General features: G+C 36.2%; 7 protein-coding genes across 17 annotated transcripts; 4 read left to right on the top strand and 3 right to left on the bottom strand.

Moving 5' to 3' along the window:
- The first annotated feature begins 35,232 nt into the window (after positions 1-35,232).
- Positions 35,233-50,456, top strand: LOC108992291. Of its 2 annotated transcripts, XM_018966811.2 has the most exons (15): positions 35,233-35,296; positions 35,431-35,593; positions 37,629-38,174; positions 38,835-40,034; positions 40,166-40,493; positions 41,114-41,369; positions 41,462-41,678; positions 41,829-42,202; positions 42,322-42,867; positions 43,320-44,517; positions 45,741-46,082; positions 46,374-46,611; positions 46,847-49,521; positions 49,618-49,766; positions 49,929-50,456. In XM_018966811.2, the coding sequence occupies exons 2-15, from the start codon at positions 35,474-35,476 to the stop codon at positions 50,281-50,283; spliced, it is 8,544 nt and encodes a 2,847-aa protein (XP_018822356.1). In that variant the 5' UTR covers positions 35,233-35,296; positions 35,431-35,473; the 3' UTR covers positions 50,284-50,456. The 2 variants fall into 2 exon arrangements, with proteins under 2 accessions (XP_018822356.1, XP_018822360.1); XM_018966815.2 differs by lacking the exon at positions 42,322-42,867 and having other exon boundaries at positions 35,276-35,593.
- Positions 50,457-75,473: 25,017 nt separating this feature from the next.
- On the top strand, positions 75,474-86,220 carry LOC108992294. Of its 3 annotated transcripts, none has more exons than XM_018966820.2 (16): positions 75,474-75,964; positions 76,502-76,586; positions 78,364-78,466; positions 78,595-78,679; positions 78,984-79,070; positions 79,225-79,295; positions 79,536-79,629; positions 79,813-80,270; positions 81,801-81,882; positions 81,967-82,143; positions 82,215-82,268; positions 83,023-83,115; positions 83,195-83,260; positions 84,253-84,299; positions 84,616-85,332; positions 85,519-86,220. In XM_018966820.2, the coding sequence occupies exons 1-16, from the start codon at positions 75,848-75,850 to the stop codon at positions 85,883-85,885; spliced, it is 2,703 nt and encodes a 900-aa protein (XP_018822365.1). In that variant the 5' UTR covers positions 75,474-75,847; the 3' UTR covers positions 85,886-86,220. The 3 variants fall into 3 exon arrangements, with proteins under 3 accessions (XP_018822365.1, XP_018822366.1, XP_018822368.1); XM_018966821.2 differs by having other exon boundaries at positions 75,488-75,964; positions 81,967-82,147; positions 82,222-82,268; XM_018966823.2 differs by lacking the exons at positions 75,474-75,964; positions 76,502-76,586 and having other exon boundaries at positions 78,362-78,466; positions 78,581-78,679.
- A 3,499-nt stretch (positions 86,221-89,719) lies between these two features.
- Positions 89,720-92,208, bottom strand: LOC108992267 (RNA-binding protein 38-like). 4 transcript variants are annotated; one of them, XM_018966773.2, is made up of 6 exons: positions 91,482-92,208; positions 91,220-91,352; positions 90,879-90,999; positions 90,734-90,767; positions 90,307-90,481; positions 89,720-90,187 (listed from the first exon to the last, which is right to left on the bottom strand). In XM_018966773.2, the coding sequence occupies exons 1-6, from the start codon at positions 91,674-91,676 to the stop codon at positions 90,108-90,110; spliced, it is 738 nt and encodes a 245-aa protein (XP_018822318.1). In that variant the 5' UTR covers positions 91,677-92,208; the 3' UTR covers positions 89,720-90,107. The 4 variants fall into 4 exon arrangements, with proteins under 4 accessions (XP_018822318.1, XP_018822319.1, XP_018822314.1 ...); XM_018966774.2 differs by having other exon boundaries at positions 90,295-90,481; positions 90,906-90,999; positions 91,482-92,207; XM_018966769.2 differs by having other exon boundaries at positions 90,295-90,481; positions 91,482-92,206.
- An 11,144-nt stretch (positions 92,209-103,352) lies between these two features.
- Positions 103,353-105,246, bottom strand: LOC108992297 (small heat shock protein, chloroplastic). The gene is made up of 2 exons (XM_018966827.2): positions 104,779-105,246; positions 103,353-104,004 (listed from the first exon to the last, which is right to left on the bottom strand). Exons 1-2 carry the CDS (start codon positions 105,083-105,085, stop codon positions 103,562-103,564), a joined length of 750 nt encoding a protein of 249 aa, XP_018822372.1. The 5' UTR covers positions 105,086-105,246; the 3' UTR covers positions 103,353-103,561.
- Positions 105,247-111,420: 6,174 nt separating this feature from the next.
- On the top strand, positions 111,421-113,997 carry LOC108992274 (protein IQ-DOMAIN 14-like). Of its 4 annotated transcripts, none has more exons than XM_018966783.2 (5): positions 111,421-111,920; positions 112,035-112,370; positions 112,467-112,595; positions 112,785-112,940; positions 113,048-113,997. In XM_018966783.2, exons 1-5 carry the CDS (start codon positions 111,792-111,794, stop codon positions 113,798-113,800), a joined length of 1,503 nt encoding a protein of 500 aa, XP_018822328.1. In that variant the 5' UTR covers positions 111,421-111,791; the 3' UTR covers positions 113,801-113,997. The 4 variants fall into 4 exon arrangements, with proteins under 4 accessions (XP_018822328.1, XP_035540045.1, XP_018822327.1 ...); XM_035684152.1 differs by having other exon boundaries at positions 112,773-112,940; XM_018966782.2 differs by having other exon boundaries at positions 112,467-112,706.
- Positions 113,998-116,210: 2,213 nt separating this feature from the next.
- LOC108992272 (probable leucine-rich repeat receptor-like protein kinase At5g63930) lies at positions 116,211-120,133 on the top strand. Of its 2 annotated transcripts, none has more exons than XM_018966779.2 (3): positions 116,211-119,412; positions 119,669-120,026; positions 120,084-120,133. In XM_018966779.2, the coding sequence occupies exons 1-3, from the start codon at positions 116,367-116,369 to the stop codon at positions 120,088-120,090; spliced, it is 3,411 nt and encodes a 1,136-aa protein (XP_018822324.1). In that variant the 5' UTR covers positions 116,211-116,366; the 3' UTR covers positions 120,091-120,133. The 2 variants fall into 2 exon arrangements, with proteins under 2 accessions (XP_018822324.1, XP_018822325.1); XM_018966780.2 differs by having other exon boundaries at positions 116,211-116,585; positions 116,681-119,412; positions 119,669-120,126.
- Positions 120,134-121,762: 1,629 nt separating this feature from the next.
- Positions 121,763-124,677, bottom strand: LOC108992271. The gene is made up of 2 exons (XM_018966778.2): positions 124,480-124,677; positions 121,763-122,130 (listed from the first exon to the last, which is right to left on the bottom strand). Exons 1-2 carry the CDS (start codon positions 124,600-124,602, stop codon positions 122,035-122,037), a joined length of 219 nt encoding a protein of 72 aa, XP_018822323.1. The 5' UTR covers positions 124,603-124,677; the 3' UTR covers positions 121,763-122,034.
- Positions 124,678-138,305: the final 13,628 nt, after the last annotated feature.

Raw genomic sequence — 138,305 nt, 5'->3', positions numbered from 1 at the left:
TTAGACAAACACGCATCAAATGTTTTCCCAAAAACTGAAAAATCATCTATGAAAACCTCAACAATGTCCTCAATCAAGTTGCTGAAAATGCTTAACATGCATCTTTGAAAAGTGGCCAGGGCATTACATAGCCCTAATGGCGTTCTCTTGAAGGAAAAAGTCCAAAAAGGACAAGTGAAGGTGGTTTTCTCTTGATCCTCAGCGGCTATTTCTATTTGATAATAACCAGAGAAGCCATCTAAGAAATAATAATATTCATGCCCCGCCACTTTTTCTAAAATCTGGTCAAGGAAAGGCAAGGGAAAATGGTCCTTTCTAGAGGCGGTATTTAATTTTCTATAGTCTACACACATTCTCCAACCTGTGGTCTCTCTAGTAGGCACCAATTCTCCCTTGTTATTTTCCCTCACAGTTACACCAGATTTTTTTTTTTGGAACAACTTGGATTGGGCTAACCCATTTGCTATCAGCAATGGGATAGATGATGCCTATGTCCAACAACTTCAAGACTTCATTTTTTACCACTTCTTTCATTGTGGGGTTTAGTTTCCTTTGCATCTCTCTAGAGGGTTTTGAATCCTCTTCCAAATATATCCTATGTGTGCAAATAAAAAGACTTATACCTTTGATGTCAGCAATGGACCAGCCAATGGCAGATTTGTATTGTGCCAAAATTTCCATCAACTTACTCTCTTTGTCAGGGGTTAAGAGTGCAGAAATCACCACTGGGAATGAAATTTCTGGTCCAAGGTAGGCGTATTTCAGCTTCGAAGGCAGTGGCTTTAATTCCAGCACTGGGGTCTTTTCATTGGAGGGCTGTGTCGAGGTTTGTAATGCTGGTAGTGGCTCAAATTTGAGCTTCCATTGCATCTTATTTGAATTTCCTGCAGCACAAAGAGAAGAAAATTGATTAGTGGATTCCATTAAATCAAGAGAGTCTTCTAAATCCTCCCAATATTCATCACAATTGTAATTAAATAAATAATTTTCATAAAGTAAGGATTTCAATGCATTGACTTATTCAACGTCTTCAAGTTCTTGAGGTTGCCTGCACAAGTTAAAAATATTCAGTTCTAAAGTCATATTCCCAAAACTCAACTTTAAAACATCACTCCTACAATTAATTATTGCATTAGAAGTTGCTAAGAATGATCTTCCTAAAATCACAGGTGGTGAAGAGTTTGAGTGGGCTGACAACTTCATATCCAATACCACAAAATCCACAGGGTAATAGAATTTATCTACTAGGACCAAGACGTCCTCAACAATACCCTTAGGAATTTTTATGGATCTATTGCAAGCTGCAAAATGATGGAAGTGGCTTTTAATTCCCCTAGCCCTAATTGTTCATACACACTATAAGGTAGCAAATTAAGCCCCGCACCTAAGTCTAGCAAGGCTTGACCAATCTTGGAATTTCTAATGACACATGAAATAGTAGGTTATCCAGGGTCCTCGTACTTAGGTGGTTGTGATTTTGAATAATGACACTAACTTGCTCAGTGAGAAAAGCCTTTTGCTGCACATTTAGTTTGCGTTTCACAGTGCATAAATCCTTTAGAAACTTGGCATCAGTAGGAATTTGTTTAATAACATCAAGAAGTGGAATGTTAATCTTAACTTGCTTAAAAATTTCTAGGATTTCAGCATACTGTTTTTCTTTATGCAAAGAAAGCAAATGATGTAGAAAAGGTGCAGGTATGAGACATGCATCATTATTTGGATCTAAAATGCTTGACTCACAACTAACTAAGGGAGGGTTAGCTTTTTTACCTGAATTTCCTGCATTATAGGCAGGGATATCCACAACCTTACCATTCCTCAAAGTTGTAATGGCTTTCATTGATCTCACATTGGCCTCTTCACCATAATTCTAAGATGGTTGACCTTGCCCTTGTGGATTGGGTTGAGGTTGAGCTAGGAATTTGCCATTCTCTTGGTTACTTAGAGTAGTGGTTACTCTAGTGAGGGTCCCTCTAATCTCGTTGATGGCCTGGGCATTCTGGTTGTTGATCATAGTCTGACTTTGCATAAACTGTTGTAGGCTAATAGTTAGTTGCTGAATGGAGTCTTCCACTCCCTTTTTCTACATTGGAGGGGGCTGATTTGCAAAATAAGAGGGTCCTGAGCCTTGGCTAGTTGCGGCATAAGGGGTGTACTGACTTTTTCCTTGGGTAGATGGCCCAGGTTGTTCATTTTTTCCAATTGAAATTTGGATGATTTCTCCAATCTGCATTGTAATTATTAGAATAAGGTCTAGAAAAATTCTTAGAAATCATATGCACAGGGTTGGATTGATCAAGTAAAACTTCCTTAAAAACAGGAATTTTTGGGCATGCATTAGTCACATGTCATGGATCCTCACATATATTGCATCTTTCAAAAATTGATGGTAAAACATGCATTTCATTGACTTTCTTAAGCTCTAAAGACTCTAACTTTTTAGACATTATGGCAAGCTTAGCATGTAAATCATCAAATTCTTTCAAGTGGTATTTACCACCCCCACTATCACATTTTTTATTTTCAGATTTATCATACAAGTCAGAAATATCTCAAGATTGGGCATTTTCAGCCAAATAGTCAAAATATTCAAAGGTTTCTTCGGGCCCTTTGTTGAATAATTCACCATTGCACATGGTTTCTATAAATTGCCTCATTTTTTGTTGTAAACCCTCATAGAAAAGGCTTATGATCCTTCAATTCTCATATCCATGATGAGGGCATGCATTTAAAAGGTCTTTGAATTGTTCCCAACAACGATAAAATGTTTCCACATCCTTTTGGCAAAAATTCATGATTTGTCTTTTCAAGGCATTGCTTCTATGCATGGGAAAAATTTTCTTTAAAAATTCAGTTTGCATTTCTTGCCAAGTTCCAATGGATCTTAGTCTTAAGGAATTCAACCATGTCTTAGCCTTGTCTTTTAAGGAAAATGGAAACAATTTTAATCTTATGACCTCTTCAGTGCACGTTTTATCCATAAATGTGGAACAAACTTCTTCAAACTCTTTGATATGCAAGTAGGGATTTTCAGATTTCATGCCATGAAAATGTGGTAGTAATGAAATCATCCTGGGTTTAAAATTAAAAGCATTTGCATTAATAGGCAAAATGATGCAAGAAGGGGTGCTAGTTCTAACAGGCTGTAGATACTCTCTAAGTGTCTTGTTTTGATTTACCATTTCCCTATCATGATGTTCATATTCAGCCATGATGCTATCAGTGTCAGATGATGTTTCAAGAGATAGTGATGCGGAGTTAAAAGATGCCAATGAATCTATCCTAATCAGTCGAGATGTTTAGTCTCTAGTCCAATCAGTCATACACACAAGTGCAGAAAATCAAAGACAATGAAAAATAAACAGAGAAAAGGGCAAAAAAAAAAAAAAGATCAGATATCACCCAGGCTGTGAAGAGGTTCACAGCTCTACAAACACCATTTCAGTAGTAGAGGAATGCTCTGATAAGTACTAGTTGTCCTCGACAACGATGCCAAAAACTTGACTCGGTCTAAATTGTGCTTCCAAGTATAGAAGTGTCAAGTTGTATCAAGGATAAGTCCAGGATCGTATTCTACAGGGACAAAGGACTATCAAAGCATTTGTGAAATTTAATTAGAAAGTATGATGATGTATGAGAAGTGTGAAAAAGTAAAATGAAATATAAAATTCTTTCTTTTTTGTATTTTTCTTTATGTATGTATAAACAATGAGCAAAATGGAAACTAATATATTCACAAAGAAAGATTTAATGAAAATGGAATATAAGGTTGTGCTTTGAGGATCTCAGTTTTGTAAATTTTAGAAAGATGGATTAAACCATTCAAGAAAAAGTTACTGAAAATTTTGGTATTCTAAATGATGAAAACTGTAATTTTAATTCCTACAAGAAACAAACAGAAATTTTAATTTAAAGCTGAAAATAACAATTCCAAAGAAATGATTTAACAAACACTTGAGTTAGGTATGAAAAGTCTCCTTGTTTTAGTTTCTAGAATATTTTCTCGATTAACAATCTGGTCAAGGCATTGATAAAAGAAAGATAAAAAATTATGCTCAAGTTTTGTAATATTTCCCTAAGGGATTCACAATTTTACTAACCAAACACACTTTAACAATCAACTAAGAGGAGCCTTGATAATTTTTAAGCATTTGTTGTGCCTTAGTCAACAACAAATCATGAGCAAGAGCCGCACTCTATTTTCAATTCAAATCTGAGTAACAACAAGTGAAATCAATATTCATCAACAAAATATTGCATTAAATTAGAACCCAAAACAAATGGTCTCTAAAAATACCCAGCAGTTCAAACGGCGCCAATCCAAGAAATAATAAACCTCCATCCAAGCAAAAAGCAAGAGAAATAAAATCGAAGGAAATCCATCGAAAGGAAATGAAAATACACTATTCCGAAAGTCGGAAAAATAAAAAACAAAGAGAAAATAACCTCGTTGAAACTACAGCTCCAGGAACAAGTAAAACCAAAAAAATGATGAGGAGAGCTCCTTCAAGATTTTTCCTTTCCCTTTTATATCTCTCTCTCCAAAAAATTCCTCCAGTCCGTTTCAGCCTGCTGCACGTCCAGCCAATAGCTCCTTCGAGTCCATCGGCGTGTTTTATGCTTTGTCCATAACTTGCATTTCGTACTAGCAGCCCATCAACTCAAATGTTCATGCTGTAGCCTTCCAACCTATCCCCTTTTCAGCACGCAATAGTTAGTCCCCCATAGGTTGTGAAATCAGTGAAGACTTTGCAAAAATGCCCCTATGTTGCAAGGGTCGTTCTATATACAGTCTTCTTAAGAGGACTGTATTGCAGTCCTAGTAAGGAAATCACCATTTTATCCTCATTTTAAAGTATGAATTGACAAAAATACCCTTCTTCCCCTACAACCTAAATCTGAAACAAATTTTCTCCAAATTCAAACCAGCCACTGCGCCGTGCTACCCCCCGTGCGTGCCCCTCGACCACCCTCAACCCACCATCGACGGAACGGCCTTCACCATCGACTGCCGACGATTTGCTTGGAAGAGAAAACTGATCTGCACTTGTTTATTTACACACACTGTTTTTGTGTTTTTACTGCATATAGCAGGAAACAATGAAATCATATTGTGTTTATGAGTGGTACTCACCCTGCTTGTTGGATAAATGCTATTGTTTTCATGCAAAAATGACTTTATTAATGTGCTTATCAGTCCCAACATATCTGTATCCAGCATTTATTTTCATATTCTTTTTATTTCAATAGTTGCAGTTAGGGTGAGGACAGAACGAAACCTATGTCCCTTGTCTCCTGCATCTCATTTGTGACATCACGTTATTCCAACAAATAGGCACAGCATTTTAGAATAATTTTGATATGCATCCTTTCCTTGAAATAATTTTGGTATGAATAATTTTAGGCACAGCATTGATCTTTACAATGATTTACCAATCTGTTCTTAGGAACCATATGATGTTGCAAATCCTGTCATTGCTAACTTGAAATAAAATAATAGGCAAAAACTGCATATAAACAAGAATCAATCAAAGATTTAACTAGATTATTTCTATAAATAGTATACATGTTTTTTTTTTTTACTTTCATGTTGTGTTTTAAAGATATGAAGGTTGTTCTTGATGGAGAAAGGGGAAGAATACACATCTACTAGGTGACCATTGTTTTTTTCAGAAAACAGTAATTATATAGATACCCCAAATGTGAGAGATGATGAGGTAGTGATTGATAATCATGTTGTATTGCTGGGGAATGATGGTGATGATGTGATTTTAGAGCCAACGCCGGGAAATGATGATGATGGGATGCCGGGAAATGATGATGATGGGGTTTCAGATCCAACATCGGGAAATGATGATGATGGGGTTTCAGAACCAACACCAGGAAATGATAATGATGGGATTTCAGAGCCAACGCCGGGGATGTTTTTTAAAACTGAGAAATAACTCATTTACTACTACAAACAATATGGGAGACAGGCTGGATTCGATATAATGATCCAAAGAAGTAAGAGGTTGGTGGTTTTGAGAAACTTTCATTTATTGAAAAAGATGCAAGGAATTATATAGACAAGGCTCGACACCTTAGACTTGGCAAAGGAGGTGCTGATGCACTTCGTGGTTATTTTGAAAGAATGCAGTATAAGAATGATGGGTTTTACTCATCGATGGATTTGGATGATGAGGGTCGATTGAAAAATGTCTTTTGGGCCGATGCACGCAGCAGAGCAGCATATGAATATTTTGGGGATGTTGTGACATTTGATACAACATACCTAACAAATAGATACGGCATGCCATTTGCTCCATTTGTTGGTGTTAATCACCATGGGCAGTCAATACTTTTGGGAGCAGGTTTGATATCAAGTGAAAATACTAAAACATTTGTTTGGTTATTTGACACTTGGTTGAAATGTATGGATGAGAGGGCACCAAAAGCTATCATCACTGATCAAGACAGGGCCATGAAAAATGCTATCGTAATAGTCTTTCCAAATACCCGACATAGATATTGTTTGTGGCACATAATGAGAAAACTACCAGAGAAGTTGGGCTCACATGCTGAATTTAAGTGTGGGTTGAAAAGTGCATTGCAGATATGTGTTTGAGAAGTCTTGGGAGGTGTTTATTGACACTTACAATTTGAAGGAAAATGAATGGCTTCAAAGTCTCTATCGTGAGCGAATGTACTGGGTTCCCGTATACTTGAAAAATATATTTTGGGCTGGGATGAGCACAACTCAGAGGAGTGAGAGCATGAATGCCTTTTTTGATGGATATGTACATTCAGGGACTACGTTGAAAGAATTTGTTGATCAATTCGACAATGCACTGAGGAAGAAAGTAGAGAATGAGATGGCAGCGGATTTCCACTCATTCAATTGCACAATCCCTTGTATATCTCATTTACCCGTGGAGAAAAAGTTTCAAACTGTGTACACGAATTCTAAATTTAAGGAAGTGCAGTCAGAAGTAATGGAGATTATCTAGTCTCATTGTGTTGTCATAAAAACAGAAGGGGCAATTACCACGTATCAAGTTAATGACCAAAAGGTAGTTGAAGACGGCATCAAGAAGTCAACTTTGCAGGCGTACTTCAATGAAGATGAGTGTGAGGCCAAGTGCATGTGTGAAGTATTTGAGATGAGAGGGATTATATGTAGGCACATTCTTTCAATTTTTGCTGCATGGGATGTCCAAGTGTTGCTGGAGAAGTACATTATGAAGAGGTGGAGGAAGGATATTAAACGTATATATGATCTCTTTCGAAGTAGTTACGATGACTTGAGTGGTAAACCAGCTGCTAGTCGGTACACTGGTTTGATAAAATTATGTTATCAAGTAGCTACAAATGCATGTGAAAACGAAGATAATTCTCTGGACATGGCACAGAAGCTGAAGGCAATGAATGAAATTTACACCAAATCGAAGCCCCAGGCCACAGTTGCAAGCACTCATGCTTCCATGATGCCGAAACTGGAAGTTCGAAGAAAGTGTTGAGCCCTCATGTTGTCAGAGGCAAAGGCAGGCCCCATCAAAGAGAAGACAACCTACAATAGAGAAGTTACAAACCAAAAATAAAAAGGCTGGTGGCAAGCGACAAAGAAAGAATGTATGGAAAATTTAAATAATGTGATTTTGATATAGTTTTAACAAATAATTTATACATAAGTTATGTCATTTGTTTATGTATTCAAATGTAGCCTCCATCACGGATAGAAGACGTATTAAACCCCATAGAATCGGTAATACTACACGACACACTAGAAGTTGTTGTTTCACAGTTTCCTGGTACACAACAAAGCGTTATTTCTTAGGTAAATGTTAAATAATATTCCTTTTTGTCTATATTTTCAACAAATAATGTTGAGTTTTGCATGATATTTTACAAAATATTTCAAACTACTTGCAGGTGAACTTCACATGTCTTGGCCCTCTCGATGATTGATGAAAGACATGGTAGACACTGTAGACTGTTATGTTGAGAAAAGTTCATAACTGTAGCTGTATAACTCTACTTTGTATTCTTGAAAACTTAGTGTATTATTGTAACATTGGATATTTATACTATTTCACTTGGTTGAAATGTTATGGTTATGAGATATGTTATTATTAAAGTGTTAGTTCAAAGTTATAATCTCATGGTTTTATTCAATGTAGAACAAAATACATGAAATATAGTGTAAGGAAAGTACTTCTCATAATCATTCATAATGTTCACAAGTATGATGGGTTTGAATATTACAATATTGATAAAGGTTGTAAACCTATCTATTACAACCTACTTAACAACATTACACAGTTTGATATACACTGCTACTAATTTGCAACTGTTCTTAATCCTATCCAACAACAAAATATTAGAATTGCAAGTCCCCAATACAAGCAGGGTTGCATTCCTGTATGGTTAATATCTTTCATTACACCCTGAAGCTCATCTTCATCATTTTGGATGTCATCTTCCGATTTTTGCATCTGTACCCTTGCACATTCAAGCTCTTTCTCCCTCGGTTGGAGTTCTTCCTCCCATTTTTGGAGTTCTACCTCTTTTTTTTGGAGGCGACGTTCTCTTTCGCACACAACTTTTCCTTCATTTTCTACTTGAATATCCGCCCATAAAAAGTACTCGCAGTATGGCCTTCCCTGCAACAAACATCTAATTAGTGTGAGAAATTACAATTAATACAACAATATTTGAAATCACAAATTTTTTTAGTGTTACCTCTCTATTGTAATTTGGACAAGAATAAAAAGGTCGGCTTGGATTTTTTGTTGTTCTCGATAATTTTAAACATTCCATCTCTCCGCATAGACATTTTGGAGTATGATTCGAAGAAGATGAAGAATGCAATGAAGACATTGCGTATCAAAAATAGAAATAGTTTTTGAAATTGTGTTACGCTGGAAATGTGCTGTACCTACATCAGATAATGATCTCTTAGTAATTACTGGTCCAACAAAAGCAAGAAAGTAGATATCATGCATGCAGGTTAATGGTTCACTATCTTGTTTTGGTGAGCTTAACTATCTTTCATGGGGGTGATGTTCCATGGATGAGAAAACTAGCCAAAAGTCTAGACTTTAAACATCAGATAAAAACTTAGATATATTAAACCCATGATGTTCCAATGGATTGCTATATAGTATTTGATTCAGATATTCCCATCATGTTATAAATTGGCATGACATTTTATGACATTTTAATTTGATGGAAGTCTCTCTGTCCCTCCCTGTTGGCTGCTGTGATGCACTTCCTCTTCCCCCTAAAAAACCCCGAATCACATCATATTTTTAAGACTTCTCAATTATCTATTTCTTTCTTTTATTCACACTCTTTTCACACGGTCTGCCTCCCTCCCTCCCCCTCTGTCCTTGTGATGTGCTTCCTCTTCTCCTTGATGGAAGTTTGCATCATACACTTGGTAATATACAAAGTTTGTTTTCACATGGTGTTGGTTTTCACATGGATGTGCATGTGTATGTTCATAATGCGTGCAATAGTTCTACATACAAATGTAAGTTTTATATACACTTACATTTCAACAAGTCTGCAAGTAAAAAACACATACAGTTCAAGCATAAATTATCATATGGAACCCATTCAGAAATTTGAACAAACACGTAGAGTGCATTTGTAGAACTAGAAATATTTTATACAAACAAATAAATATCTTAACACAAATTTACAAACAACCAAAACCAATTCAAGATTCACGAATCACAGAGAAGGAAATATTGAATTTCACTGAGAAAATCTTCACCAACTACCGCTCAAATTGCAGAGAAAATCCCTCACCAAGATGGAGATGGCCACGGCGACGGCGCTGCGCAATGTAGACGGAGATGGCGACGGCGTCGCGATGGGCTTGGGCACGGCGACGACGCTCGCGATGGGCTTGTTGTGCTCGATGGGTCTGGGGCGATGAAGGGACGAGTGCTTGCAGGTCTGGGCAATGGGTTTCTTACATGACGCCTGGTCTGGGTTTCTTACTTGCGGTTTGGGCAATGGGTTTCGTTTGTGAAACGCAGTGTTTCATTTCCTTTAATGAGACGTTGCATTTCATTAAAGGACTGTATTGCAATCCCCCATTCGGAGACTGCAATAAGAATTTTCCATATTGCAATGTCTCTCTATGCTCAAAAAAGATGTGAGCAACAATGTATTTCTTTCTAAAAACATAAATGCTTGCAATATATAGTCATGATATGAGAGGAGTAAAATTGGGATATTTATTCTGATGTGAAACAATTACAATATAAATCTTTCTTAAGTGTAAAAATATCAAAATTTATGAATTGATTCAAGTATTAAAATCTATTATATAATTATAATTAAGTGTTTAAATTATTTTTGGTTAAATAATTTGAGAAATGATACTTACAGTCGTGAGTGTGTAAGCGTCGTATAGTCATTTTGAAATAAATAAATAAATATAGAACTCACATGAAAAAAATTAATTTTTTAACAATAGACTCCACTCTTTTTCGAAACGACTACACGACGTTTGCGCATTCCGAACATTGCTCAAACAATTTATTCAGCAACTTAATGACGTAGTTTTCACTCTTCATCGTCCACCACACTCCAGTCCAGCACAACACACCACCGTAGACCGTCCCCCTCCAACTCCCTCTCCGATCATCACACACTCTCTTTTCCTATCTCAGAATGCCCGGCCTTTTGTGTGTTCGGAAACCCTAACCCCAGCTGCCACCTCACCGTACTACGCTATCCACAGCGAGCTTCCCTCCCTCCTCATCTCACTGTCTTCCTCAGATTTTCCTGCTCTCTCTCTCACACACTCTTCTTCTCTCATTTTCTACCTCTCTGTTTCGTCGCTGTCGCTGTCCTCCAGGCCCCTGCACCGTACATCGCCGGTAGCTCCTCTGCCTCCCTCTCTTATTTTTCCCCCGCACCGAACACCCCTCCCCATCTGTAAAATCTGTAACTTCAAGATTGAGAAGAACAGAGAACTTGAAATGTAAACTAAAGATTGAGAACAAAAATTCAATGTGTATTTATTATTCTGCAGAAATTGCATGCATAATACTTTTACAACCTTTCTATTTATAGACACGTATACTAACTAACTTCACTTTACAGAAACAGAAGATATTCACTTAACATTCTAACTAATTATCACATTTGCATTTGGATTTAATTTCACTATTATTTGGAATTATCTCATTTTGCAATCTGACTTCACTTTTCTGTTTAGCTTCTTTTGACTTCAACTCCAAAGCTTCAATATGAGTTTGTATATTCCAACACCCCCCCTCAAGATGAGAATGTATATTGATCATTCCCATCTTGCGGATCAGATGATGGAAATTGAGGGAACCAAGTGGTTTAGTTAGAATATCTGCCAGCTGATGTTTGGATGGGATGTGAATGATCTTGATCAAACCTTCTTGCAATTTTTCTCGGACCAAATGGCAGTCGAGTTGGATGTGCTTTGTTCTTTCATGTTGGACAGGGTTTGATGCAATGTCAGAAGCTGGTTTGCTGTCTGTATAAAGCAGAATAGCTTGTGGATGAGGGACCTTTAAGTCAGCTAGCAAGTAGATCAACCATTGTAGTTCACATGTGGTAGAGGCTAGAGCTCTGTATTCAGACTCAGCTGAGGATCGACTAACTGTTGGCTGTTTCTTTGATTTCCATGATATAAGAGAGTCACCAAGAAACACTGTGAATCCAGTGATACTCTTTCTAGTGTCAATACAACCACCCCAATCACTATCTGAGTAGGCTTTTAGATGAAGAGGGGAATGTGCAGACAGAAATATACCTTGGCCTGGTGTTGCTTTGATATACCTGAGGACTCTTTCAGCAGCGTGAAGATGATTACTACTAGGATTAGCCATGAACTGGCTTAGTGCTTGGACTGAGTAGGATAAGTCAAGTCTAGTTATAGTGAGGTACAATAGCCTGCCCACTAATCTTCTGTATTGTGCAGGATCTGTCAAAGGTGGAGATGAGTCATTTGCACTCAGTTTTAATGTAGACTCCATAGGAAATGCCACAGGTTTACAACCTGAAAAACCACTATCTTGCAAGATATCTAAGGCATATTTTCGTTGGCATAAAGTTATGCCTTTGGTTGATCGAGCCACTTCTATCCCCAAGAAGTACTTTAGTTCTCCCAAGTCTTTTATAGTGAAAGAGTCGTGTAAGAACCTTTTGACATTGACTATATCAGCAAGATTATTAGAAGCAAGAATCACATCATCAACATAAATCAAGAGTGCTATAAAACTGTTTGAATTATGCTTGATGAATAGAGAGGAGTCAGACTTCCCTTGAATAAAACCAAATTGAAGTAGAGAAGATGACAATTTGGAAAACCATTGTCTTGAGGCCTGCTTTAGACCATATAGGCTCTTTTTGAGTTTGCAAACTCTTGGATCAGTTGGTGAAGAATACCCTGGTGGTAGTTGCATATACACCTCTTCATTTAAATCTCCATGAAGAAAAGCATTGTTTACATCAAGTTGGTGTAAATGCCAATTCTTAATGGCAGCAATGGATAACAATGTTCTCACTGTTGTCATCTTAGCTACAGGTGAGAATGTGTCAAAATAATCAAGGCCTTCTTGTTGGGTGTAGCCTTTTGCTACTAATCTAGCCTTGTATCGATCAATTGTGCCATCAACTTTGAACTTAACACGATATACCCATTTACATCCAATGGCAACCTTATTTGGAGGTAATATTGCAAGTTCCCATGTTTTATTTAATTCAAGAGCTTTGATCTCATTTAACATGGCTGCTTGCCAATGTGGAGAAGAATTGGCTTGTTTGAATGTCTTAGGCTCAAAAATAGATGATACAGCAGAAGTGAATGCTGCATGTCTAGGTGACAATTTATGTGTTGAAAGAAAATGAGCAAGAGGGTATGGCTTACCAGAAGAAGGAATGCAGCAGCTAGGAGATTTTTGAGATGTTGAAGTAGAGTGAGCCATATTACCACAATGAAAATGCTGCAAATATGAAGGAGGATTCCTTATTCTTTCAGATCTTCGAAGGTTTACATTTTCAAGATTAATCTGTGAAGTAATAGGTTCTGATGTTGGAATAGCAGAAGATAAATTTTGTGAAGTTATAGATTCTGGTACTTCAGAAAGCAATTGATTCTGTGAAGGAGGAGGTTCTGGAATTGCAGAATATGGATTTGGTGGATTAATGGGTACTGTGAAGTCATGTATTGGGGGAAAATCAGGAAAAACAAAAGGTGTGTGAGTAGAGTTTGGAAGAGAAGGAAAAATGTTCTCATGAAAAATGACATTTCTGGAAACAAAGATTTTAAGGGTAAGGAGATCAAGCACTTTGTATCCCTTGATATTTGGTGGATATCCAAGAAATAAGCATTTTGAGGCTCTTGGATGAAACTTACTTCGACTGGTATGGATTGTGCTGGCAAAACACAAACAGCCAAAGGCTTTAAGATAGTTATAGGCTGGAGATTTGTGAAAAAGGAGAGCATATGGTGTGTTATTATCTAGCACAGATGAGGGGGTTCGATTTATGAGATGTGTTGCTGTCAATACACACTCAGTCCAGTATGTTAAAGGCAGTTTAGATTGAAAAAGAAGGGCTCTAGCAACATTTAGCAAATGCTGATGTTTTCTCTCAACTCTACCATTTTGCTCAGGAGTTTCTACACATGATAGCTGATGTATTATACCATTTTCTTGATAAAAGGAAGGCATATTGAATTCTTGGCCATTGTCTGTTCTAAAAGTTTGTATTTGAGAATCAAACTGAGTTTGAACATATGTAATGAAGTTGGCTAGTAAAACTCGAGTTTCTGATTTTGCTTTCATAAGAAAAAGCCAAGTAAAACGTGTATGATCATCCACAATAGTAAGAAAGAATTTATGGCCAGAATGTGAGATAGTGGAAAAAGGACCCCAAATATCACAATGTACTAACTGAAAAGCTTTATTTGAATTGCTTTGTGATACAGGAAAAGACAGCTTCTTTTGTTTTGCTAGAGGGCAGATCTCACAAACATGTTTGTGAGATGTTTTTACAGAAGGATCAATAGAACTAATGAGTTTAAGTTTGGCAGAAGATAAATGTCCCAACCGAAAATGCCATATGTTAGGACTAATAGTAGATGTGTTAGCCAAGAAAGAGCTGTTTGAACCAGGAATTTCCTTTTGTGTAGCAGCAGAAAGATTGATGAGGTGATACAGGCCATTTCTGACTTCAGCAAGCCCAATCATCCTCCATTTGCTGAGGTCCTGCAATACACATTTAGATTGAGAACAAAAATTCAATGTGTATTTATTATTCTGCAGAAATTGCATGCATAATACTTTTACAACCTTTCTATTTATAGACACGTATACTAACTAACTTCACTTTACAGAAACAGAAGATATTCACTTAACATTCTAACTAATTATCACATTTGCATTTGGATTTAATTTCACTATTATTTGGAATTATCTCATTTTGCAATCTGACTTCACTTTTCTGTTTAGCTTCTTTTGACTTCAACTCCAAAGCTTCAATATGAGTTTGTATATTCCAACACCTCTGATACCATGTAAAATCTGTAACTTCAAGATTGAGAAGAACAGAGAACTTGAAATGTAAACTAAAGATTGAGAACAAAAATTCAATGTGTATTTATTATTCTGCAGAAATTGCATGCATAATACTTTTACAACCTTTCTATTTATAGACACGTATACTAACTAACTTCACTTTACAGAAACAGAAGATATTCACTTAACATTCTAACTAATTATCACATTTGCATTTGGATTTAATTTCACTATTATTTGGAATTATCTCATTTTGCAATCTGACTTCACTTTTCTGTTCAGTTTCTTTTGACTTCAACTCCAAAGCTTCAATATGAGTTTGTATATTCCAACACCATCTCTCTCTCTTTCTCTGTGAGTCACTGTCGTAACCCTAGCCTCGCCGGCCACCACCACCTCTGGCCGATTAGACTCCCATCACGTATGACACCTCCTTCTTTCCCTCCTTATCTCTCTGTCCCCGTTACTCTCCGCTTCTCCCGTTTTCTCTCTGACCCGTAGCACTCTCTAGCCGAAATTTTAGGTCGCCAGCCACCCAACCTATGTCATCCTTCCCTTTCGGCTTTTGTCTCGACCGCACGACCGCACGATCGTAGCATAGGCTCAGAATCATAATTGTTGCTTTTCAAAGCATCAGACAAAGCCTTCATCCTCTCTGTTTCTCTCATGCTCTTTGTCCCTCTCGTGTTGACTGTCTCTCTATCCCAGTAATGCGCGCACACACACATGCACGCATTGTCCCTCTCTGTCCGAGACTCCCACGACCACTTGGAGGACCATCGCCTCACCCGCTAACTGTTAGCTTCTTCCTAGAGTGCTCAGGGACTAACGAAGGTAACGTGGGTAATATGGATATAAAGTAATGTGATGATTGTGATAAGAACAGATGCAGGTTTGTATTGTGGATGGATGTAGGAACGGGCTGTCAAGAACACGATGAAAGAAAGGAACGCATGCAAGGTGTAGGATGAAATTCCTCTAAGGGACGTACTGTATTGCCACACTGGAGCATTCGAGGTCTCCCTTCTTCCAAGATTTCCATTACAAAAGATTCTAGACCCCCACCACTACCCTCACTGCTTGACTATATTCCACTCTAACAAACTCTTCCTTTGATAAACTTACATCCCACAACAAAAATGTAAACGATAGTAATAAAATGCGGCGTTTAGGACACTCCCCAAACGATGCGTTACACATTCAAACTAAAAACGACACTGCTAAATATAACAATGAAAATGATATTAAATTCCTTCCCCATGAAACAGTGAGCTTTGGGACTTCATTTATCCATTGCTTCACTCCAACGACGCCGTCCAGAGTAGACTCCATCTCAAACACTTCAACTCAACACTTACCACTTCCGAATCCATATCTTCGACTTCATCTCATCAATTCTCTAGGGTTCTTGACACTAACGGGAACGCCCACGACCCGCAGCAGAACTCAAGACGTCTCGATCATCCAGAAATTTCCACTCTATACTGTAAGTGGTTCTATGGACTGACCTTGCAAATGATTGTTGATGAAATTATGAAATGAAATTATGTTCTATGTGGCCGTGTGTGTGAAGTGATAAAATTATTATGCAGTTGTGATGTACATATTTTTGCAATGTCATGTACGTGTGTGTACACACCAATAATATCGTCTGAAGAGAAAGGTCAAATTATAAAAAATGTCTTTTTAATTGGAATGTACGGCTCCTATTCTAGCTTTCGTGAGCTGATTTTTTCACCATCTAATGTGAGGCTGCTGCTACCTAACCTTTAAAAATATAAGCACCCTTTCCAAGTCAAGCCATGCAATGCAGAATCGTTCAATTAGGTGATCAGCTATGCTGCTCCACCATATATGATTTTATCACTAAAGAGAGGGGACCGCGAAATAGAGTCGACACTTAGGCCTAGTTTTCAGGAGTGCAGATCTTATCCCACTTAAGAAAATGGAATTTCTTCTTATTCTCCTTACTGCCCCACACGAAAGGACAAAATATCCTTTCCATTCTATTGGCCACGCCTGTAGGCAAAGGAAAAAGAGTTTAAAAAAAAATAGGTTGGGATATTAGGTAAGGTGCTCTTGATTAATGTGATTCTACCACCTTTGGACAAATAAATCATTTTCAAACCAGGCAATCGATACTTAATCTTCTCTATAATCCCGTCCCAAATAACCTTGGATTTGTGAGGTGCCCCCAAAGGGAGGCCAAGATACTTCAAAGGCAAGCTAGAGACTTTGCAGCCCAAAATATTAGCTAATTCCCCTAACTTATTAACCAAACTAACAAGGATCATTTCAGACTTTGATAAATTTACCTTTAAACCAGATATCGCTTCAAAACATAATAGGAGAGCCCGTAAAGAACGGATTTGGTAAAAATTTGGCACAGAAAGTATCAAAGTGTCATCTGTAAAGAGTAGATGAGAAACATTAACACAACCATACAAAGGGTTGCCCACTGAGAAACCCAATATGAATCCCCTATCTACCACAACCTTTAGCATTTTGCTCACCACATCCATAACTAAAACAAAAAGAAAGGGAGAAGCGGATCCCCTTGTCTCAATCCCAAGGAGTTAAAAAAACCAGCTGGTGTACCATTGACCAAAACTGAAAATCTAACTTTGGATATGCATTATTTAATCCAATTACACCACCTTTCCTCAAAACCATACCTACCAAGGGTATAAACCAAGAAATCCCAGTTGACATTGTCAAAAGTGTTCTCCATATTCAATTTACAAAAGATGCCGAGAATGCCACCTATGATTCTACTCTCCAAGCACTCATTAGCAATAAGAACAGAGTCAAGAATTTGTCTTCCCTTGAAAAAATCATTTTGAAATCTTGTGATGATCTTCCCCATAACCACACTCAAACAGTTAGCAAGCACCTTCGAGATGATTTTATAAACACTACTAATAAGGTTGATGAGACAAAAATACTTCAACTCCATGGACCCAAATTTTTTTGGAATAAGTGCAATGAATGTAGCGTTAAGACTTTTATCAAATTTTATAAATGAGTGAAATTAAGAAAAACCTTCATGATGTCATCCTTAACAATGTCCCAACATACTTGAAAGAATGCCATGGAGAAACCATTTGGTTCCGAGGCTTTATCTTTGTCCATTCCTCTTATCACATTAAGCATCGCCTCCTCTTCAAACATTCTCTCAAACCAAAGTGCATTATGTTGGTCAATCGAATCAAACTCCAACCCATCAACCTTAGGACGCTAGGGATAAGGCTCTGTTAGGAACTTTTCATAAAAATAAACATTATGGTCCTGAATGTCATATTGTTTCGTAATGACATTACCTTTCGAGTGGAGCACCTTTATGGCATTATACCTTCGATGAAAGTTGGCGACTTTATGAAAAAATCTGTGCACTTGTCCCCTTCCTTCAACCCAAGGGCCCGAGACTTTTGTCGTCAAGAAATCTCTTCCACGAGAGTAATTTTTTCCAGATTTTTAGCAATGCCAAGTTTCATTTTCTTCTCATCAACCAATAAAACCCCGACAACTACTTTTTCATCAAAGCAAGTTAGCTCCTCTAAAAGAGACTTTTTTTTATTCCCTAAATTCCCAAATACTTCCTCATTCCATTTCCTCAAATATTTTTTCAAAGCTTTGAGTTTACCTACTAATACAAAATTGGGTGTACCCGATAACTAATAAGAGGGCCATCACTCTCTTACTTTTTCTAAATCCATCAGCTTTTAACCACAGTTCTCGAACTTAAAATATTTTCGCCCCTCATGAATACCCCCACAACCCAAGAGGATGGAGAAATGATCGAAACTTAATCTAGGGAGATGTTTTTTTTACATAAAACAGTGAAATGCGCCTCCCAATATGGGGAAACAAGAAATCTTTTCAACCTGGACCACGCCCTCCTATTCGGCCAAGTGAAATCACCCCTGCCAAAGGTAAATCAACCAAATCCAGTTCAAAGATTAAATCATAAAAATCAACCATGGCCAGACCAATACAAGAATCCCCTGACCTTTCAATTGGATACCGGGTGATGTTAAAATCATCACCAATACACCACGCACCCTCTCACCAATTGCACAAGCCAACAATCTCTTCCCAAAGAAATCTTTTTTCACTGTGAACGTTAGAACCATATACACCAGCAAAGTTCCACCCAAAGCCATCATTAACATTAAAAGAAGAACAAGCCCTCGGATATTCCCCAACAAATTCATCCACCAGATTTACATCTATGTTATCCCACATCAAAATAATGCCTCCCAAAGCCGCCTGAGAAGCAAAAGAAGCCCATCCCACATAAGAACAACCTCACAAATTTCATATAATATTTTTGTCAACGGATTTCAGTTTAGTTTCTTGTAAACAATTGACATCTACTTTCCATTCCTGAATTAGTTTTCTTACTCTAAGGCATTTACACGGGTCATTCAATCCCCGTACATTCCAAGAGAGAATCTTTGGCTTCAGAAGGCACTGTTGTTCACCCTCTCTTTGTGCCTACTTCTACTAGCACTACCTTTCCTTGCATCATAATTGATAGAACAAACCAATCTCATAAGTTTTTTTTTTTTTTTTTGGGCAGGATCTAGCCAAGAAAGGCCAACCCGCTTTAATGGCATTAAGAAGAGTTTTAAATTGCTCTTCGAAGCTCTTGCATGAAATCCCTATGCAATCATGGATTTCATCCAACTTCTGTAATGCCTAATCAAAATGAGCTCCTTCCTAAGAACACGTTGGAGGCATATAGCAAATGGGACTAGGCTCATCCCCCACATCTTCCCGTCCATTATGCGAGTCCTCTACCCTAGAGCCCCTACATACCAGCTGTAAATCACGTTCTTCAACAGACCTCTCATCCGAAATGCCCAATACCTCATCCTCAATGGTGCACAAAACCCTATATAATTCCTCCTTCACATTCAATGTAACACCCGGACCCAAAATTGGTATAGTTGGACTATAGTTTTTATTTATTTATTTATTTGAGCTTGATATTTTAAGTATTTATATTACGGACTTGAGTAGTGATTTTTTATTTTATTTTCTGCAAACATTTATTTATTTATTTTTTCCCGCATGTATCATTTTTTTGTTTTTTTTTTCTCTTTCGGTCTTTATCTCTTATTTCCCGTAAGTATTTTTTTTTTTTTTTGTTCACGTCGTGCATGCTCACACACAACTCATCTTCATCCACTCACACGTCTCCTCCTCTAGGGTTTTCTCATCACATAGTTATACACACGTCTCCTCCTCTAGGGTTTTCTCATCACATAGTTATACACACGTCTCTCATCCCTCGTGCATGTTGAAGCCAAGCTGCTGCTGCCCTCCTTTGATGACCTCGGCCAGCCAGTTTTCCTTGAGCTTCTGCCCTCCTTGGTGAATCACTGCCATCTCCCAAACTCCTCCTTGGAACCTTTTCCAACCACTAGGCGTCGCAGTCGAGCTAGCCCGAGAAACATTCGGTAGTTGTTCCGTGAATTGTTTCCTTAAAAACCAATTCCCGTGCGACTTCACCATCAGCGGACGCAACCTGGGTTGTCCACCGCGCGTAACCAACTATCCAGACCTCACCACCGTGCCCACTGCCCAGTCACACGAAGCTGTCGCCTAGCATCCCATATCCTCTATAGCAAGCACCGGACTGCTCTATTTTGGTATCCAAAAACAGAGCATTTTTTAGCCACCTTGAGCCGCGGAAAACACCCTCCACCAAAAGCTCCTCCGCGCTGTGCCCCCACAGAAACTGCCAAGGAGGACGTCTCATCATGCCTGTCCGCCGCACACTGCCTCTATTTCCCCGGTACGCTCACGCCATTTCTTGTTGGTGTCTCAGTTCTCTCGGTCTCTCCCTCTTTCTCTCTTCCTCTCTCAGCCAGTGACCAGTTACCACCCCACATCTTCCGTAGTCTACCACTAGCTCCACGCCGTCGTGCCGCCATCTCTCCGTAAGTGCTGCCGCAGCACTGTTGTTGAGTTTTCTTATTTCCACTCTCTAGTAGTTCATTGCAAGTGGTGCGTATATATATATATATATATATATATATATATATATATATATATATGTATTTGTATTTTACGTGAACTATAGTAGGATGTATTATTACATTTTTCCCCTTAAAGCATACCTCTAGATTTATTGTTTCGGGTGTTTAATTTTGTGAGTTTATATTATATACTTTGGATTTTGGAATCATGGGTTTATAATGTGGACTGCATGTGATTTTTATTTTTAGACTTAGGCACATGTGAGTTTTATTTTGTTAGGTTGTTTTTGTAAAAGACTGATTTTTTTTTAACAAAATATTTTTATGAAAATACTGATGAATTCTTGAAGTGATTGGTAAATGAAATATCTTTTTTTAAATCCTTTTAAAAGAATTTTTTTTTTATTTAAACAAAAATATGATCATCTACTTATAATGATTTCGATATAGTTACGCTATTTTAGTTTTATAGATTATAGTAAGATCTCAATTGTAAATAAATTGGAATTTAATGTTTTAGTCGGAGTTATTATGTTGGATATTGATGAGTTAGAAAGTGATGTTGGTATATTAGGAATAATGAGAACTTTAGGTTTTGAGGAGTTAAATAGGTTATTTTATAAGCTTAGGATTAAATATCGAAATACGTGATTAATTGGAAATTTATGAGAATTACGTGATTATTTTTATAGGTGACGATTAATTATTGTCCGAAGTTTTTGAGGAATTTCGAAAAAGCTAAGAAGTTCAGTTAAGCGGGGTTCCTATCCTAGACTTTGCATTAAAATAAAATGTGCTGAGGTTATTTTTTTGAAAATATACATATTTGATTTTGAAAAGAAATTTGAACTACCTCGATTATTTGTTCTGCATTACTCATAAGATTCTGTTTAAGAATAAATTAGTTTCTGTCATGACTGGTGTAGACATGAGCTTATTTTTGATATTCTGTTTCTGAACTTTGAAAAAGAGAGCGAATATGAAATTTTGTGTATAAATTATGTTGTATAATGATTTTGTTCTATTCTGAAGATTTTATGTACTCTGATATGATCTGATGTAATTTCTGAAAACCTCTGGCATAACATTCTGTTTCTGTTTCTGTTCCGTTCTGACCTCACCACGGGTGTAAAACTATGGCCTCTATTCGGGTTGGTACCAACTTTTCTGTTTCAGGTGCACCCACTTTGGAAACAAAGTGGTTTTCTGCGTGGTCTTTCCTATGTGCACACTCGGGGCTCCGAGAATGAATAAGGGGAAGATTCACATTCTGTTTCTGCTCGGTTAGCTACCGGGGTTTGCACAACCCTACCACGGGGGTTAAATATGGTATTTGTTCTGATATGATAAGATAAGATGTGATGTTTCAGTTAATGCTATGCCAAAGGGTTTTTGATTATGAATATTTTCGAACTTCCGCTCTGATATTTTTGATAACATGTTATGACGCTGCATTTTGAAAACATTATTCTGATTCTGCATTCTGAAAGAAAATATTTTGTTTTGCATTCTGATTTCTGTAAATGCTCATGTTTACACACTAGTATATGTCCTCTGCTTACTGAGTTATTGATAACTCACCCCTTATCTCCATATATTTTTTAGATAATTTTGATGGTTCAGCTGGAGAACAAGAGTAGAAAGTTTTAGCAGGTGTGATGATCAGAGTGCAATAAGTGCCCGAGGGTACAAGTGCTTATTTGAGAGTCGTAGTTAGTAAACTGAATTTATGTTTCGGATATTTTGATTTGATGAGTTAAGGATAATTTCGAGTTTTAGAGAGTTTTTAATGTATGCTATCGAGATTTTCTTTATTGTCCCCATGGAGGAACTTAGATATTTAGATTGATTAAATTGATTAATATTTTATTGGATTTTTCGGATTTTATAGTTGTACTATTTAAGTTGATTTGAGGTATTAAGAGTTAACTCTCCGGACCTTCGGGAATGGGGCGTTACATTCAACTAAGGAGACACCCTCACAAAATCATCAGATACGACTTCACCATTAACTAAAATGGCAGCTAGGAAGCAACAATCTGGTTGGAGACACTAGAAACAACATGAGGATCGAGTAAAACCTCATTTTGCATGGCCACAAAGGTATGCACGGCCCCTCCACTACATATTTTCATGTTTGAGATGGAGATCGGCACTAACTTAGGAACATGATGGTCGCTGATAGGGCTGAGAAAATCTGAAAATCCGACTCCCAATTCAACCTTTCTCTGGCTTCGCTCTGCTCCACTCCGGGTCGGAGTCAGAGTTTTTTTCTCCTAGGAAGTTGGAGTCGGAGTAGGAGTTAGAGGTGTTGGTGGACCGACTCCGACTTTGCTCCGATCCGACTCCGGCTTTAGCTCCGAATCTGACTCCGATTCCAACTCCGCCTCCGCCTCCGATGATTTACATAGTTTATAAAAATATGTGTTTTTCTATATATTAATCATATAAATTTTATATAGTTAGTTAAACTTAATAATATACTAGCATGAGCTAATTAAATATATAGTTAGTCTATAATATATATAAACTAAATTGACTAATAATAGTTTAGTATATATAAATATCATACTATTACAATATTATTACCATGTAACACTAAATTACTAACGTATAAATAAAATAACATGTAATACTAATGTATAAACACTAAAATGCATAATAACATGTAATACTAATGGATAAACACTAATCTATAAATTTATAATAATATATAATACTAATGTATAATAACTAAAGTATTAATCATATAAATTTTAAATAACAATATCTTATATTAATAGCAAATACTAATATATAGTTATGCTAATCACTATAACTAATACTAATATATAGCTGTATTAATACTAATACTAGTATATAATTATACTAATCACTATAACTATATATAGTATTAATATCACTATCCGTATTGTGTGGCGGATTTTCCCCCCTACCCGAGGCCCATTCAAGCCCGACCCAGGACGAAAGGACACAAATCCGACCCACTAAGAGAATCCCTTGTACACGACCTGTGGGAGGGATGGTGCAGTAGAAGAAGAGACTCGTTGGTCTAAGGTTCCTCGGATAATGTCCAGTCATCGAGTGCCCACCTGCATAGCAGGCGCAATGTGCGGAGGATCGTCGATCTCCTGACAGGGAAAGCATGAACAAACTAGGGGAAAAACAGACCAAGGGGAGAAGGCTAGAGAACCACGCCGCATTTAATGGCTTTGCCGTTCTGATGGCATGCCACATTAATAAAACCGTTGCAGGATTACGTCGCATTTAAAGATTCTGACAAAATGAACAGAACGAGGACTCTAGATCTCATAGCGATAGGCATGGTTAGCTCACCAAACTTTTAGTATAAGTTGATCTCAGGTACGATGATACTCTCTCTAGCTTTTAAGCTTTCTTACTTATTTACTACACGACAAGAACATTTATTGACTTTGGCATTGGAGGCTCCCTCAGCTCCTAGGCCACCCTCTCAAAGCTGCATACATTCCTCTCTTTGCATGGCTCATTGTGAATACCTGAGTTGTTGCATTCTAGTCCAAGGGTGTGCGAAACATAACATCAATAGTGGCGCCAGTTGTGTGATCATAATGGATCTTGCGTGTCCTTCTCATGCTTGTGACAACCCTCTCTGAACAACTCAGAAAAAACGTGGGGGATGCCATGGAAGCAAGGCTAAAAGTCATGGAAGAGTGAGTGACAAAACTGACTGGTGAGGTGGAAACACTTCGGAAGGAGAATGTGGAACTCAAGAATCCCCAAAAAGACCAAGAAGGCGGGGAGAACAGTGACACTGAGCAAGTGGGGCCCAAGAAAGAAGAGGAGCAAAAACACATGTAGGACGAGCTTCGCAACCTTAAGGGGAAGTATAAGGGGATAGCATAGAAGGTGGGTACGTTGTCAACGGTGGACCAACTGCTCACAAGTACAAGTCTACCCTATACTGAAGAGGTAATGGCATTCCCTTTATTGCCAAAGTTTAGAATTCCCGTCATGGAGATGTATGATGGGAACAGGGACCCTCTCGAGCACCTGGAAACCTTCAGGGCTGATATGATGCTGCTTGCCTTTCTTGGGAAAATCGCTTATAGGGCGTTCCCATTGACCCTAAAGGGGCCCGCGCGTGCATGGTTTGGATCACTAGCACCCAAGTCGGTGGACAGCTTCGGTGAGCTAGCCAGGCTGTTCCTAACCCAATTCATGCAAGTTAGAGGAGGCGGCGCCCTGCCGCATACCTCTTCATTATCAAACAAATGGAGGACGAGAACCTAAAATCCTACCTGTCCCGATTCAATAAGGAGCGCATGACCGCTGATGACCAAGATGAGGTGTCTAGCCATGCTCCCAATTTATGGCAAAACTGGCCAGACATTGCGGTAATTCATGGACCAGGCCGATAGCTTCATTTACGCAGAAGATACTCTCTAAGTATTAACCGAACCACGAAGGAAGGAAATAGAGTGCACAGAAAGAAATGGGAAAGCGCCAGCCCAGACCAAGCCCCTTGATAAAGGGGAAAGGGACTCTTAGGAGAAGCAACGAGAGGAAGTTCTGACGAAAGGACCCGGGCCGTGATTCTACTGGCCCACATTCATCATTCATGGGGAGGATGACTGGGGAGCAATGTGTCGATACTGCACATACCATTGGTCCACCACACACAACACCAAGGACTGCTGCTCCCTAGGAGGAAGGAAAGAATATTTGGAGCAACAAAGGCGCCACCGCTCCCCGGACAAGAGACGAAGATCGAGGGAAAGAAGCCAGGATCTAGATGACTGGGGGAGCACCACTAGATCCCCCTCAATCGCCACCAAGGCAGCAACCCCCTGTTAGGGATATTCGAATCATAATAGGAGGGTTCACTGGTGGGGGTGTCACCTTTGCAGGATAAAAGGCTCATGTCAGGTGGGCCCGATACCATGAAGTGTAGTCAATCGAGTATCACCCCGCAAAGCAACAAAGGGGTAACCCCACTCCTGTGATCTCCTTCACGGAGGCTGATGAAGAAGGGGTCCTGTACCCCCATGATGATGCCCTGGTGGTCACCATGCTTATTGCCAACTTCACCACCTACAGAATCCTCATCAACAATGGAAGCTCTGTGGACATACTGTTCTAGGAAGCTTTCTTCAAAATGGGTATCGAAACCTCCCGGCTGCTAGCCGTCCCATACCCTTAAAAGGCTTCTCCGGGGGCATTGTCCGGCCGGTGGGGACCATCACCTTGTTCGTCCTAGTAGGAAGTAGCCCGTGCAACACTATCCTGTCATGGTCAACTTCCTAGTGGTAAAAACTCCATCGGCCTACAACGCCATGATAGGAAGACCCAGCCTCAACTGATTAAGGGCCATCACATCGACTTACCACCTTAAAATGAAATTCCCAACTCCCTAAGGGGTCGGAGAAATCCGGGAAGAGTAAGTGTCGGCAAGGGAGTGCTACGTTCAGGAGCTGAAACAAAAAGATGAAGAGCTTGCCTTGGACTACTCCAAGGGGAAAAAGTAGGCCAGGCATTGTTGGCAATGACAGGCTCCTATATGCGATCCGCCTTGCCTAGTTTCTAGGGGGGAAGGGGTGGCACGAGGCTGTGAAGAAAAAGGTGGACAATTACTTACCCAGAGCGAGAACACGAGCCCTTTAAATTTTGTAATGACTTTGCACTGAACTTGTATATTTCTTTTTACTTAACAATACAACTTTTTAGGGCAATTCGGAACATCGGCTCTATGCTCTTTTCTTACAAGTACAACACCAACAAATAAAAACAAAAAGGGCTAACAAGACACACGACGACAAGGTCATCAATAGTTTACCACCCCCAGGGTCACCATAGGGAAAGGTAGGCCCTAGTGTTGGCTTATCCGTCTCGTGAGGGAGAGTGGGTCAGCCAATGGTGGCCCGAAAATAAAACTTACCTTCTTTGCAGACGTCAACTGGCGAGTGCGGGTTTAGTAACAAACTGCTCGAAAACTTACGTCCATGCTGGATACTATAGGGAAAGATCGGCCAAAGGGTGGCCTTATCCCTCCCAAAGAGGAGAGTGGGATCAGCTCACGACCCTTCTGGATACATTACCCTGATCTTCGTCGCAAAGGAGAGTGGGATCACCACCAGCCTGACCCAAAACCTACATTTCCTGTGATATCAATGAGCGGGAGCGGGTTCAGTAATAGACTGTCCAAAAACTTACCTCCTCTCGGGACACTATAGGGAAAGGTCAGCCCAAGGGTGGCCTTATCCCTCCGTAAAGGAGAGCGGGACCGGCACATAGCCCTCCTAAATAAATTAACCCGACTCCTATCACGGCGAAGAGTGGTCGGCCAACTGCCGCCAGAACTTACCTCCCCGCGAGGGCGTATAAGGAAATGTAGGCCTTAAGGTTGCCTTATCCCTCCCATGATGGAGTGCGGGTTAGTCCTTAGCTACCCGACATAAGAAATTTTACCTTCCTCATAAGTGTCAACAGGCGGGAATGGGTACAGTAACAAACTACCCACGATGGCGTATAAAGAAAGGTGGGCCTTAAGGTTGCCTTATAGGGAAAGGTTGGCCCAAGGGTGGCCTTATCCCTCCCTGGAGGAGAGGAGGACAGGCACACAGCCCTCCCAAATACTTACTCCGACCTCCACTATGAGTGAAGAGTGAGTCTAGCACCAGCCTAGCTCAAAGTATTACCCTTCCTTGTGATGTCAACGAGCAGGAGTGGGTTCTGTAACAAACTGCCTAAACAACCTATCTCCCTGCAGGACCAAGAAGGGAAGGTCGACCTAAGGGTGACCTTAATACCTTATCCCTCCCTCAGAAGAGAGCAGGCTCCATCGAAGAGGCGACCCAAAAAACTTACCACTACACCTATCACAGCGAAGGAGTGGATGCTTCAATGTCAGCCCGAATAAGTTACCTCATTGGAGAACCAAAAAGGGGAAGGCTAGCTTGAGGTAGCACAACCCCTCCCAATGGAGTGCGGGTTTGAGTCTTACAACTACCAGAAAAAAGAAAGCTCTACGTAAAAGAAGTAAAGTGTCAAGAAAAGAAGTCGCGCAAAGCATCAGCAAGCAATGGAAAATACGAAGAAGGTACAACCGGATACACCTTAAGCAACCCCTCTTAGGGTTGCAAAAAGGGAGTGGCGGGAAATGCGAGAAGAAATACAACAAGGAAAACGTGGAAACAACGTAAAAAGGAAAATACATAAATGGTACAGTAAGCAAGACGCAAGAGCAACACTGTTGGGAAAGCTGGACACAATATATGAGAACTACACAGTTGGGTACACAAAATCACTTTATTAACTTTACCACAATACAAAAGGAAAATTACATCATGAAGTCAAATTACAAAGGAAAAGTGACATCATAAGGCCGCACGAAACCACTGAACTACAAAGAATAGTTCACACCAGGAAGTTCGTACATTCCAATGAACCGCCTGCAGTGCCATCTACCCCACGTAAACAAGTATAAGAGAAAAGTCCTTGGGGGGATTCGAGACCACAAACCTTACCGAGATCGACTCAGCGGCCATGAGCGACTACTACATAACTGTAGAACCGATGGAGTCAACTTTACGTGTGCAACATAGATCGAGGACTGCCACCAGTACGACGTTTCAACCAGGACCTCCAGGTTGGCACCCTGGAGGGTCATGCGCAGCTACTACTTTTTTTCTCCACCTGTTCTCTGGAGAGGTTGGCCTGGAGACTTTGATTGAGCTACTCCTTTCAGGTCTTTTTCTCCTCCCACTTTTGGTTGTGCTTTCGAAGACGACGCTCCGACTGTTTCCGCCTCTTGTGCTCGCTCGACAAGTCCTGCCTTATCTCCTTAAGCTCAGATTTCAGCCTTTTTTTCTCTTGCTTGTCACTACGAGCACGGTCTAAGCTCTCCAAAGCGTCCGCCTCCTGATCGTCCACAATAAAGTTCGCAAGCTGAGAAATGCCCTGATGATGCAAAAGCAATACTAAGAAAGGAGGAAGAATGGAGACAAAAGAAAGGTGGGAAACGAGGGAAATGAGCAATCAAACCTTGTGGAAGAAAGATGATAGACACTCAACAACCCACCCCACAACATCATCTCAGCTCCCTTCCATGGCCAGTTGAGACAAGGAAGGAAGGGCCTCCACAAGATTGGCAAATTCAGGGAGCTCTTCGAGAACCTCAGAAGGAGCGATCGGGTCCCCACTTAGGTGCCCTGTGAAGGGGCTGATAGTAGCATCCAAAAGGGAGTCGTCGCCTGCAAGAGGTGCCACATGAGTAAGTGGGTCGACAACCGGGATCCTCGGACCGCCATCAGCTTGGACCAAAGAATCTGCAATGGAACACATCAGACTCTCGAGAATCTCAACAATGGGAGAGGACTAACCTCCTAGGCAACCTTCTACATCCGCATGATGGTAGGAGGAAGCTCTCCCTCCCTCACTGGCCTCCTTACGCGAGTGATTCCCGGGGGCCAAACGAGATGTGGAAGGGGGAGAGATCCAATCAAAGAAGAAGAACGTTGCCCTCCCCCCCCACCCGAAGGGAGGGAAAGACATAAAAATGCTCTCGAGGAGATTGCCCATGTCAACCTCAACCCCAGGCGCCTCGCCAATCATTGCGGGAGGGGGCACTGCAGGGAAACTACCAGCCTGTCCGCCAGTTGTGACCAGTGTAGGGGCCACCTCGGTAATCAGATGACAAGCTTTGAAAGCAGCCACTTCCTACTCCAAGGGGTCCTAAACCTCAAGAAGTGGTCTGTCCTCGGCATGGACTTTTTCCCTACGAGATTTCTTCCCTTTATCTGGAATAGGAAGGCCCGAGGAACCCTTTCGAAGCAAAGCGACCTGTGGCCGCATAACCAGTGACTTGTCACCAGAAGAAAGGTGCCCCAAGGGAGGTAGGGAATTTTCCAGACTTTCTTCAGAAATGAAAACCTCGGAACGAACGTTGTCAAGGTGTTTCTGCACCCATTCCTGCACCATCACAAGGCGCGTTAAGTCATAAGGGGTGGCTATCGGATGCACGACCTTATCCTCTAGAACCATTCCCCAATCTGTCTGTATGGAAAACTCTCGGCAGCCCACTTGGCCCACTAGAAACTCCCAACCAGGGCCCTAGACAAAGAAGAATTTAGGGGACCAATCTTTTACCTTGTGATACCTCTGCTCTAAGGTAACTACATCAAAATAATACCTCATGAAGCTAAAGAAGCCCATCCCACATAAGAACAACCCCACAAACTTCTTATAATATTTCTGATAACGGATTTCACTGCCTACTTCTACTAGCACTACCTTCCCTTGCATCATAATTGATAGAACTAACCAATCTCTTAAGCTCACTTTTTTTTTTTAGTAGGATCTAGCCAAGAAAGGTCAACCCACTTCAATGGCATTAAGAAGAGCTTTAAATTGCTCTTCGAAGCTCTCGCATGAAATCCCTATGTAATCGTGGATTTCGTCCATCTTCTGTAACACCCAATCAAAATGAGCTCTTGCCCAAGAACACACTGGAGGCATAGAGCAAATCGGATGAGAAACATCCCTCATATATTATAGTCCATTATGTGAGGCCTCCACTTTAAACCCCCTACATACTAGCTATAAATCAAGTTCTTTAACAGACCCCTCATCCGAAATGCCCAAAACCTCATCCTCAGTGGTGCACAAAACCTTAGATAATTTCTCCTTGACATTCAACTAAGGAGACACCCTCACAAAATCGTTAGATACGGCTTCACCAAATACTAAAATGGTTGCTTGAAAGCATTGGTTTGGTTGGGGACGCTAGAAACACCTTGAGGATCGAGAAAAACTTCATTTTGCATGGCTACAGAGGTATCCACGACCCCTCCCCCACATATTTCCATGTTCGAGATGGAGATTGGAGCTAACTCAGGAACAAGATGGTTGCCGGTGGCCTGTTCTATGACAGCAGAGAAATGCTCTGAATGACCACAGGATCTGAGAGGTATTTGCACTTGGGCTCGAGGAAGAGGACCCGATAGCATGTTTGACCAGCCATGTTTTGGAAACGGGCCTTGAAATCTAGCCTCCAGCCTTTTTGGTTGAGCCTAGCCCATTACCACATCCATTTGTCAACTTAAGACCATTATCAAAAGATGAGGGTGGGTTTAAAACAAATGGACTATTCTTCCCCCCGCTCAAGCCCATGATCAAATTCAAGCCCGTGTTTATTTTCATCATTAAACATGTAATCTTCTCCACAAATCCTTATAACTCTGATCTAGCAACCCACAACACCCCTTCAACTTCTCCCACCATCGGAATAACCGTAGAATGTGAACTGCCCACCCCACATTCCTCCTTATGATGCCACTTGTCAACATACGATGAAGATTGCTAACCATTTTGAACATCATTGCCAATAACCTTCCATTTCCTCTCATTAACATCCTTCTCACTATGGGATCTATTTTCTGCTAGAATACTTGCCAATTTCTTCAAGACCGAAACATATGAAGCACTCTTTGACAAGGGAACCTTCCCTGAAGGCAATGAACCATCAACCGAAACTGATTATCAATAACAACAATGTATTGTTCATTTCCTAATGCAGTTCAAAGGCCTATTTTGTCATGAAAGGGATCAAATCTTACTCCTATGGTACCTATTAACGATGTATTTACTTGGGTCTTCAAGAGGAGAGACAAAAGAAAATCACTTTAGCCTTCCTGACATCAAGTAAGGTAGAAAGGAAACACAATATATTAATATCTGATGAGGAACCCATAGAAAATGGATAACCAAAAAGCCTTGCGAGCCCTCCTCAAAACAATGAGTTGTTTTGAGTATTGTGGTTTCTCCCCTTAAGATTGGATACATTTGGATCCAAATCTTTTGTTTTATAATTGATAGAACATTTTCTGTTTAGTGTAAGACTAATGCTAGCTATATTATGCTTGCACATCATCTTGTATAAGCCTTTATTACTATAACACTCTAATGGAATGTCCAAACTGCATTACCTATACTCTAAAAGGATTAGTCAATGATACAATTGGAGTTTCATTGAAACTTTATAAAGAGCAAAAACTTCTCCTTTCCAAGTAGTGTGAGATTTTATACACCAACTACTTTAGTCTTATCAAAAGGGGTATCACAACTACTATCTATTTTCAAGTGAAATGGAGAGGAATCTATTTAAATGTCTAAATTAAAAAATTATCATGTTTGTCTCTATAAAAAGCATGCGCTTCTTATATTGATATTTAAATGGATTAGAAGAAGTTAAAACTAATCATATCCAATCTTTGCTACTTGTTCATTGATGATTATATAAATATATCTCCTTATTCTTAAAAGAGGCCATCCGTTGATGAACAGGAATGAACAATGTCAATGTTTGACACTTCATCCCTTTGTAGAACCTCACAACAATCACAGACCAACCTCATTGTAAATAATCTCAAAATCATTGTAGGATGATCACAAAGTCACCTTAAATCATCCTAATTGTACAAATTCACAAAATCACAAAATCAGAGCAAGGGAAAAGTAGAGGCTAGATTGGGCATGGAGGAGCAGGGGAGGTTCCGTGGAGGGCTGGTGGTGGCGTCGTGGACTGTAGGCGGCGAATTGAGGCCTTGCGATGGCAAGAACCCGTGAGATAGAGAAACACTTCGTGAGAGAGGGTGGCAAATCAGGGAGTTTTGTCGTGGGTGGCCTTGTGGTGGCTGTTAGAGGGGACATACGGCAGCGTCGTGGTAGTCCTACGGTAGTGGATCTGAGATCCTGTGAAGAGAGAGGGCATGAGAGGAGCTGAGGCTTTGGCTGAAGGAAAGGAGGAAGGGGAGGGGTCGTCGGCGAGGGAGGAGGCTACTGGTGGTGGTGCAGTGGTGTGGGGTTTGCTAACGGCTGTGCTAGGTGGAGAAACCCGTGCGTGTAGAGGGGTTGTGTGCGTGGGGCTAGGGAGGAGCTACGGGTGGTGGGTTCCATGGAAGTAGTCCACAAGGTGAGGGGAACTCAGTGGTGGTGCTTGGGGGAGCTGGGGCTGAGCCATGGTGGTGCAAGGGTGGAGAACCCATGCATCGAGACCCATTTTGGGTTACTCGCGTGTGGCTGAGGGAGGAGCTGCTAAGGGGCTTCGATGGTGGGGTTTGGTCGCTGGCATGAGGGGAAGCCGATGAGGTGGTCGGTGACGCCATAGTTGCTTGAGGGAGGAGATTGGGTGAGAGAGAGGGAAGACGTGGCAGCTGAAGGGGAAGGAGAGAGAGGGAGAAAGGGAAAGTAGGGAAAAGACTAGGTTTTGGAGATTTAAATCTCAACCCTTCATCTTAAGTCTCTATATTTGATCCAACAATGGAGGTTTAAATACTGATTTAAATTAACTTAAAATAGATAATTAAAATATAAATACCATATCATACATAAATTATCAAATTTAATTTATAAAATACTAATATTTCATCATTAAAGAAATGATGAAGTTTTGCTAAATATTTTTAAGAATGTAAAACCATATAAATAATTAGTTTTTAACATAATTTAAATCTCATAATATTCTTAATTAATTAAAATCATTTAGATAAAATGATTTTCCACAATTATAATATTTTTGAGGCTTCTAAAATATAAGAGGCATACATTAATGATGAAAGAATGTGAGATCAGGAACAGGGAGGATGGGTTTGCTTTATACAAGCTCACTACATCTTCTGCATGGTTGGAGGTAACATGACATGTATGCATTAATCTCTACCGCCAAATATAGTTAATTTGTAGAGCTGAAACCTCCATGCAGAGCTTTAACACGTGATCGCGATTGATCTTTCACATACAGATGATCAACCCAAGGGAAATGTTTGGAGATACTGCGATTGGAACAAACTTTTATTATTAAAGTAGAGAAAGATGAAAATTCATAGATGCTTGCTAATATTAGGTTTTATGCTCCTATGCATGAGACTATTTACAAATGAATCTTATGTACTCTTTCAATCTTGATAATTGTGAACTAACAACTAATTCAATTATTCAAGATTTTGTGTTGTATGTAAGGAGTCACACTTTATTTGTTGTTTGAAAACATTATTTTCAACAATTTTTTTTTTCAATTAGACAAATGTGACAAACGTGCTTTGCACGTTAAACCACTGCTAAAATTTATTAGATAATTTATTAATAATTTTTCTTTTGTAAAAGATCATATAATTTTTGTAAAAAATCTAAACTAGGCAAACGTCCCTGACGTTGCTATATTACTAGTGTGTATATATCATAAGTTTGTTGGTTAGGTGTGTATCGAAATACCACCCCAAAACTTTTGATTCATCAATAAATATTTCAAATTTTCTTCCACATTATTACTATTGGCTTGGATATCCCATCCCTAGTGTCCGTATATGACATGTTATTAATAAATAATCTTAGATGATTTTGAAACTTGTAAAGGCGAAAAAAATGACCACCTTTATAATATTTGGACTTAATAGACACAAACTGTTGCCACATTTTGTTTGTTACCATTTAATTTAGGCAAATGTGTTAGTTTAATTTATTTGAACTTATGTAGTTTTGCAACTAAATAGTATAAAATAATGATACAAGGTTAAGCATATTTTGCTATCTATTTGTTTCCAGCTTTCTAAAATTTTGTATTTTTTAAATAATAAAATATAAAATAATTTTCTCCAAAAAACCAATTTCATACTCTTAATTAAGGGTGTACAAAATTCAGTCTGGATTGGAAAAATCGACTAGACCTAAAATTTCGGACCTAACCAAATCCTCCCTGGTCAGTCTCGGTCCCATATATTATGGACCAAATAAATTCGGTCCAATCTCGGGTCTATAAATTTTGGACTGGATCAGATTAGACCGAACCAAACTATATATATATTTTATAAAAATATTTTTAATAATTTAATATATTATTTTTATTTAGTAATTATATAATTTAATATAATTTTCATCTAATTTATTATCATTGACCATATAAAATATTAAATAATATATGTTGTTAATTAATAATATATCATAAATAATGTGATAAAGTTTAATGACAAATTGACAATTATTTAATAATAATATACAAAATGTAAAAATTTTAATATAGCCCATTATGCATTAACTATCATAATACATTTACATACTATATGTTAGTAACAAATTAGCAATTAGCATCATAAATATAATTAATTATTTTTTAATGAGTGAAATAGTTAATTACATAATCCACAATAAATAGTTTACTTCATTTTAATTTTACTAATTTAAGAGCAATGCTACGTATAGTTCCCATTTGAGAATTGCAATGCGAGCCTACTTAATTTTATCTTTAAATTTTTTAAAATTATAAAAATATCCCTCCTAAAATGATGTTTTTTCTCATTTAATAAATGACTTGCACATACAATTCTCAAGTGAGGACTACAAATAGAATTTCTCTTAATTTAAATAGTTTTTTATTAATTTTTGTGCAAAATAAAAAAAATGAATAGACCAGACCTGATCAATAGGGACCGGTCCGGTCTAGTTCCTTTAGGGGTTTGGTCTAATCCAAGGTGAAAAAACCTTAAACTGAAGGGATTTGGTCCGATCCAAAAAACACCATTTGGACCAATCGGACCAGACCAAATTGACCTCTACTCTTAACTTATTGAAAAAGAATGAAGACATTTTTGGAATAAAAGAATATTAGATGTGAAATTCTTAATCCCAAATATATTTTGTTCTCCATACGTTTGATGATTGATCTCTTGCTTTGTAAAGGCCAGATAACCACTAGTACTGTGCTTGTACTCGCATTCCCAAGTTGCTTCTCGTTTCATGTTTCTTTCCTTCCTGCCCAAGAAATCCCTTACTTTCTCTCCAACATCTTGCTTTTGTGAATTTTAAAGTTGTCTGTGGAACGGGTTTTTTGATATCATCATTGATATTGCATGCAGATGAGAAGAAAATGTGTGTGAAAAAGGAATAGGAATAGTGAAAATGACGAAGGGCGACGGTTCAGAGAAGAGGAGAGGAGTTCCTACCGACCATGGCTTCACCGATATTGTGCTTTCTTGGTCCCTTGAAGATATTGAAAACGAAAACCTTTACAAGTACCAGGTTGGCTTTAATCCATACATTTCTGTTTTATTATTATAATCTCAGGGCAGCTTTGGAATGATTTATAGCATTTAACACTCAGTGAAGTATGGATGAAGAATCTGATGCTTTCGAAAAGTTAAAAAGTAGAAAATAAAAATAAAATTTATTACAATCTGTTTACTTGTAGATCATGATCTAGTCGTGAAATGTATGTATATATACATGTGTGTTACTGCATATACCCACATATATAGGATATATAAAGGCAATCTGTCTTAAAAGAAAAAAAAATAAAAGAACCCTTTCAAAACAGCTGCAGGGAATATATGAATCTTTTCTCCCATGCGAAGAAAAAGGAAAGAAAAACTAAAGAAAATCCTTGCTAGCTTCATCCTTGATTATATTTCATCCTCATTACGTTGGAATTACAAGTAGCTGGTTTAAGCTGTGTAAAATGGGATTACCATCTTTTAATAATCCTCATTTGAGAACACTCCAAACTGAAGCCCCAGGAAACCAAAAATATTATTATCACACACTAGGGAATATTTCATAAAAGAGAAAAATTATACAGTCTTCTCAATAAACTTTATCCACAGGATACATAAGAGAGCAAATAAATGGTAAAAATGATGCTAGCTCTAAACCTTGTGCAACTTTCTCTCTTGAAATGTAATGATATAAATCAACTCGAAGGATTTATTAGCTTTCTCCCGCTTGGAGAATGAAAATCCAATTTGTGTTGTATAAGAGCAGAAATCCAACCAAATACATATGAAGAAATTTGATTAATAGATGGAAAACAACAGCAAGTCCATTTAATTGGATTGGCATTGAAACCTACATCCAATTTCTGATGGGAGAAGTCAAGCCATATGTCAACAAATTGCAACCTTGCAGTTGCTACAATGAAGCTTTGATGCTGGTTTGTTGCGACCAACAGAGATTTTAGGATTAATAGAAAAAGAACCAATCACAATCATAAAACTACCCAAATTAGATTGTCTTTGAAGCCTACATCTACTGTTGGAGAACGATATTAAAGAAATTCAATGTTGCAGGATGGAGTAGAAATGAGATCAAGCAACATCCAAACCCAGAATCTCAATACTCCTAAATCCACGCCCTCTCATAACAGATAATCTTTCTCAAAGAGAAACTTATTTATATGCTGTAAATTCCTATTCCTTGTTGGATAAGCTACACCAAATTAGTTAATTCTCTTACTCTAGTTCTCATATACAAGGAAAGTCAATTTAGAGATGAATTTAAATAGGAATTTGAGTCAAGCTTCAACAACTTGGATTCCGTCAAGCGTCACACCATAGAATCTCCAAGGGCATCTCCTCCATAGTTGAATCTGAGCAGAGGAATTGATTTAGTCGACATATCTGCCGAATACCCTATGTTAGCAAAGTAGTTGATCGATATTGATAATCAATCAGAATTTTCTTGGAAAATATAGTTGAATTGGATATTATTATTATTATTATTTTAGTTATGGGATGTAGCTAACCCGTGGACGATTTCAACTTATTTTTTTGAATGAAAAAACAATTATCCTTATACAAGTGATTGGAAGTAACATATGTTGGAATTCAAATGAGCATCCTAAATACAAAGCTGTTAGTCATTTCGTCTTGTCTAATAGACTGATCAATAGATACATTTGATATGAGGCTTCTTTTACAATCGCTGTGTTGGGGTAGAAGGAATTTTTTTCTCATCAAATCTTTCCATTTTGATAATTTTTTCTCTCAAACCTTAGCTTCAGCTTGTACAAACGATTCCGTTAAATGAGTGTAGTTATGTCTTCCAAACAAGGTGAAAGTTGCATATAAATATGTGGGCCTCGTTTGTTCAAGCTTTCAGGCATTCTATCATATAATGGCTTAATCAATCTTGATGAATCTGATACAAATACAGGCTGTTTCACTTTATCTTCTCCTATTTGCATTTTCCCAGCGGATTAATTTATTGGGATGAGCTTTTTGATCTCCAAGAAGTTTGTTTGGCACTCTATTTTGATTGAATTCTTGTTTCATAATTACAGGTGGAAAAGATTCCACAATCCTTTGAATCAATTGACCAGTATTTTGGGTCATATGTTTACCCCTTACTGGAAGAAACTCGTGCACAACTGCATTCGAGTATGGAGATTATTTCAAGAGCCCCTTTTGCTGAAGTAATTGCATTTCATGAATCTATGGCATATGGAACAAAATTGTATGATGTTGAGGTTGATCAGTGGAGAAACAGATTCACTGTTCGTGGTGACGAGCCTTACAAGACATTGCCAGGAGATGTATTTGTTTTAGCAGATGCAATACCCGAGGATGTTTCTGATTTACAAAGAATAGGAAGGCAATGGGCTTTTGTAACTGTCACCAAAATTCCAGAGGATGCGAATGAGGATGACAGCACATCAACCATATTCAAAGTCAAAGCATTGAAAGACATTGAAGTTGACACTGGAAACCATAAGTCTTTGTTTGTGATTTTCTTGATAAATACAATCCCTAACAAGAGAATATGGAACGCATTGCACATGCAGGGAAATCTACAGATTATCAAGAAAGTTTTGTGCACTAATTCTTTGGTAAGTAATTTTGGGATGAATTTTGTAGTTATAATAATTCTGAGTTAGGCATACATCCTGACATAACATGGAAATCTCTAATTATCATGAAGTGGACATTCAGTGAAAGTGGACGTAATAAATGTACAGCATGGATCAGCACTGTTTTTATAATCTGAGACAAAATGTTTTACTTTTGAAGTATTATAAAGAAGAAAAACTTGAGGTTGAGTCAACTTTCCAAAAGTTTTAAGTTGATCACAAAGCTATGGGATTCTGTATTGATAAAGCGGATGAGAGTTCCCACTTTTTTGTCTTTCGGAACCTGTATACATGCCACAACTTTTTACAATTGCTGTCCCCTAAAGCTGTTGGGAAAGTATGGTTTGAGTTTTTAAGTGGAAGGTAGAGGGGAGTTGGAATTTGAACTTAGTATCACCAGGTTTGATACAATATTAATGTGGAGTTTTCCTGAAAGTTAAACTGAAATAAAATGCCGAGTTTAATATGTTTATCATTATTTATAATGCCTCACTTACTGAATTCTAGTATTTCCTTGTTTTTCCTATTCATCAGCCATTGTAAAAAGTATTCTTTTGGTTTTCTGAATTTATTTGTCTTACTGAGAATTGCTGTTGATTCTTGGTTTGATCATTTTCCGTCTCTGATGTTGCAAAACAGATTGAGGAAGATTGTGATCTCTGCTCTGCAGAGAGTGATGGCAGCTGGCATGAGAAATTTGGGACTGGTATAAATTTTAAACTGAATGAACCCCAAACCCAGACATTTTTGGCATGTCTTCGTAAGATGCATTGCAGCCACAAGACGGAAGTGGAACTTATATGGGGCCCGCCCGGTACAGGGAAAACAAAAATCATTAGTACTCTGCTCTTATCCTTTTTTAGAATGAGATATAGAACTCTTACCTGTGCCCCAACAAATGTTGCAATTAGAGGAGTGGCCTCCTGCATAACAGAGTTGGTGAAAGAATCGCTTGAAACTGATGGTTCGTTCTGCTCATTGGGAGATATTCTTTTGTTTGGGAATAAGAAGCGACTCAAACTTGGTTCAGACATTGAAGAGATATATTTAGATTATCGGGTCCAAAGGCTTACAGAGTGCTTGGGACATCAGACTGGTTGGAGGCATTGTTTTGAGTCAATGATTGATCTTCTTGAGAATTGTGTTTCTAAGTATCACGTGCTCTTGGAAAATGAAACGATAATAGAGAGTGAAAAGAGCAAAGAAAAAGAAATCAAAGAGGAAAGCAGGGAGGAAACTGATGCTAGCAACAAAACGTACAAGTCATTTCTTGATTTTGTGAGAAAAAGATTTGTTTCTATTTCATCACCACTCAAAAATTGTTTTCGAGTCTTCTGTACACATTTACCCAAAAGTTACACTCAAAGCAATTTCCAAAACATGATTTCTCTAATTGACCTACTTGAGTCTTTTGAAACCTTATTGTATCAAGATAGCATGGAGTCTGAAGTACTGGAGGAGCTTTTTTCTCGTTTAGAAGTAGTTGGAGATGCTGTGCAGCCACATATGGATATACCCCAGTTGCAAGCAAGTAGAAGAGAATGCCTTTCTGTTCTAAAATCTCTTCAGAGTTCATTTAACAAACTTGAGCTTCCAATGGGTATGAACAAAGAATCAATAATGGATTTTTGTCTTCAAGCGGCTTCCTTACTTTTATGCACTGCTTCAAGTTCTTACAAACTGCATTCGGTGGCAATGAAACCACTGAGCATTCTGGTTATTGATGAAGCTGCACATTTAAAGGAGTGTGAGTCAGCCATACCCCTTCAACTTCCAGGTTTAAGGCATGCCATTCTGGTTGGGGATGAGTGCCAATTACCAGCAATGGTTGAAAGCAATGTGTGTAAATCCTATTTGCTTGTCTTACTGCTCCCTTTGTTGGGATTTGACTTTCCTTTTTTTTTTCTTTGTTCTTTTTTCTCTTTTTTCTTTTTTCTCTTGCTTAATATCATTTTAAAATCTACTTATAGATTTCTAGCGAAGCTGGTTTTGGGAGGAGTCTATTTGAGAGAATGAGTTCACTGGGTCACTCGAAGCATCTTCTTAATATACAGTATCGAATGCATCCGTCTATAAGTTCTTTCCCAAATTTGAATTTTTATTGCAACCGGATCTTAGATGCTCCGAATGTTAAAAGAAAAGGCTATGAAAAGCACTACCTTCCAGGGCCAATGTTTGGTACATATTCTTTTATAAATATAGTAGATGGAAGAGAAGAACAAGGTGACGTTGGTTATGGTTGGAGAAACCTGATTGAAGTTGCTGTTGTCATGAAAATATTGCTCAATTTATACAAAGGTAACTACATTTGAAGTCTAGTGTTCTTTTGACCAAATCAAGATATTCTTTGATTCTGACATCTAGTCTAATCAGTTTCTATTCAGCTTCTGGGGTTATTTCACATTTGGCTTTAGCTTTAATAGAGAAAGATGTCTTATCCTATAGCAAGGTTATATTTGTGTTGCATCATTTAATTCATCAATTTGATTTCAGTATAAGTTGATTTGTTTGATCTCTAATTCCTTAGATAAAATAAAAAGGTGGATGTTGATGAGGTTTGTCAATGTGACTGAATGATTTAGCCTTTATTGTACTGTAATGAAATGGGAAACTTCTACATGCTGAAGTTGGAAATTTTTTAGAGATTATCTTATGAGTCCTGGAAAATTTAATTAGTCCAAAAGAAGAAAACATAAATTTGATAAATTATTAAAAATACTGTAAAATGCATGTTTCTGTAATTAAGAATTGTCACATTGTATCTTTATCCTTCCATGTGGTCTTACTTTCTAGAACTCTTGATAATGGAACTTCTTCCCTAAGATAACCGGTAGTTAAATGTCCTGGTTTCAACCTATAATTAACTTCTGTTTTTGATATATTTTTTTCTTTGTTTTTGGATTTTGCTTCGAGAAAAGCTTGGGTTGGTTCAAGACAGAAGCTCAGTATTGGTGTAATATCTCCTTATGCTGCTCAAGTAGTTGCAATTCAGGACAAACTTGGAAGGAAGTATGCTAATATTGATGGGTTCACAGTGAAGGTGAAGTCAGTTGATGGGTTCCAGGGTGGGGAGGAGGACATAATAATAATATCAACTGTGAGATCTAATAGCTATGCATCAATTGGGTTCTTATCGAAGCCTCAGAGAACGAATGTTGCTCTTACCAGGGCAAGGTAAGATATTGTAAACTCTTTTGGACAGTTTACTTTTGTTTCCATATTGACAAGCATGGTGAAAATATCAGTTTCCCCGTAATGCCTTTCAGGCACTGTCTATGGATCTTGGGAAATGAAGGTACACTTGGTAATAGTGACTCGATCTGGGAAGCCTTAGTACTTGATGCTAAGAAACGTCAGTGTTTCTTTAATGCTGATGAGGACAAGGATTTACACAAAGCACTTTTAGATGTGAAGAGAGAATTTGAACAATTTGATGATTTGCTGAATGGAGATAGCTTACTTTTCAGAAGTGCTAGGTGGAAGGTATTTGACATTCAATAGTTATGCTTTCATTACAAACTATACTCCTTTTTTCAATTCTCACTAGTGGCAGTGTTAATACTCTTTCTTGATTGGGTTATGTAGCTTTTCTTATTAAATTTTATGTATTCTTTCTTTTCCCGTTTCCAACAGGTTCTTTTCAGTGATAATTTTCTGAGATCGTTTAAAAAATTGAAGTCTGTAATGAGAAAAAACTCGGTTATAGAACATCTACTTAAACTTGCCCAGGGCTGGAGACCCAAGAAGAGAAGTTCAGATCCAGTTTGTGGAAGTTCTTCACAGATCATAAAGCAATTTAAGGTTGAAGATCTTTATATTGTTTGTGCAAATGACATCAGAAAGGAATGGAGTGACGAACTAAAGGAACTGATGTACTATCAAGTTTTGAAGGTCTGGGATATATTACCTGCAGAGGAAATTCCAAAATTAATCAAACGGCTTGATAGCATGTTTGGGAAATATACAGATGACTTTCTTAATCGCTGCAAAGAGAAATGTCTTGAGAGGTATGTATGCTCTTTTGCATTTTAGAAAACCTTTAAAGATATTGCTAGCTTTGCAAGAATAACATTGTTATATATTGACTTTTGAAGCGGTTTGACTGTTTTTGGTTATTTTTGCTTAGGGATTTGGAAGTTCCGAAGAGTTGGTCAAGCACTTTTGATATTGTACGGATTAGGAATGTTGCTAATAGTGAAAATGAGAGTGATTTAGTTGGTTGCGCTTCTGATGGTAGAAGTTATGTTGAGAATGCAAAGGTTAGTGAGAGTCTGATGCTGATGAAATTCTACTCTTTCTCATCTGGTGTAGTGGGTCAGTTGCTTTCAAATAAGGATAGTGGTGAACTGGATCTTCCATTTGAAGTAACTGACCAAGAGCAGGAGATAATTGTTTTTCCTAGAAGTGCTTTTATACTTGGACGGTCAGGTACTGGGAAAACCACTGTTTTGACTAGGAAGTTGTTAGAGAAAGAGAAGGTGTTCCAGATGGCAACAGAATTATTTTATGGTGTGAAGAGTGATAACCTTGTGCATAGCCCAGAGAATGAGGTTGAGGAGACCTTTGCGGAAACAAAGAGAACTATATTGCACCAGCTTTTTGTGACAGTTAGCCATAAACTGTGTTATGCTGTCAAACTGCAGGTCACACAACATGTTTCTCAGTTGAAAAGGTGCATAGTTTATTTGATAGTACTCTCACGCGAATTCATGAGCCAATAGTTCCATTGAGTTTGGGGAAGTTTTGTTTTTTTGAATCTCGTAGCTTGATTTTTATTAGCAACTATGAAACTCAGTTTTCACTGTATTTGATGGGGTTTCACGAAATTTCAAAAGTAACTTGTGTTTGGATGCATATAAATCTCAATAAACCATGGACCCCTTCCAGTTTGTTTTTTGGCAGGCCGATTTATGTTAAAATAAGTTAAATTCAAGCTAAACTTTCGTTCCAAATTTCCTGTACTTCTTAAGTTGTTTACTCCTTGACTTTATACAAGTTTATATGCTGGATTTATTCTTTGATTTAGTACAACTTTGTATACTGGATGTAATTTACTGATAAAAAAATATTATATATATTGGATGTAACTATACATCTTATTATTCTTTTTTTTTTTTTTTGTAGCTCTGTCTGTGATGGTGATTGCTCTAAAGGTACCGGTTCAAATGATATTGATGATTTTGATGATGCAGTTCAATTCAAGGACATCCCAGATTCTTTTGTTGGTGTTGCTACCATGTCCTATCCTCTTGTGATAACATTTCATAAATTTCTGATGATGCTTGATGGAACTGTGGGCAATTCCTACTTTGAAAGATTCCATGAAGTGAGAAAACTTGATCCTGGTCGAGTTGGTGGTAGATCAGTTGCCTTAGAGACCATTATAAAGTTGAAGGAAGTTAATTATGAGAGGTTTAGTTTATCATACTGGCCCCATTTCAATGCCAAGCTAATTACAAAGCTTGACTCTTCCAGAGTTTTCACAGAGATTATTTCTCATATAAAAGGTGGCCCACAAGCTGTAGAGGAAGGTGATGGTAAGCTCAGTCGTGACGACTATCTTTTACTATCAAATAGCCGTGTTTCCAGTTTAATTAGACAGGAGAGAGAAATAATATATGAGCTCTTTCAAAATTATGAAAAGATGAAGATGGAAAATGGTGAGTTTGATCTGGCTGATCTTGTGATAGATCTACATCGTCGTTTGAGAATTGGAAGCTACAATGGTGATAAAATTGATTTTGTATACATAGATGAGGTTCAGGATCTTACATTGAGCCAAATTGCGTTATTCAAATATATCTGCAAAAATGTTGAAGAAGGTTTTGTTTTCTCCGGTGATACAGCACAAACTATTGCAAGGGGAATTGATTTTAGGTTCCAGGATATACGATCTCTATTCTACAAGAAGTTTCTACTGGAATCAAAAAGCAGTGGACATAATAAAAGAGAAGAAAAAGGAATAATGTCAAATATTTTCCATCTGAGCCAGAACTTCCGTACTCATGATGGGGTTCTCAAACTAGCACACAGTGTTATTGAACTTCTATATCATTTCTTTCCTCAATCGATTGATGTTTTGGAGCCTGAGAATAGTCTTGTGTATGGAGAAGCTCCGATTTTGCTTGAATCAGGGAGCAATGAAAATGCAATCATCACTATTTTTGGAAATAATGGAAATAGTGGAGCAAGTATTGTTGGCTTTGGTGCGGAGCAGGTAATATTGGTACGGGATGATTCTGCTCGGAAGGAAGTTGCCAAATATGTTGGGAAGCAAGCTCTTGTTCTAACTATTGTGGAGTGTAAGGGCCTTGAGTTTCAGGTGGTTATTGTGCATGTTTATTTATTTGATTTATTGGTTTACATTGAGTTGATTAGCATTGGGAGTTTCATTAGCCTAGTTTATTGTTGAATTCTCAATGAATAAAGCTATTGCTTTGAAATAACCTTTTTAATATGTTCAAGTTCATCATCATGCCATGTCGATAGGATTGTTCCTAGATCGCATCTTCGGTTAGGATGTGGTGTAAAAATGACTGTTACACCCTCCAATTATAAGATGCCTCAATGGAGAAAGCACAAGTTTTTAAAAAAGATGCATCACACATGATTATAAAGTAAAACACTAAAATATAAAGCATAAGCCCTAAAATCTCTAACCCTAATTAATTTTATGACCAGCCCCTGTAATACTCGGGGTAGCAGCTGCCACCCCAAGAGACAGCCAGAGTAATCACCATAATCTGACTGTTGCTCAAGTGTGGCGGCCAAGACTGGCCACTGGCTGGTGGCAGAGGTCACCGGATGTGTGTGTTTTTTTTTTCTTTTCAATATTTCTTAAATGTTTTAATTTTTAATATGTGCAATCTAGTGTGAATGTTTGTTTTTATCATTTAATAGAAAGTTGACATGTTGGTTTTTCATTTGAGGCTGTAAAATAGAGATTTACGCCGCATCCTAATTGAAGTTAAATTGTTGTACCCACGATGCTGTTGTCATATTGCCTGATATTAGTACCAAACTGCCAAGTACACATACATCATTTTTCTTGCAAATCTCATTTGAATGTTAAGATGAGATGAGATGATAAATCTGTGAATAGTAGTGAAATAGTTTGAGTTAAAATGTTTTATAGGATTTTGGGAAAGGAGAGAGAAAAACTTGAATACAAATATTTTGAAGTTAAATTATTGTTAGAATGTAACTTTTTAATATTATTTTTGTTTTGAGATTTGAAAAAGTTGAATTTGTTTTTTGGAAGTTTAGAGAAGTTGTAATAATTAGGTAATGATTAGATGAAAAAGTTGAAAATTTGAAATTGAAAAGTATTTGTATTTGAGTGATGTTTGGATGAGATGGGATGAGATTAGTCCATCTCAACATCCAAGCAGGGCCAAAATCTTAAAATGCATATTTTTGTGCATTATGTCTACATATTAAAAATTGTTGCATCATATGTTTAAGCTACGGTCCATTTTCTTAAACAGTAATTTATTGAGCCATATTTTCCTGGTTTTTGGTGATTCTTATGTTGTCCTTGTGCAGGATGTATTGTTGTACAACTTTTTTGGCTCATCACCTTTGAAAAATAAATGGAGGGTAATGCATGAGTATATGAAGGAATACGATTTGCTCGACTCAACTTCATCTAGCACCTTTTCCACCAAACACAATGTCTTGTGCTCAGAACTAAAGCAACTTTATGTAGCTGTCACACGAACAAGACAGAGATTGTGGATTTGTGAGAATACAGAGGAGTTCTGCAAACCTATGTTTGAATATTGGAGGAAAAAGTGTCTTGTCCAAGTCAGACAACTGGACGACTCACTTGCTCAGGCAATGCAAGTTGCTAGCAGTTCAGAGGAGTGGAGGTCAAGGGGCATGAAGGTTATCACTCCATTGTTTATGAATATATTTTGCTCCTATTGTGACTCAAAAACCTTAGGTTATTTCATAGGAAAAATCATGGTGAAGGAACTATCAGACTGTTTATTTTTATAGTTTCATAGACATAATTTTTTCCCAAGCTAACTTTACTGCTACGGAAATTATTACTTTTATCTTGCAATTGTAATACTTGTGAATGAGGGCATGGAGGATCTATTGACACCTTATTTTTTTTCTTTTCTGCAAACACAATTACCTCTCTATGAATGTCTAATTCTTTTATCTGTACAGCTATATCAAGATTGTAACTATGAAATAGCAACAATGTGCTTTGAAAGAGCCGGAGATACTTATTGGGAAAGAAGATCTAAGGCTGCTGGCCTTAGAGCCACGGCTGACCGAATGCGGCATTTGAATCCTGAAGCAGCAAATGTTATACTTAGGGAAGCTGCTGATATATTTGAAGCAATAGGCAAGGGTGATTCTGCTGCTCGTTGTTTTTGTGAGTTGGGGGAGTATGAAAGAGCAGGTATACATTGGATTCTATGAAAGTCATCAAACATAACCTACCATGTGCTTGTGGTGTTTGGGTTCTAGTTTTGCTGTTAATTTTTTTTGCAATGTATAATGCATCTTAAAATCTCAATCTGTCTTACATGAAGAAAGCTGAAACATTAACTTGAGCACAAAAAAAAAAACTTGAGAGTGGTTTTGTTTTAATGAGATTTTTTGTTTTTGACTTGGCAAACATCCAACTGTTGCAGGCAGGCTTTATTTAGAAAAATGTGGGCAGTCAGAGCTGGAAAAGGCTGGGGAATGCTTTTCTCTTGCGGGATGTTATGAACTTGCAGCTGATGTTTATGCTAGGGGCTATTTTTTCCCAGAATGTTTAAAAGTTTGCTCCAAGGGAAAATTATTTGACAAGGGTTTCGAGTACATTTGGTATTGGAAACAAGATGCAGCTATAGATGTTGGCGTGGTTAGAAGAGGAAAAGTAATAGAAAAAATTGAACAAGAGTTTCTAGAGGGTTGTGCTCTTCATTATTATGAGCTTAAAGATCACAGATCCATGATGAGGTTTGTTAAAGGTTTTCAGTCCATAGAATTGATGCGCAATTTTTTGAAGCCTCTGGATTGCTTTGATGAGCTTTTGTTGTTGGAAGAAGAATCGGGCAACTTCTTAGAGGCTGCAAACATTGCGAAGCTAAGAGGGGAGATCCTAAAGGCTTCTGATCTCCTTGGGAAGGCCGAGAATTTCAAAGAAGCATCCATGCTAATTCTCCTCTTTGTGTTGTCCAGCTCATTATGGACAGCTGGAAATAAAGGCTGGCCTTTAAAGCAGTTTACAGAGAAGCAAGAGCTTTTGGCAAAAGCAAAGTCATTTGCTAAGAATGAGTCCAACAACTTTTATGCTTGTGTTTGTACAGAGGCTGATGTTTTATCAGATGAGAAGACTAGTGTGTCCGTCATGAAAAATTCTTTGAATTCTTCTCAGAGACATAAGAGTGCTTGTGGTGAAATAATATCTGCTCGAAAAATTATAGATGCTCATCTTCGTACAAACTTGGCAGAGTATATGTGGGAAGATTATTTTGTTTTTGATCGAATAAAGCATTCGGAGCAGATGATCTCCAGAAATCAGATTTCTGTAGAAACACTCGTTCACTTTTGGAATTTTTGGAAAGATCATGTTGTGAACATTTTCAAGTATATAGGAAGTCTTGAAACCCAAGATTTTAATGAATATAAACAATATGGAGATTTCTGTTTGAATTACATGGGAGTGTGGAGACAGTTCCGTGAACTTAACGCAATCTATCTTTTGCTCAACCCTGGTGCTGATTGGGTGAGAGATAGGGATAATCGATTCCTTCATCGGAATGGAAAGTTGGTTTCTATTGATGTTCGCCATTTAGCTTCGACTGCTCGAAGTTACTGGTCTTCAGAAATACTTTCTGTTGGCCTGCAGGTTTTGAAGAATCTTGAAGCTCTTTATAATCTCTCATCAAAGAATAACCGCTCCATGTTCTGCCAAAGTAGATCACTTACTCATATATTTGAGGTTGCAAAGTCTCTTTTGGAATCCAAATATCTGGACCGCGGGTCCCAAGATGACAAGGCATTACAGAGATTTGTCAAATTTTCTGCTGAATCTTTCTTTGGCTATGTATTTCATCTAGATTGGCAAAAATCATTGGCAGAGAACATGTTTTCTCTGAGAGGGAGTGAAGTTTCTAAGAATTTACTACAGCAAGTGATATTGGAAAACATCAGCTCGAGGGGTAAGCTAACTTATGGGAAAATTGGAAGAGTTGTGATGGTAATTCTTGGATTGGGTAAGCTAAACAATGATTTGTATGAGAAGATTTTAAAATTGTTTGATGGTATAGATGTGAACCCACCCTGGAAAACATTCATTCAGAATCTTTGTGGGAATGTTGATATTTCATTTCCACACGCTACTGTGCCTGACAATATCAGTAAATCTCCAAGAGAGTGGTCCCTTCTATTGAGGCTTCATGAAGCTTTGGAGGATACCTATAACGCCAACTGGATGAAAGAAAATGACTACATATCTCCCGGTTGTTTCTTGTATCTTGTTGAGCGCCTATTGATCTTGGCATCCTCCTTCCATGGTTACTTCATCACTTCGAAGTCTTCTTTTGTTGAATGGTTTATCCACGAAGAGGTAGGTAACAACCCAAATTCCACTTTTGTTTCTGAAGTGCAACCTTTCATAAGAAGAATCTACGAGTCAATTATCAATTTTGTTGGGCAGCTTCTTTGTAATAAGAATGAGACACTTGAATGGATTAGAAGGTCTAATGTAATTGCAAAGGATTACTATCCGCTGCTGGTGTTGAGATTGGTTGCTATAATATGTTTGGTTAATCTGAACTCTGGGAGTTTTTTGGATTCACTTTCTAAATTGCTTGGTAGGAGCCATATCACTGAGCAACTTCCATCTGAATTTTATGATGTTCTTAGGAGAAGAGGGAAACATATACATAAGGTAAATGTGCTTGCTGAAGCATTTAAGAAGGTCCACAATCCTCTTGTAATTGTGAGTTTGGGAAAGAATTGTTCGCAATTTTTATGTCCAGATGCGATTTTTGTTGATATGACGGCAAAGCAGTCCTGGGAGGACATATCGAGAGTCTTGCATCTTCAGACAGTCGAAGCCTCTCAAGGTCAAATTGGAGCTATTGAAGTGGGTGCAACTAATGCTTGTGGTGAAGTTCTTTCATCAGACAGTTATGACCACGGGGGTTATAAGCTCGCGCCTTCAAACTTGGCAGGTCAGGGTGATTTGAACAACATAATTGGAATCAAGCTACCAATTAGTTATAGTTACTTTTGGGATAGATTCGAAGCTTTGAAGCCATTGGAGATTGGTGGAGATCCAAGGTGCATGTTGGAAAATGTCCAAGCAATGAAGGTAACACACTTATTTTACATTGTATTTAACCTTTGGCAGAAAGCATATGCTGATAAGCACCATACTGAATTTTCTTTTTTTGTGTGAAAAATCTAGGTAAACCTGGGGTATTGTATTCACGTTTTAAGTACTATTATGAGTGAATGCCGTCAGATGAATATTTACCACGAACATGAAAGCTTATTGAAGGAAGTAGCTGGCATGCTCGAGGAACTGAATCTACTTTCTGTTGCATTGGATGCGAGGTAAACATATATTGAATTAGACATGCCCTGCCTTCTTATGCTTTGTTCAAAGGGGTCATTTTCTTTGATCTTATGGCAAAATCTTCAAATGGCTTTATTGAGTTAGACATGCCATGCCTTGCTGACTTGCTTTTCCCCCTTTCCTTTACATTACCTTATCAGGGAACCGCAACCTGGGAACATTATTTCAACGATTGACGAACTTTCCAAGAGATTACAGTCAAGAAGACAACGTGTCGAACCTTCCCTGAATCAGCTTTTCTTGGAACTCAGCACAATACATCCGGTAGAGACATCAGAAACCGAGAATACATCAGTGGACTGGTACAATGAGATGGACAGTGATGGTGAGGCTAAGGAAGGCAGTAGTGTTGATAAGGGTAAGTCAAATGCTTCAGAAGTTGCTGCGGTGTCTGGAGCCTACAGCCAAAGCAACAAGGAAACACAAAACAAGGGAAAGGGCAACAACAAGTCTAAGAAGAAGAATAGGAGTAGAGGAAGCCGGAAGAATAAATAGCTGTATATGAGTTGGAAGGTTTGATGACATTATGCTTTCAGAAATGTTATTCTAATGTGCTATAATACATCATTGAAAGAGCTACTTAATACATATCTCAATGTAAAGTAGGACTCAGGGCTGGAATTTACTGCTTATTAGTTTTGGTGTTCAAGTAGATATAAATCATTCTACCCAAATGTCCTTCACCTTCTAAGAGATGATCTGTGATGTTGTAGGTCAGATCACTAACAAGTAACATTTTCTCCTCTCAAGATATAAATAAAAGATAGTCCAGCCACTCTCAGTTTACAGTCCTGCTTTTTGGAAGGGCCGACCACCATTTTATGGCAAGAACACTACATCTGTCATTCGGGATATCGTGTATTTTTTTTATTCTTCCAAAAAAAGAAAAAAAAACATTTTTTAATAATGATTTTTTCAGGAATTGTGGATTATTGAATTTTTATTTTTGCCAAGTAAGAATTGTGGTTTGACATGTGAGAAGAAGAGGTAGTTAAAATTAATCAATAATATAAAGAAGACCCAAATAAATACGAGAATGGAACTTTGAACATCTATAATATCACGTCAATGCTACTATAAAAACAATCACAAAATAAGTTTAAAATTACATATTTTCAATTCTTTTTCTTTAAAAATGAAAAAAATAAAAATAAAGGCGGAGGATCCAACATGTATTCTACTCCAAGTCTTTTTCTCTTCTCTATTCAACAAAATGATTAGAAATTATATTTTCAAGGTTCAAAGTCAGGACATCTGCTATGATATCATATGAAATCACCAATTGTTCTAGAAGATTAGAAAAGTTAGATTTCATTATTTGTATTATGCTTTTAAAATACTAAAACACTTCTCATAAAATAATATTGGCTACATCCACCATATACAACATAAAGCAAAGAAATAACCACTAACTCATCCATAGAGAAGAGTACACCATAATTTCGGGGGACTTCTTTTGCCATATTAGTTTAGTAGGTGAATCTTGGGGCTTGGGCTGCATCACATTCACCCCAATGAACAAACAGGCGAGCAGATCAAGCATTTTGTCCAACCTTACACAAATCCCAAAATTCAGCAAAACTAAACACAAACTAATATAAAAACTGAGCCGCCTGTTTTTCATTGACTAGGATTGATGAAAATATTAATGGAGAACTACACAAGAGGTGTGTAAAAAACCTATAGAAGAGGAAATTATATATATTTAACGTAATTAGCAATTATGCTTCAGTAAGAGTGGACAAATTCCCCTAGTTAGAGTGTTGATTGGAAGTAGTGAATGATGGAGGATTTAACTAAAGTGTGGGATCAATTACGGTTAACTGATGAGGAGACTTCATTGATTGACCTTGATTCGGGAAACTTCGAAGAGGCGACAAGAAAGGGAGATTGATATTTGGTGGGTAAGCTCTGCTCAAAACGTCTCATTGGAAAGGAGATCATCCACTCAACAATGGCGAAAATTTGAAAATTTGGGAAGTCTTTCTCATTCTAGAAAATATGCCCAAACATGTTTGCCATTATCTTTTAAAGTAAAGTCGATAAGCATAGACTACTGGGAGGGAAGCCGTGGTTGTTCAATAATTATTTGTTCATCCAACAACCGTTTGATGAGTTTACTCAACCACATTTGATAAATTTCGATTTTGAAACATTTTGGATTGAAATGCACAATCTCCCGTTGGCTTGCATGAATCCAGAAACTAGTAAATAAATTGGGGAGACAATTGGATCGGTACAAGAAGTGGATGTCAAGGAGGATGGGGTAATCATTTACGTGTTAAGATTGAAATTGACTTGAGGAAATCCATAACACGAGGTAGAACTGTTAACTTGTAGGGACAGAGGATTTGGGTACCTTTAAAATATGAGAAACTTCTCTGAATATGTTTCAAGTGTGGTTGGATAATCCATGGAAGGCAGGGGTGTAGCAGTATTAGAAATCAAAGGAAGTAGAACAATGCTTCTAAAAACCAATTCGGATCATGGCTTCGAGTATATTTCAGTTCAAGCAGGAGGAGCTTGGATCGAAAAAGGGACTTGGAGCAAGAGTCTTCAAGGGGGAAACGAGTAGAATTCTCAGTCAGAGAGGCTAGATAAGATGTCTTCCTCACAAGATAGAGCGGATGAGCAAAATGAATTTAGGAAAGAGCGTAAGAGGGGCAAGAATCAGGGGGATGTGGAGGTTGAGAAGGAAGAAATGATTGCTGAGGTGCAATTTGGGGTGATGGGTGATTTCAAAAGTGCATATTTTTCTCTCACTAGAATCATGAAGAAGATATTGGTGGAGGAGCTAAGAATAGAATCTCAATTAAGTGAAATAGGGGATATAATGGTATCAAGTGGAGAGGGGCATCCCACAAGTTTGAAAGTTTAAGAAATAGGTTAGGTTTTGTATGCTGTTTTGTGGTAGAACTGAGGTATAGAAGAGGGGGATTGGCAATGTTAGGGAAGTTGGAAATTGAGATTGATATTGATATTTTGATTTTTTCTCTCAGAGACACATCAATGCTTTGATCACGGAGGATTACAATAACATTAAGTGGACTCTTAAGGGTTTTTATGGACATCTTGATGCCAACAAGAGAAAAGAGACGTGGGCACTGATGTCCTTTCTAAAACCATCTGACAATTAACCTTGGTGTGTGGTAGGAGGTTTCAATGAGATTCTTTCACAAGATGAGAAGAGTGGGGGTAGACACAGGGCAGAGATCTAGATGAACGATTTCAAGAAGGCTTTGGAGGAAGATAATCGGGTGGAGGGGTGACAAGTTTACGTAGAGCAATAAGCATGAAGATATGTTTATGAATTGTAGACAAGAACAAGAACAAAAGTATCACAAAAATTAAGGGAGATATACAAATTAGACAAGGCTATATATATACATATACTTACTTTTAGGTCAAAGCCTTAGGTGGCCAAGGCCCCCGTGCCCCCCCTTTGGCCTCATCCCTATCAACACATAAATACAAACTACTTTGACCTATAATATTTACAGAATATTATCATAATTTTCATAGAATAATAGGTGAATATGCACTAACATCCTCACTCAAGTTCAAAATGCTGAAGCCAATTGGAATTTGGAAACAATAATACCAAACCAACCATGTGGATGAGGTTTAGTAACAATGTCTACAATTAGTGCTTATTTCATCTTGCTTCAATCGAAAATAATACAATCGTGATGTTTTGATCTTGATGAATATATCAACTACAAGTTGCTAAAGGAGCCGTTTGGAGTGTAATCAAATCAATTAAGTAGATAACCTTATTTACAATTTGTAGCAATAATATTTCACATCAATAAATGAACACCTCTTTTTTATTTGACCTACAAAATTGGGAGATATAAAAAAATAAACTTGGATCATGATGCTGGATCCAATGAAGTAATTTTTTTAGCTCACTTTGAGGGTGAGTAACCTCCAAAAGAATGTAGAGAGAAATTAAGAGAATTGTATTATATTCTACATAAAGAGGAGATCCTCTTACACGTGAAGTTTATATTTTCTTCCCTTATAATAAACTCTGGTGAGAGCATAGAGAGAGCTACCAGTCTATGTATCTAATGGAAATAACAAACATACTTCTAATAGGCTTTACAAACCACTTCTAACTGTGGGCTGAAACCCATACACTGGACTAAAGTACCAGAAACTGGACACTGGCTTTAAGTAATAAACTTTGGACTTAAACAAAAGACATCCAAACATGTGATAGCCTTTAGAAGCCTAAGCAAAACTCAAAATCCCCTTTAGCTAACCCACGATCAACCATTCGCTTCTTTTTGTTAGACCCCTTAGACTCCTCTTTGTTGTCGGTACCTCGGTTGCCTCCACCAACAAGTGGCTTCGGTGTATAACAATGCCCTCTTTTAAAACACTTTGCCCACAAGGTGTGGAAAGGAAGCGTTCAGCCTGTAATAGTTGTCCCAAGTGGCATCCTCTCTGTCTTGTTCCTAGCAACTAACCAACAGCTTGACAACTAGGTGATTATGGAGGGGATAGACTCACCAGTCTAGAATCTCCTTTGGTTATGGCTGTAGAACTCCTTGGGGCTTAACCAGGGCCAGCACCATTGCCGCCATGATGTGTTCTCCTAAATGTTTCTTAAGTTGGGAGATGTGGAAGACAGGATGGATCTGAGCTTTGGTTGGTAGGGCCACGCCTTCCCCTTCCCCGCCCCCGCATATGTGGGGGTGGGAAATTTTTCCCCGTACCCCGCCCCCGTCCATGCGGGGAGGGGTATCCCGTCCACTGGCCTGGGTGCGGGGGTGGACCTCCATCCGTCCGCACCCCCGCACACCCCAGTATAGTTTCATTGGCCCAGAATCAGTTTTTTTACCACTTCAGACCCAGAATCCGTTTTTTGGGCCACTTTGAGCCCATAATTTAACTTAAAAAATATATAGATTTAAAAACTGAAAAAATAATATATATATATATATATATATATATATATAGATTGAACTATTAAGTAAATATTAAGTTTCAAATATTAACTAATTAAGTAATAATCATCACTAAGGCACTAAGATAAAATAAGTAGTTTACAATTATACAAATTAAGAGAACTAATAAACTATTACACTATTACAAACTTCTTTAAAAAAAATAAATATTACAAATTGTACAATTAACTATTATAGCAACATTACAATTAATTGTAAATTAACAAAATCATAATTTTTCAATTTGATCAATTTGATTTTGGAGTGGAGCCGTGGCGGTGAGTTCACTGTGTGGTGAGTTGTGTCGACTGCTGTGAGACTGAAAATCAAGATCATAAAAGTTAATAAGTTATAAAACTTAAAATATTAATAAGTTAAAAATAAAACAAATTAGAATTAAAAATGTATAAAGATGAAACAAAATTTTAAATGCAAAAAATAATTAAGGGAGAAATTGTGCAAACCATGGCAATGGTGGGTCCAATACAAAGTCATACTGCATCAAAGGTAGCCGTAGACGCCGTCTCATGTATTACTATAAGTATTAAATTTGAAATCAAATTAATGAATATCAATTAAATGAAAATAAATAAATAAAAATTAGAAATTAGAAAATAAAATTAAAATAAATACCAGATCCAGGCTCATCATCACCCTCCTCCTCGACGTCGGCCTCCTTATACTCAAGAACATTCGGAATATAAATTGGAGTTCTGTTGATCCAATTTTGCGTGCAAATCAAAGCCTCCACAGTGGCAGGAGCTAATGAACTCCGAAATGAATCTAATACACATCCTACAGTGCTAAAGGCTAACTCTGAGGCTACGGTGCTAACAGGGATGGCCAAAAGTGTGCGGGCTAGCTCTCCAAGGATGGGATACTTCATGGCATTCACCTTCCACCAACTTAATATATTGAAATATCGTGATTTTGGTAGAATCTCTGTAGATAAGTATCTGTCTATCTCTGACTGAGCCTCTACAGAATCCCGGAGGAATGAGATCTGCTCATACCTCTCACCCCACTCCAATCTACGTCTTTTCCCAACCTCGACTTCAGGAAACTGTGAGCCTGAGGCTTAGGGGTAGGTGTAGGTGCCACAATATAACCATCCCGCAAGGTGGAAAACTCATCAAATAATCTACCAAGGGTTTCCCGAACCCTTACTGCATTAAGCTCCGCTCAAACTTGCTCGTACGCAAGGCCCAATCCAAATATCATGTCATCCAACTTATACCTTGGGTCAAAGACGACAGCTACATATAACAAAATATTAGCCCTAGTTAAATCTCTCCAATACTTGTTGTACTTTGTCCTCATAATCAATGCCATCTCCTGCAGCCTAATGTGACCACCTGCGACCATGTCATCTAATTCTTTTTTTACCCTACATATTTGCTAACATACAACATTGGATGTAGGGTACAAAGTTCCAGATAGCCTCGTAGTGACATCGTAAAAAAGCCTCAAAAACTCTACAAAAATAGCTACAATTTCTCATTCATCATCTATGGGTTTCCTCAATCCCCCGTGATCATCAAAATCTTTAACATATTGGATGTCTTCGTCACCCAATAATGTAAATGCCAACTTATATTCTTGAGCTGCCTCTAACATAAAAAATGTTGAGTTCCATCATATAGGCATATCAGTACAAAGGCCATTCTTAGATGTTAGGCCTGCAAATCTCGTAGCAACCTTGAATTTCTCCAACCTCGAAGGAGAAGATCTCACCCATCTCAACGCAGTCCCAACCCAAGCAATCGTGTCATGAAGATCCTTCAAACCATCAGTAACAATCAGATTCAGAATATGTGCCGCACATCTCACATGCAAACACTCACCACCCATAAGTGTCTTATTTGCCTCTCTAAGATAGGTCTTTAGATGTCCCAATGCGACATCGTTAGACGAAGTATTATCGACTGTGATTGTAACAATTCGGGTCAACCCCCACTTCTTTATTGCGGCCTCCAAGGCCTTCCCAATTGTCTCACCCTTATGATAGGTGATTTTGTAAAATTTTATAATTTGCTTTTGCAATGTCCAATGAAAATCAATAAAATGCACAGTCAAATATATATAATTAAAATTTTGGACCGATGTCCAAGTGTCAGTGGTGAGACAAACAAATTGATCCACCAATTGACCGCTCAACTTCTCATTTTCAATGTAAAAATGTAATTTTACATCATTTGCCACCGTGTGGCGAGAATGAATATTAAACCTTGGTTCCAAGTAGCGAGAATACGCTTGGAATCATTTCCCATCAACAAGTTGAAAAGGTATCTCGTCCATGATGACTATACGAGTTAGGTGTCTTCTACACTCATCGGGATCATACTTAGTATAGCCCCTCAAATTTGCACCCCCACTAATCCCATCCGCCATTTTTTGAAGTCCAATTTCTAGCCTAAATTGGCTTTTCTCTTGTAATGATCTTAATATTGGACTTTTTTTGCATTGCTCTTCTAAGTGCACGTTTAATTGTGAAGTGCCATGTTTCCTATAGTAACATCCATAAATTTTTCCACAATGGTTATACTTGGCTTGGGGATTACTTGGGTCACCACCCTCTAGTTTGGTGAAATGACTCCAAACTATAGAAGCAGATTTCTTGCTGGGCTTGGGGGCGGGGCAAGGTGCCGTAGGGGTAGGGGTAGGGGTAGGGGTAGGGGTATGAGTAGGAGGGGTGTAAGTGTAGGGGTAGGGATGCCCTCGGCCTGAAAAAGAGAGCTCGCACTAGAATCTGCTGGTATATCCATGAATTCAAACAAACAAGAAATATGAAATTATAGAAAACATAGCAACATGCCAAACAATTAACATCCTGATGATCTTTAATTTCGGACACGATAAAAAAATAAAAAAATATCATGATTGAATGGATCAGAACTACTACGAAAACACGATAAAAAAATAAAAAATATTGAGTACTTTGGTTATTTTTATTTTTCCTTCATAGATATATTATATACATTTTTTAATTTTTTAAAAAAAAAAGGGATTTTATGCATGATTTCTAGGTTTCTAGCTACTCATCGATTACAATACTTCAACCTTCAGGTGTGTATATATATATATATATATATATACACATATACATACATGTATATATGTTGGCGGCAGTGTCTGAATATTTGTTATATATGTAGTAAAGTATATTAACAATATAGTTTCTTAGACTTGAAAGAATATAAGCATAGCAACTATATAATGAACATAAAAAAAAAAGTAGAATAAAAAAAAGTATCACTTGACATTCATGTATATATATATATAAATTTCATCTTAATTAATTATATTATATTTCGAAATACCCTAGTTTGAGATCACTGTTGCCTCGATAACATGGATATTATATTGCTTTTATGCTCATAGATTGTCTTGTATCTGTCGTTCATCTCTACTCCATTTCACCAGGTTGATTAATGTATACATGTCTCATATATAGGGTTTTTTACAGGGGTGTTTATGAATTAATTTACGCAACACTTTATTACAAGTACAGATAGAGCATCTTAATTAAATAGTAGTGATGAATCTCATGAGTTTTCTTGTGGGGTATTGGCAGGTACAAGAAAAAATAAAGTGATATGGAAGTAGAATATGGAATCATCTTAGGAATCTTGAAATGTTGTACCCTGTGGTGCCTGCAAAATGCTAAAAGAGAACGGTTCTCTATTTGATGTTGGAAATAGTATCATTCTTAATGGATTTAAAATCATCTTCAATAAAACTCTGAACTTTGTTCTACAAATTAAATTACAAAAATGCCGTTTCCAGGTGTGGATGATGAATTCATCATGGCCACCAGCACATTCTATTTTTTTTTTGTTTTTAAAAAAAAAAGCAATACAAAATTCAATCCCTATGGAATGTAGCACTTTGTACAGAAAAATAATTACTCGGATAAGGATCAAATTAATAAGAGAGAATGGTAAACAAAGTCTGTTTAAAGGTGAAAATAAGTATGAAAATTGCAACTATGAATGAAGAAATCGACCATGGATTCCTAAAATAATCACGCATCAAGGTTATTAATCTAAAGGCTAAAGTATTGTAAATTTAGGGTATTTCGAAACTCTAAATTAATTTAGGGTTCCAATCCGAATTAATTAGACACAAATAATATCATGATTTAGTGATTCAAACACATTACATAATGCAAAAAAAAAACACGGACGGGAGTCATTCAAAGTTCAAACCACATGCACAATCTAAGCTCCACAGTTCACAAAATCCCATCTTCCATCTCCGATAAACCTCTTCCTTCCTCCAATCTCCATTAAATATATAAATCACAAAAAAAATTAAATTTTGAATTTAGGGTTTCTTACCTTCAGTGACGGAGATGAAGAGAAAGGGACCGGGTGCGAGTCGTGCGACGATGACGATGACGGGGACGGCGATGTAGAGAGAGGGACTGGGTGCGAGAACTAAGAAAAAGGGAGAGACTAAGAGTGAGGGATAAGTGAGAACGAAGAAGGTTCGGGAATCGGGAGGGGGAGTTGGGGGTGGGTTTTGATATAAACCCAGGCATGAAACGACGTCATTTCATGCCTGGATTCTTTTTTTTTTTTTAAAGGGACAGGGCGAAGGTCACCCCCATCCTGCCCCTGCCCCCGGAGGTTGGCCCAGATGCGGGCGGGTGGCCCCACCCCCCGCATCTGCCGGACGGGGTGATCCTCCCCGCCGCACTGGGGCGGGGCTAAAGAGGGCGGGGCAGTGGGTTCATGATTTACCCTTGGTTGCTCGCAATATCGAAGTTGGAGAGCTGATTGGGAAATCACTAGGTCATATGAAGGATATAGACTTGCTAGATGGAGAAATTGCTTGGGGTGAATTTATGCGGATCTGTGTATGCCTCGATATCACGAAACCCTTATTACGAGGGAAGAAACTCTGTAGTGGTTCTCGAGTTCCCTACTGGGCGCGTTTCTTTTACGAAGGGTTGCCTGACTTTTGCTTTCACTGTGGACAGTTAGGTCATGTACATCATGACTGTGAACAGGTGCGAGATTTTGATGAAAAGATAACCATTTTTCCATATGGATAGTGGCTGAGGGGAATGGGGCGTGGAAGTAAACCGCTGGGGACCAATGGCCGCCGACTGTCGTCAATAGAGGAGAATCCCGAGTTTGTGGTTCACCTCAATGCTGGGGTCATGTTGGAGGAAGATGCGGCGAAAAATACTCCACTAGATGTAATGTTAATCCATAATTGTTACGTGTTGATTTAACGGAAGAGGCTGAGCAAATGGTGGAGTCATTTGAGGGAAGATCTCATACTGATATTTCGGAAGGGTAGTTGAAGGAGATGGAGCGCGAATCACGGATTTGACTAAAAGTAGTGAATCCTTCTCTAACTGAGCCATCCTTGTTGAAAGTGGGCTTACTAGATATTGGCTTAAAGAATCCAATTACTGATGGGGCAATGTTTAATGCGGCCTAGGTGGATATAGGGTCGACAAGTAAGGAGGGCCTTCGTTGGAAAAGGAAAGCCTTTGTGGGGAGAATTCAGTCGTCTCCTATGAGCAAACTTTGTGCAAAACATAAAGCTGCAACACTCGAGGTTGGGGCTATTCCAATAGGGGGAAAACGACAGAAGTTGAGGGTTTTTATGGAGACGGAGGATGAGCACCTTCATGAGGTCCGAATTGATCTATCGGCAGAGGTGGGGGTCCAGCCCTACCGTCAGCCATCAAAACATTATGTTGGAATTCCCATGGGCTTGGGAACCCACAGGGAATTCGTGCTTTGCGTGATCTGATCACGTGAGAAGATCCCATGATGGTGTTTCTTCAAGAGACTAAGCCAACGACACAGAAGATGGAGGTATGTAAGTCTAAGTTGGGTTTTAATCCTTGCTTTACTATGGATTGTGTAAGGAAGAGTGTGTGTGTGTGTGTGTAAGGGGGAGCGTTGTTATGGAAGGGGGATATTTTGGTTCGGTTAAAATCCTTTTCTATAAATCACATTGATGTTCTTGTTAGAGAATAGGGTACTTGTGAATGGAGGTTTACAGGTATCTATGGAAGTCCGCATACTAAAAGCAGATTTATCACATGGGATTTGATACGTCATTTACATGCTGATGATGATGTATCATGGATTTTAGGAGGTGATTTTAATGAAGTACTGCAAATGAGTGAAAAAAGAGGAGGTAGAATAAGACCTGAGAATCAAATGGAGGCATTTAAGGAAGTATTGATGGATTGTTCTTTGCGGGATGTGGGGTTTCATGGACCCAAGTACACTTGGTCGAATGGAAGGGATGGTGATGAAGCCATTAGTGAGGGGCTCGATCGTTTCTTAGGTAACAACAGTTTCTTTGGTTTGTTTCCCCAAATGGTGGTGAAGCATGGGGTGGCTGCACATTCCGACCATTTATCTATCTGGTTTGAGTCTGAGGACTCTTTTGTTGAAGGAAGAAAGAAGAAACAGTTCAGATTTGAAGTAATGTGGGTAGGGGAGAAAAAATGTGCTGACATTATTGAGAATGTTTTGGTTGCTAGGAACGGAAATGGAAGTAATAATATGGAAGGGGTGATAAAACGTATTAAAGCTTGTGGTAATCAATTGGCTTTATGGAATAAGAGGTCTTTTGGTCCTGTAAAGAAAAAGAAAAATGAGGCGAGGCAAAATCTGGAGGATATGCAAGCTATAAATGTTGAGCAACCTAATCCAGTGGACTTGTCAAAAGCTAGAGAGAATTTGCAATTATGGCTTGAATGGGAGGAAGTGATGTGGAGACAGCGATCTAGAGTGCGGTGGCTACATGAAGGGGATCAAAATACCCGTTTTTTTCACTCCCAAGCTAATACTCGAAAGAGGAGGAATTGGATTAAGGGCCTACAAAATGAGCAAGGTGTGTGGTTAGAAGGAACTTCGAAGCAAAATCTGATTGTTGAATTTTTCCATAAACTTTTTTCTACATCTGGGCAGAGCGGACATCAAGGAGTTCTAGATTGTGTGGAGAGGAAAGTCACACCAGATATGAACCAACAGCTCACTAGACCAAATGAAGCAGAGGAGGTGAATGTGGCTCTCCAACAAAAACTCCAAGACCTGACGGTATGTCTCCACTCTTTTTCCAGAAATATTGGACTAATGTTGGAACCTCAATGACTCAAGCTGTATTGCACATTTTGAATGCAGGAAGGATCCCTAAAGAGCTTAATCATACTTTAATTAGCTTAATTCCAAAGAAGAAGACTTGTGAGTTGGTTTTTGATTTCCGACCTATAAGTCTTTGTAACGTTGTGTATAAGCTAGTTTCAAAAGTGATGGTTAATAGGTTGAAAAATCTGCTGCCTGATGTTATATCTGAATCACAATCTACTTTTGTTGGGGGTCAACTAATGACTGATAATGTGTTGATTGCATATGAGCTTGTGAATTTTCTGAGGCACAAACGAAAGGGTCAGGCATGTTATATGTCCTTTAAGTTGGATAGGAGTAAAACATATGATAGGGTGGAATGACTATTTTTAGAAAACATTATGTTGAAGTTGGGGTTTGCAAAGTCTTTGGTAAAGCTGGTCATGGAATGTGTAAAAACAGTCTCTTTTTCCATCTTGGTGAATGGTGAATCCCTAGGACATATTATTCCTACCAGAGGTATTAGGCAAGGGGATCCATTATCGCCTTACCTATTTCTCTTTTGTACGGAGGGGATAATTGCTTTACTAAAAGATGCTTAGAGGAGAAGTATGGTGAAAGACATAAAAGTATGTAGAAGGGCTCCGAGTGTAAATCACCTTCTCTTCGCGGATGATAGTCTAATTTTCTGCAAAGCTGATTCTCAAACATCTCATATTCAGAATATGTTACAACAATATGAGTTAGTCTCAGGTCAGATGGTGAATAAAGCAAAGACTGCTATGGTTTTTTCTAAACATGTTCCAGAGTTGAGACAGAGAGATTCTTGCATTATGGGGTGTGAGAACTTTTCAGCAATATGATAAGTATCTAGGTTTGCCTAACCTATTTATGCCATGAGTTGTAAAAGCAGTTGCATTATCCATCCCTATTTATGCCATGAGTTGTTTCAAATTACCATTGGGTTTGTGTAGAGAGATGGAGAGGTTGATGGCTAGGTCTTGGTGAGGGCAAAAAGAGGATGAGAGGAAAGTGCATTGGATGAATTGGCAAAGGCTTTGTATGTCAAAATTTAGAGGTGGTATGGGTTTCAAGAACTTACATTTCTTTAACATTGCCTTGCTAGCAAAACAAGGGTGGCGGATTTTACAAAATAATGACTCTTTGCTCCAAAGAATTTACAAAGCTAAATACTTTCCAAATGTTTCTTTCTTTCAAGCAAAGTTGGGTCCAAACCCTTCTTATGCTTGGAGAGGAATAATTGAAGCTAAAGAGTTGTTAAGGGCAGGCTGTCGGTGGAGAGTTGGTACGGGGGATAATATTAAAATTTGGAAAGAGTTTTGGGTGCCAAGTCATAGTTGTTTACAGCAAGTTCTAGATAGAATTTCTGTTAATGAGGCACATAAGGAAGAAACAGTAGATTCACTAATTGACTGGGATACTAGATTGTGGAATATCAGTCGAGTTAGATCTCTCTTCAATCCAAATGTGGTTGATAAGATTCTTCAGATCAGGTTGTCAAGTACTGAGTATATAGACAAGTGGATTTGGAATGAAGAATCAAATGGGAACTTTACTGTGAAGAGTGCCTATCGGTTGATACATAATTTGAATTTGGAAGGTAATGGAGATAGCTCTTCTCTTATGGCTGATAAGAAAATGTGGAAAGGTATATGGCACATGAAAGTTCCTAGTAAAATCAAGATTTTTGCATGGCGAGCTTGTAAAAATATTCTACCAATGCTGACTAACTTGAGACATAAAAGAAAAGATGTGACTAATGTTTTTTGTTTTTGTCAGACAAGGGGGATGTGTAACATGCTATTCTTCTTTGCTCTCATGTTAGACTGGTATGGTTGCAGTGTCTCCCTTTATTGCAGCAAGTTCAGCAGCGGGCGACTTTCTTGGACCAAGTTAGGTTTGTTTTGGAAAGAGGAACTGAGGCAGATTTTACTTTGTTCTTCCTGATTGGTTGGAGTTTATGGTTCAGACGTAATAAAATGATGATCGAGAAAACTGTGATTGAAACTATGGCAGCAGTTAATCATGCTCTTTCTCTGCATAAAACCTTTACACAGCTGAGAACCTTTAGTGCTATGGAGAGAGACAAAATCTGTAAATGGAAATCACCTCCACCTGGTTTCTTACAACTAAATGTTGATGGTGCAGTGTTTGCCGATGTGGGGAAAGCTGGAATAGGTGTGGTCTTACAAAATGAAGATGGGCAAGTAGTGATGGCAGTAACCAAAAAGGAAGATATTGTGGACGAGCCTGCTACAATCGAGTTGATAGCTGTACTGAGAGGCTTACAACTCTGTCTTCCACTTGGGATCACTAAATTGGTAGTAGAATCTGACTGTTTAGTATTGGTGCAGGAATTACAAGATATCCACGAGTCATCCTCATCGAATGGTAATCTATTAAAGGATGTTAGAGATCTAATGAAGCATTTTACATATTTGCATATTAAACATGTTTATAGGGAAGGAAATGGGGTAGCTCATAGCTTAGCTCGGTTTGCATGGAATGTAGTTGATATCCACATGTGGTGAAAACATGTCCCACCTTTTGTAAATCATGCACTTTGGTTTGATCAGTTTGATTTGTAACGTTTTCTTATGAATGAAAGTTTGTTGATTATTTAAAAACAAATAGTTGATTTTATTTATTTAGGCCTTATGGATGATCCTTTTGTAATTTATGTTTTTATATAATATCTTAGGTTTTTGTGAAAAAGTGAGTACTAACCATTAGATATGATTCTTAAAATAAGGAGAAAATAAAATAATATTGCCATACAGAATGTTAATGTCATGTAAATAAATATAGTTTATTAATTATTTTGAATAAATTAGAGACATAGGAATGTATTGGCACTACAACAAATCTCTTTTTTTTTTTTTTTTTTTCCAGGAGGGACTGTGGTCAGAGAAAGTGTAGACTTCGTGGGAAACGATCTGTTTCCCACCAATTTGTGTCGTGGGAGACCCGTGGCATAAAACTAGTGGGGAAAAATTCTTTTTCCACCAAACCACAAGTTCATGGGAAAAGTTTTCTTTTTCCCATGAACTACCCTGGTGGTTAAAACCTTTTTTCTTCGTGGCAAATAAAGTTTCATTTGGTATATTGTGGTGGGAAATAACACCATTCTCCATGGAAAGAAGTTGTGGCAAAAAGTGTTTACCCATGACATGTCTTCATGAGAAAAAATTATTTCCAATAAAATATTTTTTTGGGAAATATATATTTTCCACACAATATTTCATCAGAAATACTTATTTACAAAGAGTTCTTATCGCGGGAAATAATCACTTCCAGCCAAAAAAAAAAAACATTTGCCACGAGTTGCATTCACGGCAAATGCTAAGAGAGTTTAGAAAAAAAAATTTAAAATAAAAAAAATGAGACTAAGCCAAGAATATTCAAAACAAATAATCTAATATAGGTTAAAATAAATATATCCAAACCTTAGAGATCCAAATTCACGCTTATAATAATTAAAAAAAAACATGTAAAATTGTGCTAACATAGAAACTTCTAATTAGAACCCAAGAGAGGAAACTGTCCATACAATTTATACACATACACCACAAAACCACAAAACTTTATAAGTTACAATTCACGACTCCACAAAACCAAAACCATCCATTCAAGATTTATAAGATCAACATACAATCCATTCAAAGCACTCATTTGTTTTTACAAGTTTCATCCATATCATATACATTTAATATATACAAATTTGTCTATTAAACCAACATCATCATCATACTTTACAAACTCACTACAACTCCAAAACACTTTAAAACAATTTATTACTATCAGTCTCAAAGAGATGGGAAGTGTTAAGAGAAGAATTGGTAAAATGTTTCTTGTCTTTCTCATTGATCTTTGTAAGAATATATAGACATCCGTATATGACTTTACATGGAAAGAAAATAAAATCAGCTTTGCAAATCAGTTATACAAGTAAACATATATTCTGTAATGGCGGGGACGGGAAGGTGGGATAGATACAGGGGTAGGATCAAGGTTTATGGCCGGTGATGAGGGAGGTGAGATAGGTTCCGGAATGGGTAAGGGAAGAATGATGGAGTTGGGGGAGGTGAAGTGGCAATATGTTGGAAAGGAAATTGGTCTCCATGAAAGGTGACATCTCTCGAATAGAAAATGGTGTCGATGTCGAGGTTATATAATTTGTAAGCTTTGTGGTTGCTAGGATAACTGATGAAGACATAACGGAATGCTCCGGGTGAGAATTTATCTCGATTGGCTGTGAGAGTCTGGGCATAGCATAGACAACCAAAAACACGTAGGTGGGTGTAAGTAGGTTGTGTGTTGAGAAGAAGTTGAAAAGAAGTTTTATTTTGGAGAGACTGGCTAGGGGTCCGATTGATGAGGTAGGCAGCGGTGAGGATGCATTCGCCCCAAAATTTAAGAAGTAAATGTGCCTAAAAGCAAAGACTTCGTGCCACATTTAGAAGGTGCATGTGTTTATGCTCGGCAACACCATTGAGTTTCAACACAGGTACATTCATGAATGATGCCGTGGTTTTGAAAATAATTTTGGAGATTATGAGAGAGAAATTATTGGCCATTGTCCTTGCGATAAATTTGACCGTTGAATTGAATTGAGTTTTAACGAGAGCAAAGAAGTGCATTAAATGACTAAAGGTTTCTGATTTAAAACACATTAAATAAATCCATGTTGTGCGTGAAAAATCATCAACGATAGTAAAAAAATAATGAGTGCCAGAAATAGAAGTAGTGGAATATCCACCCCAAATATCACAATAAAGTCGATTAAAAGGAATCCTACTTTTATTAGCATTAATTTGAAATGGTAAGCAAGTGTGCTTAGAACGAGTACAAATGTCACTATAAGAAATAGTATAAGGACTATCAAAAATAAAGGGAAGAAGAAAGCTAGAAGGATGACCTAGACGTTGATGCCATAAGATCTTATTATCAGGTTTGTGAGCGGAGAAGGTAGCGGATTGTTGGAGACGAAAGATGTAGACTCCATTGCAAGCTTCACCTACTCCAATTAGCCTCGTCAATTGATGGTCTAGGAAAAAAATATTAGAGGATGAGAAAGTGACAATACAAGATAAATGGCTAGTTATTTGAGGGATAGAGAGTAGATTATAATGAAATGAAGGGACAAATAAGACATTTGACAAAGTTAGGGTTTCAGATATAGGGATGGAGTCGACTCCTTCAACTAGGATGGTCTCTCCTGTGGGAAATCTGATATATTGAGCCATGGGTGGCTCTCAGAGGTCCAAGAAAATGGATCGGCAGTGGCTCATGTGATCACTAGTGCCACTGTCGATGATCCAATCCTTCTGAGGGTCGAAAATGGGAGGGATTGTGGAGGAGTTACCCACGAAGTTGGGTGACGAAGGAGAAGGGTGAAGCAAACTCATCAGTTGTTGGTAGCTTTCCGAAGAGAGACCTGGTACCGGGCTCGAAGGGGAGGTGTCAGCGAGAAGGAATGGGGAAGAAGGGTTGGGAGAATCTGTGGAGGATGCCATCGACAAGAAAATAGAGGTATGTTTTAGGATCTTATGTAGGCTGATACCATGTTAAGAGAAGAATTGGTAAAATGTTTCTTGTCTTTCTCATTGATCTTTGTAAGAATATATAGACATCCATATATGACTTTACATGGAAAGAAAATAAAATTAGCTTTATAAATCAGTTATACAAGTAAACATATATTCTATAATGATGAGATTGCTAGAATCATGGAGTTGCTAGTCTGTAATAGGAAGTTCAACCTTTACCAGATTTGAAGCATATTTCAAAATATCCTCGCTTGAGCAAATACACTATTGTAAAGTCATAGCTCTGGTTCTAACCTGTCAAGGGCATAATAACCTCTAATTAGAGACCGCACACTAGTGATAAGTAAATGACAAAGCATGAAAGAATTAGAAAAAATCAACAATGGCAGAGAAGTAATAAATTGTGAGAAAGAAAATTCACAAATCAAGCATAAGTTACGAATCCCTCCTTCTCAAAGTAACTAGATGACTAAATAGAATTTTAATAAGTAAATTCATATTTCATTGATTAATCTATAATTGAATATATAAATAATAAAAGGTAGCAAAGGAGCAGAGAAATTAGTCAGAATATCTAAAAGAACTATGCCAGAAAATGTATTGACTATAATTATAGAGAGAGTAGTAAGGGAGAATCAGAAAGCATCTCAAATAATGATGTTTTCAGTTTTAGAGTCAACGTTCACCTTGAAAGACCTTCTTTTTGCATGTCAGCAGGTAACATATCTGCAAGATCACCTGAAACATGACCTTCACAAGGCTTACTTTTCAAAGAAAAATCCAATCAATTTTCTACATTGGTTTTTTTTACCCCATTTGCCATATAGGGTAGCTGTACATTCTGTAGAACTTGTATTGACACATAAAATTGTAATAATTTTAGCTTTGAACACAACTAGATGCCAGTCAACATTATTTTTAAGAGAAACACGAGTATTTGCTATTTTACATAACAATAGTCAATAGACCCTTTTTTTTACAAACAAACAAACAAAAAAATGATTAAACTGGTCCTAGTAGTTACTCTCCACAACAAAATCGAAGAAATCAGTCTCAAATGATAAAAATGATGAAAGGAATTGGAAATAATTCATCGATGAGTTGTATTTCATGTATTGGCTTGAAATCTCTTGTATGGGTTGGTGGTAACCGGCAAAAGTTTTAAATTTATTTTTCCTTAATAATAACTATTTAAAAGAACCATTTAATGATCCTAATTTTCTTAAAAAAAAAAAGAAAATTGAACATATATTAAGGTCTCGTTTGTTTTCACAATACATATCATCTAATTATACAATTTTCACAAATTTTATGTAAAATAAAATAAATAATTTAATTTTTTTAAATTTTTAAATAATAATAATATTAAAAATATATATAAATAAAGGGATGGGGGATCGGATACCCGATACTCGATTTTGCTGGTGCTGTGTGGGTAATTATCGGATTCATCGCTATCCACGTCTGATCTTTTCATCTGCCATTCTTTTTTCTTTCTTTCTATTTATTGTCTATATAATTTCTAAAGCATTTCCTTTGACTCGTATTAAATCACGTCAAGAATCTTCTCAATTAATTTTATTATAGTTGTTCAAACTTTGGATCAAATTAACGGCTTATAATTTAATTTTGAAATAAAGTCAAAAATCAAACCAAGAGATATAACTAAAAAGAGACTCAGGTGTCTAAAATAAAATGAATTCACAAGATAAGTGAGACTCAATCATTCTAAAGAAATAAACATTTATATAAATAGGAGATCCCTACAAATCTGACAGGCTCTCTACGACTTTTTTATGCCTAGACTCCAAGCACAATGACTCCGAAGGATCTTCCTCAAGGGAGGCACCATCTATAATCTCTCAAAACTCTGAATTCCTTTATTATATTGTGAGATATGTGAGATTATGAGAGATCGTAAAACCACCCATTATAGTAGATTTTGCCCCCAAACAAACAGTAGACGTAAGCATTATGCTGAATCACGTAAATCCATGTATCTCTCTTTATTTATGCTTATTTTCTTATTAATTATTTATTTTTTGGATGAACACGAAAAGTACCGTATCGATGCCCAAATAATCATTTTAGGCCGGGGATAATTCTTTCCTCTATCCTGATCTGTTGTGTGAATTTAGGCATTAACAGTGACGTCGTTTGTGGGATCTGACTTTTGATTATTTCCCGTAATGGTAGGAGGATGATTCTCTGGCTTACTAGATATGCTCCAGAAAATATCAGAGATTAGATTCCTCTCACTTTTCATCTATCATCATTCTTTATTACTATTTTAGAAAATACTATCACATAAAAAAATATTTCTTTTGGAATACATGGCGAACTCAATGCACGTGAAATGAACCATGTTCAATTCATAAAACATGAGCGTGCACCCAATGTGCATGCATGTAAGACTTGCATCCACTATGCATGCCAGGCACAGTGGCGTGATGGGTGCACCCAAGAGCCTTTTCGTGGCGGGTTGTTGTTTGCCGCCCATCTTAAGCAATAAAGCCTCACGCTTGGCAACCCCACCAAATGGCTGGGCAAAGCAGCGGGAGCACTCCCGCCTAGCCCTCATTGTATAACGGCCTAGAGGCCAGCCGAGCCCCCTCGCCAGCCAATTGCAAGTCGATGAGGTAACTAATAGCAACCATTTGAGCTTTCAAAGGTTTCTATTGCCGAAGTAGTTCCTCCATCCCCCAGAAAAATTCGAGAACATCTGCTTATCGAACTAGGCAGCGTATGCCGCACACAACACACGGTGGTGGGCATGCTGCCTGCCACTTCCCTGTCTCACACGAGCCAAGTCTAGCTACCACGGCAAGGCATCCAAATAGAGCAAGCGGGAATTTTTCCCACCAGCTCCTCCCTTGCCCTCTCCCCGGAAGCTTGTTAGCTCCCATCCACGCACACAAGCACACAGTTCATCTGTGTTCAACCCATGTCAACTATTGCGATGAATTGAACCGTCAGACCGAGAATTACCCATGGGCTCAATCTCATCTTGTGCAACACATGTAAAGGCCCAAGGGTGCATGTCGTCATGCACCCAATAGCCATGCATGGTGGCATAGTGCCTGCCATTCCCACGAGCGTGACCACCTTGATGGTCACCTCCACGCCAGACCCTCCAGTATTTTCTGTCACCAGTAAGGTGGCTCTCGACCACTAAAACTTTGTTCGCCCAACACGCCACAATACTCCCTTCTGGGCACTGCCCGTGGTGGGCAGTGACTACTAGTCATAGTGGACTTGTGTTGGTGAGCAACAAACTCGCCAACTTAGCAGGAAAGCTCCCTGGCCCACTCGTGATTAATCATAGGGCGGACAAGCTCCTTTGCCCATCCACTATGACTCCCTTTTCTCGTGACAAGTTATTACTCCGCTATGTACGCATCCACAATTACTCGCCCCTAGAGACAGGAAGCAAGCCCTCGAAGCCTGAGTGGCTCAACAACACAGTAGCATCTCGCCACCCTCATGGCTGGCAACAACTCACCTTTGCTTGACCAACGAGCAGCCCACACAACGGGCGATAATTGTCTGCTAAAAAAAACTTTGCCTGCCACAAAGGAGGTCGTCGCCCCCATGTGCTCACCTACTGTAAGTTCCTTGCCCAAAGTATTTTTCACGCCCACAATAAGTCACTTTCACAAAAAAAAAAAAGTCATTCGGAAACGGATAATCTCCATTGCTATGAAAATACTCAAGGACAGACAACTTCCCTAGGCAAAAATAATTCATCAGTGAACAATTTCAGTTGGGAAAAATGGAAAGCAGAGACAAAATTGCTCTGGTTTGTCTCTCTCAAACATACTATTTGAATTTCATTTTAAATAACAAATTTGGCTTTTGGAGATTTTTCCCACCAAACCTCCTCGAGGTTCCACAAGGATTCGAGTGGCTACACGCTCCAGGATTATACTTCGCGAAAATCGCCTGCATGGCACGAAACACCGACTATAAAGCCTCTCCTAGGCGAAGCGTCGGCTTTTTAATCTGTTTGCATTAGAATAGATCGCTCGGTATCACAGGCACCCCATACCTTCATTATTGAAGCATGACTGTCTACGAGCCTCACCGACGCACCACAAACCTTCACCACAGTCAAACAAAGTGATTCAGGTTTGTCAATCTCACATTTGTGATTTGGATTATCTACAATAACCATATTTGTATTTTTAGCTTGGTCAAGCATCGCTTTCAAACAAAAGCCAAGAGGTGTGAAAGGTCAAGGATCGCCCGACTTTACTTATCTCTCGACGAGGATCAAGAGGCAAGACAAGTCAACAAACTGCCCGACCTCCCTGGTGACGAGCCAACTGCCGGGAAAGGTCAAGGATAGCCTGACTTTACTCATACCTCACCGAGGATCAAGAGGCGAGACAAGTCATCAGACTACCCGACCCCCCTCGTGGCAAGTCAACAAACAGAAACGTCAAGGACCGCCTGACCTAACTTATCTCACACTAAGGATCAAGAGAGGGGACAAGTCATCAAATTGCCCGACCTCCCTCGTGAGTCGTGACAAATCGACATACGGGAAAAGTCAAGGATCAACTGACCTTACTCATACCTAGCCGAGAATCAAAATGCGGGACAAGTTATAAAACTACCCAACCTCCCTCGTAACGAGTCAACAGGCGGAAAAGGTCAATGTCCGCCCAACCTTACTTATTTCTAGCTGAGGATCAAGAGGCGGGATAAGTCATCAAACTGCCCGACCTCCCTCATGATGAGCCAACGGGCAAGGAATGTCAAGGACCACCAGACCTTACTCATACCTCGTCGATAGTCAAAAGGCTGGACAAGTTACTCAACGGCCCACCCTCCCTCGTGATGAGTTAATAGGCAGGAAAGGTTAAGAACCACCAGACCTTCCGGGCGCCCAACAAGCTGGCAAGTCTCTAGACTACCAGACCTCTCTCACATGGACAACAATACAAGCATATCATCTTCTCCAATAAACGTTGAGTGTTTACACTCGAGCCACAACCACCGCAAATGGGTTACCTCCGGGAACAAGCCTTCAAACTTCACAACTGCCTCGCACGGGTTACCTTCTAAACGAGTTGACGGGCTTGGAAACTGCTTAAGATGGACCCAGGGGGTCATGGGCTCTCTAACCACTTAGTGCGGGTTATTACCAACAAACACCAACAGCAAAACGGGAACACCAGTAACAGTTTACACCAAGGGGCAATAAATTGTAACGTGCAACCAATCATGCAAAAGAAATAGCAAAAATAAATTATGGAAGTATGCACTTTTTCCCAACAATAAATAATCTCTCAAGCAAACATTCACACAAACAAACAAACTCAAAGCCGATGCCTAGCACGGTCGAGTACATCTCCCACCTAGCTCTCAAAGTCGAGTGCCTTTACTAGCATCACAAAAGCGGTCAAGGCATCCTCCCAATTGAACATAAGCTGAGTGTCCCCTTTAGCATGATTGAGGCATCTTCCCGCCAAACATAAGTCGAGTGCCTCCACTCACACCCTTAGCACAATTGTACTCAACTCTAACCTCGTGCTCCGTCTCTCGCCACAACAAAGCGGTTGAACTTAACTCTTACCTCAATGTGATCGAGTCTATCTCCCGCCAAAGTCAATGCTCTGCGCTTGCACCCATAATTTGATGTTCTGCGCTCACACTAATAAGTCGAGCTCCATGCTCACCACTAACGCAGTCGAGTACTTCTCCCGCCCAAGCCGAGTTTCGCACTCGCATCTAACGCGGTCGAGCACATCTCCTGCTTATCTCTCCAAACTTAGCTCTTCACTACTTGGCACGAGACAAACAGAAAGCCAGAGACCCATTTTCAAAATTTATTTTTTCTACAGATTATTGACTTGAAGATTCTCAAGACCTTTTTGTTGTAAGAAAATCGACTTTAAGAATCACGTGCATCTGTTGGAGGTCAAATCAATAGCCAACAACCTATAATTTAGCCACGAGATAAAGCCGAAAATCAAGCCAAGAGATAAAGCTAAGAAGAGACTTATACTTCTAAAAGGAAAGAGACTCAGACTTCTAAAAGAAAACGGGTTCACAAGGCAAGTGACTCCAAGAAAATAGACCTCCATATAAAGAAGAAATCTCCACAAATCTAACAGCCTGTCTATGACTTTTCTACTTTTGGATTCCACGCACAATGGCTCTAAAGGATCTTCCTCAAAGGAGGTATCATCTACAACCTCTCAAAATTTTAAAGTCCTCTATTATATTATGAGATATGTGAGGTTATGAGAGATTATAAAATTATCCATTATAGTAGATTTCGCCCCCAAACAACCCGTGGATGTAGGCATTATGCCAAACCACGTAAATCTCAGTGTCTCTATTTATTTATTTATTATTTATTTTTGGATGAAAACGAAGAGCACTGTATTAATGCCCGAATCATCATCGTGGACTTGGGATAATTCTTTCCTCCATCTTGGTGTGCAAATTTAGGCATTAACACAAACAATTATTATTCCTTACATTTTTTTCTCATTTAATTTTTATTTATATGATCCTTTAATACACTAAAAATCATTTGGTTTCTATTCCGAAAAGATTTTTCAATTTCTATTTGTCATTACAATTAACCATAACATTTAAATAATAAAGGTTATTGGATTTTAAAATTGAAAAACAATACCCATTTTCCTTATTCATAACATTGTTTTTATTTCGGTTGAATAACACAATCCATTTACATATTAATTGATTATATATGTACTAACTTTGAAAGAACATAAAATCTTAAAGGTAAAAAATACTTCTTTTATCTGTTAAAAACTTTTTTATCCTCATCCATTGATTTTTACTTCATTAAAATAATTAATCGAAGAAGATCATGTTAAAATAACTTCGTAAAATTAAGTTCTAAATAAATTAAAAATATAATAAAATTAAAAGTTTAAACAATTTTTTAGGCGTTGCACACGTAAGCGAGTAATATATATATATATATGTAGGATAATATTAGTTATAGTCATGAAGTGCGCAATCGTTACGTACTTCTTTTAAAAAAAGTGAATCCATTATTAACAAAATAATTTTTTCATACGAGTTATTATATTTAATTACTTTTTTTTAAAAAAATATACGATATTTATGTATTTTATGACTACGCTTCCTACTGTGAATATGTATTTAAGGGGTTTTTGTCGTGAGGTGTGCTCTAAAATATAATTGTTATGAATTAATAAATAGGTAGTTGGTGGGTAAATAGACGAATATACAATAGACTAAAAAGAAATAATTAGTGTAATGAAAGTAATCTAGTGCAACAAAACATTTTATGTGAGTTGTCGTTAGAGATGTAAAAAAAGTTGAAAAATCGGTTAAAACGGACCGATCCAATTTATAAGAGGTGCGGTGTGGTATCGGTTATCAAAGAACTAAAATCAATCCTAAACCAATACAGTATCTGTTTTTATATTTTAAAAATCAGTTTAAATCAAATCGAACTAATATATATATTTATAATTTTTAATAGTATATTATATGTATTATATGTTAAATTACTAATTAATATAACATGTGATATAATATAAAATTAATCTTTTTTTTTTTCTATAACATATAAATTTTAATCTTAAACATAAATATTAATATTAAGTTCTTAATATAAACTTACTTTGATATATATCAATGATAAATATATTTTTACATATTTGATCATGAATATTTATATAAAAAGTTTAGAACTTATATAGATTTTAATTTAATTTAATATTAGATTAATATGTATTAATTATTTTAAAATAATATACTTATACTAGAATATAAATAGATTAATAATTATATATATATAAATATAATATTATTAGTAATATAGATAATTCATAAAATTGAAAAAATTGGACTAAATCGGATTGAAACCAGAGGAATTGAAAGTTTCAATTTTAATAAAGAATTAATCAGATATCGATTTTTAAATTTTTAAAACCGGCTTCGATTCTTAAAAAAAAAAAAAAAAAAATACAAAACCGGTCGACCGGTTAACCCCAGTTGTCGTCGCCATAAAACTCCCATGACCCCCACCGCTTGAGAATTGTATGATAGCAAAACATTGAATTCCTGTTTGGAGACGGACACATCGTGTGTGCGTTTAGCCTTTTTGGAGCTTTGAGCCTGTTGTTCTCCGAGTGGTCCTTGAAGTTGAGAGGTGATCCGAGTCAGTGGCTCTCGTCGGCGGCCAAGTTTTCATTTAGAGGAGACTCTCCGAATTATAAAAGGCATTAACTTTTTCTCAGTCAGATTTGACTGAAGGCTGACGCCAGGAAAAATCGCGTTGAAGATACTCTCTTCGGAGCTCTGTCCGCCGGTAACCCGTTCACATACAGAAATAGTTTCTGTGACAGAGAGAGAGGGAGGGAGTTGGTGATTGTATTTACATCCTCTCTGGTGTAAGGTGGGCTTGGGCTTTGCAATGGCGTTGTGCTTCCAGGCCGTGCCGCTGGTGGCCCCGCCTTCATACCCGAATGCCATTGCCTGGTCCGACGAGAATTTAATCGCCGTCGCTTCAGGGCACCTCGTCACTATACTGGTAATTCAACCAACCGCATTCATAAGTTGGTTCTCGTTGTGTCCAGAAGGTTCCAAAAGTTTTCGAGACTAAATTTAATTTATCTCTATCGTTATGTTGGATTGTTTGTGGTAAGTTTTTACACAAACAGTTGCAAAATCTTTTTCTTCAAGGCAAAGAATTACTTCCACAAGTAAGAAAGTGTTGCCTACATCTTCTGCTGTTTTTGCTTCATAAATTTGAAAAGTGACGTTTTTTTTTTTCACTTGTTATTTATTGTTGATAAGAAAGAGCAAGTCTTACTCGTAAAATCATAGAATTTACAGTGATGTGCTTTCTGAAAAATGTCTCCTTCTTGGAGATATATATAATCACATTGGGCATAAATTCCAGATAGAAGGGTGAATTTTCCTCAAAACTCACAGCAGTATAGGTTTGATGTCGAGGGGTCTGTCAAAAAACCAAAATATCCCTGGAGACTTGTTTGAGGAACTACTTTGATTTGAAAGTAAACACAGTCTTCACGCTATTTGATGAGCAATGTTTGTTCATTCTCAGAATCCGGCATTGCCTTTTGGACCTCGTGGCCTTATCACAGTCCCCGTTGGCGAACCTTTTCCATTTGGTGTCGTGGATAGGAAAGGTATGTATTTGTTGCTCAAGTCTAAATAGCAAAACTTCTTTTTGAGAAGTAAAATAACTTTTTATTAAAACAAGTAATAAGTCATAGCCCTAGTACACAAGGAGTATAGAAGAGGGAGCACCTAATGACAAGTTAGGAACTAGAAAAGGAAACAAGAAAATCATGAAAACTAGCCCAATTAAGAACATTTATGCTCTTCCAATGAGCGTTACTATCTTCAAAACTTCAGCCCTTCCTTTCAAACCAAATTCACCATATGAGACATAGAAGAATCATTTTCCATATGGTCACAATCTGGGGGTACCCTGGAAACCTCTTCAACAAGCCAAAAGATTTTCTACTTTCGGTTGTAAACCCTTGTTAGGTACTTCTCATGTATCCTCCCTATGTACTTGGGCTCTCCCTACTTTTATGAGTAAAACATCTTGATTACCTAGAAGAAAAATACAAGCCAAAAGATCCGCCACCCTCCAAGGCCTCACCAATGCAATACCAATCCTATTAAAAATCTATCTCATAAAACCCTTGCCACCTAATAGTGAAGTAATAAATGTTTCATGGATTCACCATACTTTTTATACATAGAGCGCCGGTTCAAAATGACGAGTCTATACTTTGATTGTCCATAGTAAGAATTTTAGCATGGGAAGCCATCCAACCAAAGAATGCAACCTTGAGAGGCACCTTACTCCTCCAAATGCACTTCCAAGGAAAAGAGTTATGGGATTGACTTGGCATGACCATGTACAAGGATTGGACCTTGAATTTCTTGTTCCCAGGGTTAATCCAAAGCAACCTATCCATCTCACCACTACCAATGTTTGAAGCATACAACAAACTGAAAACGCACATTCCACTTTAAAGATCCACTAGAGCTGTCTAAATAATCTGCCACAGAAGCATCCTGATCATAAGCAATCCTGAAGAGGGTAGGAAATGCTATCTTGAGGGCCGTATCACCTCACCAAATGCCATGCCAAAATCTGATCCGAAATCCCTCGCCAACCACAAATCCATTTTGAATATATTTCCACAACCCCACACCATGCATAGCTCTCGATAAATTTGAGCGCCACCGGGCCCCCCCCCCCCCCCAAATCACTTTATTTGGCATTGATGATGATCCTCCATAATGATTCCCCTTCCTGATGATACCGCCATGACCATTTCCCAACAAGGGTCTTATTTTTCTATTGGCACCGGATGTTCGGAGCAAAGTCCTGACTAACCCCTGGGGTGTACAAGTCCTCAGCAAGGAGTTTCCTGCAAGTGCACCTCGGGTAATTCTAGGAAAAATTGCCCCAATCCGATGGCTCTTAGAAATTGTTTGCACCCAACATACCATCAACATCAAGGCTCTTACCACTTGAGCCTAACCCGAGGGGTTCACCACCAACCATCTGCATGAAATTCGGGGTGCAAACCTTTTCTCAATTATCCTGGTGAAACTTGTTCCCCCACCCAAAAAAAGAAAAAAAAAAGATCCCTAAAAAATGCACGAAAGATCTTTTCAATTTGATTAGCCACACCTGCTGGCAAGGGAAATAATGATAGAAAATACATAGGATGGTTGGAAAGAGCGCTCTTGATTTAGGTGATTCTTCCCCCAAATCCGGTTTCAGCCTGCCAACTTCCTTTCTATCTTTTCTATGATACCATCCCAAATCACCTTCGACTTATAAGTGGCCCCCAAAGGGAGATCGGGGTATTTCCCAATGTGCACAGTTTCATTGCATCCTTCACCAATTTCATTGTAAGATTTCATTTATATATGCAGAATTACTCTCTGGCTGCTTGTTACCCACCTGTTTATCCCGGGATCGTCGACCTTGTGTTCGATCAATAGCATGGTCCCCACTTGGAATGGCTCCTAACTCAGGGTATGGAATGTCAGTTTCTACTAAATGTATGATGACATTACCGTTGCGTTCGCTCGTCTTGTATGCTGCTAACTCATTATTCAACATCTTATGAAACTTAATTGCATTTGCTAGTTAACTTGGTACAGATGCTTGCTGGCTGTTTGCACCACAGAAGGATGTGTGAAACTTTATCGTCCACCTTTTTGCGATTTTGGTGCTGAATGGATAGAGGTGTGCTTTACTCTCCTTGATCATATTGAAAGATAAATGTTGTTATTACCTGGGTCTAAAAAATATTTGTCTCTGGAGCTGTAGTGAATCAAAATAATTCGTTTTCAGATATAAAAATTATTCTCTACGAAATATACACGGTGCATTGGCCTAAACCCCCTGAATACAATCAATTTATACTTTTAAAAAGATTCTAGGTAAATTCTCCCTATTTACATGATGCATTGAGGAAACAAAATCATAAAACTTAGAGAGAAACAATTTGGTTTCACAATGTTTTGGTTTGGTCTCTCCTAACCTTCAGGTGATGGATATATCAGAGAGGCTTTACGATTATCTTGCAAGGATCAACTTTGGGAAGTTCGATGTTTCTTGTACAGAAAATTCTGATGTAAGCACACTTTTGTCTCTTGATTTATGTGGATGGCATTTTCTTGCTAACTCATGCAGCATGATGTTAGCTGTTGTGTTTTCCTAGGGATGATTATAGCTCAATCTGCCTTAACTTCTGATTGATTATTTGTGTTATCTTTGACTAAAAGCAGGCAACAGGACATAGATGTGCAGAAGATTCATCAAACTTTATTTCCAAAAAAGTGTATAAGAGAAGAAAAACGTATGTATTCAGTACGATATAAGTAGGCCATTCTCATTATTTTTATGTATTACTTTTACTTAAATAGTCAATTTGGTATTATAGGCAGAACTTTTGTTTTCCTTGCATGGTCTCTTCAGGTAGGTAGCATAACCACATTTATGTGTTCCATAATAGTCAAAGCCTACATTTTTGTGTTTGTTCTTCATGTCCTTGTAATCCTTTTTAAGTAAATTTATCTTTATTGTGGTGAACATGCAGCACCAATAAGGGCTCTGGAACTATTTCGGAACCATGTCGTAGGAAAAATAAGGATTCCAATGTCAGCTCTGACCCTCATACTGAGATGGAAACAGTAAGGCTTTTCTTATACCTCCCGAACCCCCCCCCCCCAAAAAAAAAAAACCAAAAATGAAAATCCTCGCTTGAACTTTTCAATTTAGCAATTTGCGTGCTTGGAACACTGATGTCTCCTAATTTTCACAAGTATTGAGTTATATTGAAGCAATATCTTTTTTTACTAACACTTGATATCTAGGTGCCTGAGATAAGTTGTGGCCAACTGGGAGATGAAAATTCACTTCAAATTGTTCCCATGTCTAATTCTAAAGCAAAATCACTCGAGCAGATACCAGAAAAGTGCATGCTCCCACAGATTACTGCAAGTCAATATGCTTCTCGCAGTGCAATGCTGTCATCACTCGCTGTTGCCTGGTCTCCATTGCTGCCGTTATCATGTGAACTTTGTCCAGTTCCTCAGACTGGTTCATCTGTTTCTCTACTTGCAGTTGGTTGCAAGTCTGGTAACATTTCCATATGGAGAGTTTACATACCAGAATGCTACTCTGTTGAGTGCAGTAGGGGACCAACTACCGTAACCCTTGTTGGGCTCCTTCAGGCACACCTTTCGTGGATAACATCAATCAGTTGGGCGCTACTTGCTTCTGATTCTTCAAATCCTCAGATTTTATTGGCTACTGGGAGTTCTGATGGGAGGTGAGTTAGGTATAAGAGTATATTGTTATTTGTATCGGTAGTTCCCTTGTGATATGGATGTCTTCACTTGTTAGCAATTAATTTTTTGTCAATGATAGACAAGGATGCTTCTTACCCACCCCTAACAATGACTTCAATCTGCTTGATATAAATTCCACAGACTTGTGAGACAAAAGTTCTCTCCAATTGTCTGGTTACTTTAAATGATTATCTAAAATTTTGTCTTGGTGCAATTAGTGTTGTATGTGTAACAGTTGTGGCGAATCTGTGGATTACTTGTTGCTTCATTGCTCATGAGAAAGATACTTATGTTATTTTGTTTTTATTGCTTTTGGAGTTCAATGGGTAACAAAGAAGGTGATAGATGTGAGCTTTTGCTGGCAATGGCTTTTTAATTATCATAAGGCTGCTTTCCCCTCTTCGGACAATTGGAAGAGAAAATAGAAGTCGTTCTTTTGAGGGCATTGAAAATTTTCATTGAACTTAAATATGCTTTCTTTGCTTGAATTATCTGTCAGCATTGGAGGGGTTTTTGTTCCATATGTTAGTTTTTTTCACAACTTGAGTCTCATACTGGAGTTTTTGAGGATTCTCTTGTATACACCTTGTGTACTTGAATTTATTGTGTACTTGAACATCTTCTCATGTCAATCAATTTTTTTTTTTTTGTTGATCATAAAATAAATATTAGTTATAGCTGCTCACTTCTCTTATGTATACACCTTGTCTTCCACATATCTCCTTCATAAGAATTATCATTTTCTGGATACTGATGAGCATTGTCTTCCTCAAACCTTTTTCCTCCTGCAATTGTCTATCTTCCTCCATCACTCAAGGCCTTGTAACTCTTCAGAAACAAGTTTCTTCTTTTTGCTCAACATCCCCAAACACCTCTTCATTCCACACTTGTAAATCACCTTCTATACTGTAAATTTTTTTGCCAAAAAAAATACTTGAAGATCCTTGAAACTGGTTAGATTCCCACCAAAGCTTGACTTTTTCCACAAAGCCCGATTATTTCAGCTATATATTTCAAACCTGGATTGTCTTGTACCCCCTTATATTCCCACAATCCAGAAGAATAGGAATATGATAGGAGCAAAATCTAACTGGCCTCTTCTGAGATGTGCTAGGAAAGTATACTTCCCACTTAGAGGAGATTAGAAAGCAATCCAATCCAGACCAAGCCGGAATGTCATAATTATTTACCACGTGAAAGCTTCCCCCCGCTGATGACATACAAAAAAGGTTCTGTTCAAATTATAATTTGAAAACTCAAGTCATCAATGTTCAGCTGTGACCTGATCCCTGGATATTGAAAGATGCATTGTTATTTTCAATTTCAATAGTTTGTATTAGTTTGTGCCTGTCTAGGCAGTATTTCAGCTTTTTAAATATGCAACTACTTTAAACTTTTCCTAGAGATTAAATAAATGGAAATGGGCTATAATTTTTCTGTTCCTTTAAACTTTGAAAAAAAAAACTCAAAAAAAATCTATGTTGCTCCTTTCTCCTTCTCTGCACTTTCAGTGTGAGGATCTGGCTAGGGAATGATAAAGAATTGCTGAACTCATCAGAAGTCAATTCCACTCCCCTTTTCCTATTGAAGAAGGTAGCTCTTACTTTTAGATACGCTTTCTGCATATTTTTTATAACTAGTGTATTAAATCTATCCTGATTTTGAACTTCTATATAGGTTATAATTGCTGATGCTGCCCCAGTTTCGGTGCTTTCACTTAGTATGCCTGCTAAGTCCATGCATAAAATGCTCTTAGCATTTGGCAAAGGATCTGGATCTTTTGAAGTTTGGAATTGTGATATATATAGCAACAATTTTGAGAAATTTGGCTCATATGATGCTCATGACAATGTTGTAGGTATCTTCTTCCTGTTTAAACTTGATGTACCTTCCATTGTTAATTTATTGATAATGAAATCCCTCAGGTTACAGGCTTAGCTTGGGCATTTGATGGATCTTGCTTGTACAGCTGCAGCCAGGTATTTCAATACATAAAGCACAGTTGTGTATTATAGTATTATAATTAGTGAACTAACGATTTTATTTGATATTCCATTTGTGTGAAATTTCTCTAATTTTGTAGCACTAAATCAGTTTTTAATGGAAGTTATTATCACATTCTGCTTGTAATTTTTATCTGTAAGCGTCTGCCTAATGTGATTACTTCTTATGTTATACCCTATCTATGTAGATTGGTAACGTAATTAATATATCTGTAGCGGATTGTTATGTTATGCAACAAGTGTATGGAAAATCAGATTAAGTACCAGTAATTTGATACTGGCACCCTGCAGAACTGAAAAGTTGTTTACTCGATTGTCTTCTAATTTTACCACAGGGTATAATCAATTAAATCCTATTAAAATGCCAAATATATAGTTCTCATTAGAAGAAATATTTTCTAATAAGCTTAAAAGAAAGAGTTCTTGTAAACTGGTGAATGAGGAGGATTTCTTGCTCTTTGCTACTTGAGCTGATTCAAAATACCTCATATCATCCTCTGGATGTTCAGGCAGTGATCTTTAGCATTGGAAAAAATAAAAAATAAATAAATAAATATGAAAGTACCTTTATTGATATGTAAGCTTGATATAATTTCGAAGTATGTATGGACCATGAGTGTAACAGTGTGTTGCTATTATTTCTTTCCTTTTTCATTTAAATGCACTTTTTACTGCCGCAGATGGTTCATAGTCTCAATAATATGATGACGATTTTCTTGAATAATGGCAGGATAATTTTGTGCGCAGCTGGATCGTACGTGGGAGTTCTCTCTGTGAAGTACCCATTCCTTCGAATACACCCCATCTTAGGAGCTCAGCTGATGTATGTTATGTTTTTTGGACACAAACTCTCTCTCTCTAATTTTTTATTCAGTTCTTACAAAATGTGGAACTCTTTACAGCATCCAGATGTATTTATATCATGCATTGGTGTGGCGATGTCCCCTGGAAATCTTGTGGTTGCAATGGTATGATGTCCCCCCACCCCCATACTGTCTCTCATTATTTGCTTTTTATGTGACTAGTTTCCAAGCTCTGTATATCCTCTGTCGCCTTATTGTTCATTTTTGCCTCTTTTCTTCCCTTTCTTTTATTTTAATCTTTAAAGTTTCAATGGCATACTTATAGGAAAAAAGGTTCAACCACCATGTTTTTCCTGACAAGTTCCAACAGCCAATTAGAGGCTGAACCTAGTTGTTGTCTTCAATTTTAATTATTCTATAATTTTTAAATTGATGACAACATGTTGTCTTTGGCATGCGGTTAGCATTTGAACCAGTAAGTTTGTGGGTTAATTTCAAAACTACACCATTACAAGTTTTAACCTTGATTTAGATCAACTATGAATCTTACAGGCCATAATATTTCCTTATCATGAAGAGAGACAACAAACTTCTGAATTACCATTAAGAAAGGAATCTTGATAAAAGTTGGTGGTGATCTTGTTTGTCAAAATTTGTCCATCTCTTCTTACCTATTAAAAAAATATCCTTCTCTTGTTTATGGGTATCTCCTCAGACTATTATAATCATGACAAGTTGAAAGGAAAAATGGTTTAAGTTATGCCAGAGCAGTTGGATTGTTATGGTATAAACTGCAGCCTGTCAGGTTTCCTAGCCATTGTATTCTTGAATGCAAATTCTCAATGCCCCTTTTTCTCATAATCGTTATGTTGCATTGACATTCTATTGACCTATCCAAGCTTATGTGAAGGCATAAAGGTCCTACTATTACAAGAACATATTGGTGTGGCTCCTTACTTGTAATTTACTCTTCTAGGAGGGATCTATTTATTAACTGAATCAGTTGCATGGGTTTAGAGAGCTGACATTAACTATCTTTATTATACCATTGTGTGCATGGGAGGATGAGGGAAGGCAGGGTGAAGATATTATGATACAAACTTATATTTCTGTATACTACATCTGAAAGAGCAATGATTTGTGATTAATGTTTTCAGGCACGCAATTTGGATCTTGAACTGTTGGATCCAATGTACCAAGCAAGGTAATACTTCTCAAGTTAAATGCTGTGTCTCTGCTACAACTTTTTTTTTAGTGTTTGTGGATGCGTTCATATGAATGCATGTCTGTATTTAGATGTGGGATTGGTTAAATTTTCAAAATACGGTTTTGGAAGATTTAGAAATGAGAACAAAACATAAAGGAAAAGCAGCATAGAATGGAGCTCAACTCAACATAATTAAGCCTTATTCTCAATTTGAAGAAGTGATAGTGACAAGAATGAAGTCACTGAAGTTTCTTCAGACAATGAAAAGCGAAATTTATGCTGGAGGAAATTGACGTGCTTCAAACACTTTCAGGGCTCAAAAGGCAGTGGTTGAGTTTTACTGGATTGGAGGGCAACAACTGGATCGTTTGTCAAACACAGCTCCACTTGATGTGAAGGCACTGAAGGGATTCCCTGGTTTTCCAGAGAAGGAATTGGCATGTTGGGAGTCCAATATTCTTTGGTCATTGAAAAAATATGAACATTTGGATGAGCCTCTGGTTGTTTGGGATATCATAGCATCATTATTGGCTTTCAAGCAGACAGCTTCGAAGTTTGTAGAACATATACTGCTTAAATGGCTCTCATTTTCATCTACTGGGTCTGAGGTTGGCCTTCCAGCTAAAAAGCTTTTGCCATGCATCTCTGCAAGTTTGTCAAAGATTAATTCTCGTCAGCTGCACCTTCTAAATATAATCTGTAGACGTGTCATGCTATCGGAGCTGAAGGCCAATCAAATAAACAGAAAATTGGAGAACTTGAGAGGATTAAGTAGTGCTGAAGGGAGGCAACTGACCATGTGGATGGAGTTACTTTTCAGCAGTGAAAGAGAACTCCGCGAGAGGCTTTTGGGTTTTAGCTTTTCTGCTTCTATAAGCCGTATGTCCCATAGAGCCACCACTGCTTCTCGACCTGGGTATTGGTATCCTATTGGATTAGCACAAATGGAGCAGTGGGTTGCACTTAATCATGAACATGCAAGGGATCAACTGAAAGCCCTTGCATCAGAAGTTGGAAGGCATGAGAGGAGGTACACCTTTCTTCTGTTCTATACAGTGTGCGAACTTCTTCTTGTAATTTTAATATATTCGATTATTTTTGCTAGTTCAGTTTATCTGATGTACGAAAGACATTTAAATGCTGTGTGAGTCATACTAATGAATTATGTTGGTCATCTTATCGCTTGCCTTTCCTCTAAAAATGGACTTCAATGCAGTGAATGTGCAGCAGTGGAGCAATGTAGCTATTGTTCAGCGCTAGTTCCATTTGATTCACCAGAAGTTGGCTTTTGCCGAGGTCTAGAGGGTGAAAGTGGTATTGGTCAGAGCCACACACTACCAAGGTGTGCAGTTTCTATGCAGATTTGTCCTACTACTCCCTTATGGTTTTGCATATGTTGTAGTAGACGGGCTTTCAGACTGGCGCCTGAGACTCTTTTTTCGATGCCAAGAAACCGTGTTGATTTTAAATCTTCTACCAAGTCATCTGTTGTAGAAGTACCCTCAAAACCTTTGTGTCCCTTTTGTGGGATTCTGCTACAGAGACTACAGCCAGACTTTCTACTTTCTGCATCACCTGTGTAGAAAGGAATGTTTTTCTGTATTTTATTTTGTTTTATTTTATATGGGCAAATGTTTCCTGTAATTATAGTGTTGTATTAGTAATTATAGAGACTGTTAGATTCGGTCTTTCTTTCCAAAGGAATGACCTCAACCGCAGCTGTGGAGAGGTGGTGGTTGAGTGAGCGGCACCAATGATGGATGCTTATAAGCACCATAATTTTAGATGAATAACGAAAGGGGAGCAATAACAGCTTTTCTTCCAATAGTTGTAGTTCAGAGATGTTGAAGTGTAATTATGCCATGAACAATTCTGAGCTGTTTGGATAGTAAGATGAGATGAGATGAGATGATTTTAGATGAGTTGAATAAAATATTGTTAGAATATTATTTTTTAATAATATTATTGTATTAAGATTTGAAAAAATTGAATTGTTTTTTTACATTATGTGTGAGATTTTGAAAAAGTTGTAATGATGAGATGAGATGGGTTTAGAGTGTTTCTCAATCCAAACGACACTTTCATTTACTGTACGGATGATTGAAGTGCCATTGCCAATGGTATTTAACATGTTGACATGTATGTTGGAAAATGTTTTTAGGTTGGATAATAATAGGTATATGCAATGTGTGAATGGTTGTCTTTTGGAATGGTGTACTTACTGGAGAGTCCTACATGGAAAACAGGATAGGAAAAGAAATCCTGGATTAAATTAAACTCACCTCTAGCTAGTATAAATGTACATTTTATATATATATATATATATATATATATAATTGTAATTTTTTATAAGCTAAATAGTTGGTAATTAGTTATTCTGTAACTTTTATTATATACTTTGGTAACCTTTTTATTTTGGTGGTTGCATTTACAATTGTTTTTTTTTTTTTTTTTTTTAAGATTTAGTTTATTTGGTTAGTTATATGCATGATGTTTTTTTTAAATAATGTTTTGGGCTCTATCATATTTGGGGGTTAAAAAAGAATTTCATTTGGATAAGAAAAAGTAACTAGCTGAACAAAAAAAATTAAAAAATAAATTACACCTGTAAATCGAACCGAAAAAACCTAAAGTCACTGTTTTTTGGTTGAATCAGTTTGAATTGGTTCTTAGAATTCGAATTAGATCAGTTACGTCCAATTTTTTCTTAATAATACGGGGAGATGATTGGAGTAAGAAATAGTGAGATGTCTAATATAAGTTATGGATTAGATGGGATGAGATGAGATAATTTGTGTAACCAAACAAGAGAAAATGAGTGAGATGATCAGGGCAGTAAGATGTTCAACTCTGTTGGTTCTATAGTGGTTGAAAATCTCCAGTTTTTACTGTTTAGATACTAGCACAGTCTCCTCCAAGTTTATGCTCTCACCACCATCAGGCATCAATAGAGAATGGTTGGCGGAGGGCACAGGTGCCGATAATGGAGCTTGAGCAATGGAGGCTAAGACCGTGGACAACATGATTAGCCTGAAAAATAATGACCCCGCCCATATAGAAAGAGTAAAAATGCTTGCTGCATGCAGACCCTCACATGAACGGTATAAACACTGTGCTATAAACAGTTATTTTGCCAGTAGAAAGATCATTGAATATATGCCTTCAACAAGCATAACAATCACTACTGCCTCAACCACTATCACCACCAGTGCTGCTTCCAACTTCGACACTTTCAACATCTATCCTCCGTTCCACCGCCACCCGTTACCACCACCACTTTATCTTTCCTTACATTAAATATGCATCCCAATTCAAAGAGGTGTTGAACCCATGAACGATGGATCTTGGAGTTGATTGGGTGGCCCTTCAGATTGAAGTGGGACATGTTTGACATTTCCTTCCAATTCAAAGAATTATATAAATTTGGAACAGGTATGATCTTGGTGAAGTCAAATTTTTCCCTTTGGTTTGACATGGTGAGAAAAATGCCATGTTGGAATGAGGTCAATTCCCAGTCTCACCTAAGCCCTTTCTCCCTTACGTGCAGCAATCCGACTACAATCCGAGGGCGAAAAGGGCTGCGGTTTGACCATATAGGGCGGGTAGCAACCCTATGAAACAACACGGAGATACATACTTTTCTAAAATATAGCCTATCAAGCTTTGAAAAGTTTTGTAGAGATAGAAACAATGATTTGAAAGTTATGAGGGAGCTAGGTTTGAAATTTTCATTACAAGTCAGCAGGAGAAGTTCCTTGACAAATCAGCAATAATTTTCCTACTGACTGATTATATGGTGAGGAGGAAAAGTATGCTTTTATTAATTTTCCCAAACAAGTTGGCAAGTTGAGGTCAATCTATTCATGATACCCTTTTGATTCTTGAATATTATTGGCTGCGATGACCAGAAACTGCTAGTTCCAACATACGAACTTGGCATATGTTCCAACACAAACATATATTTGAATTAAAATTCTAAGTATGTGATGCCATGATTCTACTTGTTTTTTGTCTCATTCTGAACAATCCAAACGCGCCACCTCAAAGCTTACAATTATAAGCTGAACTACACTGGTTTTTTTTTAGAGAAAATCTAAAAACCTAAAATATAAACATTAAACATTCAAAAACCCTAATGCTAATTAGTTTTAAAACAATCATCGAACGCCAACCCATTGTCACTTGTGGTGGCAACACCCTGAGAAACAGTCGGGATAATCACCAACAAAAAAAGAAAAAAAAAAAAAAACTTAATCCCATGTAAGTGGGCTTATTGTAAGCTCCAATCGAGAGTAGACACATCAGCTCCCCATTGGAAGGTGTAAAGGACCTAGTTTAAATAAGGATCTAATTTTAGATTTTCTATTTTTTTTTTTTTTTTTTTTGTACATATAGGGAGGGAGGTTTTTGAACCCAAGACCCTTGAACTCTTTTTCTGTAGACGTAGTTTATTTCACATTAAACTATTTTGTGGTTAAATATAATGTACAAGAAAAAATCTAAAAATCTAAAATTGTTAAAGGTATGTGGCCTGATTGGTATAAATCCCCGACTTCCAAAATGAAAGTCTTGGTTTCAAAACCCCCCACACTCAAAGAGAAAATTTTGGAGGCTAAGGATTTCTGTCAATCAGGCCACATGCTTTTGACAATTTTTAGAATTTTAGATTTTCTCTTGTATATTATATTTAACCACAAAATAGTTCAATAATGTGAACAATGTCTACAGAAAATATTTGTCCTAAACAGGCTAATCAGGATTTTCAAAGCCATAGAAAATTGGAGTTTTAATAAGAGCTTTCTTTTTGTGACATCAGTGGCTACAAGTTACTCAGTAAGTTTGGGTTCTGTTTTCGAAAGAGAGTGTATCTTCTGGAGTAGCTGGGAATTAACTGTCCATATACGCCAAAGATTATCAGCAAGTTGTCATTCAAACATGTATTCACTCGTTTGATCACAGAAGGCTACACTACACAGCCACGATCCTGACCATATATGGAACCCGTTGGATTGAGACAAACGTACGCATCCCAAAAGGAAATTTCCAATAGTTGGATGGATTATATGAAGAATAGGGATCAAAGGAAAGTGACCAGAAAGAATCTTTTACGTATGGAGAATTCTATATATTGAACAAAGGGACACAAACACATCATCTCAACTGATCTATGAACCATTTGGATTCAGAGATGAGTTGGGATGATTTGTGAATAGTATAATAGAATATTATTTTTTAATATTATTATTGTTTTAGAATTTGAAAAAGTTAAATTGTTTATTATATTTTGTGTGAGAATTTGAAAAAGTTGTAATAGTGAGATGTGGTGAATTTCCAATCCAAACCAGAGTTAATGTCCAACTATATAGAACTATTAAATAACAACAAATTAATGTTGGTAATGTGGTCCAGAAGCATACTGAAACAGTAAAAAATGGATATACAAGTTTCTATCAAGATAATTCATAGAGAAATAGAGTAATCCCTTGCAAGTCAAAAAGGGAAAAAGAGTAAATTAAAACTTCTTCTGTTTGCAAAATGTCTGTGGAATGGGAATCTGAGAAATGTCTGTGGAATTGGATGCCTAGTATATGATAAGTGAAGCAGATTCTAAATCCAAATCACTTGTCCCCTGAATGAACTACCTAGCACTGTCTCCTACAACTAATCAGGCATGTTGGCAATGAAAAATGAAAACCTGTTCCTTTCTTTTATATATGTGGTATCTGCAACTCTATATATGATCTTTTTTGCTGTATCTGTTGACCCTTCTACTGTTGTAAAAATATAGGCTATCTGACATGAAAATTATGCTGATGAATTCTGTTGATCAGAGGCTGTTCCTGGCACTACTCCTGCTGCAGCAATTGACCCTGTGGCTGGTTTTGCTGCATTCATAAACATAAAGAGTACTGGTTACTTAAGATGTGGTATTTCCAACAAAAAAGAGATTCAAATCATACAATAAAAGCATTTTTGCATATTGAGACTCAACCAGTGGCAGTACTGTTTGTTGGAGAATCTGAAGTGGGAACTTGAAGGCCCCCAAGTGCACGGTATTGCTGAGACAAAAAATAAGGTGGTTGTGTAATTCTGGAGTAATCATAGACTTCAGGAGGTCCGGTTGGCATAAAGCAATAAGAAGATGGTAAATGTTGGCCACCATAGACATTGTAATAGTTCTGCCATTAATTAAACACAAGCAAATTCAATTAGAAGCTGTTACCTCACACTAAAATGATTGTGTTTCTGCACTAATGATTATAAGTCAAAAGTTGCATGGTTTTAAGTCTTTGTTTGTGTTAGAATTGAGATGCAAACTGGGTCCATGCTATAAACATCCTAATCATGATTTACATCGATTATCCTATTTGAATCTCGACGACTATGTATTTTCAAAATCATCAAAGGTTTCAGGAAAAAACAAAACTGACCATTGTAAACATATCTTGTGGATAATCAGGGCACCTGAATGTTGAAAGGGAAACATTTAGAAGACAATGAATAGCTAAAACGTGTATATAAACAGTTAATTGTGAAAAACAAAATGAGAAATTTTTCCCTTGAAACTTTGTTTACCCATATGTTGAATATGGAAAAGCATACTGGGGAATGTGGTGATGGAAATATGTAGAGGTGCCATGAAAAGGAACTGGTGCCACAGTTCTAAAAGATGATCCGGATTTCTCCATTCCTGCAACTTTTTTGTGGGAAATAATCAATACTATTAAATATATATATATATATATATATATCTGTACATAACATAACATAATATTAATGAAAAAGGTAAAACTTTTAGAGTACACATATAAAAATCTCCCTGCCTCATGCTAACATTACCAAACATAATATTTAGTCTGAGTCCAACATCAGAAGCTATAACAAATTGTCTGCAAAAAACCAGAAAATTTTCCAACCTCGTTGAGGAGTGCTTGGATAATTGTTTCGTGCGCCAAAGGCTGCAAGGTTACAATTGGCTCTTCTTCCATCAATCACAGGATAGTGGTTTTGACAAGCTCTCTTGGCTGAATCGGGATCCTTAAACGTTACCTAATTACAAACATAATGAAATCAGAAATCAAAAGGACAAAAAAAAAAAAAAAAACATGAAATACTTGTAAAATCATTATATATATATGTATATATATATATATGCAATAAAAAGGTAGGGTGGCTTACAAAGCCATAGCCTCTAGATCTTCCTGTATTTTTTTCAATGATCACAACAGCCTCTAGAATCTCTCCAAACTGCTCAAAATAACGTTTCAGAGTATCCCTTTGAGTCTCCCAAGCCAGCCCTCCAACAAAGATCTTGGTATAGGTGGTGTCACCATTGTTTGTAAACACCATCTTATTTTGCCTTTGTTGAGACATGAATGAATATCCCGGAAAAGTATCTCTTTTGTCGCTAAACAATCAAGAATTTGGATTGAAACCAAACCCCAGAAGCCAAATTCAGAACCAGAATCTAAAAATATGACTATCCAATCAATCAGATCAAACCCAAGAGAGATTTTCCCACCAAAAATAAGTACTCTTCTGGTGCTTCTTCTTCTCTTTCTTGATAAAAACTTACTAGATTTGCAGAGTCACGTCCCCTCAAATCCCGCAAGAAAGATATGTTAACGGGAAACACTAATCAATACAATTTAGAACACTGAAAAACACAGGAGAGAAGAAGAAGAAGAAGATCAAACCATAAGAGAGAAGGAAAATAAATACATGAAAAGCTTAGTTGTAAAGAAAAGAACTTGTATGAAGTGACTGCAATATCAAATAAGAAGATCAAAAAAAAAAAAACAAAAGGAAATTCGAAAACAACGACAACTAGAAAGGTGGAAAGTTGGTAAAGGACAGAAGGTTCAACTGTTCCAGAAATTTCCAATAGAATTTCTAAGGTTCCCATAATTATCTTCTGCCGTATCATTGCTTGCCAATCTTTTTAATGGATCCAAAGATACGTACGTGCCTCGCTGTACCCAACTTTCTCTATGCCCTTCTCCCTTCATCTGTTCCATTACCAAGTTTATTTATTCATATATTCCTTTTCATATTATAAAACTGTTTCCCATAGCACAGCAGCAGTACCTCAATTATTGCACCTATATATATATATATATATATATATAATGCGCATGAGTATATGTTATTTTTGGGGTTGATGTTTTATGGGTTTTGAACATATGCATATACTAGGAATGTGTTAGATCGTGTGGTTGTGCTTTTAGAGACAAGCCTATCTTCCTTAAAAATTAAGAACTCAAAAGTTTCACTTATAATTGGTTGAGAAGTGCTAGATATACAAACCAGTTTTTTTTTTTTTTAACATAAAATTTTATAAACCGACGTTACTTCATATGATACGACAAATGTATAAAATAAAAGAAGTTTTACAATGTAACATACCATGCTGGAATATACAAAATCATATAAAGGAATTGGAATTAAAATCCCAAAAAGCCAAACAAAGGGCTTCATCTACTGTTAATTGACAGTTAAGTTAGTTACATGCAGATAAATTAGTTGGCCAGATATCAAGCTTTGTACAATCACATTAGTGAATCTCAAGTGTATAAATCAATATTTTGAATACCGTACCGGACGTCGTACCAGTTAAGGCACTGGAACGAAATATTTCGGTACCGGTACCGTTTCGGGATAACGTTTCGAGATAGTCGATATATAAATATATATAAAAATTATATTCCAAAATAATAGTCTATATATAAATAAATTATATATAAATACATATATATAAAAATTATAAATAGTCTAGTCTGAATTTGGGGTTAAAAAATAAGTTTGTAGTTTGAAAAAATGAAAAAAAAAAAAAACCACACAGGCCGAAATTTAGTCCGGTATGGCCAGTACGGCCGGCATTTTAGCCGGTACGGAACATATATAATACCTGTACCGGACGGACGGCCGAAACGAAAAATTTTGACGGTACGAAATTTAAAACAATGGTATAAATAGAACCATTGTATAGCATTTACATTCATTCAGATCTCTTTTACATTCAAGTCCTTTGTTTTTCAATTTACAATTTTTAGCAATTTTACATGGTATCATCGTGTATAAAGATCCTTCTGCTGTTTTCTTGATTTCTTTCTTGCTTCTATGGCAAATTCTTTTGATTCTATGGTGAATCCTTCTGATGATTCATCGCGTCACTACTATCTGCATCCATCTAATAACCCTGGAGCTCTTCTAGTTTCTGAAATTTTCACTAGCGAGAATTATGTTGCATGGAGTCGATCTTTTTCCATTGCCCTCACTGTGAAGAACAAGATTGCCTTTATTGATGAAAGTTTAACTCAATCTAGTCTTGATGATCCTAGGTTTCGAGTTGCTTGGCTAAGAGCAAATAATCTGGTGTTGTCTTGGTTGATAAATTCTATTGCCAAAGAAATTCGTGGCAGTCTTCTCTATTTCACATGTGCTTTTGATATATGGGAGGAGCTTAAAACTCGATATCTTCAAAGTGATGGTCCACAAGTTTTCACTTTGAAGAAATCCCTTAGCTCTATTTCTCAAGGATCAAAATCTGTCATTGAATATTTCAGCGAATTCAAAACTCTTTGGGATGAGTACATCAGTTATCGCCCAATTCCAAACTATCGATGTGGAAATCTTGATAGATGTTCATATGATATCTTAAAGAATCTCACTGAGCGTCAACAATCTGACTATGTCATGAAATTCTTGATTGGCTTGCATGATTCTTACTCAGTCATGCAAAGTCAGTTGTTGCTTCAATCTCCATTACCCTCAATGAGCAAGGTTTTTTCTTTGCTACTGCAAGACGAAAGTCAAAGATCCTTGACCGATATTGTTGGTATTTCTATTGATTCACATGATATGGCTGCTGCACAACCAATGAGACAGACAAATGGTGCTTGATTTCCAAAACTAAAAGCCAAAACATATGTGATATGTTCTCACTATTGATATTCTGGTCATCTTGCGGACAAGTGTCTTCAACTTATTGGCTATCCACTTGGATGGAAAGGTCCACAAGGCAAAAGATCTTTACCTACATAATTTGGAGGTGCAACTACTCCAAGATTGCCTATTGCAAACAATGTTTCTTCTTTGGAGCTTAATTCAAGCATTCCAAATATGATTTTCTCTCAAGAGCAACTTCAAAATCCGCTCACACTTCCAATAGTCTATCGAGTTCAAACCTTAATTCTAATTCAATAGCTAATGTTGCTTCTACTTTAGGTACCTTTTCTTCTTGCAACATTGTTTCATCCTTAAATAATTCTTCTACTTGGATACTTGATACTGGAGCAACAGATCATGACTTGTTCTCCTCATCTCTTCACCTCTATAAATGTACCAATAAACCCTCTAAAGTTCATCTACCAAATGACCAATCTTTTATTGTTATCTTTACTAGACATGTTATTATTTCACCTGACATAATCTTACATAATGCTCTTTATATTCCTGCTTTTAATATCAATTTTATTTCTGCTTCAAGATTGACTAAAGATAATTCAATTGGATTGTTCTTCTTCCAATCCAAATGTATTTTGCAGGACCTCGGCAAATGAAAGATAATTGGGCTTGCTGAAGTGAAATCTAGTTTATACCACTTACAAAACTTTTCTGCTATAACAAAAGGCGAAATACTTGACTCATCTTCTACTTCTTTAGCTCAAACTTGTAATATCAATTCTGATATATGGCATCTTAGATTAGGACACCTTCCACTACAAGAATACAAATCATTAGTGCTTTAGATTCTTCTGTAAAAGCTTCTCACAATTATGTATGTGAAATTTGTCCTCTAGCTAGACAAAAGAAGCTACCCTTTTCTGTATCAACTAGTCACTCAAATAAAGCCTTTCAGTTAGTGCATTGTGACATTTGGGGCCCTTTTTCTTTAGTTTCTTATTATAGTTATACATACTTTCTCACAATTGTAGATGATTATACACGTTTTACTTGGCTTTATCTCATGAAAACAAAAACAGACACTCGATTTCTACTTACTAGTTTCATTACCTATGTTCATACTCAATTCAACACAAATATTCAAACACTTCATACAATAATGGTCAAGAGTTTAACATGCGTTTTTTTTTTATCAAGAGAATGGCATAATCCATCAACTATCATGTGTTGAAACCCCTCAGCAAAATGGTAGGGTTGAAAGAAAACATAAACACCTACTGAATGTAACTAGAGCTCTTCTATTTCAGTCAAAATTACCCCTATCTTATTGGACTGATTGTGTATTAACTGCTACACATATCATTAATCATACCCCTTCATCCATTCTCAATAATCAAACACCATATTGTCTTATATTTCAAAAACCACCCACTTATAACTATTTCAAAGTATTTGGCTACTTGTGTTTTGCAAGTACCATTACAAGTAATCGTGGAAAATTCCAGCCAAGAGTTTCAAAATGTCTATTCCTTGGTTATCCACCCAATATAAAGGATACAAAGTCCTTGATCTACTCACTCCCAAAACTTTTGTATCCAGAAATGTGGTATTTCATGAATCAATTTTCCCATCCATACTTAATGCTAATCATATACCCTTTGTTTTTCCCAATTTTCCTCAAGTCTATGACTCAGCAGTCCCAAATCCTACAAATCCTTCAAATTCATCTTCATTATCTCCTACAAATTCCATTTCTTCAAATCATGATATTACAAATCTTAGAAGATCTGAAAGAATCGGGCATTCTCCTACATATTTGCAGAACTATTATTGTGGTAATCTGACTAATACAGCTTCCGCATCTCAAGCATCTTCTAGATGTCCTTCTTCTGGTAAGCCTTATTCTATCCTTCATTTTCTTTCTAATTCCAAATTGTCTCCTAAACATAAAGCTTTTGTTTCTATTGTTTCCTCTATTTCTGAACCCAAAACTTTCAAACAAGTCATTTCACACCCAAATAATGATAGTCCCACCGCTCCCAGCTCTCACTGGGAGCTACCGTTCACATTTTTTGTTTTTTGTTTTTTTTGTTGTTATTTTTATTTTTTTTACTTCGTGATTAAGAAACTATTTTTTAATAATATTGTGAATTTTTTTAAAAAAGAAATATTTAAAGTGTTAAAAAAATACATATAAAAAAATTAGTGGTAGCTCCCAGCAGTGGTTGTAGTGCCTTGTTTTTCTATAATCTTTTAAGGAAAATGATACTCTCCCCACTAGTTTTTATCGCTTGGTGTTATCATTGAAATTTTTTATTTTAATTTTTAATTTTTCTTTTTACTTAGTGATGAATGAAGTATTTTTTAATAATATTGTGATTTTTTTTTTTAGAAGATATCTAAAAGTGTTAAAAAATACATGTAAAAACAACAACAACAAAAAATCAATTATACCTAAAGGTAGCTCCCAGCGGGAGCTGAAAGCAGTGGACGTAGCATCGTCCTTTCACACTCTCAATGGCAAAAGGCTGTGGCAAATGAAATAAAAAATCTCGAGCTTAATAAAATTTGGGATCTTGCTATTTTGCCTCCAAATAAAATTGCAATAGGTAGTAAATGGATTTATCGTGTAAAATTCAAAGCTGATGGAACAGTTGAGAGATATAAAGATAGATTAGTAGCAAAGGGTTATACCCAACAAGAAGGCCTTGATTTCTTGGACACCTACTCTCCTATTGCAAAAATGATAATTGTGCATGTCTTGCTTACTGTGGCTGCAATAAAGCATTGACATTTACATCAAATTGATGTAAACAATGATTTCTTGCATGGAGATTTAAATGAAGAAGTGTATATGCAGTTGCCACAAGGATTTTTCTCTCCTAATGATCCTCGAGTATGCAAACTCAAAAAGAGTTTATATGGCCTGAAACAAGCTTCAAGACAATAGTTTTCAAAATTGTCTTCTTCTTTACTTCAGTTTGGATTTACTCAAGGCAAGTCAGATTCATCACTTTTCATCAAACAAACTTCTAGCAGTTTTATGGCTCTATTGATATATGTTGATGATGTTGTTATTGCCTCTAATAGCATTGAGCATATTGCCACTGTAAAGAAGTTTCTGCATGATTCTTTTACAATAAAAGACTTAGGTGAATTGAAATATTTTTTGGGCATTGAATTTGCTAGATCAGCCAAGGGTATTACTTTATGTCAAAGAAAGTATACTCTAGATATTTTGCAAGATAATGGCTTTTTTGGATGCAAACCAGTAGCTTTTCCTATGGAATCAACTCTAAAGCTCAGTGCACATTATTATTCCCCTCCTTTATCTGATCCTGCCTCTTACAGAAGACTGGTTGGTCGACTATTATATCTTACTATCACCAGACCTAATCTGGCTTACTTAGTACAAGCACTGAGTCAATTCATGACTAGTCCTAGCACATTACATCTCCAAGCTACTGAAAGAGTCCTTCGATACATAAAGGCTACACCAGGTCAAGGAATCTTTCTAGCTGCAACATCACCCTTACATCTAAAAGCCTACTCAGACAGTGTTTGGGGGGGAGGGGGGGGGGGGGTTGTCTTGATACTAGAAGAAGGGTTACTAGCTTCACAATCTTTATAGGAGATTCTCTCATCTTCTAGAAATCAAAGAAGCAACTTACTATTAGTATATCATCTGCAGAATCTGAATATAAAGCACTAGCCTCTACAACTTGTGAACTTCAATGGCTGGTTTATCTTCTGGCTGACTTAAACATTACTCACTCTCAAGCTGCATTGCTTTATACTAATAGCAAGCCTGCATCTGACATTGCCTCAAACCATGTTCATCATGAAAGGACAAAATACATCCAACTAGATTGCCATCTTGATAGGGAGAAATTACAAGGACTCATCAAAATCATTCACATTCCTTCCAAATATCAACTAGTAGATATATTAACTAAGCCTAGTCTTGGATCACTTAATTTTCATCATCTTATTTGCAAGATGAGAATGATTCATCTTGAGGGGAAGGGGGGGTTGTTGGAATATACAAAATCATATAAAGGAATTGGAATTAAAATCCCGAGAAGCCAAACAAAAGGTTTCATCTAGTTTTAGTTGACAGTTAAGTTAGTTACATGCAGATAAATTAGTTGGCCAGATATCAAGCTTTGTACAGTCACATTAGTGAATCTCAAGTATATAAATAGAACCATTGTATAGCCTTTACATTCACGTTGTTAATGAGAAGAAGTTTAGATCTCTTTACATTCAAGACCTCTATTTTTCAGTTTACAGTTTTTAGCAATTTTATATACCATATCAAACCATATATGCTCGTGAGATTATTTTGTTGATGAAACATTCTCTAATTGGATTTATTAGTAACATTATCTTTCTTTTTTATTAAGAAATACAATTGGTCTTTGGTTACACTTCTATTTATCATATATGTGGCATCATGAATGGGAGTCATCGATCCCTCCCAAGTTATTCTAGCTATTCAGTGTGTTAGTAAGCGAGGTTGTAAATAGTTTTTTGTTTTTTGGAAGAGAACTCAGGAATCCTTCCAAGAGAAAAATGAGAATCAATATCATATGCTCCTAAGGGACACAGCCCAAGATCTATCTTAAACGCGTTGGGTCAGTTAGCTCAATATGATATATATGCTCGGCCTGCTGGACACAGCCGAAGAATCATGAAAATCAACAATTAAACCTTATAAAGACAACCACAGGAAGTGTTGTTATATCATGAAGATCAGTCCTTTACACAAGCAAGCAACAAATGGAAGTGTTTTAATAATTCATGAGTCGAGATTCGAACCTCGGCCAACAATATTATAAAGGATATATCATCTTATATATTCTTGTCGACCAACAACATATATAGAAAGTAGCCATGAAAACTGAGAGCATTCCTCAAACAAGCCTACTTCCCGGTCCCCTCAGTACTTTACCCTTTAAATCTGCTGCTGAAGATATTATATATTAAATTGTCCCCATAAAGTTGAGTCTAAACAAGTGCCTAACCTGTAAAGCTATATGCCACTTGTACGGCCACAAACTTCATATGTGAATGTACCGCTAATGGGGTCTATGCGACTGGACACTGACAACATAATATATATATATATATAGGGCTTCCATAGTTAGCAGAAATCGAGCTGAAAGCAAATGTAGATGGGCGAGCCAATGCGCCACTTTCTAAACCATCTCGTGACCTCTGTTGCATGTCTGCTGACGATTACCTCTCTTCTTCTTTTTTTTGTTCTTTCCTATACAAAATTTACCGAAATTCCCTCGTAAGGGTCAACTACAAATCTCTGCATCTCCCTCATATACAATGCCTAGCTGTACGTGGTTTTATATAACACTTCATTCGAGTCTCTCTTTAACGATTTAACACCTCCTAAACTGTTGCAATTCTATTGCTCATTCTTTTATTCTCTCTGGACCAAAATGGGAAACTGCTTAATCTGCTCTTTGTAAACCCAGTATAGGATTTTGTGTCAAACATGTGAGTTAATGCAGCAAAGCATGGGAAGGTTTTGCAAGAAGGGATAATGGATGCATGGAAAGATTTTGGAGTTCAACACCCCAATCCTTGTCAGGGATATCCTGTTATTGGTTTATCCAAGGAAGCTATATCAGAGCATCTCCCACCAAATTATGATTTGAAGATGGGCATGCAAAATTTACTACTTCCTGCCTTCCTTGAGTACTTACTTGTGTTGCTAAAGCCAGTTGTGTTGCAGATATTTATTAGTCCTCCATAGCTGACAAGGACAAGACCAATGGTACAATGAGAATTAGGATTGTTGTAACAAATTATTACAACTTCAAGAGTTATTGATATAAGTGTAGGAAGTGTTGGGGTTGTCCCACATCAGTTGTGGAAGGAGTTTGTGGTTAGTTTGTACGAGTGTGGAAAAACCTCATTTTTTGAGCTAGCTTTCGGAATTGAGAGAGGCTCGTGATCACCTAACAATGGTATTAAAATTCAAGTTTACCAACAGTCTCGAATTAATAGTCTGCGGGCTGGAGAACGGGTTGTTGGTGCTCTAATCCAAGGCCAATTTGTGAGGGAGAGATTGTTGAAGTTGTCTCATATCGGTTGTGAAAAGGGTTGATGGTCAGTTTATAATTATGAGGACTCTTGAACTAGCTAATTTTGGGATTGAAAGAAGTCCATGACTACCCAATAAAAAGTAATTTTTTAAGAAGGTGCGCGCAATCTTGTACAGGAAATAGGGAGTGGTTTTGTTTTGATCTTGGAATTAAGGTAATTAGATTCATGTTTAGTGCTCAGCAGGAGAGCACTTGGCAATTATCAATTGCTCATGCTACAAGTGGTTGCCATGCACCTTCTTTTTCTTGTTTTACTTCAGAAAACAAAAAAAAAAAACCAAACCAAAACAAAACAAAAAAACAAAAAAAAAAACCATTTAATTACGGACAGCAAACTCAAAGCAGTGGCGGAATCAGAAATTTGTCATAGGGGGGCTGAGCAAAGTTAAAATTATAATAAAATATTTTTTATTTTATTTTTGAGTCAAAATAATTTATAAGATCAAAATGATTTTGTAGATGAGGTTAAGATAACATTTTAGAGAGAAAACTAACACAATATAAAATAATATAATCCTATTAAATCATAAAAAGATTAATACAATTTTTTTTTTCAAACTTTGGAGGGGCCATGGGCCCCCCCTGTGATGCCACTGACTCAAAGTATGGTTACTTCAGAATCAATAAATTCATAAATTAAAAAAAAAAAAAAAAAGTCAGCGATATATATCCACTATAATTTTGGATGATTATGATTACTTTGTGCAAAAGTTTTATTCTATTTTTTTAAATTTAGTTTTATAAAATATTTCTCAATAATAAAATTAATTATTGTTACACATGATCGTATGGCGCCTAATATATATACTCTAAATCTGCTCCCCAAATGGTGAGGGTAAAATTAAGTTTTGCTTTAACTTTTAAGACTAAGTATTGCATACTCACTGCAAAAAATTTGAATTTTAGGGATGAAAGACGAATTAAATTTTATCACTGGAAGTAGTTATTTGAGACGAAATTCAAATTTTGTCTCAAAATATTGAAGTAGTTTTTTCCACGTTCAAACAAATAAATATATGTTCGAACTAGAATTTTTGAGACAAAATATAGCATCCCAAAGGAGAAAACCATTCGAACGTAATGTAATATGTTCGAACGGTATGGTATTTTACATTCAAATGTTGACATAAATGCTTGAACAATCTTTTTGGCAGGAAATTTTATACAAATTGTGAAGGGGAAGGGTTAGACATCTTCAAAGTACGTTTGAGACCATTCAAATGTATAGCATTTTCTATTCGAACAAACATTCCAAAACCATTTGAATGAAAATGAAATTGTCACTCGAGTTCAAATGTATTACTAATAGCTTTGAACACTTTTCATGTGTGATCATTTGAACGCATACTATTATGTTTGAACAAATCCATCATCATTCGAATAGACAATAAATCGTTCGAACAAATTTCGTCGAACTAAATGTTTAAACACAAATTTTCATTCAAACATTTTTCAAGGACATTCAAACAAAAACCAACGTGTTCAAATGCTAAGATAGCGTTCAAACACTTTATTTATTCAAGTAGGAACAAACAAATTTGTTTCGTTTGAATTAAATTAACAATCCATCCAAACAGTAGTTCTCCGTTAGTTTGAATCTAATTTATAATTTATTATAGAGGTGGGCAGTAGGGGCTCGCCCTTGTCAACCCCACCCTAGCATGGGAGGGCGGACCACCCCACACCACACATGCGAGGGGCCCCGCCTCACATGAAGGACCACTAGCGGGGGCGGGGGACGGGCTAACCCCAGCGAGGCCCTGCCCCGCACCCTGCTCTGCATACTCTCAAATTTATAATAAAAAATATTATTTTGTATATTTATATAAATAATTTATATAAATATATATTGTTTATAAATATATACAATTTGTTAAAAACTTGAATTCAAGTTAATGGATTACTTTGATCTCCTATATAAAGGTTGGTCTAGGAGGTCAAGACAATCTAAAATACAACTCTAATAAGTTTATATTTTTTTTTTAATAAAATTTATATTTATATTATATTATAATTTTGGTTTTAAAAAAAATTAGATCCAAAAAAAAGTATAGACTAGTGAGTCACTTAATTGAGCGGGGGCGAGGCGGGATGCAATTTCAACGCCACCCCTCGCTACTGGAGCAGGGTTGAAAACCCTACCCCGACATGAAGCGAGGCAGGGGGCGGGGAGGGGGTGCCCCCGCCCCACAGCAGGTAACACCTCTAATTTATTGAGTTTGAATGGTATTTTGGAATGAAATCATTTTGTCTCAAAAAAAAAAAACATTCGGACAGGTCAATCATATTTCAACCCTAAAAGTAGTTTTTAGAGATTAAAAAAAAAAAAATCTCCCTATAAACAGTTTTTTAAGACGGTCATTTTGAGAAATGGTTACGAAAGATTTTCATCTCTGAAAAAATTTTTGAGACCGAAATTTTCAAGCCAAAAAAGATCATCCTCTTGTAGTCACGAGTAGGGTAAAGTCATGAAAGAAAGATTTCCTTTTTAAGTTAGTCCGAATTTTAAATGAACATATAAAAATGAGTATCTAAATAGGATAGAAAACTTACTTTAATTTATTATATTATATATTCACTACCTGTTATAAAAAATCATCGATTCCAAAAGCTAAACTCATGAAAATAAGTATTAAATTATTATGTCACGTGTAAACCAATTTCACCTTAATAAATAAATCCAATTAATACACGAGATATTTTAATTAAAATGGAGTGTACAATGCTATCAATTCGAATTCATAATAAAATCATTAATTATTTCAAACATAAAATGAAAAAATAAAAATGTAATTATTTAAAAGAATCTTGATCCTTATTCGTTTATTTTTACAAATGAAATAAATTGAAATTAAAATTAAAAAATTAAATAAAATATTATTAAAATATATTTTTTAATATTATTTTTATTTTAAAGTTAAAAAATTAATTATTTATTTTATTTTATATTAAAAATTATAAAAATTATAATAATTAAATGAGATGAAATATTTTTTAAAAATATATTTTAAAACATTAATACCAATTAATTTGAAGAGAAATATATTATATACGATAGTTATACATGTACAGATACAAGAGTACTATGACCATCACACCTTACCAAGATCAAAGGCGAAGAACAAAAAAAAAAAGTGGGGAAAATTCGAAAGGAAGCACAAAACTCATGAAAACCCAAGTACAAGCAAATGTCATAACAAACTCAGAGACACACGACACCCATGGGTTTCACTGAATTTCCACGTCAACGACCTTGCGTTCCACTTTGGTCTTGGGAATGGCAATATAAAGAACTCCATTCTTGAGTTCTGCCTTGATCTTATCCTTCTCGCAATTATCAGGAAGCTGGAGACGTGTCTCGTAGGAGCTGAAACTCCGACGAGACCAAGAGTCGTCATGATCTCCCTTACTGCTTCCATCTTCCTGCTTGCGCTCTCCTTTGATAACAAGAACATCGTCCTCAACCGACACCTTGACATCCTCCTTGGCAAGCCCAGGCATGTCGAACCGCATCTTGATCTCGTGCTCATCGTCTTGGATGTCCCAAGGCGCTCGCACTTCTGCTGCTGTTCGATTCCTGCCGGGGAATGTCATCGCATCCTCGAACACACGGTCCATTGTGTCTAGCATTTGCTGCATGGTCCTCATTGGGCTCAATGGGTCCAATAGACCTGCGTATAAAAACATGTCAATATTAGGAGTCAATTGGAAACATGTCAAATTTTTAAATTTTAAATAAATCTAATCTATTTAAATAACCAATATCACTTATTTTAATTCGTTTAATAATTAATTATAAATAAATTAACATAATACAATTTATTTGAATCTGTTTCATATAAATAGATTGCTCTAATATACCTAACTCATTTAATCTATTTAATATAATTTCTTATAAAAATTAAAATTTATATTTATTAATAATCACAATATCTTAAAAAATTTATCTTAATATTTTTTAAATTTTAACATATAATAAAATCAAATATTACAAATCATATAATAACAAATATAAATATAGATCTAAAATTACAATCTTAATAATAATAAAAAAATAACATATTAAAAAATATCAATATTATAATTTAATAATAATAAAATTTTAATTTTAAAATAAAATCTAAATAGATAAAAAAAAATAAGTTAATTTTATATCAAATAAATTGATCTATTAACGTATCTTAACATATCAATTCATTTTGACGCAAATTTGTTAATCTTAAATTCAAATCTTCTAATGTCGCATTCATATTAAATTTATAGATCATGTCACGTATTACTGCCCTAAAATAATTTCATCAAAATAAATGCACGATTAATAATACATCAAATTATAACAGTTTTTATTTTATTATGTTAATTTAGAAATTTAGTTTTGTAAAATTTCTTTCTGATGGTAACGTTCTCTTTTACAAGATAGCCATTATTATATACATGAGATTTACCAAAAGGCCGTAAGACATCAAAAGCCAAGCGCCTAGGCCTGATCTTCTCCACCGAGGTCCCAGCTTGGTCGCCCTGATTCACATGCTGCACGTCCACAGACGCGTCCTTGTTATCGCCGCCGCCAGCCTCAGCTTTCACTGCAGAGTACGACAACCTAAACGGTCTCCTGCTGCCATTTTTCATTGAACATGGGAAGGCAGCAGCACATGGCACAATATAATTGGTACGGCCTGCAGCTTTATTTGAACTCTTGGCGTTCTGGGATGACAGCAAAGGTGAAGACGACCAAGATAATGTTGCAGCCATGGTACTGATTGTATATTATAGCAATGCACGAATGGAAAGAAACCCAAAAAACGAGAGAGAGAGATCAGAGACCGATGAAGTGGCCGGGATGGATCGGTAAGATCAGTGAAGTTGTTTTTGCTGCGACTCGAATTGGATGTTTTGGGACGGAGAAGATGATGGCCGAATATATAGGCAAACATATATAATTAAGGGAATTGTGGAGAAGGATCTTGAAAGTTTGAGAGTGCGTGTGAAAGTTCTGGAACCAAAATACAGACATGACGTTTTCCTATTTACATGTAGCTCCCTCGTTCCTTTGAGAAAGATCTAAAAATCTATGAATGCATGAATCTTATCCGTGAAGAAACTAGAAAGTGGGTTTACGCTTTAGTCCCCAAGGGGGCCCATTTAAAAAAAAAAAAGGTTTGCAATTTGACCCTTGTGTTTTGTTTTATCTTCGGAAAACGCCTGGCTTCATTGTCCACTAGAGTATAATAATAGTTAGAAATTATAAAAATATTATTAGGTTAAATAGAAGATAAGAGTCGCATTCACAAAAATATTTTATAAAAATAAACTCGAAATTTGATTAACATGATATGCGTTAGATCTATTTTATAATAATAATAATAATAATTTAATATATTATGTCAAATCATATCAATTTATAAATTTATTTTTATAAAATCTGTTTGTGAATTAAGCACTTCAATAAAAGAAATTCTATACTAGACTTCACGCATGCGAGAAGCAATGGAGGGGAGTACACGCACGTGTGATTACATACGTGGCACAATCTAGAGAGAGACTAGGCCTTAATTATATGAAAGGATAACAAGAAAAGTTTAGGGGGAAAAACAAAAATCCTCCCTCATATTATTATATATTGAATTTGCAATCACCTTCTTTAACAGAGATATCCTTGATAAATAAAAACTAAAATGATCATAATTCGTATTTTTTAGGATTTTAAGATAATTTTAGCATTTTAAAGGGAAAAAAATGATGTAGATTGCAACTTAGTGATAATTTAGAGGATGATTGCTGAAATTAATAACTTACGAGGTGGTTACAAATTAATTTAATGAAAATTAAAAGAGGATTTGGATATTTTCTCCAAAGTTTATAGTATACAAGGTGTTTCAAACTCATGTTTTGCTAGCTAAAGTCATCAATATTGAGTTAAAAGAGTCCTAAGCCCATTGCTCTTATGTGACTCTTCAATTCATCAATGCTACTTTGCACAAATCATTCGGAGACAATCTTAATTCATGCATGCTCATGCACAAATTAGTATTTCAACATTTGCCGGAAGTTATTCCGGAGTTTCTCCGGCGAAAAATTCAGCAATAATCGAGTTAATACTTTCGTAATATTTTTTAAAATGGGTCAATATTTATTATAAAAATAAATAAATATTTCTGATGAATTGTTTATGATAATTAAAAATAATTATTTTTGATGACAATAGATTATTTTAATAAAAAATTAAATTTTTTTGTACTGATTAGTACATAAATAAACACAATTATTACCCGATCTGGATTTCCCATAATTATTTCCATCCAAATGTTCATCCTCCGGGCTCAAGAGTACTTGGGGAATCTTTCAAGCGACAGCATATCTCAATTCTCACAGCTAGTTGTAGCTACTCGTGCAGTGAGTGAAAGAGAACCCAAGGTTGGAGCATTAAAGGCCGTTATTAAATGTTTCAGAAGTTTATTTAAAAAAAAAAAACAGCTGATTCAGCTATGTAATTCGATCTGTAAATTTAACATGAATACTATACAAAAATAATAAATTTGAGTTTAATATTAACGGGTTTGAATTAAAACGAGTTGATTCATTAATATACGATTTATAAACGGATCAACTTGCTTAATATGAAATCAATCCGTTCAATTTGCTTAATATGAAATCAATCTGTTTTTATCCGTTTATAATTTATTTTAAAATTAAAATTTATTATTGTCAAGTTATAATATTAATATTTCTCAATATGCTTATATTTTTATTGTTGAGATTGTAATTTATTTTTTATTATATGGTTTGTAATATTGGTTTTATTATATGTTAAAATTTAAAAAATATTGATATATATTTTTTAATATATTGTGGTTATTACTAAATATAGATTTTAACTTTTATGTAAAATTATATTAATCAGGTCAAATAAGTTATAAGTTTTAGGTCAACCTATTTACATGAAACAAACGAATTTAAATAAATGGTGTCGTGTTAACATATTTTTAATTAATTATTAAACGGTATCGATTGTCATCGTTATCGATTTTTCCCCTAGATTCAATGCCTTTCTGGGAGGTCGGTATCGATTGTCATCATTACACATGATGTATGTAACTTTCAAACTTTACGTTTTTAGTTTTTTTTTTAAAAAACTAAAATTTAATAGTAGATGTTTTTTTTCTTTTTTAAGAATGCGTAAAATTTATATATTCTAAAACTGTATTTAACATTAGTTTACTCATATTACAATCATGGGCTAAGATCTTTATATTCATGACACATTTTTTTATGTATATATATATGCGACAATGCTAGGGTGCACACCAAATGTGCACCTCAATTATGCACATCAGTGCAAATAATTTTAATTTTTCTTTCTTTTTTTTAGTATTTTTTAAATATCCTTAACCATTAAGAAAAATTAAAAAAAATAAAAATTTACTAATAGTCACTTCCTTAACCATTAAAAAAATAAAAATATGAGTGGACACATTGGGGAGCCATACTAGCATTTTCCATATATATATATATATATATATATAATGTTAGATATAGTCATGAATTATGCAAGCATTGCATACTCATTTTTTAAAAGAGTGAGATCTACTACTAAAAAATTAATTCTTTCATATAGATCCTATATTTATTTACTTTTTTCAAAAAGTGTGTGTGGCGCCGCTTATGCAATCTATGACTGCAAATATTATTTATATATCTATATATATATATATACACACATTAATTTACTCAATAAATAATGTGACCCCATTTAAAAAAAATAGCCTGTTAAAAGAAATTGAAAAGCTATCTGATGTAAAATTATAAAAAAAGCATAACGTATTTATTAAATTATGCCAATTTATAAAATATTTTTTTATATAATTATCTTTATAAATCAAGCATTTTTCAAAAGAATTTTGAAAAACCACAATGAATGGTATGCTTGAGAGCAATAATTTGTTTCAAACTTGTAATTAATTAGATACCTAGTTGTGATATTAGTACTAGTATGAACGATATACTCTTCTCTCTATCGTCTCCCTGGAGGCGATTCTGGTGAAGCGAGATAGTCGACGCTATTTCTGAGGAATAGGAGGGAGATGCTTTTGGTTGGTGACAGAGGGAAGAGGATGGAAGGTTTAGAAAAGATATGCGACCGTCTGAATCTAAACGAAGAAGAGACCAAACCCATTGAGGTGGATGTAGAGGACCTGGAAGAGCTGAAGGAAAAAAGGGATAGGAGTTTGGTGGGGAAGGTCTGTTCGGAGAGAGTAATAGGGAAGGAAGTCATTAGATCTATGATGGAGAAATTATGGAGAGTAAACAAGAGAATGGAGTTCCACGAGATTGGAGTGAACTATTTTGTCATTACATTTGCTACACAGAGAGATAGGGACAGAGTGCTAGAAGGATGCCATTGGTTATTTGATAACCATCTCTTTGTACTCAAGGTGTTCGATGGAAGTACTCAGCCACACTTACTCGATTTCTTTAAAGAAGAATTCTGGATCCAGCTGTTTAATCTGCCGTTAGGAAGGATGACTAGAAGAATGGCGGAGGTGATTGGGAAAACAATCGGGAAAGTGATGGATGTGGATATCATATAAGGTAATCTGGAATGGGGAAGATGCCTTAGGGTGAAAGTGGAATGTGATCTATTAAAGGCTCTAGCCAGAGAAAGAACAATCCTATATGAAGGTAAACAAATGTGTGGAAGGAGGATTTAGTAAAGGAAGTTTTTAATGAAGAAGAAGCGGGCCTGATGTGCAACCTTTCTATAAGTCAATCTGGTATGGAGGACAAATTAATTTGGGCACCTTCAAAGAAAGGAATTTTTAGTGTAAAATCTGCTTACCATTTTCAACTGAGTAGAAAAAGAAGACTTAATGGGGAGTCATCAATGGGGGGTGCAGACAATGAGGGTTGGAAGGAAATATGGAAGCTAAATGTTCAAGGGGTGACAAAAGTGTTTATCTGGAAGGCACTCAATAATTGTTTACCAACAAAAGGTAACTTGTTCAAGAGAAGGGAGGTGGAGGATAATTTCTGTCCCATTTGTGAGAAGGAGGTTGAAACTATTTGCCATGCTATTTGGAGCTGCCCTGCTGCAGTTGATGTATGAGCTGAGAAGGGTAGTCTAGTACAAAAATGGGTATCTAGTGAGGTGGACTTCGCTGAGATTTGGAAAAGACTGGTAGTGAGCTTGAATGAAGAAGAGTTGGTGTTAACAACCACTGTGATGAGATGTATTTGGCTGAGGAGAAACAAATATGTTTTTGAGATAGCATTCATTAGTCCAAAGGAGATTTTCATACAGGCAAGCATTGTATTGAAGAGTATCAGCAAGTTCAAAATAGCAAGAGCAGTATAGTTTCAAATACCAAAGTATGTAGAGAAATGGTGAGATGGAAGGCCCTAGTGGATGAAGTTGTGAAGATAAATTGGGATTCAGTCTTTGATAAAAATTCTTTGAATATGGGTGTAGGGATAGTAATCCGAGATGCTGATGGGGAGGTTCTTGTTTCACTATGCATGTCAAAGTTACATACTAGTTCTCCAGCTGCAGCAGAAACAACAACCTTGGGGAGAGCTTTGATACTATGTACAAAACTTAGCATTTCTGAAGTTGTTTTTGAAGGGGATGCACTGGGGATTATTACGGCTGTAAATAGTAAAGATGAGCATTGGGAGTGGGACGGGCAGTTGATTGAAGACATTAGAAGTTTGTTGTTAAAAAACCATTATGGAAAGTCCAACATACATATACAGAGGGTAACAAGGTAGCACACTTTTTAGCAACTTAAGCTTACAATGTAAATGAAGAGCAAATTTGGATAGAAGATGGCCCAGAAGGCTATTATAGTTTCATTATACAGGACAAATCATGTATTGTTGACAGTTGATGAATAGAAGATATCATGTTTGATTTCAAAAAAATTAAAAATTAGATACCTTTGTAGAGTACGTATGAATAATGAGTTATACCTAACAGCTTAGCAAGAGCCGTCTACTGTCTAGACACCATCCCTTATAGTTCCCCACTGCCATTAAATGCAAAATGCAGAGGAATTTTAAGCAACTCATTGATTTCTCTTAAAACTTCTCAAAAATAACCAAGAAGTAACCCTATTTTGTAGCCCTAATAAATGAGAAAAACAGTAAAGAAAAGCAAGAGAATCCAATGCAATGCGGCTGCTTTGACTGGTTTCCCCATGTGGACAACACCTTTCTTTCTTTCTTTCTTTAAGGAATGCTAAGTTAATGCAAATCTTTCTCTTCAAGCTCAGATTCCTTTTTAACAGTCATATCCCAACCTTGGCACCTCCCACTTTACATGTTCCATTCCAATTGCAGGAGAATCTTCAAATACCAACATTTTAACGCTAGCTACATCATATTTGGAGTGTGCAAGCTTGTAATTTTGAAAAATGCTATAATCACTTAAAGAACTTACAAATTGACATGACTTCATTTGATATCTTATATTTACTTTACAATCTAGCATAGTGTATCAAATCACGTTAGTCTGTGAGTTTATTTATTTATTTATTTTAATATCTTTCTAATTGAAGTATTTTTCATTTTTGTGTACCTTTTTCATTAAAAAAACAACCATAAAAAATAATTTTTTTAAGTAAGAAACAATATTTTTTTGAGTTTTACAACTTATCATTCCTACACACCACATTTTTTTTTTTATTCTTTTTAAACTTATTGAATTATTCTACTCATCATTTATATAACACACATTTGGTAGAATAATTTAATAAATTTAAGAAGAATATTAAAACCAAAAATAAAATTTAAATTAAAAAAAAAAAAAAAAAAAGTGTGATAGATGAATCTTGTGATGGGTGGGAATGATAAGTAACAAATCTATGTATTTTTTTAAGGCGCTTGCACGGCCTAAACCGTGAATTATTCTCTCAAATTCACATCCCAAAAGAACACCATTGTGTACCGTTCACACCCTGCGTGTAGAGCCACGAGAATTCCATAATGGTTTTTACAGAAACATGAAAAGCAAAAGCTTCCTTCCCCTCCACATACCTACCCTCTCTCACCTCTTCTGCTCCAGCTTTCATCAGTCTCGAGAGAACTCACTCTTTCATGTTGTCTACAGCTCTCTGACATAAAACTCCAGAAAGCGTACCATATATATGCCACTGAAACATTAGAAAACAAGAAAAGAAAAAGAACACCTTTCTTTTATCATTGTATACTGCAAAAATTGTCGTTAGATTTTATATAATGCAGGGTTTGTTCTATCATGCATGGACTGCCAATACCAACTCGAAGACCACATAATTTGTTCTTTTCCCCTCATTCATATCTCTGCCATTCGCATTTAATGAAGATACCAACCACTCAGATTGAGAGGCTCCTTTAAAGTAAACGAAAATCACCACAGTTCTGTTACAAGCTGTTCTGGCGCCTTGGATGTTGCTGCTGGACATTGCTTCGTGAATATCTTTTCATGGGGAAGAAGATTGGGGGAAGCTCGTGGTTGACTGCTGTTAAAAGGGCTTTCAGGTCTCCTACTAAGGACAATGAGAAGAGAAGCAGCAGAAGGAGAGAAGAAAATGAACAGGAGGAAGAAGAGAGGGTACAGAGTTTTGTTTTCCTTCAAAGCTTTGATCATTGTAATTACGCAATGGTGAAATATGTCGCTTGACCACAGTGCAAATGTATTTTTGGTTTTTTTTTTTTTTTTTTGCAGAAGAGAGGGAAGCGAAGATGGATTTTCCGGAAGCCTTTGAATCAGGAAATGACTATACAACATTACTGCGAGACAAGGACCATAACCACCAAAGCTAATATGGCAGCAACCACTACTAGTGCAGTGACTGTGGCGCCGCCGAATCATGTTTCCGAGACTGCAGATGCTGAGCAAAGACATGCCATTGCTGTAGCCATGGCAACCATAGCTGCTGCTCAGGCGGCTGTAGCAACGTCCCAAATAGCTGTAGAGGTTGTTCGGCTCACCCGGCCTTCCATTTTTGGTCGAGAACACTATGCTGCCATTGTCATTCAGACTGCATTCAGAGGATATTTGGTGAGTAAGAGAGCAATTCGGTTCAGCATGAAAACTCATGTTATAATTTAGCAAAATCAGTTTGATTAAAAAATAATGATTGTTGTTGTTATGAAGGCAAGGAGAGCTCTTCGGGCACTTAAGGGTCTGGTAAAGCTGCAGGCCTTGGTAAGAGGCCACAATGTTCGAAAGCGAGCAAACATAACTCTTAGATGCATGCAGGCTCTGGTTCGAGTCCAGGCACGGGTATGTGACCAACGCAAAAAGAGGCTTTCAAATGAAGGGAGCATAGGCTCCGCCATTACTGAACCGAATAATAGCTCATGGGGCTCACAATTTACTGAAATGAAATCCATGGTACTAAGAATTAGTATAAAACATTTGTTACACAGCTTTGGGTGACAATTAATTTGGTTTTTTAAGTTTTCTATGCAGTCTCGAGAAGAAAGTTTCACTGCCGATGATTGGATATATTGGGATCACGGCCACCACCCACAAACAATGGAGAAGGACATTCAAGCCATGCTGCAGAAAGCAAAGGAAGCGGCCATGAAACGGGAGATGGCCCTGAGTCAAGCCTTCTCTAACCAGGTAAAATTTGCCTTTTTTTTTTCTGCGACTACTGGAATCTGTTCTCCAATCTTGTTGCTGATCTAGTTAGCTCATTGTTATAACTTTTGTGCATGATTTCATGAAAGATTTGGAGAGCTGGTACGGACCCAAATGCAAGTGAAGAAGAGTTTGAAGAGATGCCTAAATGGCCTGATCAGTGGACAACAACGAAGCAATGGGAGAGCAGCAGAGGCAGGGTCTCACTTGACCAAAGAGACCCCATAAAAACAGTTGAGATCGACACCTTTAGACCTTACTCCTACTCAACACCCAATTCACAGAGATCACAAAATTATCAGCATCAAAGCTACCAATTGCAGAGACCCAGTTCATTTTCTGTGCCCTCTCCTCTCCATAGAGCCCATAAAAATCTCACCGTTCAGTCACCAATCGCACAATCTCCATACAAAACAAGGCATCTCCAAGTGCATTCGGCTAGCCCTCGATGCTCGAGAGAGAAAAGGAATCAACAAATGTCCCAGCTGCCTGGCATAGGCTCCACTTGCAGCCATGGAATATTGGGAGGAGTGAGCAGTGGCGGTGATGGGGCCGCTGCACCAATGCCAAACTACATGGCTGCCACTGCATCTGCCAAGGCTCGGTTTCGGTCACAAAGTGCACCAAGACAGAGGCCCTCAACCCCAGAAAGAGAGAGGGCGGGGTCAGCGAGGAAACGCCTTTCGTTCCCCGTTCCTGACGACCCTTGTGAAGGTCCTGGCGATGGCGGCCATGATCTTGGAATGGAAAGGAGCTCTAACATGTCATTTTGTTGCAGAGACAGCCTTGGTGATCAAAGATCTCCCCCTTCAAGGAATTATCTTGGGAGGTTCTTGATGTAAGAAAAGCCCGTAAAAAATGACCGGATGGCCATGATGGCAATTGTGGTTACAATGCTAATGTTCTGTAGCCATCAGATTAGCATGAAGTGAGTGAGAGAGAGAGAGAGAGAGAGAGAGAATGTATGATTGGACGCACATCATGATCAGCGGATCCCAGAATAAGACCTTGAAAGGAAAATTAATTATCTCTGTCAGTTTCCGTCACCTATCTTCTTCCTCTTCATTAAAATGATTGAAAAAAAATTAATGCTCCTCTCTTCCTTTTATCATCCTCTTCTTATTATTTCATAACATGGTATTAAATAATTAAAAATTATTTTTTATTTTTTATTTATAAATTTATTATTTAATACTACATTATAAAATAATAAATAAATAAATTTTTTTAAATTCTCCTTTTTATTATTCAATTCATTGGAAGAATCCCTGCAAAACATTGTTAGAAAGAATCATTATCCTTACAACTCAAGCCTCGAAAGTAATAGGATCCAATGTGCATCACACCACCCAACTAACTTAAATAAGTAATGTTATACACTATACACTATATTCTCATTTTATTTTCATCTCACTATATAAGATTTAACACATTTATCATTATTAGATAATAAATCATCCAATAAAAGATCATTTAATAGTAATAAATATGCAGCATCTTATATAGTAAGATAAAAGTGAAATGATAGTACAGTATATAGAATTTTTCACTCCAAAAAGCATATATATGCATGTTCTATATAGGGTATCTTTCTAACAATGTTTCGCAGAGATTCATCCCAAGGAATTGTGTCCAACTTTATTCAACAAAAAGTGAGAACCAAGCATGTATTTGACAGGATCAAGATATTCTCCATATCCCATATTACAAGGGGAAGAGACAACCAAAGAGATTCCTCGACAAATTCGAGGATAGAAGGAAAGTGGAAGCTTGAGAAAGTACACAAATGTTAGACCCTCGGGCCTCCACCTAATTAGTATGTAACCCCCCTCACATAAGAATTGTAATCGGAAATTACCAAAAAACCATAAAAAAAACAAGATCATTGGTTTCAGTTTAACACATGCAGCACAACAACAACGACAATTTGCAGATCATGTGATGGTTCTCCAATATTTGTCAAAACTAGTTTCATAAAAAGCAAAAATCTCAATCAAGGAGAAGCCACAGCTCTGTTTATAGGAATCACTTGAGCAAAAGAGCAACAAATCAAGAAGCTTACAATTGCAGGAGATTCACTAATGGCAATACAAGCAATTGAGGACCCAAAAAAAGACTTCAGATTCGACTATTGAACCGATAGCCAAAGATATCAGAACCTTATTGCAGTCCTTTGAAAGCCGGAACATAAGGAAAATGAGCAGAAGAAAGGTCTTAAAATGAGAAAAGTAGTGTGAAGAATTAAGTCCATTTCGAGGAAGAAACAGTTTCATTTCATCTTATCATTACAACTTTTTCAAATTCCTATATAAAATATAATAAACAATTTAACTTTTATAAATCTTAAAATAATAATATATTAAAAAAATAATAGTTTATTTAATTTTTTGAGTTATAATTTCATCTCATCTCATAAGGAGTAGAGATAACGGACTGAAATCTAGAATCAATAGAGAAGAATTCTCTCAAAAGATTTGACAATTTAATTGACAATAATAATAATAATTAGCAACTACTTAAAATGATTCTAGACTTGCCTTTTTACAGGCTTACAGTGGAAGACTTCAAAAGAAAAGATAACTCTACAATTAATCCTAATCAAACAATTTAAAGCCTAATCTATTTAAAATGACCCTAAACTTCCTTTTTATATATTTAATGGCAATGTAACCTGCCTCAATAAAAGACGTGTAACGTGCTTTATACCTTGGTTATGTTTTCTCTAAAAACATGGGCTGAAATACCTATAAAAAGAAGAAAGTTCTAACATTTGAAATAAATCTCAGAGACAGAAGAGAAATACTCTAGTCATAAAATGATTATATAAAAGTAATTTTACAAATTGATATGATTTATTATGATTTATCAGATTATAAAATTATTTTTATTATAAAATAAATCTGATAACTCACATGAAATCATGTTAATTTATAAAATTATTTTTATATAATTCTTTTATAATTGTAATACTTCTCCCGAGGGAAAGCTTGTATCATAAATATGTAGTGGGCTCGCGTGCTTGAGAGAGAGAGGGAGAGGGGCCTGGTTGGCTTTGTAAGATAGAAAATATAATTGGCTTCTTTTCATCATACTCTTTGTTCATCACCAACCTGGCCCATTATTGAAGCTTTTCTTTCAATGGAAGTGTCTGCACACAATCAATATTCTTATTCCAATGCCACTGCATACGACCAAAACTAAGATGTTGGAGACTGTTTCTTTAACATCTGTTGGCATTTCCCACCCCCACCGCTTACATAAAGCATCTCCATACATTCTCAAAAGCATTGAAATATAATCAAACATTCATCCCCAAAGGAATGAAAAGATAACACCATCCTCAGCAATAGCAACTACAAGGAGTATCATCTAAACTCATGCATGAAAAGTTGTCCTTAGTTCATTACCATGTTCTTGCTGTTTTCATACTATGTTCTTTCCTTTATTGGGTTTCTGTTGGTTAACTCAGTTTCATTGCCTCCATCAGCCATATACCTTATTGAATTCCGCCATAGCCTCCCCAAACATTCTCAGCATCTCCTGCTATGGAACGAGTCCAATTCACCTTCCTCACCTTGCCAATGGCCAGGAGTTCATTGCTATCCCAAGAACAGCTTTCAAGTCAAGGTCTTAAACCTCTCAGGCTTTGGACTCTCTGGTGTCTTGAACAACTCGATTTCCCATCTCTGCCACCATAAACGTTTGCTCTCTCTTGACCTCAGTGGCAACAGTTTTAGTGGTGAAATCCCCCTGCTGCTTGGAAACTGTGCTCAACTAAATACCATTCTTCTCAACGACAATGACTTCAGAGGGCCAATCCCACCTGAGCTTTTCGGATCAAAGCGGCTTTCACGGCTTGATTTGGGATATAATTCTCTCTCTGGTAATATTCCTCCTGAGGTAAGCTTCTGCACCAATCTCGAATACTTGGGATTGTACAATAATTATCTGAGAGGAGAGATTCCAAGTGAGATATTCTCTCTACCAGCTTTGAAGTATCTTTATTTGCACACAAACAACTTCACCGGTTCTTTACCAGATTTTTCCCCTTCCTGTGCAATATCTGATCTTTGGATTCATCAAAATGCCTTTTCTGGATCTTTGCCTTATACTTTTAGCAATTGCCACAACCTTACTACGCTTATTGCATCTTATAACAACTTTGGAGGGGTTATTTCATTAGAGATCTTCGAGGGTCTTTTGCAACTTGAGATTCTCTATCTTGATGAAAACAATCTTGAAGGGGAAATACCGGAGACTTTGTGGGGCCTTGAAAGATTGCAAGAGCTTGTTCTTTCCGGGAACAAGCTGAATGGAAGTATACCTGAAAGAATTGCTCAATGCCATTTGCTAGCAGTTATTGCCCTCTCAAGTAATAAGCTGGTGGGTCAGATTCCTCATTCAATTGGAGATTTAAAATATTTGAACAATTTGTTCCTCTTTGATAACATGCTTGATGGCTCACTACCTCCTCAGCTTGGAAACTGCACTTCACTTGTTGAACTTAAGCTTCAGAATAACTTCATCGGAGGGACAATTCCTCCAGAAATTTGCAATCTAGAAAATCTTGAGGTCCTTTTTCTGTTCAATAATCTTATCAGAGGCCATATTCCTCTACAGATTGGTAGAATGAGTAGTCTTATGGAGTTGGCTCTGTATAACAATAACTTGACTGGTAGAATCCCACTAGGAATAACCCATTTGAAAAAGCTCACATTCCTGTCCTTAGCTCATAATAATCTCTCTGGAGAGTTGCCATCGGAGCTTGGCAAGGATAATTCTCCTGGTCTACTTAAATTGGATTTAACTGGGAATAAGCTATATGGACCAATCCCTTCTAGTATATGTATAGGCAATAATCTTTCAGTTTTGGCATTAGGGAACAACCATTTTAATGGAAGTTTTCCAGTTGGCATTGAAAAATGCTCTTCTCTTAGAAGGGTGATCATTAGTAACAATCTCTTGCAAGGGACTATACCGGCTGATTTGGGTAATAACTCTGGAATTTCTTTCTTAGAAGTTCGAGGCAACTTGCTTCAAGGAACAATACCTCCAATGTTGGGACATTGGAGCAATTTATCCATGCTTGATTTTGCAGATAATAGATTTTCTGGAACTATACCTCTGGAGCTTGGTAAACTAGAGGCTCTACAAGTTTTGAGACTTTCTTCAAATAGGTTGGCTGGAATGATCCCTTCTGAGCTGGGACATTGCACGGAATTGATTGAACTGGACCTCAGCAAGAACGATCTTTCAGGAAGCATTCCTTTAAAGATCATCTCAGTTGCAAAAATGCAAAGTCTTCACCTTGAAGAGAACAAATTCAGTGGAATTATTCCTGACACTTTCTCTTCCCCTCATAGTCTGTTTGAGCTGCAGCTTGGAAGCAACATATTAGAAGGCCCTATTCCTTGCAGTTTGGGTAAACTTCATCATTTTAGTTCAATTCTCAATTTGAGCAATAATAGGCTCTCTGGTAATATCCCACAATGCCTGGGCAATCTAGACAAGTTGCAAATTCTTGACCTATCAAGTAATGGTTTCTCTGGTGAAATACCAACTGCACTAAACAGTATGATCTCCCTTACCTTTGTGAACATATCGTTCAATACCCTCTCTGGAAAACTCCCTTCTGCTTGGTTGAAGTTGGTGGCTTCATATCCAGGATCTTTCCTTGGAAACCCAGGACTTTGCTTGCTTGGTAATGAAGAAAAGTACTGTGAAGAAGCTAGAAATGTGGGTAAGAGAGGCCAAGTGCTGTCTGGAGTGATTGTAGGTGTAGTAATCTCAGTGTCACTACTCTGTGCTCTAATTTACATACTAATCGCTAGAGGCTTTGGGAAGAAATCAACTCCTGATCAGTCTCTCCTTCATGATTGTCGATCAGTAACTGAAGATTTACCTCAGGACTTACAATTTGAAGATATTATGCGTGCCACACAAGACCCAAATGACAAGTATGTGATCGGGAGAGGCAAAGATGGGACAGTCTACCGCACAGAATCTGCAAACTCCAGAAAGCATTGGGCAGTCAAGAAGGTGGACTTGTCCAAGACAAGTTTTGTAATTGAGACAAAGACTTTAAACTTAATTAGGCATCGGAATGTGGTGAGGATGGCAGGGTATTGCATGAAAGATGGATATGGTTACATTGTCACAGAGTACGTGCCAGGAGGGACCCTTTTTGATGTACTGCATAGAAGTGAACCCCAGTTGGTTTTAGACTGGGACACCAGATATCGTATTGCTTTCAGCATTGCACAAGGCCTTTCTTACCTTCACCATGACTGTGTGCCACAAGTTATCCATCGAGATATCAAATCTGACAACATTCTACTGGACTCTCAACTGGAACCAAAGATAGGAGATTTCGGGATAGCAAAATTGGTTAATGATTCTGATCCAAGCTCCACAAGGTCTGCCATTGTAGGAACATTAGGCTACATCGCACCAGGTTAGTCACAAATATAAGATAAGTACTATTCATCATCTTTTCATCGTTTCCTATTATGGCATCAAATGATTGGTGGATAACTAAATGATAACAATTAGCATTTGAATCAGTTGATGTCACGTCAAAGGATGATTAAAGTGTTGTTTTTCTTGTCGATATTGAAACATTGATATTTGAAGCTTACATTGAAGGATTTATATAACAAGCATACATGATGCTGTCTTCTCTGATTCTGTGCTATTCATTTACATTTCAGAGAATGCGTATTCAACTCGGTTGACAGAGAAATGTGATGTATATAGTTACGGAGTCATTCTGCTGGAGCTCCTTTGCAGAAGATTGCCAGTTGACCCTTGCTTTGAAGAAGGCTTGGATATTGTCTCCTGGTCAAAGAAGAAGCTGCAGGAAAATGATGAGTTCATTGGCTTCTTTGATGAGGAAATCTGTTACTGGGAAAGAGATGAACAACAAAAGGCATTGAAGTTGTTGGACTTGGCGCTTGAGTGCACTGAACAAGTGGCGGATGCAAGACCCTCCATGAGAGATGTAGTAGCATTCCTTATCAAGTTGAACGATAAGCATGCAACCAGTTCAAGTAATAGACAAAGTTCAAGGTTATAGAATTCAATACAAAATCTTTTATCTGTTTTCATACAGATTTTCCTTTCAAGGTTATAGAATTCAATACAAAATCTTTTATCTGTTTTCATACAGATTTTCCTTCTACTTTTAAAATTTTAAAAAAAAATGAAAAAGACAAAAGAAAAGTAACCAACAAACTGTGCATTGGTTTAAAACCCGTTCAGACAACTGTAACCTTATATCGTTCAACCAATGAATTTGTACCAAAAAAAAAAAAATACAAAATTGCAGCCTACTGTGCATTGCAGCCGCAGCACACTCCACTGTATTGAGTGTAAAGAAAAAGAAGAGATAAAAAAAAAAAAAAAAAAACATCAAGCAGGTGTGCTGGGCTGATGCCAAGAATTCCTCAAAAAAAAAAAAAAAAGAACAAAAGAGGAAAGTTTAGGTTCCATCTATTACTTAAAGAATTTTAAAACCATCCATTCAAAGTCCCAATCCATTTTTCACATTGTAGATTTTTAAAGTAAAACTTACAAACTAATGTTACTAAAACTTACAAACTCATGTTGTTTGGTATAAACGTGAGATCTATTTTACAATATAGATAGATTTACTATTTGACTAATCATTTCAAACCACGTTAATTTATAAAGTAATATTTTGCAGGGTTTTTTATTATTGAATAGGTCCGTCGGTTTGCCGTTAGAAAAACTGATCTATGGTTTAAAATCTTAAATATATTTATATTGTTTGTTCCATGTAACAATTAGGAGACGTTTGGATTCGCAGGACATCTCAGCTCATCTCAACTCATCTCACTACTATTCATTACTATTCAGCAACTTTAACTCACAAATCTCACTACTATTCACAACTCATCTCATTACTATTCACTACTAGTCACATGCCAAATTTAAAAGGAAAAATCTTAAAACTTGATAAACAAAAAATTTACAAACTTCATTGTCGCCAAGCTCATAAATTGTATTCAATGACCTAAAGCCAAGCTCATACATTGTATAATATAGTCTATAGGCCATCCCCCGTATGACCCAAATAAAAGAGAAGGGAATATTTGAAAGTAGTTTTCATCTCATTCTATCTTATCTCATTTTATTTCCAAACATTACTCAAATACAAACACTTTCAAACTAATCATTATAATTTTTTCAAACTAATCACTATAAATTTTTCAAACTTTCAAACAAAAAATAAAAATAATTCAACTTTTTCAAATTTCAAAACAAAAATAATGTTAAAAAATTATATTATAACAATATTTTAACTTTATAATATTTTTTATTTAACTTTTTCTCTCTCATTTCTCAAAATCTCACAAAACTGAGTTTGGATACCAAAACTATCTCAACCCATCTCATCTCACCATTACAAATTTTACAAATTCTCATATAAAATATAATAAACAATTCAACTTTTTTAAATCCTAAAACAATAATAATATTAAAAAATAATATTCTAACAATATTTTATTCAACTTTCAATTTTTATCTAAAACCTTCTCATTTCATCTCACTATCCAAATCCCACTTAAATTATCTTATTACTATTCACAAACTATCCTACTACTATTCACAAAATTATCATCTCATCTCACTCCACATACATCCCCCAATGTGTTGTCAGCCTTCCATCCCATTTGAGGGTGTAAAATGGCTATTTACACCCAATCCGGACCAAAGAGGAATTGATTCGTTTATATGATCCACCATTGGAAGCAGAAACCAGCAATATGGTAGCACCATTGTTTTGTGCAATTTCGTTATCATTAAACTTCTGAACCAAAACGAAGCAACTCACAAAGACCATCACTTAGTGCAGATTACCTACGGATTATAGAAGTTTTCAACAAACACTACTAAAAAGCTCTGAAAAGTGAAATTCAGATGGCTATTTTCATCAACAGATGAGTAATGCTACAAGGGCAAGTAGTAATTATTCCTCAAACAAAAAGGGTGCAGTAAGAAATTTCATGCTTGGAGCCACAACAACAAATTGCGGTAGTGTGCCTTAAGGCAGCTATTCTGTTGGCCCCACATGTTCGGGGGTTTCATTTTCTTTCAACTTTTCCAAAGCTGAAATTCGTCTGTCCAATGACTCAGTAATGCCTTTAACCTGGAGAGAGAGAGAGAGAGAGACTCATAATTAGAAATCATGTCCATGTTTTCCAGAGGCAAAACACAACAGACATTTCTTATGTGGGCCAATCGTCAATGCCTCATCGATTGTCATGTGCTTTACTTGGGAAAAAGGTTCAATTAAAATATCCTCCAAAAGACTGACATAATTTTGCAAGTTAAGATATTGAAGTGCTGCTTCATAAACAAACTCTCATTTTGTGTTTTCAGAAGTAGGGTTGGCAATCTTTAACATGACTTGTACGCGACATGAAATAATAAAGTTAAGAGTCCAGCTAATCAGGTCCAAGTCAGTTTGACAGGAGCCCAATTCATATTAGTCAAAATGAAATGATCAATGTCAGAGTTTATATTTCTCAAGGCCATCACCTAAAGAATGCCATTTAAATTGAGATCAAAATCTGACTACTCCAACCACTAGGGGTTGGCTCAAGTGGTAAAGGCCTTAGGCATAGGGGTATGCTCCCCCTAGGTCTAAGGTTCAAATCCCCGGGTGCAAACAATCTCTAGGGGCCATCGAACTGGGGGGATTTTTCCCTTGAATTAACCGATGTGCACTTCCAGGAAACTCCTTGCCGAGGACATATGCACCCCCAGGATTAGTCGGGATGCTGTTCCGAACACCCGGTGTCAATCAAAAAAATATCTGACTAATCCATCAGCCACTAAGGGGCAATAAATTTAGTCATCTACCATTAGTGGCTTTGAACATTTGTAACATCCTATGAATAAAATAGGAGCAGAATCTAAGAGTAGAAACAAACCCATGAGACAAATACCAAGAAGTTGAACCTCCAAAGGTAAACAAGAGTACTTATTTTATTTACTTTTACATTTTGTAAAACATTAACAAGAAACATTGTGTGTGTGAGGAATGTTCAAAGATGGGAAGGCAAAAACTGAAATCATTGCTGGACAACAGAAGAAAGAACTTGAAGCTTGCAACTAATAGATGATGCAGTCCTAAACAAGTCCTATGAGAAATAGGATCTGAACTAAAACCAAACAAAAACAGATTGAACAAGATTTTTTAAGATAATTCACTAAGGAAAGGACATGGAAAGAAATTTGAGCAATTGTGACTATAAAACTTCCATGCAACATTGTAAAACTAATCACCCTGTATGGAAAAGATTGTATTTGTCTGATGGAGGAACAATTACCTTGATTAAGAGTACAATGTTGAACTTGCCGATATATCTTGTCTCTTTTTCCTCTTCCTATTAGATTTGCTAATCACTTAGAGACGATTCAACCAGTCCTAGTAAAATGTTCTGAGTCATGTTCACCAGTTTTGCAATTCTTGAGGGTGGGTTCAAGGTTTGAAACCAAATACTGTTCAATTGAGCCCATTTGGGCTAGTGATTGTGACAATTTGCTTCAGACAGTTTTTGGAGGTCAATGGTGGATGTGAAATATAGTGCTAAGTAGTTAACAGAACATATGGGGTGGTCCTTTAAAAAAATATTAGGACAGGTTTGGAGGAGTTCCCGTTTTATTAGATTCAAGGAGGCAATTGATGCAAAGATGATTCTGGTATGATGTGTAGTACAGAGTTCGGACTCCTAAGGCTGTTTATCATAGGTGGTTTGGGTCATTATAACATGTCTTCATTTTAATTTCCCTAATACCCAGCCTGTTCAAAACTCCAAATCCTTCTATGGTGTTTGTCTTCCGTTCGACAGAGAACAACACATCCCCAACATAACCAGTGTCCAAAACCCAATGCCTTTAGCCAATTAATTTAAACCCCAACTCCTCTAAACAAAACCAACTCACGACATGGTTCATTTCTCATAAAAGGTTCAAATTAAAAAGGAAAAACATTAACACGCCATCGGACTCCACACTAGGGTCTTTGTTTGAACAAGGGCAAGCAAACATTTACCAAGTCATGACTCCAACCAAATTAAACGAATGCGGCATACACACTTCTCCCATATGATTCAATTTTCATGGAAAATTAGCATAAACTAGAAAATCCTGTCTTCAAGTAATTCATGATGTATATTTCAAAATCTCAACAATCATTCTCCTCCATGACCCCACCGATCTAGCCCATCTAGCTTGATTAAAGATATATATATTAAAAATAAAAATAATAAAAAAAAAAAACCCCATTAATCGACATACGAGTTAATTATCAAACCAATTCATTAAAAATCAAATAAATTGCTTTCTAGTCTATCGTGTTTTTCAAAACTGCCAAATGAGCATAAATCTTTCGAAAAACACACTCAAAATCAAACTAGGAATCGAATAATTCTTCATATAGTTAAAAAGCACAAAGATCTAAAATGATGTCGATTCTGTGGTGGTACGGTACCTGTTCCGAAATGGCCTCCTGGGCAACCTTGTAATCTCTGTGAAGAATGTAGAGGCCCAGAAACGACGACGCTGCAGCCCCCGTGAAGAACGAGGCCAATCTCACTCTCAGTACGTAACCCATTTTCCACTCCTCCTCCGTTGTCTGATCTCTCTTATGAGAAGCGTCGCCCAAGTCTATTTTTTCAGGAATAATTCTACTGATGCTTATTTTAGGGGAGTTTGGACATAGCAGTTTATGCTCTTTTTTTTTTTTTTTTTTTTTTTTTGGGTAAACTTTTTCTCCACAAATCACGTATTACTTTTTTTTTTTTTAATTTTTTTTTTTCTTACCAAATCTGTAATATATAGATGATGAGTAAAATAATTCAATTAGTTTAAGAAGAATATAACCAAAATTATTTTATAAAAAAATAAAAATATATATAGTGTGTGGTGTGTGAAATGTTGAATAGCAAAACTGTTATACATTAGAAATAACATTTTATGTCAAAAAAAAAAAAAGAACTAACATTTTATAATTTCAATTATTTTGAAAGAGTAATAATACACAATATATTTCACAATACATTTTACAACACTTTCCCTCTTAAGTTTTTATGTCCATCAACATTGACGAAAAGTACGTGACCCAATTATAAACTGTCGCATAGGATATATAATCTTTTAAAAAGTTAAATCAGATGCTTTAAACTAAATGTAATTTCAATAATTAAAAATAAAATTAATATTAAAAAAATAAAATTTTTCAAACAAAAAAAAAAAAGATAGTGCGACTGTCATCGTAACTACCAACGGTGGCCATGTTCTAGCCACCACCAGGGTAGTCAAAACTAGTTGACTTTCGTCGTGACCGAGTTCTAACCACCAATTAGTGGTCATATCTCGACAAATGAGTGGTTATAGGGGTGGCTCCCCAACCTTTGGAGGCAGGCAGATGCCGGCCCGAACCACTAAATAGGTCAGGACGGCACCTCGATATTTGGCCACCACTCGATGGCTAAGATCGATCAGTTCTAACTACCCTGGTATTGGCTAGAACATGGCCATAGGTGGCTGTTTATTAACCGTACTTGATATTTTGGTGTTTTTAACCAAGCTATTGGAAAGTTCTTAGTCTGAATTTTTTATAGAGTGTAGTTAACATGTTTATATCAAAGTTTTATGAGGAGTCTTTGCATGTTATAAGCTTTTGATGAAAGTTTTTATTAGATCTAAGAAGTTGGAAATTGGAAAGAGTAAAACAGTTTCTGTTTTGTGAAAAATTAGATTTTTTGTGGTAAAATCATGCTCCAATGGTTTTGATATTTTTTTATAATGATCGTAAGACTTTGAGCTACATGTTAGAATGTTAGTTTAAGGATATTTCATATTGGTTTTGAACATATGATTTTTTATGCATGAAAATGTTCGGTTAGGTCACAAATTTGAGGTTTTTGGATAGACTTATGTTTTGGTTTAATTTTGGTCATTTGAGTTTAATGATTGGATATACTCTAGGACATGATTTTAAACCATACGATATTGTTGGTTTATGATTATTTTCATGGTATGTTTCAGATCAAGGATTTGATCAAAACCAAACCTTAAGGCAATCGGTTTTTTGTATGGGTGTTGAAACCGAAAGTTGGGTGATGGATTTTTGTAACTTTTTTTATTTTTACTTGATGATTCAAAGTATGTTAGTTCTTAGGAGTGTGTTATGAACATATTGGAAGAAATGTTTTGAACTTTTGGAGTTTTTGAAGATATTTTAAAAAGAGACAAAATCTTGATAATCAAAGGTTAAAGCTTGGAGCTTTGTTTTAAAAAGATTTTTGTGATTTTTGTAAAATGAGATTTTGTTGGTTGATCGTGTATGATTTTTTAAACATAGGATGCGATCATCCATGCTTCAATATTTCAGTTTTAAGCATGAAAAATGAGGTTGATAAAATTGCAACAAAAGTCAAGAGTTTTTGCCTTTGAAGGTTTCAACCTTAGTATGTTTGTAATAGTCGTGATATGTTTTAAATTTTTCTAATTATATATTTGAATTTAGGTAAAATTTACATGATGAATATAAGTTTTGATGAATTTTGAAATTATGATGTAAAATCATTAAGTTATGGATGAAATTGTCATTTTTTCATATGTAGGGGTAAAATGGTAATTTTGTTCTGAAATAGTATTTGTATGTTTCTAAGTTATTATTGATGAATTTTCTAGCATCTAAAAATCTCTACTTGCAGTTTCTCATGCTTTGCATCTTTTTCTCCATAACACGACGATCACTGTAATTTAGCTTCTAACTTACTATAAGATTAAATGTGTATGTATGTTGATAAGAGAACTAGTGGTTATGTACTTATATATATTCCATGTCACTGCATGTATGTCTGTTACATATTATATTCTATCACAAAATAATTTTCTGTCGCACAATATATTCTATCATACAATATTTATCTATTACACAATATATTATGTCATGTAATTTTTAACTATTACACATTATGCCATGTCACGTAATATTTATCTATTTCATATTATGTCATGTCACAAAATGTTTGTTTGTTACATATTATGTCACATCACGAAATATTTGTCGGTTATATGTTATGATGTGTCACGAAATATTTGTCTGTTATATGTTATGACATGTCACGAAATGTTTGTCTATTTCATGTTATGCCATGTCACAAAACGTTTATCTATTATATGTTATGCCATGTCACGAAATATTTATTTGTCTCATGTTGTGTCATGTCATACATATCACGTACATGTCACGTTACGTCAAGTCATCTGTCATTTTGCTTCATATCATGTCATGTCTCTAGTACAAAATGTGTCTCAAAAATAATCTTTTTGCGTCAATTTCAAGTTTCAGTTTCATATTCAATTTCATGCCTTATAAATTCATGTTCAATTCAAGTTCTTGTTACCAGATAATTTAAACTACGATGAAGGAGTATATGATTTGCCTAGTACTGTGGTAAAAACATATGTGATGCCTGATACTATGATGAAAGAATATAATCTGTCATAATACAAAAAGGATACTCATGATGAAGGTGTAGGAGCTACCTGAGCATTCTCATTTTCTTAATCAGAATGCATAATTTCAGTTACAGAAGATATCATTTTCAGTTCATGTATTTCACGTTCACGTTCATGTTATTTTAACGTTCAGTTCAGTTCATATTCAATCTCAATTTAATTCACGTTCAGTTCAAGTTCAATTTATATTCAATTTCACGTTCAGTTTTATGTCATGTTCATTTCACATTAGTTCACTTCATTTCATGTAAGTTCAAGTCATGTTGTTTGTCATGTCACGTCAAGCTTACTCATACTCACATTTTGCATTCATGCTTTTACTATCATGCATGCATCTTTAAACTGTCAGTTTAAGTTAAATGTTAAATTGCTAAGATTTATAATCAAATCTCATTTGGTAGTCACAAATGATTACAAATCTCATTTGTAATCACATCAATTCACTTCATTTCATATCAGTTCGAATAAATAGTAGACGATATGTCAGGATCTAAGGAACTCACTTATGGGAGATTGGACGAGGCCGAATAGAATATGGAGTATAAAAAAATAGTCGATGAAGCCTAGATCCTATCCCTCATTTTTCAAGACGTCAGTTTGGATATCATAGTTGAGCTGTGTGAATGGCTTAGCAAATTAGTACAATAGCTTTTATTTCCAAATTATAGATATGGAGCGCCGTCTTCAATACTCTTTATGTTACAAACCTGCATTACAAGTACTGTAATATTTTGAATACCAGTTATCACGTGAGTTTTATGAAGCATGTTTATATTTTGGGATATATTACTTATAGTACATAGTATTACCCAAAGAAAAAAATTATCTACTGCGAATCTTGCATATTATTAGTTGCATGCTAAGTGCATTATATCTTTATCTATCATGAATAGGGGCACGTAACCTTGTAGTTCATGTCTCGATGTTTCAAATTTCGTCAAATCCCAAGCGAAATTTGGGGTATCAAATGGACTATTTGTGCATAATGAACACACTTGATTCCCCTTTGTCCATCACCAACTTGTGAAATAAATACCCTCACGTGAGTGTCACTATATTGCCAAAACTCTGTCTAATTTTTGTTCATATTCGTTCAAATTCTACAATGGTATTAAGAGTCTAGTCATGAAAGAAGGGTTAATTTTATGCATCGAAAAGACCATTAATAGATAAGTGCTTAGTTTAGCAACCACACTTGCATATTACAATCATTTGAGGAGGCAATCGGATTCAAGGCAAAAGCTTTTTCAAATTACGGTCGGGGGTCTTCAATTTATTGATAATTTATAGAATTTGGTTACTAGTTATTATTTTGAAGAAAACTATTAGAATATTTTCACTCAAAGAGGAAAAACAGTGCTACTCAAAAGAGAAAAATGAAAATTTTTCAAAAATTGTTCCGGCTGATAATCGGAGTTGCTCACTGCTATCGGGGTTTGAGAGTGTCAGGAACACGTCCAATACGCTAGAAAGACACTACTTGGAATTTTACGAAAACAGGACGTAATAGGCGCAAGAAAGAAGACGAAACATTTGGCCGAAACGGTATCGTTTCGATCAATGGTAACAAGGATTCAAATAATCTTGTGTTAAACAATAGTGTCGTTCACTTGAGTAGGAAGGAAATCAATCAAAACGACATTGTCTATTTGGTCGCATCTGGGGAACCAAACGGTGCATCAAACAACGTTGTTTCGAGCACGGGCCCAAACGATGCCGTTCCAAGAACGTTGGAAGCTACTCATAAAAAAAAACACGATGACGTTCCACCAAATAGCACGCATATAGACCTTACTGCCAGCCTACTTAACTCAGGCCCTTGGGCTCATAAAGAACTGGACTCAAGCCCAAGCCCAAGTCATCGAGCCAACAAGTCGACCCACGAGACAAGGCCGCGCGTCAAGCCGAAGACAGAGCTGTGCACCAAGCCGTTGATCACATTGTTGACTGTGTTGTTGACCACCAGTATACTGCGACTGAACCCGACTTGAACCAACTGGCTCGGTTTTCTAAATTGGTTCAAGCCAATTTTAGCATTTTTGGCCATTGTGAGTCATTTTAGGCCCGATTTGGTACATTGAAAAGTTTTTGTGCTTCAAATTTCATGCCAAATTATTAGAGGGCAAATGTTGGTCAAAATTATAACCAAAAATTTCTTGAAATGGGAGAAACATCAGGGAGAGATTGTGGAAATACTCAATTAAAGCATCACTTCTATTATTCTCCTTATTTAAAATATAATAGGATTTTTTTTTTTTGCTGCCACCTTGGATTAAATCCAAGGATTATTATTATTAGTAAGTTTGTAATAATTTTATTTTCTTATAGTTAATTTGTAAGGTTAGAAAAGTATTGATCACTCAGAGATAGAAAAATTAAATGGAAAAAATTTTCCAACTTGGAAAAGGTATATAACTTTTCTTTTAACCCATGAAAATGCCTTATACACATTAACTACACCAAAGCCATTAGAAAATGTAGAAAATGACCAAATGGAAATGGAAGCATCGTACAAACTAAAGATAAGTGGGAAGAACATAATGTATGGGCAAAAACTTTAATTTTATATTGTATGAATGATCATATTTTCCCCTCTTTGAAGACTATGAAGTTGCCAAAAAGGTTATGGATGCAGTTGAGGTAAAATATGGTTACAATTATTATTGGATAAGTATAAGCGGACTTGCATGAAAGAGAATGATAACATAGGTGATCATGTGCTTAAAATGGAATTGATTGCAAAAAAATTATATCATGTTGGTCATCCTCCCACGGATAAAATGCTAAGTTACAACCATACTGAATAGTCTTTCTTCATCTTGGAATCATATTGTTACTTCTTTAACATACTATAAATCAAAATAACAATGACATCGCTTCCAGTACTTTTAGTACTTCAAATGAGAAATAATAAAGATGGGAAATAGAAATAGTGAATCATCTAATTTGTTGATGGCTCAGGACAAACATTCTATACATAACAAAATGAAGTTAAAACAATTTAAGAAAGAAAAATGGTTGAAAAAGAAGCAAAGTTAACCATTTACTGGAAACTGTTTCAAATGTTAGAAGAATGGGCATTACAAATTACAATATCCTAATAAGAAAAAATTACAAGAAAGTAAAGAAATTGTGATAACAGTCTCAGAAGTAATGATCGCGAAACCTGCATTAGATTCATGGTGAGTTGACTCTGCAACAATAAGACATATTACAGGAACAAAGAGCTGTTTGTCAAACTCGAAGAGAAGCAAACAGTTGAGCATAAAGTTTATATGTACAACAACACATACTGTGATATCTTGGGGCAATGTACATGTAAATTTAAAGTTAATGGTTCCATTATTTTACTTAGTGATATATTATATGCACCTAGTATTCTTAGGAATTTAGTACCAGTGCCTATAGTAAATCAGAAAGGCTACATAGTTAAGTTTAAGTATGGAATTGTTGTTATAAGTAAGGGTAATGTATCAGTAAAAGACATGAGAAATCAAAATATGTATATACTAATTGTTGATATTAATAAAATATCTATTTCTAAATATTTAAATGTGTAAACTGATTGTACATATTTATAGCATTTAAAATTAGGCCATATAAATAAAAATAAAATGATCAAAATGTATTAAATTGGATTAATACCAACAAATAAATTTAGATAATTTTGATATATGTGAATCATGTATTAAAAGAAAAATAAGTAGTAAATCATTTTCCAAAAATTGAAAATCCACAAATTTACTTAAAGTTATACATTTTGATATTTGTGGACATTTTAAAACAAAAACCCATAAAGGAATGGAGTATTTTATTACTTTAATTCATTGATGACTATTCAAAATATGAGTATATCTATTTACTCAAATATAAATATGAGACAACTGAGAAATTTAAGAAATATAAAGCAGAAGTAAAAACTCAGTTGAGTGGACCCATTAAAGGTTTGAATAGTAATAAATGGGATGAATTTGAAGTTTTGGATAATTTATGCAAATTGAATGATGTAAGACATATTTATACTATGTCATATAAGCCTAAAAAAAATGACATTACATAAAGAAGAAATAGAACTCTATTTGATATGACAAAATTGATAATGACATATGTTGATCTACTAACACATTTTTTGGGAGAAGCATTATTGACTGCGGCATATATATTAAATAGAGTTGAAACTAAAACGAAACATCTAACACTTTACAAAATATTGATGGGACATAAATCAAATTTAAGTAAATTCAAAGTGTGAGATTGTAAGGCACAAGTGCTTATTCTAATGCCACTAAGGGGCAAATTGAAAAGTAAAACCTGATAAAAACAAGTTTATTTGGGTTTAGAAAACGGAAGTGGTTACAAATTTTATCATTCTAATAGATGATTGATAGAAAGTAGAGATGTCGTTTTCTTAGAAAATACTTACCTTGTTACTCCAGTTGATCAAATAGATTTATTAAATGATCTTGAAAATCAACAAATCTCTTTAGAATCTAACAATGAAAGTCCTGACATTACTCAGACACAGAGTAATGGAAATAAAAGAAAGTCAGATAAAAATCAATTTTCAAGTATTGATGTTGGAGACATGGGAGTAAAAGAACCATATGACCATCAATATTATTTCAAGATCATTATGATCTAAATACCAGTTTAGAAGAATTTAGAAAATTATCTTGAAAATTTTTCTGAGCTAATCAATAATGTTAATTCAAATAAATAGCTTGAGGTCATGAAAAATGAAGTAAAGTCGATAAATAAAAATAATGTTTGGGAATTAATAGATCTTCCAAAAGATAGAAAAACTATTGGTTGCAAGTAAGTTCTTAGAAGAAAATTTAAAATTGATAGTAGTTTGAAAAGATATAAAGCAAGGTTAATAGCCAAGGATATACTCAACAACCAAGTGTAGATTTTGTAGACACATATTCGTCTGTGGAGAAGTTCACATCTGTAAGGATTATCATGTCTATTGTTGCTAGGATGAATTGAAAATTACATCAATCAGCTGTTCTTTATGGCGAATTAAAAGATGATATCTTTATGATTCAGCAAGAAGGATTCTAAATTAAAGGACATGAAGAAAAAGTCTACATGTTGAAAAAATCACTTTACGGATTTAAGCAATCTTCAAGATAGTGGTATTTGAAGTTTCATCAAGTCATTTTAGAAATGAGGTATGGAATGAGTCCACTAGATCATTGTGTATACATATGAAAAAATGATAATAAAGTAACATTATTATCATTATATGTTAATGAAAGTATATGTCCAAAAGATGAAGAGGAAATAAATTTGAAATCTAAATTCTTTAAATCTAAATTTGAAATGAAAGATATGGGTGAATCCACCTATATTCTTGGTATAAAAACTTCGAGAGATAGAAATTCAAAGATGTTATATTTAATTCAAGAAAAATATATAGAAAAAGTATTTAAAAGATTTGGTATGGAAAATTGTAAATCCTCGTGTACATCTTGCAAAGGTTATGCTTTAAATAAAAGTATATGTCCAAAAGATGAGGAAAAAATAAGCGAAATGCTTAAAGTTTCCTATGCTCAAGTTGTGGGAAGCCTCACATATGCAATGACAAATACGAGATCAGATATATGTCATGCAGTAGGATTGGTAAACAAATATCAATCCGATCTAGGTGAGGGACATTGGTAAGCAGTGAAGCGTATATTAAGGTATAAGCTACCAAAAATATGAAATTGTGATTTGGGATCAATGGTCTAGAATTAATTGGCTATAGTGATGCTGATTTTTGGAAGTAGTGTAGATGACAGAAAATTTACAAGTAGATATATATTACTATGTGGTGGAACAACAGTTTCTTGGTTAAGTATGAAATAAGGTTGTGTTGCTAAATTTATTATAGAAGTAGAATATATTGCTCTTAATACTGCAGTGAGTAATAAGGTATGGATGAAACGCTGTAATGAAAGTTTAAATTTTGGTACATCCACAGAACCAATCAATTTATTTTGTGATAATTAGTCTGTCATCTTATTGATAAAAAGTGGAATACAGAGTTCCAAAGGAAAATACATTGATGTTCATTATCATAATATTTTAGATATAGTGGAAAGATGTGAGATTAAGATTAATTTTATTTTCTTGACCGAGATGGTAGTAGATCCGATGACCAAGGGATTGTCTTCCAAGAAATTCAAAAAACATGTGACTAGAATGGGGTTGAGAGATTCTTATACGAAGCAACCTCATTGTCAACACGCATAACTTAGAAAATTCTTGGGACGGCTAGAAAAATGGAGTTATGGTGATATGCAAATGAAAATTTTGGTCATTTGTAAAGTCGTTGATAAAGTGATTAAAGAAAACCTCAGAAATGACATTAGGGTGAGTACTTGATAAAATTTCAACGCAGGTTGATTAATTGATTGATCATTTGTAAAGTCGTTGGTAGGGTGATTAGGAAAAGTCTCAAGAATAGCATCTAAAGGGAGTACTTAACGAAAATTCAGTGCAGGTCGATACATGTGTTATGTATTTAGCTGAAGTCATCAATTGTAACAGGAATATTGATTATTAATCCAATCACGGAGAATTGATATCGTTCACTAAAGTTATTTTAGTGAAATGAACCCACCCTTTATACGTGGTCAATAGGAGCACATATGGTGAAGGGTGCGGTCAGATAAAGTAACAAAAGCGTACGTACGTAGAGGCTTGTTATGCTCTGACACTGCTCTACAAGAGTCTACAGATGAGAGTTGAGTAGTAGAAACCTTATATTGGTAACAAGGTAAAATACTCCAATCATTGTTTTTTATGATCAAGTGGGAGATGTAATTCTAAGAAATGTGATCACCAAATAGTATACCACTTGCAATGACACCCTCTCCATGGTGATGGTTCCCATGAGAGTGATAGTTGAGGAAGTGTCAAGCGACACAACCATTTAATTTAGTCAAAACATTATGTCACTTACTAATGGTTGTGCCCATTGCCAACCAGTACCTCATAGTCTATAAATAAGGACCATTTGTGTATAATGAACACACTTGATTCCCCTTTGTCCATCACCAACTTATGCGGCAAATACTCTCAAGGAAGTGTCACCATATTGCTGAAAATTGGGCTATTGCTGAAACTCTGCTCAATTTTCATTCATATTCGTTCTATAAAGTTCTATAAGCTCACTCGATACATCTGCTCGATATTACTTGGTGGGCAGATCAAGACTTAAAAAGCACATATGCAAGTGGGTGATAGACGAGTATTCTACCCACTCAAGTCCATCACCAGCTTGGTTGGTTAGCTCCTTTTGTACTTATATTGCATTTTCTTTTTGTTGACTAAGGCCAAGGAATTTGCTAGCATGACATGTGTGACAAAATAACACCGGAGATAGGGCACTATATGAGCTATACAGGTCCATTAGATTGAGACATAAATTTTTGGGATTTGTACATTGGCTGCTTGGGAATATGGTCGGGTGCAACTCGTTGCTCGTAGAAACTTGGAAGATTATATGACCGTCATTATTTAAGTTAAGATGTTGTATTGAGTTTCAGAAAGAAATATATATATAAAGTTAAAAAATTATTAGAGTATAATTTTTGTTTTGAAGTTAAAAAAGATTGTATTGATTTTTGTGTTTTATTTTAAAGTTTGTAAAAGTTGTATTGGTTTTTGTATTTAGATAATGAATAAATGATAAAGTTGAATATTTGAAATTGAAAATGATTTTTTGCTTAAATAATGTTTGGAAATAAATTTATATGAAGTTTTGATAATTTAATATCTCTTCACTATGTCCAACCATCCCTTAAGTCTAGGGCTGAAAATTGAACCGGTCGGTTCAGTTTTGGCCCAAATCAAAATCAAACCGATCCGTTTTTTGTTTGTATAAAACCAACAGAACTGATCGACTAAGGGGGAGAAAACCAGCCAGACTAGTTCTAGTCAGTTTGGTGGTTTCCCCATCATTTTTCCTTCCAGAGTTGTGTAAGCAAGATTTTTACTTTCCTGAATCCTAAATACTGAAAAAATCATTAGAAAAACGAAACTGTACTCCTCTCAAACATGATCAGTAAAGTTAACAAATAGGGAAGCATCATATCACAACTTCAAATATACTATCCATTCATATTTCTAAATTTCATAATAAAATAGATATGGAAGCAAAGTTAACATATGAGAGAGAAATGATGCTAGAGGAATGAAGGAGAGGAAAGGGGCTCGTGGTTCAGCTCTAACCCAAAACATTTTCATTTGGTGTATTACACAAAATGGCGTCATTTCAATTATTTGAAAAAAAATTGTTATAAAACGACATTGTTTAACTTACTTAAGTTAAACGGCATCGTTTTATATAAGAATAAAATAATATATATATAATATCAATCGGTTCACTATTTTAAATATGGTTCAAACCGGAACCTAACCAACCAACATCAGTTTCTATACATTTGGCCTATCGGCCAACCGATTCTCCACCAGTTTCGATCTGTTTCAGAACTCGATAGCCGATTCCTTTTATTCGTGTTCACCCCTACCTAAGGGGAGGTTTGGATTGAAAACTTATCTCAACTCATCTAATCATTACAAATTTCATAAACTTTCATACAAAATACAATAAACAATTCAATTTTTTCAAATCTCAAAACAAAAATAATATTAAAAAATATTATAACAATATTTTATTCAATTTTCAACTTTCATCTCATCTCGACTCACTATCCAAACCTTCGGTTTAGGGAGTGAGATGAGATGAGAATTTTGTGAATAGTATTAAGATAGTTTGTGAATAATAGTGAGATTGTTTGATTTGAGTATTTTTTTTTATTTTAGAAAATGAGAGAGAAAAAATTAATTAAAAAATAATATAAAGTTAAAATATTGTAAGAATATAATTTTAAAATATAATTTTTCTTTTTGATTTGAAAAAGTTAGAATTATTTTTTATTTTTTATTTGAAAATTTAAAAAAATTGTAATGATTAGTTTAAAAATTTTATATTTGAATTAAGTTTGAGAATAAAATAAAATAAGATAAAATGAGATAAAATGTACATTTTATATCTCATCTCATACCCCAAATCTGCTGTAAGTCTATTTATCACCAAAATAACACCACAAGAATCTTAGACCCTTTGACGACATTGTATGTCACAAACTCAAATAATAATTAGTCATGTACTAAACAATTATAAATATCACTGCTCTTTATAACATGATTTTAGGCATTCTTTCATAATTTAAATATAGATGAATGAAAACAAAACGTTAAGAAAGAATATGACTATCATGCAATGCACAAAATAATTATCTAATTATCGTGCGTTAGCCTGATTTAGATAACGAATTAAGACGAGATCAATTGAGATGGTTTGTAAATAGTAGTAAGATATTTGAGCTGAGATGAGATGAGTTAGAAATAGTTTAAGTTAGAATATTTTATGAAGTTTTGGAAAAGTAGAGAGAAAAAATTAAATAAAAATATTATAAAATTAAAATATTGTCAGAATATGATTTTTTTTTTTTAATGTAACTTTTGTTTTAGAATTTGAAAATATTGAATTATTTTTTGTGTTTTGTTTTAAAGTTTCAAAAAGTTGTAATAATCAGGTAATAGTTAGATGAAAAAATTGAAGATTTGAAATTGAAAAGTGTTTGTGTTTATGATATTTGGATATTGAGATAATATCGAATAAGATGAAAACATCTTTCTATCTAAATCAGGCCGAATTGTTTGAAGTTTATGTCACAGAGAGTATAAGATACAAAAATATTCTTATAATATGGAGGAAGGGCAATTCTTATAGGTTAACGAATATCAAAATTAACTGGTGAAAATATAAAGAATTCAAAGTGGAATGGTTAAGAGGTAGGAAATTTAAAAGGGTAGACAATGAAGAGTCAATAATTACAATAAGATGAACAGACTTTTTTATTCAAAAAATAATAATAATACAAGGAAAAACTACTTTGCCTCTCAATTTGACCGCTCAAATTGACTGCTTGATAATTTTTATTTTTTTTTTTACTTAGTGGTTAAGAAAGAGATTTTTAGTGTATTAAAATATTTTTTTATTTTTTTAAAACATTTTAATATATTAAAAAAAATTCAAAAGTGAAAAGCAATTGACTTGAGCGGCCTACTCTGAGCGGGAGAGTAGCCCGACTCATAATACAATGATAAATGTGTTAAAGTGGTGGCAAAACCAAAAAGGCAAGTAATGGTAAGTCAAAACTATAAGATGCAAAGTCTTTTTCTTCGTCTTTATTAAATAAATGATAACAAAAACAATACAATGGAAAGCCTTTTTAGCCTATGAAGGGTTGTGATATGTTATTAAAGTAAAATGAAATGATGATGTTTCTTAGAAATCATTTCATAATGATTTTTGCCCATAAATTATTACAAAAACTTATTTTATAGGTTAATCATCAAATGTTTTAAGTTCAGCTACGCCTATTTCTCAATCACATTAACAAAATTCTTTTACCTATAAAAATTATAGTATGTTTCAATTCACTTTCCAAATTATCAACAGATTTTACATAATTAGTTTCTTGTTTATATTAACGATCGTATTTTAATCAAGAATATAATTTAAAATTATAGTTAGTTTAAAGTGTAAATTAATATTTATTTGTAGTTTAGGATGAAAATTAAAAAGAGAAATTATATTTACAGTCGAAAAGTACGCATGTGCTATGCAATCTCTTCAAAAAAAATTAGTAAATACAGAACCTATATGAAAAAAATTAATTTTTTTAATGTAAACTCTATATTTTTTTAAAATGAATATGACGT

The sequence above is a fragment of the Juglans regia genome, chromosome 13, assembly GCF_001411555.2.
Source record: "Juglans regia cultivar Chandler chromosome 13, Walnut 2.0, whole genome shotgun sequence".
Lineage (NCBI taxonomy): Eukaryota > Viridiplantae > Streptophyta > Magnoliopsida > Fagales > Juglandaceae > Juglans > Juglans regia.
The sequence above is the reverse complement of the archived record's forward strand: the minus strand, read 5'-3'. Positions and strand labels throughout refer to the sequence as shown.

Coding starts and splice junctions, on each gene's coding strand:
- LOC108992291 (XM_018966811.2), top strand. CDS start 35,474: ATGACGAAGGGCGACGGTTCAGAGAAGAGGAGAGGAGTTCCTACCGAC. Junction 44,518..45,740: donor GTAAGGGCCTTGAGTTTCAG/GTGGTTATTGTG, acceptor GTCCTTGTGCAG/GATGTATTGTTGTACAACTT. Junction 49,522..49,617: donor AAAATGTCCAAGCAATGAAG/GTAACACACTTA, acceptor TGAAAAATCTAG/GTAAACCTGGGGTATTGTAT.
- LOC108992294 (XM_018966820.2), top strand. CDS start 75,848: ATGGCGTTGTGCTTCCAGGCCGTGCCGCTGGTGGCCCCGCCTTCATAC. Junction 75,965..76,501: donor GGCACCTCGTCACTATACTG/GTAATTCAACCA, acceptor GTTCATTCTCAG/AATCCGGCATTGCCTTTTGG. Junction 78,467..78,594: donor GGAATGGCTCCTAACTCAGG/GTATGGAATGTC, acceptor AACTTGGTACAG/ATGCTTGCTGGCTGTTTGCA.
- LOC108992267 (XM_018966769.2), bottom strand. CDS start 91,676: ATGTCTCAACAAAGGCAAAATAAGATGGTGTTTACAAACAATGGTGAC. Junction 91,000..91,219: donor TCCAAGCACTCCTCAACGAG/GTTGGAAAATTT, acceptor CCCACAAAAAAG/TTGCAGGAATGGAGAAATCC. Junction 90,482..90,733: donor CACAAGATATGTTTACAATG/GTCAGTTTTGTT, acceptor AATTAATGGCAG/AACTATTACAATGTCTATGG.
- LOC108992297 (XM_018966827.2), bottom strand. CDS start 105,085: ATGGCTGCAACATTATCTTGGTCGTCTTCACCTTTGCTGTCATCCCAG. Junction 104,005..104,778: donor TGATGTCTTACGGCCTTTTG/GTAAATCTCATG, acceptor TTTTATACGCAG/GTCTATTGGACCCATTGAGC.
- LOC108992274 (XM_018966781.2), top strand. CDS start 111,792: ATGGGGAAGAAGATTGGGGGAAGCTCGTGGTTGACTGCTGTTAAAAGG. Junction 112,371..112,466: donor CTGCATTCAGAGGATATTTG/GTGAGTAAGAGA, acceptor GTTGTTATGAAG/GCAAGGAGAGCTCTTCGGGC. Junction 112,941..113,047: donor GTCAAGCCTTCTCTAACCAG/GTAAAATTTGCC, acceptor ATTTCATGAAAG/ATTTGGAGAGCTGGTACGGA.
- LOC108992272 (XM_018966779.2), top strand. CDS start 116,367: ATGTTCTTGCTGTTTTCATACTATGTTCTTTCCTTTATTGGGTTTCTG. Junction 119,413..119,668: donor ATTAGGCTACATCGCACCAG/GTTAGTCACAAA, acceptor TTTACATTTCAG/AGAATGCGTATTCAACTCGG.
- LOC108992271 (XM_018966778.2), bottom strand. CDS start 124,602: ATGGGTTACGTACTGAGAGTGAGATTGGCCTCGTTCTTCACGGGGGCT. Junction 122,131..124,479: donor AGGAGGCCATTTCGGAACAG/GTACCGTACCAC, acceptor CTCTCTCTCCAG/GTTAAAGGCATTACTGAGTC.